General features: G+C 40.8%; 2 protein-coding genes across 17 annotated transcripts in view; both read right to left on the bottom strand.

Moving 5' to 3' along the window:
* Positions 1 to 7,263: 7,263 nt before the first annotated feature.
* Positions 7,264 to 120,363, bottom strand: LOC139753374 (uncharacterized). 14 transcript variants are annotated; one of them, XM_071669796.1, is made up of 13 exons: positions 120,136 to 120,361; positions 110,223 to 110,347; positions 107,501 to 107,565; positions 80,873 to 81,006; positions 76,308 to 76,380; positions 55,440 to 55,478; positions 40,676 to 40,768; positions 38,787 to 38,902; positions 36,958 to 37,034; positions 23,208 to 23,368; positions 22,532 to 22,685; positions 20,103 to 20,223; positions 7,264 to 12,645 (listed from the first exon to the last, which is right to left on the bottom strand). In XM_071669796.1, exons 2-13 carry the CDS (start codon positions 110,344 to 110,346, stop codon positions 12,504 to 12,506), a joined length of 1,299 nt encoding a protein of 432 aa, XP_071525897.1. In that variant the 5' UTR covers position 110,347; positions 120,136 to 120,361; the 3' UTR covers positions 7,264 to 12,503. The 14 variants fall into 14 exon arrangements, with proteins under 14 accessions (XP_071525897.1, XP_071525901.1, XP_071525892.1 ...); XM_071669791.1 differs by having other exon boundaries at positions 11,320 to 12,645; positions 107,501 to 107,580; positions 120,136 to 120,363; XM_071669786.1 differs by lacking the exon at positions 120,136 to 120,361 and adding an exon at positions 118,983 to 119,657 and having other exon boundaries at positions 11,320 to 12,645; positions 107,501 to 107,580.
* A 6,148-nt stretch (positions 120,364 to 126,511) lies between these two features.
* LOC139753376 (protein fem-1 homolog C) overlaps positions 126,512 to 144,179 on the bottom strand; it is a 273,427-nt gene continuing 255,759 nt past the window's right edge. For all 3 annotated transcript variants that reach the window (XM_071669802.1, XM_071669801.1, XM_071669803.1), the window contains exons 2-6: positions 140,597 to 140,756; positions 139,766 to 139,966; positions 139,115 to 139,333; positions 136,784 to 136,973; positions 126,512 to 132,310 (exon numbers count right to left, since the gene is read on the bottom strand). In XM_071669802.1, the coding sequence (XP_071525903.1) occupies positions 131,227 to 132,310; positions 136,784 to 136,973; positions 139,115 to 139,333; positions 139,766 to 139,966; positions 140,597 to 140,756 (1,854 nt within the window). In that variant the 3' untranslated portion in view covers positions 126,512 to 131,226. The remainder of the gene's footprint in view (positions 132,311 to 136,783; positions 136,974 to 139,114; positions 139,334 to 139,765; positions 139,967 to 140,596; positions 140,757 to 144,179) is intronic.

Below are 144,179 nucleotides of genomic sequence, written 5' to 3' on the forward strand. Positions count from 1 at the left end.
AGATGTCTACACGCATATGTCTACGGCAAGTATATTACAATTTTATACGTTACCATGCTTCGCAATGAAAGGTTCAAATTTATTACACTTGAAGTGTAGTAAAGTAACATATCTTCTCAGTACTGTAATTCAGTGTTGACACCAATCCTTGACTAATAACACGTTAAGCAGAAACCACTGCCAGTTTTTGCTGTAAACGGAGGTACAATATCATTCAAGCCATCTCCCACGTAGAACCCTATCCTACCCTTGACTGTAAGACATCATCACCAGTGGCAACAAAACTTTAATACCCTTTATTTTTCCCGTTCTGCCGAACATTCCTAATAAGCACACTTTAACCTTTACTCCTTGTATGCTGTCGAAGGTCTAGCATGATGTTATATGAAAGCACACGTCGAAATTCATATTTTGGTTTCTTTGGAACGGGATGAACAACAAATCTATCTCAATTCCACGACCACAGATCAGCATAGATTTGTTCCAAGCACAGTCATGGATCATGAGAATATAAGATCCGAGAATAGCTTTTAGCTCAATTTCGTCTTGCATGGCTACACACTTGTACATATTACCATCATTAATGACTAGTTGTGGTACAGCATGCCCTCAAACTACTCTTTCCATGGGCACTCTGGACCGAAAGAACAACAGAGGATCCAAGTTGATCCTTCAGTTATGTCTCCTATGGGAAAACATCGATTTACATGTCTACTGTACTGATATTTGCGATGACCCAGCAGCGACGGCAATGCAATCAAATAAGCATCTACTTCTCCCTAAAGTGACTTGTGTACTGCCGCCAGGATAGCTTCCTCTAACCAAAGAATGTCTCACTGTACCCAATCTATCTCAATCTAGAGAACCACTGAACAGGCTTCACCTAACTCCTGCACAGCGGCAATGTTAGGCTGCAGATCCTAGTCTACCTCCTGCATCCTTTAGATCACTGCCTTGGCACTTTGAAAGGTCTTATGGGCTAGGTTGTGGATAGTGGGGGGCTGTGGTTGCAGTGTATTACACACGACAGATAGAGAATGAGAGTGGGTGGATGTGGCCTTTCTTCGTCTGTTCCCGGTGATACATTGCTAACGCAGGGTATGACAATCAATCAAGTATACATGTATGATATATTCACAAAGCAGAAAAGTGACAATCACTGGTGAACTTGTAAGCAACCAGGGAAAATCAAAGCAGGAAAATTTGCTAAAGTGCTTTTGTGTGTTTAATTACATCTTCACATACTTTCCTCCATCTGCGATTTCCTACCATTTGAGAACTAAGATTGTAGTTAATGTCTGCTTATGTGTATCGAATGTCTCCTGCTGCTCAGTGTTCCAAAGATTTCACCTTTCCTGAACAGGCCACATATGAAAGCCCTATAGAATTCATCTAAACCTGCAAAGATTCTAAGAATTTTTCCATACTCAGGGGTAGTAAAGTTCTGAGCCGATTTGACCCTATCATCAGAGGTCATTTCAGCCCATCTTCAATGAATGTCTAAAAACTTGAGATATTTCAATAGAAACCTTCACTTTGCGAGTTTTATCTTCAGACCTACTTGTTCCAAGCTTTCAACTAACTACATAGTTTTTCAAAACACTGTTCTATTTCCCTGGATATGACAATAATATTGTCAAGACGACTAGGAGGGCACCGCAATAAACCCTAAAACATGGTATTTACCACGTGGGCAATGGTGAATTCAGTAACCTCAAAGGGTGCCTTTTGGAACAACTACCCTGAAAAAGTAATCACATGCTAAATTTTTTACTCCATACTGACCTGCCATAGCCATTGGAAGAGATCCAGGTAAATCAAAGCTTTATTGTTCTTTCCTATACTACTGCAATAAGCAGCTGAATAACACTGGTAAGAGAAACCTATCAGGTATAGTCACATCATTTAAATGACCCAAAATCATTATACACCTGAAGGTTGTACTTGCTTTGAGAACATTTGATAATGGTGTGTTCCAATGAGTTGTACTATGCTACCATCAAGCATCTTCAGAATTAGATAATTTGTGACTTGGTGTCAAAAGTGTAACAGGAGATAAGCCAGAATGTACTATATTGTACTATATTGTCCAAGCTTCTCATACAGTCCCAGGACTGCCACCTTATGCTCTCAAAACAAGTATGCCAGCTGACTGTTAAACTCTAGGCTATCCATATCTGCATATGTTGATGCGATTTGATGCATTCCTTCAGTCTGTCTATAGCAAGAGCATTTACTCCACCTCCCATATCAGGTGTAATATCACTTGCAATATGTAACTGCTTACCACTAATATCAAAAGCAGCAGTGTAAGTTCTTTCTACAAATAAATGTTACCCTTACATCTGTAGCCCTACCAGACACATATTACTATTACTGACATCATACATCCCAGAATCTATCAAAAGTCCATTTACTGTACATGAACTTGGGATGGAAAATATACTTACAACAGAGCAATTATTCTTTAAAGTCAGCATTACTGGAGTTAGAAAAATAAGACATAGAGATAGCCCCTCACTACCATGTAAACTTATTCCGATTCATTCTCTAGCATAACTGAGTCTGCAAAGACTGCTGGGGCATGCAAATTCACTCACTTTGTTCTCATGAATGAGAATAAGAAAGCACCGCCTCTTCATCCAAATTGAATGTCACACGCTTTCCCCTAGGATCACAAGCAATACAGCTCCATTCTCATGAACCATTAGTGCTTTGCATATGCTTAAAGAGCTATATTTCTACCTCTACAAACTACTTTACTAGGAAGAAGGATAAAACTTGCCAATATCCATGCACCACTTCCTTGGTTTGATCTCCAATTAATGTATATTTCAGTAATACATCCCCCTTAATTTGCAAACCAGAGAACATGAGCAAGGAGGTAGAAACTGTTAAAACCCTGAAATCCAGAGAGAGGGAAAACAGCACTTTGATAATCAGGTGGACTATCTCCACAGTCTTTGATACTACCACACTCAGGCTGTGAACCAAGTTTGTGGCCAACAGAGAGTCCGAGCCTATGAAGGATTTCAGCTTTCTCCATACTGATTAGGGAACTCATACCCAAGAAAACAGAGACCTCTCTAAACAACCAACTGGTCAAATGAAGTTCATCTAGCTCAAATGCAACCTGGCTGGCCAATGTATGCAAAGTTGACCCAATCCACCCTCACTGTGTCACATAGAACACAAAAGTCTTGGCAAAATCAGCCATCCTAAGGGAATAAACTAAAAGAATTGCTCCCCACAAGTACATACCCATTAGTAAGGTGCACACCATCTTTCCTGAAATAACCTTTTTCTAGGGATATGACTGGGATTGTGTAACATGCAACATGTCCAGTACAATCATGGAAAGGACAGCAGTGGGGTAGGAGGGGGGGGTTAGTTCATGCAACTATCATCCATTGTGATCTTTCCCCCTGCAACTTAAACATATGAGCCACTATAAAATAAAAGCCCTTGCAACAACCACTAGTGACGTGTCCCTTATCACTGCATCTAGAACAGAAATACCAAGACACAAAATTGTACCATTTAGCGTACAAAGTACCTATGTCACCCTGTGAAGTATTCATACCATGGTCTGAATGAAGAACAGTGTCCTGCACTTGTAACTTATCCAGTTGCAGTTTCTCTTTAACCTTACCACCAAGATAACTGGAACCTTGGAGCCCAGGGTGAGAAGATCCCAACATGACCAATAATCTACCCCCTCAATAATACATATCAGATCTGAATTATGGAAACTTTTATCAAAATGAGCATGGGAGCTGTTAAAGTATGCTCTAACCACCTCTACAAAGTACAAAAGTACCAAAGAAAATGACTCTAGTAACAATGTCAAAAGGCATGAGGTGGTCTCTACTGTCACCATGAAACCACAATGGCATGGTTTTGAGAAAGTCTGCCTTTTGCAATAAATATTCACCTGCCTGTTTCATTAATTCTGTTATGTCTTAACTGGGTGCTCAAAGATCGATATGCTAAGAAAAAAGGGTTACTGACCTCAATATTAAGTTAGGTTTTAATGAAGAATCTTGAAGGCCCACCATATCTCGATCTGTCTTCAAGTACTATAATTGATTATAGACCCTGCATTTCCTTTCCCTAAATTGATCTAGTTTTTCATCTCCTGTATGAGAGCCTCACTGAGTAATGCCTTAGATATATTTCCTTGACAGAACAAAAGTGTCCACTTTTTCTAACCACTGAAGGAGTGTGCAGACATCCTGATCACAGGGAAATATGGAGTGGGAATTTTTACATGTACATAGTGGCATTTTGGGGTGGGATTGGAGGTTGGTGTCATGACTTCTGGCCTCCAGCAGGGGTGGTAGTGGTACAGTCAAGGGATCTGGTGATGAAGAAGTAGGCTTTGACTCATAAAAGTCACCCAAGATGTCTTCACATGAAATTACAGCTATGTACAAACTAGTTTATTTGTTGTTTCACAATTATTTAGGTATGTTTTAAACAGTGTACTGATGTTATATTTTGTTTCTTCCTCTTTCTTCAATGTTTCATAGTTGCTATGGTGTATTTCATATATCATAATGTTTACATCAAATTCTTTTGTTTTCTCCAGTCATCCTGAGAAAGCAAGTGGGTCTGTCAGGAGCTACACAAAAAATGGGTTGAAGAAAGAATGAAAGGAAAGGTTAGTATCTGTATTGATAATGATGGGCATGTTTGAAGATTTAACAGTCCTGACATTGTTGTATGGATGCAAGTCTTGCACCATAAATGTAAAGAAAAAGGAGAGGGTGGATGTTCTGGAAATGAAATTCAATAGGATAAAATGTGGCATGTAAAAAATCATAGTCAAAGAGAGAAGCACTAGTCAATGCAATCAGGCTGGAAGAGACAACCAGGTTTTGATGAAACTGTTTAAGCTTTTTGAGTGGAAGCAGAAGAAACATAGGGCAAAATGAGACCAAAGCAGAAATGGATGGATGCAGTAAAAAAGCTGTGGGATGATTGGATCTAAACATTTCATGAGAGGCAAAAATGAAGAGAAGAAATGTAGTAACTGGGAGGCAGCAACAAGTGATGGGCTGAACAGAGGTGAGTTAAGAAATTCAATGGCTTTGAGGAGTGGCGAGGTTTGTCCTAAATCAATTTTCTTGTTGTTATTCCCATATACTTGTGCTTGTATTTCAGTGGCTTAAGTTTACTGGTATATGCACCTTCTCATAGGATGAACAAAATGTGATATGATGGTACATTAAGATGTGTTACAAGATACCTGAGGTTCCTTAAGTTTGAGAAACTGATATTTTCCTGGGAGTTACATGTAAAAGCTCAACACCTATCCTCTTAACCCAGGCAAACACGAGTTGTCATCCTTCTGGCCAAATAATTCTTAATGCCTGTTCTCCTATCCATGGCAACCCTAAGCCCTTACCTTTTATGCCCAAGTAATCCACAACAAGATAATCAAAAATACTCAACTTTCTAGCACAAGTAACTCTCAATATCATCTCTCTGAATAAAGGGATCCTGAACAATCAACATTATTGCCTAGGTAAACCTCAAAACCTAGCCTCTTAGCCATGGAAATCATAAATACCTTTCATTCTGGCCTATGTAGCTCTCAACATCTGTCCTCTTATGCCACTTCCCGCATGAATAAGGAAGCCTCAAGAACAGATGACAGAGCCTGGAGGGAAAATTCCTCACATGGCTCCCTGCTCTGTTCCTTCTCTTGGAAAGTAAAACAGGAGAGAGAATTTCCAGCCACCCACTCCTGCCCCTCTTGGTTGCCTTTTGTGATATGCAGGGAATACATAGGCATTACTCTTTTTCCCCTATCCCTAAGGAAATCCATTTTCCTTTCTCAACTCAAAATTGAATAAAGACAAAATAAATGCATATATGGTTGACCTCATATTCATTTATTTATCTATCATACTTGATTGTTGTTTCCCGCATCAGTGAGGTGGCGGCAGGAAACAGACATCCACTCATATACACACACATATCTATATATAAATACACGCTCATACATGTATACATTTTTTTTTTTTTTTTTTTTTTTTTTTTAATACTTTGTCGCTGTCTCCCGCGTTTGCGAGGTAGCGCAAGGAAACAGACGAAAGAAATGGCCCCCCCCCCCCCCCATACACATGTACATACACACGTCCACACACGCAAATATACATACCTACACAGCTTTCCATGGTTTACCCCAGACGCTTCACATGCCTTGATTCAATCCACTGACAGCACGTCAAACCCTGTATACCACATCGCTCCAATTCACTCTATTCCTTGCCCTCCTTTCACCCTCCTGCATGTTCAGGCCCCGATCACACAAAATCTTTTTCACTCCATCTTTCCACCTCCAATTTGGTCTCCCTCTTCTCCTCGTTCCCTCCACCTCCGACACATATATCCTCTTGGTCAATCTTTCCTCACTCATTCTCTCCATGTGCCCAAACCATTTCAAAACACCCTCTTCTGCTCTCTCAACCACGCTCTTTTTATTTCCACACATCTCTCTTACCCTTACGTTACTTACTCGATCAAACCACCTCACACCACACATTGTCCTCAAACATCTCATTTCCAGCACATCCATCCTCCTGCGCACAACTCTATCCATAGCCCACGCCTCGCAACCATACAACATTGTTGGAACCACTATTCCTTCAAACATACCCATTTTTGCTTTCCGAGACAATGTTCTCGACTTCCACACATTTTTCAAGGCATACAAACATATATACACATGTACATATCAATACTTGCTTGCCTTCAGTTAATCCCTGGCACCAACCTGCCCCACAGGAATCAGCATCACTGCCCCCCGCCTCAGCAAGGTAGAGCTAGGAAAACAGACAAAAAAGCCACATTCGTTCACATTCAGTTTCTAGCTGTCATGTGTAATGCATCGAAACCACAGCTCCCTATCCACATCCAGGCCCCATAACCTTTCCATAGTTTACCCCAGATGTTTCACATGCCCTGGTTCTGTCCACTGACTGCAGGTTGACCCCAGTATACCACATTGTTCCAATTCACTCTATTCCCTGCAAGCCTCTCCCCATCCTGTATGTTCAGGCCCTGATCACTCAAAATCTTTTTCACTCCATCCTTCCACCTCCTGTTTGGTCTCCCACTTCTTGTTCCCTCCACCTCTGACACATATATCCTCTTTGTCAATCTCTTCTCACTCATTCTCTCCATATGTCCAAATCATTTCAACAAACCTTCTCTCTCAACCACACTCTACTATTTCTACACATCTCTCTTATCTTTTTCTTACTTACTCGATCAAACCACCTCACACCACATACTGTCCTCAAACATTTCATTTCCAACACATCCACCCTCCTCTGTACATCCCTATCTACAGCCCAAGCCTTGCAACCATATAATATTGTTAGAACTACTATTCCTTCAAACATACCCATTTTTGCCCTCCGAGATAACATTCTCTCCTTCCACACATTTTTCATCGTTCCCAAAACCTTCGCCCCCTCCCCCACCCTGTGACCCACTTCCATGGTTCCATTCACTGCTAAGTCCACTCCCAGATATCTAAAACACTTCACTTACTCCAATTTTTCTCCATTCACACTTACATCCAAATGAGCTTGTCCCTCACCCTACTGAACCAAACAACCTCGCTCTTATTCACATTCACTCTCAACTTTCTCCTTTCACACACTTTCCCAAGCTCAGACACCAACTTCTGCAGTCTCTCCCTTGAATCAGCCACTAGAACTGTATCATCAGTGAACAACAACTGACTCACTTCCCAGGCCCTCTCATCCACAACAGACTGCATACTCGCCTGTCTCTCCAAAACTCTTGCATTTACCTCCCTAACCACCCAAACCATAAACAAATAAAAGACCATGGGGATATCACATACCTCTGCCGCAGACTAAACTTAATTGGGAACCGATCATTCTCCTCTCTCTTCCTACTCATACACATGCCTTACATCCTTGGTAAAAACTTTTCACTGCTTCTAGCAGCTTACCTCCCACACCATATACTCTTTTCCACAATGCATTTCCATCAACCCTATCCTATGCCTTCTCCAGATCCATATATGCTACATATGAATCCATCTGTTTTTCTAAGTGTTTCTCTCACACATTCTTCAAAGCAAACACCTTATCCACACATTCTATACCACTCCTGAAACAACACTGCTCTTTCCCAATCTAATGTTCTGCACATGCCTTCACCCCCACAATCAATACCCTCCCATATAAATTCACAGGAATACTCAACAATCTTATGCCTCTGCAGTTTGAACAGTTGCCTTCATCCCCTTTACACTGAATATCCTTACCAACCAGTCAACAACACAGTCACCTCCTTTCTTAATAAATTCAATTGCAATACCAGATAAACCTGCTGCCTTGCCAGATTTCATCACCTGCAAAGCTTTCACCATCTCTTTTCTCTTAACCAAACCATTCTCCCTGACTCTCTCGCTCTGCACACCACCCTGACCAAAACACCTTATATCTGCCACTCTGCCATCAAACATATTCAACAAGCCTTCAAAATACTCATTCCATCCCCTTTTCACTCCATCACTATCTGTTATCACTTTCCTCCTTGCCCCCTTCACCGAAGTTCCGCACGTTATTCACTTCCTTCCAAAACATCTTTTCATTCGTCTAAAGTTAATGATACTTTCTCATCCCAGCTCGCATTTGCCCTCTTTTTCAACCCCTGCACCTTCCTCTTGACCTCCTGCCACTTTCTTTTATACATCTCCCAGTCATTTGCACTTCCTTGAAAATATCATCCAAATGCTTCTCTTTTCTCTTTCATTGACAACTTTACTTCTTCATCCCACCACTCACTACCCTTTCTAATCTGTCCACCTCCCACCTTTCTCATGCAACATGCATCTTTTTTATTTTCTTATACTTAATCCCTCTTTCTCGCATCAGCGAGGTAGCACCAGGAAACAGACAAAGAATGACCCATCCACTCATATACACACATATATACATAAATGTCCATACACGTATACATACATATACATACACATGTACATATTCATACTTGCTGCCTTCATCCATTCCCGTCGCCACCCCGCCACACATGAGTGCCGGGAAAAGACAAAAAGGCCACATTCATTCACACTCAGTCTCTAGCTATCATACATATTCACCATTTCCCGCATTAGCAAGGTAATGCCAAAAACACAGGACTAAGCCTTAAGAGGGAATATTCTTACTTGGCCCCCTTCTCTGTTCCTTTTTTTTGGAAAATTAAAAAAAAGGGAGGGGAGGATTCGAAGCCCCTTACTCCCTCCCCTTTTAGTCGCCTTTTACGATATGCAGGGAATATGTGGGAAGCATATATTATTATTATTATTTTCCTTTGTCGCTGTCTCCCGCGTTTGCGAGGTAGCGCAAGGAAACAGACTGAAAGAAATGGCCCAACCCACCCCTATACACTTGTATATACATATACGTCCACACACGCAAATATACATACCTATACATCTCAATGAACACATATATATACACACACAGACATATACATATATACACATGTACATAATTCATACTGTCTGCCTTTATTTATTCCCATCGCCATCTCACCACACATGGAATAACATCCCCCTCCCCCTCATGTGTGCGAGGTAGCGCTAGGAAAAGACAACAAAGGCCCCATTCGTTCACACTCAGTCTCTAGCTGTCATGAAATAATGCCCGATACCACAGCTCCCTTTCCACATCCAGGCCCCATAGAACTTTCCATGGTTTACCCCAGACGCTTCACATGCCCTGATTCAATCCATTGACAGCACGTCGACCCCGGTATACCACATCGATCCAATTTACTCTATTCCTTGCACGTCTTTCACCCTCCTGCATGTTCAGGCCCCGATCACTCAAAATCTTTTTCACACCATCTTTCTGCCTCCAATTTGGTCTCCCACTTCTCCTCGTTCCCTCCACCTCTGACACATATATCCTCTTGGTCAATCTTTCCTCACTCATTCTCTCCACGTGCCCAAACCATTTCAAAACACCTTCTTCTGCTCTCTCAACCACGCTCTTTTTATTTCCACACATCTCTCTTACCCTTACATTACTTACTCAATCAAACCACCTCACACCACATACTGTCCTCAAACATCTCATTTCCAGCACATCCACCCTCCTGCGCATAACTCTATCCATAGCCCACGCCTCGCAACCATATAACATCGTTGGAACCACTATTCCTTCAAACATACCTATTTTTGCTTTCCGAGATAATGTTCTCAACTTCCAAACATTCTTCAAGGCTCCCAGGATTTTCGCCCCCTCCCCCACCGTATGATTCACTTCTGCTTCCATGGTTCCATCCGCTGCCAGATCCACTCCCAGATATCTAAAACACTTTACTTCCTCCAGTTTTTCTCCATTCAAACTTACCTCCCAATTGACTTGACCCTCAACCCTACTGTACCTAATAACCTTGCTCTTATTCACATTTACTCTTAACTTGCTTCTTTCACACACTTTACCAAACTCAGTCACCAGCTTCTGCAGTTTCTCACATGAATCAGCCACCAGCGCTGTATCATCAGCGAACAACAACTGACTCGCTTCCCAAGCTCTCTCATCCACAACAGACTGCATACTTGCCCCTCTTTCCAAAACTCTTGCATTCACCTCCCTAACAATCCCATCCATAAACAAATTAAACAACCATGGAGACATCACACACCCCTGCCGCAAACCTACATTCACTGAGAACCAATCACTTTCCTCTCTTCCTACACGTACACATGCCTTACATCCTCGATAAAAACTTTTCACTGCTTCTAACAACTTGCCTCCCACACCATATATTCTTAATACCTTCCACAGAGCATCTCTATCAACTCTATCATATGCCTTCTCCAGATCCATAAATGCTACATACAAATCCATTTGCTTTTCTAAGTATTTCTCACATACATTCTTCAAAGCAAACACCTGATCCACACATCCTCTACCACTTCTGAAACCACACTGCTCTTCCCCAATCTGATGCTCTGTACATGCCTTCACCCTCTCAATCAATATCCTCCCATATAATTTACCAGGAATACTCAACAAACTTATACCTCTGTAATTTGAGCACTCACTCTTATCCCCTTTGCCTTTGTACAATGGCACTATGCACGCATTCCGCCAATCCTCAGGCACCTCACCATGAGTCATACATCCATTAAATAACCTTACCAACCAGTCAACAATACAGTCACCCCCTTTTTTAATAAATTCCACTGCAATACCATCCAAACCTGCTGCCTTGCCGGCTTTCATCTTCCGCAAAGCTTTTACTACCTCTTCTCTGTTTACCAAATCATTTTCCCTAACCCTCTCACTTTGCACACCACCTCGACCAAAACACCCTATATCTGCCACTCTATCATCAAACACATTCAACAAACCTTCAAAATACTCACTCCATCTCCTTCTCACATCACCACTACTTGTTATCACCTCCCCATTTGCGCCCTTCACTGAAGTTCCCATTTGCTCCCTTGTCTTACGCACTTTATTTACCTCCTTCCAGAACATCTTTTTATTCTCCCTAAAATAATAGATACATATATATATATATATATATATCTGATGCTTGTTCCCTGCTGGAACTCCCTTAACAGGGTGGCCACGGCAAAAGTCTCTCCATAACCAGTGAACTCCAGTGCTCCAGTCCTCTTAACCAATTAAACTTTAACAATCACCTTTGTATGTGGTAGTTAGTAGGCAGCCAATGACCAGGGAGGTATATCACCAGTGCTACCTGCCTGGGTATTGGGAGGGTTAGTGATGACTAAGAAATCAGCCAGCACTTCAGAGGTTGTCAAGTTGCACTCCTCTGACCCAGGCAGCTGATTTTTCTTTCTGCTTCACCCACAGGTGGACTACTAGTATTCTGTCCACAAACATACAATCACATGGACTACTGGTTTTCTGTCCACAAACAGTCCACAATCATACAATCATGCTGACTACTGGTTTTCTGTCCACAAACACACAATCACGAGGACTACAGGTATTCTCTCCACAAACATACAATCTCTCCTTGTCATACTTAACAACTGACAACACTTAACTCACACAGCTCATTCTTCATAACTCTAGATTTTCTTGTGGTGAGCACTATGTGCTAGCCTTGCCTTTCAGCAAAATGGTAGGGGCAATGATAGAATTAGTAGTTAGGAACATTTAGGTAGCAGCATTAGGTAGAAGTAGTAGGTAGGAATATTAGGCAGGAGCATAAGGTAGAAGGAGTCAAGACAAACATTAGGTAGGAGCCTCTGCAAACAGTGCGCTAGACTTGCCCTATTACGTGTTAGGTACAATAGGCTAAGAAACAGCACTGGAATTCACTGATTATGAAGACTCTATTGCTGTGGTCACCCCTTTAAGGGAGTTCCAGAATGGAACAGGCATCAGAGATACAGACAGACAGATAGATCACTTTTGCAGCCCTGGTAATCATCAAACCAACTGTTGGCAATCCTCAACATCTTACACTTTACAAGACACAGCTTCATTTGTCAATATATCTCTGAGCAACAAATCATGGTGGTAAGGCAAGTTATACCGACGACAGTTTACTATGAGGCCCAGTCCCTCTTCTTCTTCTTTTTCCACTGATGCATCATCAAACCTGTAAATTGTAGTGACATAAGTTCAGGACAGTTTGAAGTCCAGCTTATAGGATGATTATCTTAACTCTATAGCCTTACATTAATCTCTCTATGTTAAAGAACTTAAAATGTTAAGAACTTAAAACAACAAAAAAGAAAAAGCAAAACTTCAGCAGCTATGATTCCTTTAAGCTTCCTTAGCAATGCAAAACCTATTTCCACCACTTAAGTGTCATCACAAACATAAATTTTTTTTTCTACTGATATGAAGGCACCACCTTTAGTCTCTCCCATGCTCTGGGTTACTCGTGACCTTCTAGCACAGAAAAGCCAGAGTATTTAACTTTTCTTCAAATTGATTATTCAGCACCCACATAAATTTTTCACATGAAACCAACTACATGGATGAAGGCAAGCAAGTATGAATATGTGCATGTGTATATATGTATATGTCTGTGTATATACATGTATATGTCTGTGTATGCATATGTTTTTTTTTCTTTTTTTTTCAAACTATTCGCCATTTCCCACGTTAGCGAGGTAGCGTTAAGAACAGAGGGCTGGGCCTTTGAGGGAATATCCTCACCTGGCCCCCTTCTCTGTTCCTTCTTTTGGAACATATGTATATGTATATGCGTATATGTGTATATATTGATATGTACATGTATGTATATGTGCGTGTATGTATATACATAAGTGTATATTAGTGGATGGGCCATTCTTCATCTGTTTCCTGGCACTACCTCACTGACGTGGGAAACAGCGATTGAGTATTATAAAAATATAATAAATAAATAAATGCATATCTATATTCATTTATAATACTTAATTGCAGTTTCCCGCATCAGCGAGGAAGTGCCAAGAAACAGACAAAGAATGGCCCATCCACTCATATGCTCATACATACATATAAATGCTCACATACTCACCTGTACATACTTATACATATCAACACATACATACACTTGCACTCACATATACATATATACACACATACATATTCATACTTGCTTGCCTTCATCCAGTCCTGTTGCTACCCAGCCCCATGGGAAACAGCATGGCTAACAACCCCCTCCCCAAGAGGTAGCACAAGGAAAAAAGACAGAAAGGCCACATTCGTTCACACTCAGTCTATAGATGTCATGCGTAATGCATCGAAACCACAGCTCTCTACCCACATCCAGGCCCCACAGGCCTTTCCATGGTTTAACCCAGACGCTTCAATTGCCCTGGTTCAGAACTGACAGCACACTGACTCCGGTATACCTCATCATTGCAAATCACTCTCTTCCTTGCACCCCTCTCAATACCCCTGTATGTCCAGGCCCCGATTACTCAAAATCTTTTTCCTCCATCCTTCCATCTCCAATTTGGTCTCCTGCTTCTCCTTGTTGTCTCCACCATTGACACATATATCCTTTGTCAATCTTTCCTCACTCATTCTCTCCACATGTCCAAACCATTTTAACACACCCTCTTCTGCTCTCTCAACCACACACTTTTTATTTCCAAACATCTCTCTTACCCTTTCATTACTTACTTGATCAAACCACCTCACACCGCATACTGTCCTCAAACATTTCATATCTAACAAATCCACCCTCCTCCGTACAACCCTATCTATAGCCCATGCCTTGCATCAATATAACATTGTTGGAACTACTATTCCTTCAAACATACCCATTTTTGTTCTCCGAGATAACGTTCTCTCCTTCCACACATAATTCAATGCACCAAGAACCTTCGCCCCGTCCCCCCACCCTGTAACTGACTTTTGCTTCAATCCACTGCTAAATCCACTCCCAGATATCTAAAACACTTCACTTCCTCCAATTTTTCTCCATTCAAATTTACATCCCAATTAACTTGTCCTTCAACCCTACTAAACTTAATAAACCTTGCTCTTATTCACGTTCACTCTCAAATTTCTCCTTTCACACACTTTTCCAAACTCAGTCACCAACTTCTGCAGATTCTCCCTCAAATCAGCCACCACAGCTGTATCATCGGCAAACAACAAATTACTCACTTCCCAGGCCCTCTCATCACCAATGCACTGCATACTCACCCCTCTCTCCAAAACCACCCCATCCATATACAAATGAAAACACATACACACACCTGCAGACCGACATTCAATGGGAACCAATCACTCTCCTCTCTTCCTACTTGTACACATGCCTTACATCCTTGGTAAAAACTTTTCACTGCTTCCAGCAACTTGCATCCCACACCACATACTCTTAATACCTTCTGCAGAGCATCTATATCAACTCTACCATATGCCTTCTCCAGATCCATAAATGCTACATACAAATCCATTTGTTTTTCTAAGTATTTCTCACATACATTCTTCAAAGCAAACACCTGATCCACACATCCTCTACCAATTTTGAAACCATACTGCTCTTCCCCAATCTGATGCTCAGTACATGCCTTCACCCTCTCAATGAATACAATTTCCCAGGAATACTCAACAAACTTATACCTCTGTAATTTGAACCTCATCTTTATTCCCTTTGCCTTTGTACAATGGCACTATGCATGCATTCCACCAATCCTCAGGCACTTCACCATGATCCATACATACACTGAATATCCTCACCAGCCAGTCAACAACACAATCATCCCCTTTTTTAATAAATTCCACTGCAATACCATCCAAACCCACCACCTTGCCGGCTTTGATCTTCCGCAAAGCTTTCACTGCCTCTTCTCTGTTTACCAAACCATTCTCCCTAACCGTCTCACTCTGCACACCACCTCAACAAAAACACCCTATATCTGTCACTCTATCATGTAACGCATTCAACAAACCTTCAAAATACTCACTCCATCTCCTCCTCACATCACCACTACTTGTTATTATCTCCCCATTAGCCCTCTTCACCAATGTCCCCATTTGTTCTCTTGTCTTACGAACTTTATTTACCTCCTTCCAAAACATCTTTAATTCTCCCTAAAATTTAACGATACTCTCTCACCCCCAACTCGCATTTGCCCTCTTTTTCACCTCTTGCACCTTTCTCTTGACCTCTTGCCTCTTTTTTCATACATTTTCCAGTCATTTGCACTACTTCCCTGCAAAAATTGTCCAAACGCCTCTCTCTTCTCTTTCACTAATAATCTTACTTCTTCATCCCACCACACTACCCTTTCTAATCAACCCACCTCCCACGCTTCTCATGCCACAAGCATCTTTTGTGCAAGCCATCACTGCTTCCCTAAATACATCCCATTCTTCCCCCACTCCCCTTACGTCCTTTGCTCTCACCTTTTTCCATTCTGCACTCAGTCTCTCCTGGTACTTCTTCACACAAGTCTCCTTCCCAAGCTCACTTACTCTCACCACTCTCTTCACCCCAACATTTTCTCTTCTTTTCTGAAAACCTCTACAAATCTTCACCTTCGCCTCCACAAGATAATGATCAGACATCCTTCCAGTTGCACCTCTCAGCACATTAACATCCAAAAGTCTCTCTTTCACTCGCTTATCAATTAACAAGTAATCCAATAACACTCTGGCCATCTCTCCTACTTACATACGTATACTTATGTATATCTCTCTTTTTAAACCAGGTATTCCCAATCACCAGTCCTTTTTCAGCACATAAATCTACAAGCTCTTCACCAATTTCATTTACAACACTGAACACCCCAGGCACACCAATTATTCCCTCAACCGCCACATTACTCACCTTTGCATTCAAATCATCCATCACTATAACCTGGTCTCGTGCATCAAAACTACTAACACACTCACTCAGCTGCTCCCAAAACACTTGCCTCTCATGATCTTTCTTCTCATGCCCATGTGCATGGGCACCAATAATCACCCATTTCTCTCCATCCACTTTCATTTTTACCCATATCAATCTAGAGTTTCCTTTCTTACACTCTATCACATACCCCCACAACTCCTGTTTCAGGAGTAGTGCTACTCCATCCTTTGCTCTTGTCCTCTCACTAACCCCTGACTTTACTCCCAAAACATTCCAAAAACACTCTTCCTCTTTATCCTTAAGCTTTGTTTCACTCTGAGCCAAAACATCCAGGTTCCTTTCCTCAAACATATTACCTATATCTCCTTTTTTCTTATCTTGGTTACATCCACACACATTTACATACCCCAATCTGAGCCTTCGAGGAGGATGAGCACTACCCGCATAACTCCTTCTTTTGTTTCCCCTTTTAGAAAGTTAAAATACAAGGAGGTGAGGGTCTCTAGCCTCCTGCTCCCATCCCCTTTAGTCACCTTTTACGACAAGCGGGGAATGCGTGGGAAGTATTCTTTCTCTCCTGTCATAAAATTTATATTATCTGGACAGGAAAGGGAACTATTTACAAATTTTGCCAACGATAAAGCTGTCCAGTTCTTCACTAATACCAATTTTACAATTCTTCGTCTACTTAAAGATAGAAGATTCAATAATATTTCCTGTGATAAAGGAGTTACAGTTAACCAAATTGGCATTACTACAGTCAATAATACAAAGGTCATAATCTTTAACATGATTAAACAAAGCAATTGATCCTTGTCTTGTTCTTACACTACATTCATGTTGCTTAAGTCTAACATAAAGATCCTTATCAGTCTGTGCAACATATAACATAACAAATTTTACAACAAGGTATTCTGTAAACACAGCCCACAGAATTTCTGTGGGCTGTGTTTACACAATACCTTGACAAAATTGTAATATGCTTTATTTTTGGCAGACTGGTAAGGATCTTTATGTCAGACTGAAGCAACATAAATTAGTATAAAAACAGGCTAGATTCAAATGCTTTGGTGATTGGGAATTATTTCCTGGTTTAAGAAGGGAGATATGCACAAGTATAATGCAAGCAGGAGAGCTAGTCAATGGGCATCATTAGATTAGGTATTAATTGATAGGCATGTAAAGAATGACTTTTCGATGTAAATATGCCGAGAGGGGCAACTAGTGGACTGTCTGATCACTAACCTGTGGAAGCAAGGGGGAGGATTAGTGGAGGTCTTCCAAAAAGAGGATACAACATCAGGAAGAAGAGAGTCATAAGAGTAAGTGACCATGGAGAGACTTGCGTGAAGAAATACCAGCAGAGATTGAGTGTAAAATGGCAAAAGGTGAGAGTAAATGAAGTTAGGGGAATGGGTAAGGAATGGGAAGTATCTAAGGAAGCAGTGATGGCATGTGCAAGAGATGCATATGGCATGTGAAAGGTGGGATGTGGGCAGTTTAGAAAGGGGAGCAAGTGGTGGGATGAAGAAGTAAAGTTGCTAGTGAAACAGGAGACATTTTTTCGGTAATTACAAGGAAAGTGGGCAAATGATTGGAGATATATAAAACAAAGCAGCAGGAGGTCAAGATGAAGGTGCATGGGTTGAAAAACAGGGCAAATGAGAGTTGAAATGAGAGAGCATCATTAAACTTTAGGGAGAATAAAAAGATGCTTTGGAAGGAGGTAAATAATGTGCAAAAGACAAGAGAACAAATGGGAACATTGGAAAAGGGTGCAAAAGGGGAAGTGATAAAAGGAAGCAATGAAGTGAGGAGATGGAGTGGTATTATGAAGGATTCTTAAATATGTTTGATGATAGAGTGGCAGATGTAGTGTGTTTTGGTCAGGGTGATATGTGCAGTAAGAGGGTCATACAGAGCAGTTTGGTGAAAGCCTATGTATTACAAAATACAGCTGGAATGGATGGTATTGTAGTTAAATTTATCAAGAAAGGTGGTGACTGTGATGTTGATTGGATGCTAAGGAAATTCACTGTATGTAGAGATCATGGTGAGATACCTGAGGACTGGCAGAATACATATATAGGTGAAGGGAATAAAGGTGAGTGTTCAAACTACAGAGGTATAAGTTTGTTGAATATATCTGAAATTGTATGGGATGATATTGAATGAGATGGTGAAGGCATGTATAAATCATCAGATTGGATGGGAGCAGTGTGGTTTCAGAAGTAGTTCTAGAGGTTGGGGAGTTTTTATCATGTAAGGCGTGTGCATGAGTAGAAAGAGAGGAGAGTGAAAGGTTCCAAGTGAAGGTTGGTCTGTGGCAGGGGGTGTTTGAAGTGACCACGATTATTTAATTTGTTTATGGATGGGGAGGTGAGGACAGAAAAATACTAGTCTTGGAAAGAGGGGTAAGGATGCAATCTATGGGGGATGAGAGTCAGTTTTGTTTGCCAATGATACAGTACTAGTGCCTGATTCAAGTGAGAAACTGAAGAAGCTGGTGACGGAATTTGGAAGAGTGTGTGAATGAAGAAAGTTGAGAGTAATGTGATTAAAAGCATGGTTATCAGGGTCAGCAGGGTTGAGGGTCAAGTTAGATAGGATGCAAGTTTGAATGGAGAAAAATTGGAGGAGTGAACTAGGCAGCAAATGGAACCATGAAAGTGGAAGAGTTGTAGGATGGAGGAGTGGGTGAAATGTTCTCGGAGCAATGAAGATTGTTTGGAAAGAAAGAATGCTATCTTTGAGAGCAAAATTGGGTATATCTGAAGGAATTATAGTTCCAATATCATATGGTTTTGAGGCATGGGCTATATATTGAGTTGTGCAGAGGAGGATGGACATGGTGGAAATTAAATGTTTAAGGACAATATGTGGTGTGAGGGTTTGAACAAGTAAACAGTGAAAGAGATGTGAGAAAATAAAAAGAGTGGTTAACATGCACAGGGGTGAAAGACATGCATGGAATAACGTGAATTGGGACCTCTGTGCTATTGTGTAAATCAATGTAATGTATAAATTCAGTATAAAAATACAATATTTAAACAGTTTTTCAGGAAAGATCACTACTGCATCATGAATGAACTTATGTAATATTGTTTCCTCACTGATGAGGAATCATCACCTGTTCAATTACCAAGTATAATTCAATCCACACAATGTGAAAAACTCTTCAACTTCACAAATTAGGAAAGTGTGGTTGTGGTGATGGTGGTGGAAGGTAGGCAAACAGAGGTATGATGATGTTAGTACAGGGAAGGAAAGCAGAGTCATTTGCATGTTCCTCCCTTCCTACCTACCTACTACTTGCTTGTTCCACCAATATGGGCCATCATAGCTGGCCTCTCTAACTGGTTATCATTGTGTAAACCCCTTCCATCCTTTCATGTTCAATATTTTTACAATACATCCTATATTTTTACTGTTCCCCAGATGTGAAACATTAATATTTATAATCATATAGAATCAACTTCTTCCAGCCCACTCGCTCATTCCACCACTAAGGGTCCCTCACCCCTGGCTTCTGGCTTCTTTGATTTGTTGCTACTGTGTAAATTGTATCCCTTCCTTAATCTTACATTCATTATGCGTACATCATATCCTCCTTCATTACTGTTCACCACAAATTTGTTAGATCCATACCCGTATGATCTAATTTCTCCGACTGTATATCATATTCACATACATTTTATGAAGTCTCATATGTAAATCTAGCTTTAAACAAAGTAGGCCAACAGAGTTACAACTACCTTATGACAAAGACTCTCGAGTAGTCCCTTGCGAGGGAAGTGGTGATGATTTGATGGACAGCAAACTTCAGCTGCAACAGGATATGCTGCTCTTCAGCTTGCTGTTCCACACTGCTTTTGTCTGTACACAAGCACAAGAAGCATTTTTACTTGGGACATTAGATTTATTTATTTTTATATCTATTTTACTTTGTCGCTGTCTCCCGCGTTAGCGAGGTAACGCAAGGAAACAGAGGAAAGAATGGCCCTACCCACCCACATACACATGTATATACATACACGTCCACACGCAAATATACATACCTATACATCTCAACGTATACATATATACACACACAGACATATACATATATACACATGTACATAATTCATACTGTCTGGCTTTATTCATTCCCATCGCCACCCCGCCACACATGAAATAACAAACCCCCTCCCCCAGCATGTGCATGAGGTAGCGCTAAGAAAAGACAACAAAGGCCACATTCGTTCACCCTCAGTCTCTAGCTGTCATGTATAATGCACCAAAACCACAGCTCCCTTTCCACATCCAGGCCCCACAGAACTTTCCATGGTTTACCCCAGACGCTTTACATGCCCTGGTTCAATCCACTGACAGCACGTTGACCCCGGTATACCACATCGTTCCAATTCACTCTATTCCTTGCACGCCTTTCACCCCCCTGCATGTTCAGGCCCCGATCACTCAAAATCTTTTTCACTCCATCTTTCCACCTCCAATTTGGTTTCCCACTTCTCCTCGTTCCCTCCACCTCTGACACATATATCCTCTTGGTCAATCTTTCCTCGCTCATTCTCTCCATATGAGCAAACCATTTCAAAACACCCTCTTCTGCTCTATCAACCACACTCTTTTTATTAGATATCTTCATAAATAAAAAGCAAAGGTCTTTCTTCATTAAGACAATATATCCCTTTCAGCAACAATGAACAAAGCAAGTAAAAGATCCTATGTTAAGTCCCTTCATGTGCTTCTGCAAGCACCAGTTGCCTCAAAAAGACAACTATTTATGGGCCAAGCAGAGTACTGGAATAAATGAGGGTGTATCAGTTTAATACTCTGGCTAACTGCCCATCAATCATCGGCTATTAACTCTTTCATTACTTATTCGATCAAACTACCTCACACTACATACTGTCCTCATACATTTCATTTCCAACACATCCAGCCTCCTCCTCTCAATCCTATCAATAGCCCAAGCCTCACAACCTTATAATATTGTTGGAACTACTATATCTTCAAACATACCCATTTTTGCTCTCCACGACAACATTCTTTCCGCACATTATTCATCACTCCCAGAACCTTTAACCCCCTTCCCCGCCCTATGACTCATTTCCAATTCCATGGTTCCATTCGCTGCCAAGTCCACTCCCAGATATCTAAGATACTTCACTTCCTCTAATTTTTTTCCATTGAAACTTACATCCTAACTAACTTGCCCTCAACCTTGCTGAACCTAATAACCTTGCTTTTATTTACATTTACTCTCAACTTTTTCCTTTTACATACTCTTCCAAACTTCTGCAGTTTCTCACTAGAATCATCCACCAATGCTGTATCATCAGCGAGCTACAACCGACTCACTTCCCAGGCCCTCTAATCCAACATACTGCTTACTGCATACTCGCCCCTCTCTCCAAGACTCTTACATTTACCTCCCTCACCACCCTATCCATAAACAAATTAAACAACAATGGTGACATCACACACCCCTGCCGCACACCAAACATCACTGGGACCATTCACTCTCCTCTCTTCCTACTCGTACACATGCCTTACACCCTCAATAAAAACTACTCCAATTCTAGCAACTTACCTTTCACACCATATATTCTTAAGACCTTCCACAAAGCATCTCAATCAACCCTATCATATGCTTTCTCCAGATCCAAAAATGCCACATACACATTCACCTGTTTTTCTAAATATTTCTCATACACATTCTTCAAAGCAAACACCTGATCCACACATCCTCTACCACTTCTTAAACCACACTGCTCCTCCCCAATCTGATGCTGTATACATACCTTCACCCTCTCAATCAATACTCTCCCATACAATTTACCAGGTACACTCAAAAAATTATGTGCCTGTAGTTCGAACACTCACCTTTATCCCCTTTGCCTTTACATAACGGCATTCTGCCAATCCTCAGGCACTTCACCATGATCCATACAGACAGTGAATATCCTTAACAACCAATCAACAACACTATCAACAATTTCCTTAATAAATTTAACTTCGATACCATCCACACTCGCTGCTTTGTCGCACTTCAACCTCTTCAAGGCTTTCATCACCTCTCCTCCCTTCATCAACCACTCTCCACGACTCTCTCACTTCACGAACCACCCCAACCAAAATATAGTAGACTAACATATGACACCAGTAGATTTGTAGTGCATACCACTGTGTGGGGTTTGGAGAGAAGAGCAGAGTGTGGTCATCACTGGAGAGTCTACCAACACTATCCTCATGCTGGAATTCTGCAATTCTCTCAGAAGCCAGCCATTACAATCAGCAAGTCGTTCCATGTCATCATGCTTGTATAAGTCATGCACCTGTAGAAGACATGGCTAAAAAACCTTTGTAACTGGTGGAAGATGATGCCATATGTCACTTGGGCATTATGCACATGTGCAACAGTGACTCATGCTACAGATACTGTGTAAGTTAAATCCAGTGCTATCTTTCTGGACTAGATGGACATCTTATACAGTGATTCAATACTTTTCTGCTTCCATGGAAAGAAGAGAGTACAGGCATCTCCATTTGTTGTTCAGTTGTTTAATGCCTTGCATAAGTTATACTCAGCATCACAAATACTTTGCTACTAAATGTAAAAAACTGGAGTTGTATTAAATGAGTGTCAATCACACATGTGAGATTAGAGGAGGTTTATCACCTAAGATTATGAAATGATGCTTGCTCTGCAGCTACCAACCATCACCTGATAAGACTTCAGGTTTGAAAAGTGCTTGTACCCAGTTAATATGTTCTCAGACTGACTCATAAAATTCTTCTCCAAAGTTGATACAAATTATTCTAGAGGAATCACCCTAAAAATTCAATATCCAACTCACCTTTAAGTGAGGTTGCAGGCAATTTTTGAGGACTTCTACTCGATGGTGGTGCTGGCAGTCACCAGCATAGAGCAGCAGCAACTCACAGGTATCAGGAAATTCCAAAACTGTATTTTTCTTTGCACTCCTATTGCTGTTACTGTATGCTCTTCTTCTTTTATCTGAATCCAAGAGATTGCATTATAACAAGGCCATGCTAAAAAGTGATAGGAAAATGGTCACCAAGTTGCAGGTATGAATATATTCATGAAATGTGGTGTAAAAAAAAATGTAAATACTCAATGTGAAGGTACATGAAAACCAAAATCTATGAATTCACATTACAGAAAATAGTTAAAAACCAGCTATCGTAGGTTTTTTAAATTTGAAATTTTCTGGGAAAGGCAAAGCCCTTCAGTGAGGCATGACTTTAGGAAAAACTTAAAACAGAGGAAAGTTATCTTAAAATTCTTTGAGTAGGTGGAAAACTTCTCTCCATAAGAAAAATAATCACAACTATTTGGAAAAAAGTCACTTGAGAAAAATGTAGATTTTGAAATCTGAAAAACCTCTCACTCCAAGGTGGGGTTTATGAGCATAAGAGATATTCTCTACAATACTCTCAAGACATATTCAAGGTAGAAACTTCTAAACCTCTGTTATCATGGTAGTGATACATTGGCTTTCCCATCTCTTCAAATCCTCTCACTAAATAGTACCAGTTCACTGATTTTGGACCTGTCTCTGGCCAAACAAAGACTGCAACAGAGACGATATCATTAATTCACTTGCCCATGGCAACTCACAGCAGAGAACTTGCAGATTACTACCATTAACCCAAAACTAGTCACAGTAGGAAAAAGAAAAGTTTTTTGAACAAAGGATAAGAGGCAGGGTAGGATAAGAGACCATGAAGAAACGCGTATGGGAAACTTCCTCAGAGAGGGAAGGTTTATCAAATTTCAAAACCTACAATTCTCCACTGCAGTCTGTCCTGCTAGCATGAGAACAAACCCACATGAGGGAGAAGGGTCTAGAAAAAACTTTCAGATAAGAAAACTTAATGTAAGACAGAAATATGTGTCTTCACTGATGAATACGGGCCACACAAGAATTTGTCTTTTGTAAATGATGGATCCCCAAAGCCACATCGATTAAGTTAAGGATCAGTCTGGCAAAGATGGTAGATGAATGCCAAAGACCCTTCTTTGTAGATTTTCTCTAATGAAAGGTGACTGAAGAAGGATTAAGATAAAGGCCAATTCTTTATATCAAGTGCTATAATGTGAAGTCTTTGTTGGGCCAATATAGAATTTCTTAACCACATAAGTTATTCCTCACCAAAAGTGTTTTCAAGGTCCCAAAAAACACGAATATTCCCTCAATAATCTCTGGAAAAGTCTGAAAGTCTCTAAGAGATTTAACTAGGCATAAAGTATGAAGCTCTCTTACTGATATCCTTCACGAGCTGATACCAAAAATGCTACTCTAAATCTAACATTTTCATTCTCAGCCAAGAATCTCTGGCTTGGGTTTACCTAAAGCCATAATCAGTAAACATCAAAGTGAAGAATCTTGTGGTTTGATTCTGAACATAGTAAGTAATTCACTAACTCTCCTTCTAAACCATGAGGTTATAAGGAAAAGCTTTTTTGAAAGATGATACTGTGGATCTATACTGTCTGAAAACTATTTGATTTAAATCATCTAGAATACAAAAAAAGGTTCCATTTAGGATGCAGTATGGCAACTGGTCTACTCAGAGAAACTGAAGAAATAAATACCAAACAGGACCCAAAAGATTAAATTTTAAACTGCACATTTCACCTAAAATTACTCTTTCTTAGAGGTAGCAATGGTGAGGAAGAAGTGGAGGAATTCCCCAAACAGAATATCTAAGTTATTGAAAAAAAAATACCTACAAAAACAGTATTAATTTCCTCTATAGTATATTGGTTTGGGAAAGTACTAAACGAAAAGAGAAGGGCCCTGACTGCTAAGCAGCAGAGATGCTGACTTAAAAGTGAAGGTTGGTGTGCAGCAGGGGTTGGTGATGTCACCATGGTTGTATAATTTGTTTTTGGGTTGGGGGTGAGGTAGGTAAAGGTGAGTCTTGGAGAGAGAGAGGCAACCATACAGTCTGTAGGGGGTGAGAGGGCCTGAGAAGCTAGTCAGTTGTTGTTTGCTAATGATACAGCATTGGTGGCACATTCAAGCAAGAAACTGTGGAGGTTAGTGAATGAGGTTGGTGAATGAGTTTGGAAAAGTGTGTGTGAAAGGAGGAAGTTGAGAGTAATTGTAAATAAAAGCATAACGTTTTGCATAGTTTTGGAACAGGTTAATTGGGGTGTAATATTGAATGAAGTAAAATTCAAGGAAGTAAAGTGTTTCAGGTACCTGGGAGTGGACTGGGTTATGAATGGAACCATGAAAGTGGAAGCAAGTCATTGTGTGGGTGATGAGGCAAAGGTTTTGGGAGTGCTGAAGAATGTGTTGAAAGAGAGATCATTACCTGGGAGGGCAAAAATGGGTGTGTTTGAAGGTATAAGAGTCCTAACAAAATCACGTGGATGTGGGGAATGGGCTGCGTGGAAGAAAGTGGACATGTTGAAAATCAAATCTTTGAGGTGGTTTGATCACCTAAGTAATGAAAGGGTAAGAGAAAGGAGTGGTAATAAAAAGTGTGTGGATGAGGGTGTATGTCAAGAGGTGGTTGAAACAAAGAAAATGGGGAGACTAAATTAGAGATGGAAGAAAGGAGTGAAAATTATTTCAAGTAACCAGGGTCTGAATGCAGGAGGCTGAAAGGCATTCAAGGGATAGATTTAATTAGAACTGTGTAATATACAGGGATCTGCATGCTGTCAATGGACTGAAACAGACCACATGAAGTGTCCAGGGTAAACCATGAAAAGGGCTTTGAGGCCTAATTGTGAACAGGAAGCTGTGATTTCGGTGCATTTCACACGACAGCTACAGACTGGATGTAAGCTGATGCAGTCTTTCTTCATCTGTTCCTGTTGCTACCTTGCTAAAGCGGGAAACAGCAATCAAGTATGAAAATATATATATAATATATATATATATATTTATTATTATTTTTTTTTTATTTTGCTTTGTCGCTGTCTCCCGCGTTTGCGAGGTAGCGCAAGGAAACAGACGAAAGAAATGGCCCAACCCACCCCCATACACATGTATATACATACACGTCCACACACGCAAATATACATACCCATACATCTCAATGTACACATATATATATACACACACAGACACATACATATATACCCATGCACACAATTCACACTGTCTGCCTTTATTCATTCCCATCGCCACCTCGCCACACATGGAATACCATCCCCCTCCCCCCTCATGTGTGCGAGGTAGCGCTAGGAAAAGCCAACAAATGCCCCATTCGTTCACACTCAGTCTCTAGCTGTCATGCAATAATGCCCGAAACCACAGCTCCCTTTCCACATCCAGGCCCCTCACAACTTTCCAAGGTTTACCCCAGACGCTTCACATGCCCTGATTCAATCCACTGACAGCACGTCAACCCCGGTATACCACATCGATCCAATTCACTCTATTCCTTGCCCGCCTTTCACCCTCCTGCATGTTCAGGCCCCAATCACTCAAAATCTTTTTCACTCCATCTTTCCACCTCCAATTTGGTCTCCCACTTCTCCTCGTTCCCTCCACCTCCAACACATATATCCTCTTGGTCAATCTTTCCTCAATCATTCTCTCCATGTGCCCAAACCATTTCAAAACACCCTCTTCTGCTCTCTCAACCACGCTCTTTTTATTTCCACACATCTCTCTTACCCTTACATTGCTTACTCGATCAAACCACCTCACACAACATATTGTCCTCAAACATCTCATTTCCAGCACATCCATCCTCCTGCGCACAACTCTATCCATAGCCCACACCTCGCAACCATACAACATTGATGGAACCACTATTCCTTCAAACATACCCATTTCTGCTTTCCGAGATAATGTTCTCGACTTCCACACATTCTTCAAGGCTCCCAGGATTTTCGCCCCCTCCCCCACCCTATGATTTACTTCCACTTCCATGGTTCCATCCACTGCCAGATCCACTCCCAGATATCTAAAACACTTTACTTCCTCCAGTTTTTCTCCATTCAAACTTACCTCCCAATTGACTTGACCCTCAACCCTACTGTACCTAATAACCTTGCTCTTATTCACATTTACTCTCAACTTTCTTCTTTCACACACTTTACCAAACTCAGTCACCAGCTTCTGCAGTTTCTCACATGAATCAGCCACCAGCGCTGTATCATCAGCGAACAACAACTGACTCACTTCCCAAGCTCTCTCATCCCCAACAGACTGCATAATTGCCCCTCTTTCCAAAACTCTTGCATTCACCTCCCTAACAACCCCATCCATAAACAAATTAAACAACCATGGAGACATCACACACCCCTGCCACAAACCTACATTCACTGAGAACCAATCACTTTCCTCTCTTCCTACACGTACACATGCCTTACATTCTCGATAAAAACTTTTCACTGCTTCTAACAACTTGCCTCCCATATCATATATTCTTAATACTTTCCACAGAGCATCTCTATCAACTCTATCATATGCCTTCTCCAGATCCATAAATGCTACATACAAATCATTTGCTTTTCTAAGTAATTCTCACATACATTCTTCAAAGCAAACACCTGATCCACACATCCTCTACCATTTCTGAAGCCACACCGCTCTTCCCCAATCTGATGCTCTGTACATGCCTTCACCCTCTCAATCAATACCCTCCCATATAATTTACCAGGAATACTCAACAAACTTATACCTCTGTAATTTGAGCGCTCACTCTTATCCCCTTTGCCTTTGTACAATGGCACTATGCAAGCATTCTGCCAATCCTCAGGCACCTCACCATAAATCATATTTATTAATTTATTTTGCTTTGTCGCTGTCTCCCACGTTTGCGAGGTAGCGCAAGGAAACAGACGAAAGAAATGGCCCAACCCACCCCCATATACATGTGTATACACACACGTCCACACACGCAAATATACATACCTATACATCTCAATGTACACATATATATATACACACACAGACACATACATATATACCCATGCACACAATTCAAACTGTCTGCCTTTATTCATTCCCATCGCCACCTCGCCACACATGGAATACCATCCCCCTCTCCCCTCATGTGTGCGGGGTAGCGCTAGGAAAAGACAACAAAGGCCTCATTCGTTCACACTCAGTCTCTAGCTGTCATGCAATAATGCCCAAAACCACAGCTCCTTTTCCACATCCAGGCCCCACACAGCTTTCCATGGTTTACCCCAGATGCTTCACATGCCCTGATTCAATCCACTGACAGCACATCAACCCCGGTATACCACATCGATCCAATTCACTCTATTCCTTGCCCGCCTTTCACCCTCCTGCATATTCAGGCCCCGATCACTCAAAATCTTTTTCACTCCATCTTTCCACCTCTAATTTGGTCTCCCACTTCTCCTCGTTCCCTCCACCTCCGACACATATATCCTCTTGGTCAATCTTTCCTCACTCATTCTCTCCAGGTGCCCAAACCATTTCAAAACACCCTCTTCTGCTCTCTCAACCACGCTCTTTTTATTTCCACACATCTCTCTTACCCTTACATTACTTACTCGATCAAACCACCTCACACCACACATTGTCCTCAAACATCTCATTTCCAGCACATCCACCCTCCTGCGCACAACTCTATCCATAGCCCACGCCTCACAACCATACAACATTGTTGGAACCACTATTCCTTCAAACATACCCATTTTTGCTTTCCGAGATAATGTTCTCGACTTCCACACATTCTTCAAGGCTCCCAGGATTTTCGCCCCTCCCCCACCCTATGATTCACTTCCGCTTCCATGGTTCCATCCGCTGCCAGATCCACTCCCAGATATCTAAAACACTTTACTTCCTCCAGTTTTTCTCCATTCAAACTTACCTCCCAATTGACTTGACCCTCAACCCTACTGTACCTAATAACCTTGCTCTTATTCACATTTACTCTTAATGTAATGTGGCAGTTGAGGGAATAATTGGTATACATGGGGTGTTCAGTGTTGTAAATGGAAATGGTGAAGAGCTTGTAGATTTAGGTGCTAAAAAAGGACTGGTGATTGGGAATACCTGGTTTAAAAAGCGAGATATACATAAGTATACGTATGTAAGTACGAGAGATGGCCAGAGAGCATTATTGGATTACGTGTTAATTGACAGGCGCGCGAAAGAGAGACTTTTGGATGTAAATGTGCTGAGATGTGCAACTGGAGGGATGTCTGATCATTATCTTGTGGAGGCTAAGGTGAAGATTTGTATGGCTTTTCAGAAAAGAAGAGTGAATGTTGGGGTGGAGAGGGTGGTGAGAGTAAGTGAGCTTGGGAAGGAGACTTGTGTGAGGAAGTACCAGGAGAGACTGAGTACAGAATGGAAAAAGGTGAGAACAATGGAAGTAAGGGGAGTGGGGGAGGAATGGGATGTATTTAGGGAATCAGTGATGGATTGCGCAAAAGATGCTTGTGGCATGAGAAGCATGGGAGGTGGGTTGATTAGAAAGGGTAGTGAGTGGTGGGATGAAGAAGTGAGATTATTAGTGAAAGAGAAGAGAGAGGCATTTGGACGATTTTTGCTGGGAAAAAATGCAATTGAGTGGGAGATGTATAAAAGAAAGAGACAGGAGGTCAAGAGAAAGGTGCAAGAGGTGAAAAAGAGGGCAAATGAGAGTTGGGGTGAGAGAGTATCATTAAATTTTAGGGAGAATAAAAAGATGTTCTGGAAGGAGGTAAATAAAGTGCGTAAGACAAGGGAGCAAATGGGAACTTCAGTGAAGGGCGCTAATGGGGATGTGATAACAAGTAGTGGTGATGAGAAGGAGATGGAGTGAGTATTTTGAAGGTCTGTTGAATGTGTTTGATGTTAGAGTGGCAGATATAGGGTGTCTTGGTCGAGGTGGTGTGCAAAGTGAGAGGGTTGGGGAAAATAATTTGGTAAACAGAGAAGAGGTAGTAAAAGCTTTGCCAAAGATGAAAGCCGCCAAGGCAGCAGGTTTGGATGGTATTGCAGTGGAATCTATTAAAATAGGGGGTGACTGTATTGTTGACTGGTTGGTAAGGTTATTTAATGTATGTATGACTCATGGTGAGGCTCCTGAGGATTGGCGGAATGCGTGCATAGTACCATTGTACCATGAATCATACATACATTAAATAACCTTACCAACCAGTCAACAATACAGTCACCCCCTTTTTTAATAAATTCCACTGCAATACCATCCAAACCTGCTGCCTTGCCGGCTTTCATCTTTGGCAAAGCTTTTACTACCTCTTCTCTGTTTACCAAATCATTTTCCCTAACCCTCTCACTTTGCAAACCACCTCGACCAAAACATCCTATATCTGCCACTCTATCATCAAACACATTCAACAAACCTTCAAAATACTCACTCCATCTCCTTCTCACATCACCACTACTTGTTATCACCTCCCCATTAGCCCCCTTCACTAAAGTTCCCATTTGCTCCCTTGTCTTACACACTTTATTTACCTCCTTCCAGAACATCTTTTTATTCTCCCTAAAATTTAATGATACTCTCTCACCCCAACTCTCATTTGCCCTCTTTTTCACCTCTTGCACCTTTCTCTTGACCTCCTGCCTCTTCCTTTTATGCATCTCCCACTCATTTGCATTCTTTCCCTGCAAAAATCGTCCAAATGCCTCTCTCTTCTCTTTCACTAATAATCTTACTTCTTCATCCCACCACTCACTACCCTTTCTAATCAACCCACCTCCCACACTTCTCATGCCACAAGCATCTTTTGCGCAAGCCATCACTGCTTCCCTAAATACATCCCATTCCTCCCCCACTCCCCTTACCTCCTTTGTTCTCACCTTTTTCCATTCTGTACTCAGTCTCTCCTGGTACTTCCTCACACAAGTCTCCTTCCCAAGCTCACTTACTCTCACCACCTTCTTCACCCCAACATTCTTCTTTTCTGAAAACCCATACAAATCTTCAACTTAGCCTCCACAAGATAATGATCAGACATCCCTCTCAGCACATTTACATCCAAAAGTCTCTCTTTCGCGTGCCTGTGAATTAACACATAATCCAATAACGCTCTCTGGCCATCTCTCCTACTTACATACGTATTCACCAGTCCTTTTTCAGCACATAAATCTACAAGCTCTTCACCATTTCCAATTACAACACTGAACACCCCATGTATACCAATTATTCCCTCAACTGCTACATTACTCATCTTTGCATTCAAATCACCCATCACTATAACCCGGTCTTGTGCATCAAAACCACTAACACACTCATTCAGCTGCTCCCAAAAGACTTGCCTCTCATGATCTTTCTTCTCATGCCCAGGTGCATATGCACCAATAATCACCCATCTCTCTCCATCAACTTTCAGTTTTACCCATATTAATCGAGAATTTACTTTCTTACATTCTATCACATACTCCCACAACTCCTGTTTCAGGAGTAGTGCTACTCCTTCCCTTGCTCTTGTCCTCTCACTAACCTCTGACTTTACTCCCAAGACATTCCCAAACCACTCTTCCCCTTTACCCTTGAGCTTCGTTTCACTCAGAGCCACAACATCCAGGTTCCTTTCCTCAAACATACTACCTATCTCTCCTTTTTTCACATCTTGGTTACATCCACACACATTTAGACACCCCAATCTGAGCCTACGAGGAGGATGAGCACTCCCTGCGTGACTCCTTCTTCTGTTTCCCATTTTAGAAAGTTGAAATACAAGGAGGGGAGGATTTCTGGCCCCCCGCTCCCGTCCCCTGTAGTTGCCTTCTACGACACGTGAGGAATGTGTGGGAAGTATTCTTTCATATAGGAAAGAATAAAGGCAGACAGTATGAATTACGTACATGTGTATATATGTATATGTCTGTGTGCATATATATATGTATACGTTGAGATGTATAGGTGTGTATATTTGCGTGTGTGGACATGTATGTATATACATGTGTATGTGGGTGGGTTGGGCCATTCTTCTTTTTCATACTATTCGCCATTTCCTGCGTTAGCGAGGTAGCGTTAAGAACAGAGGACCGAACCTTTGAGGGGAATATCCTCACTTGGTCCCCTGCTCTGTTCCTTCATTACGAAAACTAAAAATGAGAGGGGAGGATTTCCAGCCCCCAACTCCCTTCCCTTTTAGTCGCCTTCTACGACACGCAGGGAATACGCGTCGTAAGGAAATGGGATCTGCAAAAGTCCTTTTCTTCTAACCCTTTAACTGCATGGCTTGACTTCATTCAACACTGCTTTTTCCCATTAGATGCATGGCTTAACTTTTGTCAATATCATTCAAAAAGCACACCACTCTGCTGGAGCACTGTCACATTTCTAGCTGAATTTTACTAAATACTGTTATCTGTAATTCAAGATAATGACAAGTTCAAACCAATGTATGTTTTTCACTTTGGTTGGCAATCTTCTAATATCCAAAAATAAATAAATGAAAAATGAATAAAGACGCGTAAAAATATCCTAAATCATGTACGCACCATGCTGCAGCGACTAGTGGACTCACCACACAGCGTTTGTGGTGCTGCTGATTGTTTACCATCTTCCATGTGCTTTGTGGCACAGTGCTGTGTGCTGGTTTCGCACATTAGTGCAACCTTGATAACTATTGTGGACATTTGCCTCTCCAAGTATTATCAGCAATTTCCTGACAGCTCCTGGAAGCCATCTACATCTTGCAAGAAGTGCAACAGGAACATCTTTAGCCCCAAAAAGAAGACGGAGGTGTGCATCATTCTGACTAAGGTCAACTCCAAGGCAGCGCTTATGAAGGACTTCACCATCAGAATGACAACTATTCAAGACATCACCAAGCAGCGAAAAAGATCGAGGCATTTAGTTGTGTTTACTTGTTTACATATATTAGTATTTCCTCCATGTAATAAATTCACAAGGTAAAATATATTAAAAGCTGTGAGCAGAAAATCTTCTGTAAGAGTTGGCAGGTGGAGTAAGCAGGAGTTCTAAGTAAAGCATGCTCAGTTTTCACCAGCGAATCAGTCTTACCAATGTTGTGTGCAGATCTGTGCTATGTATGAGATTTAGGTATTCCTGCTATGCATTTTCCTACAACATGTTACGTTGTGTTTGTAAATACTGCATCAGACATCCAGCAACATCTTTTTCAACTCCAGAACCAGCAGTTAAACAGAAGAGAACCTCTCTGACCTCAGAAACGATGCTAAAATCTTATGACCCACTGTTGCTGGTGAGGGAGTGTCAGAGTGGTAGAAAAAGCACCATAACTTCAGTGAGAATTGGCAGATGGAGCACCCCACATTCTCTTCATTGGGCCAGTCTCTCAATTACCCCTACTGTGTGCAGATCTGTACTATTTGTGTGATTTGGGTATACCTGTTAATGTGATTTTCCTGCAACTCACTGTATTTGTGTTTGTTAATATGGTATCAAACATCCAACAACATCTTCTCCTACCATAGAACAACAGTTAAACAGAAGAGAGCCTGTCTGACCTTAGAAATGAAGTTAATTGTTATGAAACGCTGAAGCTGAAGAGGAAGCATCAGCCCTTAGGCATGCTTACACCTAAAGTGAATCAATAATCCACAACATAATACAAAAAAAAAATATGATTTTCCTGTAACTCACCATAATTGTGTTTGTTACTATGGAATTCGCACATCCAACAACATTATCTACCCTAGAACCAGCAGTTATAAAGAAAAAAAGCCTCTCTGACCCTAGAAACGAAGTGAGTAAAGTGAATCAATAACCCACAACATAAGAAAGAATGCAAAAAAATATGATTTTCCTGTAACTCACTATAATTGTGTTTGTTACTAAGGAATTCGCACATCCAACAACACTATCTACCCTAGAACCAGTAAATAAAAAGAAAAGAGCCTGCCTGACCCTAGAAACGAAGTGAGAATTGCTATAACATGCTGATGAGGAATGTCAGTGATTGGGCGTGCTTACACCTAGAGTGAATCTACAATCCGCAACAAAAAGAATGCAAAGAAAATGTGAAGTGCTGTGGTCCACACTACTCCACTGTCTAATAAGGTAACCACAAGGATTAGAAATCCACACATAAAGAAGATGGAGAAAATGGTCTTGCTATACATAGAGCATGAGACAAAGAAAAGTAGCCATAGCATCCCTCAGCTCAGGTCTAAACTCTTAATATCTATGAGTGTTTCCATAGGCAGCTAATGACTAGGGAGGCATATTAACAGTACTACCTGCCTGGGTATCAGGAGGGTTAGTGTCAGCTGTGTAGTAGGCCAGCACTTCATTGGTTATCAAGTTGCACTCCTCTGACCCAGGTGCTGTCTTTTCTTTCTGCTTCACCCACACGTGGACTGCTAGCATCCTGTCCACAAACATACAATCTCTCCCTGTCTCACATAACACTTGACACCACTTAACTCACACATCTCATTCTTTGTAACTTGAGATGTTCCTGCAATGAGCGCTGTGCTAGCCCTGCCTTTTGGCAAAATGGTAAGAGCAATAGACAGAAGTAGTAGGTATGAACATTTAGGTAGGATTATTAGGTAGAAACATTTGGTATAAGTAGTAAGTAGGAACATTAGGTGGGACCCTCTGCAAAAACTGCACTAAGCTTGCCCTCTGCCACTAGCCTGTTAAGGGTACGGCACTGAAGGATAAGAAGCGGCACTTGAGTTCACTAGTTATGGAGATTCTATTGCCGTGGCCACAACCTTGAGGGAGTTCCAGAATGGATAGGAGTCAGAGATATAGATAGATAGATAGATAGACAGAAGACAATGTGGCTGAGCCAAAGCCATTTAAAAGAAGTAAAGAATGGCTAAATCAGTATATTCAACATTAGAAGCTACAAAAAAAAGAAGATAAAGGGAGAATCCGCCAGTGCTATATGCTATTTCTCTTTGTGCGAGGCTTTTGTGAACATAACCCCTACATAAAGTGAGAGATGGACAATTTCTGAATTACTAAATATATTTGAAAATAACTGGAATTTTTTTTTTATCAGAAATGGCTGATTCCTCCAAGCATTTTGGATAACAGAGGTTTTACTGTATAATGCTATAGAATGTACAATCCATTCACTATTTTATGAAAATACTGTCACTGATGCTGTGAGTATGCTTTTTGGATATCTTGTATATCTTTATAGCATTAATCCATTTTAAATCATTGTGACTTCTTTTTGCTGAAAAGTAATATCTTTCATCATCTAATGTTCTCATTGAAATTTAGTGTCATGTTTAGAAACCATAAAAATTTTCCATTACAAAAAAGTAAAGTAAAAAAATTATCTTCATTTTTTCTATAGAAACAGACATCACTGGGAACTGCATGTGGAATCAAAATATGCAGTAAAAATGTTAAGGGATTTACTTTATAGCTTTTACAAAATAATTTGCACCCTAGGAAAAGAAGGACTCTCAGAAGGAGAAAAACTGTGGTCTCTGCTGAGGAAATTCTTGGAATCAGGAAGGCAAAGCAACTTGAAAAACCTGTGTGGCTAAACACAATTCAGAAGAGTATAACTTACACAGCCTTGAAAGCCAAAGGCTTCCTCATTCTGGGATGAACGAGGAACATGCAAGCATTCTTCACTCCTAAACAAGGATTGACAGACTGACTGTACAGTAGTTATCCTAAATTTTATGGTCTGATGCAGATATTTAGCAAGAGCAGATCTAGAATACTTCTTTCAGTTCAATTCCTTCTTATGACTGGAAAGTGCATATAACAAACTAGACCCATGGTAGGTTCTAATCATATCTAGCTGAAAATTTTCTGTGTATATCCCTCTAAACATTGAGATAGGCTTTTTAAGTTCCTCTCTGAAAGGGGAAAGAGGTCCCTTTCCAATTTAACCAATTTTTTAGAGGTAACTTTTAGTTCTTATCCATGATTTGTATAACTCTTTTCATTCATTCTTTCCCATCAGCATTACTTATTTTCTTATCAATCTCTGTTTTCTTCTCCTATGCTCTTCTATTAATTGACAGTTTACTGTCTCTAGGTATCACCTGTTTTGCACTATTTTTCTTTATGGTTAGTATTGGCCTACTAACCATTTTTCATATTTTCTCATACAGTTTATCCAATTTGCCTGTTATGTACTTTAAAGACCTTACCCTAATTTGTATTTTGAACCCATATACTGATCACTCCAATTTATCTTATGTCAATCTATGTCACTCAGCCACTGTCATCTTTCATTGCTGTATCATGCTCAGTTTCCCTTATTTCCATAACGTGTCTTGTAAATATTCCTATGATAATGTGTAAAAGGGAGAGATACTGTACACTACTTTTTCTCAAACAATACATAATCATCTTTCCTTTTGGGTTAACAGCAGATTGCTTCTATCTTTCAGTCTAACATGCTGGTAAACCATATTTCACATTTCTACTCAAAACATGAGATATCTATTGCTTTTAGTTCTATTGTTAGCAAGTTACAACTTACCTTTTGGTTTACCTTATTGATCTATACTTTACCTTCAGGTTTAATGTTGTGAGGCATACTTTGCAAGCCATATTCTATTATGATTTATTTTAGCAAACCTTAACTTATATTTAGGCCTTGCAGTTTAATAACATAATAATGTATCAGCTTTTTGGCCAATCAAAAAGCAGGTAATCTCAATTTTGCCTAATTACAGCTTAACAAGTGAAGTTTGAACTTACTGAATATAAAGAGGACCACAGCCAATACTACCATTATAATAAGTCCAGCCAAAACCATCAGGGTAATCACTTGCCATCTGTCAACACAAATAAATGAATAAGTTATCTCTATAGAAGCTCAGGGTGCGTTATGCTACTTCTATGACTGCTGCTTTACCGTAAGGGAATTTTAATATATACTGCATTAAATAATCATTTGGGAAAAGAAGGGCATAGAGAAAAGGGATAATTGCATGAGTGTAATCCTCTATTTGTACAGTATAGGAAGGGGCCTCCAAAATTCAGGGGCACTATCTCTTGAACTCTATTTCCTTTTACACAACTCTTCCAATGTTTGTGCACTGTCTGCAATCACAATTTCATTAAGTTTATACCATTAATTCACAACTCAAGTTATAAAAAAGTAACTCTTAACATCTTTTCCAACAAGTTTCTTGCTACGAAATCTTGTTGCTTTTTTAATGAACCTGTCAAGGAGCTGTTGTCTACAACAGAGCAAGTTGGGCTTCTTTGGGGTGGAGAGCTCTCCACAAGGCTGTACTCCTATCCACTGACAGTAATGCAGCCTCCTTGTTTGCAGTGTATCAGGAACATTTGATCTTTATGATTTTTTAGATGTGGTGACTAAACTCACAAAGTATACTCCAATTAAGGTCTAATTTATGCAACCCTAAGCTCCTCTTATGGGACTCCTGCAGTTCCATGTGGGAACAGAGTGAGCTGGGCTCCTTTGGGGTGGAGAGGTCTCGACAAGGCTGTACTACTGTCCACTGACAGTGATGCAGCCTCCTTAAGTGACTTCTTGTTTGCAGTGTTTCAGGAACATATGCTCTTCATGATTTTTTTCTAGAAGTAAAACTAAACTTACAAAGTCTATCCATGTACTTATCCCTGAGGATTGGGGAAAAGAATACTGCCCATGTATTCCCCGCATGTCGTAGAAGGCGACTATGAGGGGCAGGAGCGGTTGGAAGTCCTTCCTTCCTGTAGTACTTTCCAAAGGAAAGAACAGAGAAAGAGGCCAAGTGAGGATCTAAGTCTTTGTCATCTGTTCTCAACGCTACCTCATTCATGTGGGAAATGGCGAGCATGTATAGAGAAAAAAATATTTTAATAGTAACCTGCAGATAATCTGCTCTCAGAACAGTTCTCCTGATGTGATATTTAAGTGACAAGTTTGTCATTGTAGCAGCCACTACATTCCTTTAACACAATGATTCACAGAAAGAGCAATCACAAGTCACACAAGGAAATGAAGCACTGAACTTGTCATACAGTTGCAATTAAGTACTTCTACAGTCTCAGAATTGTGGATGATTGGAATATGTTATATGATGAAACTGTGATTGCACATAGCATCCTGAAGTTTAAAGTTCAATTTCTCTAATCATGAGTGCTTATGATGAGATTCTGTCAAAAAGCAGGGATAGTGCACAGCATTCACTGCAAGAAAATAGTTTTATAAAGAAAAAGTTGAGTGAGCTATGTATTGTCAAGGGCTCCATGTGAGATGAAGAGATTGTAAATCTGTGGACTGACTGCCACCAGTTTAATTGTGGATGAAGCAGAAAAAAAAATATCCTAGGCTTAAGGAGTGAAACATGACAACCACTCAAATGCTGACTCACTGTGCTGTAATCAATAACCCTCCCAATACCTAAGTACCAGTAATACCTCCTTCATTGGTGGCTGCCAGCCACCTACTAACTACTAAAAAAATATTGTCAGTTCAAGAGATAGGCCCAAGAAATGTAAAACTCCCTCCTCATACAATATCAATAGGCAATTAGGGAAATAAATTACACATGCACACACACACAACAACTCACAGATTTAATGCACTGTTCACTTCAAGTCTGTCAGCTTTGTCTGGAATGTACATGCAGTTGCCAAATGGAATGAATGGGTTGAAAGTTTTCAGAGGTACTTCCCCAATGGCATGCAACTGTAAAAAAGCAATATCTTTAACCATATATGTAAAAATATTTAAACAACAGCTGCATAAAAGTTTTTTCAGCCATAACTAAAAAAAACATTCTTCAAGCCATCAAGCTATCCAGTATGAATATACCAAAACTTTTAATTACTACACACTGAGGAATAAAATTTGGAGCCCCCTATAGAAGTTACCATCAAAAGAAAATCCATAGGCATTCATTATATGTAAGTAAAAAAAATGCAAAGATCTTTGAAACTAACTTCATACAAAAAAGAAACCATACTTAAGCATAATCTAGATAACCAATCGCAAATAGTCTCAATAAATCAGTGTCACTAATTCAGCTCTTACGCACTATCACAAGCCTATACTGGTGCACTAACTAGTTACTAAAGGCATGAATGTAGAATGTGAATGCAAAGTAATCAAAACTTTCAAACTTACATTTAACAAAAACAAGTTTTGGGTTCAACTGTAGCCAGATACAACCTTCAGGAACTATCAACAAAGTTAACAACCTTAAGGAACTTTAAACGGTAAGGTACCTCCCAACAGAAAAGATTCTCATGAACTCTACAGCAGCAGAAATACCAGAAGGAAACCAAAAACCTATACATTAAATTTACTACAAAGAATCAAACAGTGATTTATATTACTCCATCAGAAATAGATGCTCCAACCAAAGTTCTTAACTTTTTATTTAAGTAGAGACAACCCCAAAACATTAATTCTATCTATCTATATCTCTGATGCCTCTTCCCTCCAGGAACTCCCATCAAGGGGTGGCCACAGCAAAAGAGTCTCCACCTATCCCTATCCTTAAATGCCTCCCTCACATACACCATTCCATGCATTCTTCCTCTGTTTCTCTCCCTCCAGAATTCCTTTACCCTATTTGCCCATGCCCATGTCATAGGTGGTCTTCCACTCACACCAACCCCTTTAAATGCACTAGCATACACTCTCCTTGTAAACTCCCAGTCTTGCATTCTTTCCACATGCCCAAATCACCTCAAAGTATTATTTCACCTGCTCTACCACTCAACAATTCATTCCCTTTACATTCCCTGTCATAACACATCTCTCATACACCCTTTCATTTCTTTCTTCATTCCATTTAGTCATACCACATGCTCTTCTCAAATAGCTCATTTCCACAGACTGGATTCTTGACCTCTGTGCCTCATTCCATGTCCATGTTTCAGCTGCATAGGTCAGGGTTAGGAAGGCTATGCTGTCCCTTAATTCCCTCTTTACTTCCGTACTTACACCTCTATCATTCAGAATTCTAGTAAGGGACCCAGTGACTCTTCTACACTGTATTGCCGTCTCCCTTATGTCCCCTTCCGTATCATTTTCACCATGTCTTTAAATCTAAGACTGGTTCGTCTGCAGACCTGATGGAATTGGTTATAAATTCTGCTGAAGACTTTGATTTTGATGACAAAATAATGTTAAATGACTGATTCTTACCATGAGTTCAGTTCTTAATGACTGTGACACTTTGCACTCTTGTTTTGACCATATCTGTCTCTAACCCTCCCTTTCACCCTAATTAACCCAGCTATGGCTCTATAGTTCTTCATGTGTTTCTGACCAAAGCCATCAACAACACTAGCTTTGTAAATGAATGCCTCTGACTGCAGTAAATGTGATTCTAACAGTAGTAAATGTGATTCTAACAGTAACTGACTAGGAAATTAAATTTATAGCTCTGACTGACCCTAAATATGACTGCAAGATTTTGCAGGCAATTCTGACCATAAACAACCAACTCACCTTAAAACAATAGCAACCCTTAGGGTCAAACTTGTACTTCAGCTGCAGGATGGAGCTGTTGGCCATTAAAGGAATACTGTCTTCCTCCCTAAACTGTGAAAGATATTCTTAGTGGTATAGCGAATCACAGCAAAAAGCACATATCAAAAACTAAAAAAACTAATATACTGATATGTACAAGGAACTGGTATTTACATTTCTAAACAAGAACATAAAGAGTATGGTAAGAATGACAACACGACTTTCAAATGTAAACTAGCTTTTAATAATGCATGAGTTTACTGAATTTTTTTAACTATTATGATATACAAGAAAAATTAATTAAATGTAACTGGATAAACTGAGACTCTAAGTCATATTCAAAATACACGAGACCTTGATCTCTTATGGAAAGGAGATGGGGATACGATTCATATATCAAATATGTAGTATTCACACTCTATAATCTAATATAGAAAAGAAATACACACACACACACACACACATATATATATATATATATATATATATATATATATATATATATATATGTTTTGGAAAGAGGGGCAAGTATGAAGTCTGTTGTGGATGAGAGAGCTTGGGAAGTGAGTCAGTTCTTGTTCGCTGATGATACAGTGCTGGTGGCTGATTCATGTGAGAAACTGCAGAAGCTGGTGACTGAGTTTGGTAAAGTGTGTGAAAGAAGAAAGTTAAGAGTAAATGTGAATAAGAGCAAGGTTATTAGGTACAGTAGGGTTGAGGGTCAAGTCAATTGGGAGGTAAATTTGAATGGAGAAAAACTGGAGGAAGTAAAGTGTTTTAGATATCTGGGAGTGGATCTGTCAGCAGATGGAACCATGGAAGCGGGAGTGGATCATAGGGTGGGGGAGGGGGCGAAAATTCTGGGAGCCTTGAAGAATGTGTGGAAGTCGAGAACAAAGAGATAGCGTGGTTGAGAGAGCAGAAGAGGGTGTTTTGAAATGGTTTGGGCACATGGAGAGAATGAGTGAGGAAAGATTGACCAAGAGGATATATGTGTCGGAGGTGGAGGAAATGAGGAGAAGTGGGAGACCAAATTGGAGGTGGAAAGATGGAGTGAAAAAGATTTTGTGTGATCAGGGCCTGAACATGCAGGAGGGTGAAAGGAGGGCAAGGAATAGAGTGAATTGGAGCGATGTGGTATACCGGGGTTGACGTGCTGTCAGTGGATGGAATCAGGGCATGTGAAGCGTCTGGGGTAAACCATGGAAAGCTGTGTAGGTATGTATATTTGCGTCTGTGGACGTAGGTATATACATGTGTATGGGGGTGGGTTGGGCCATTTCCTTCGTCTGTTTCCTTGCGCTACCTCACAAACGCGGGAGACAGCGACAAAGCAAAAAAAAAAAAAAAAAAAAGTTTTAGATATCTGGGAGTAGATCTGGCAGCGGATGGAAGCGGTAGTGAATCATAGGGTGGGGGAGGGGGAGAAAATCCTGGGAGCCTTGAAGAATGTGTGGAAGTCGAGAACATTATCTCGGAAAGCAAAAATGGCTATGTTTGAAGGAATAGTGGTTCCAACAATGTTGTATGGTTGCGAGGCATGGGCTATGGATAGAGTTGTGCGCAGGAGGGTGGATGTGCTGGAAATGAGAAGTTTGAGGACAATGTGTGGTGTGAGGTGGTTTGATCGAGTAAGTAATGTAAGGGTAAGAGAGATGTGTGGAAATAAAAAGTGTGTGGTCGAGAGAGCAGAAGAGGGTGTTTTGAAATGGTCTGGGCACATGGAGAGAATGAGTGAGGAAAGATTGACCAAGAGGATATATGTGTCGGAAATGGAGGGAACGAGGAGAAGTGGGAGACCAAATTGGAGGTGGAAAGATAGAGTGAAAAAGATCTTGAGTGATCGGGGCCTGAACATGCAGGAGGGTGAAAGGCGGGCAAGGAATAGAGTAAATTGGATCGATGTGGTATACCAAGGTCGACGTGCTGTCAATGGATTGAATCGGGGCATGTGAAGCGTCTGGGGTAAACCATGGAAAGTTGTGTGGGGCCTGGATGTGGAAAGGGAGCTGTGGTTTCGGGCATTATTACATGACAGCTAGAGACTGAGTGTGAACGAATGGGGCCTTTGTTGTCTTTTCCTAGCGCTACCTCGCACACATGAGGGGGGAGGGGGATGTTATTCCATGTGCGGTGAGGTGGCGATGGGAATGAATAAAGGCAGTGTGAATTGTGTGCATGTGTATATATCTATGTGTCTGTGTGTGTATATATAAGTGTACATTGAGATGTATAGGTATGTATATTTGGTGTGTGGACGTGTATGTATATACATTGTGTATGGGGGTGGGTTGGGCCATTTCTTTCGTCTGTTTCCTTGCGCTACCTCGCAAACATGGGAGACAGCGACAGCAAATAAAAAAAAAATATCTATATATATATATATATATATATATATATATATATATATATATATATATATATCTTTTTCTTCTTTCTTTCATACTATTCGCCATTTCCCGCGTCTGCGAGGTAGCGTTAAGAACAGAGGACTGGGCCCTAGAGGAAAAATCCTCACCTGGCCCCCTTCTCCGTTCCTTCCTTTGGAAAAAAAAAAAAAAAAAAAAAAAAAAAAGAGAGGGGAGGATTTCCGGCCACCCGCTCCCTCCCCTTTTAGTCGCCTTCTACGACACGCAGGGAATACGTGGGAAGTATTCTTTCTCCCCTATCCCCAGGGATAATATATATATATATATATATATATATATTTTATCCCTGGGGATAGGGGAGAAAGAATACCTCCCACGCATTACTCACGTTTCGTAGAAGGCAACTACAGGGGACGGGAGCGGGGGGCCAGAAATCCTCCCCTCCTTGTATTTTAACTTTCTAAAATGGGAAACAGAAGAAGGAGTCATGCAGGGAGTGCTCATCCTCCTCGTAGGCTCAGATTGGGGTGTCTAAATGTATGTGGATGTAACCAAGATGTGAAAAAATGAGAGATAGGTAGTATGTTTGAGGAAAGGAACCTGGATGTTTTGGCTCTGAGTGAAACGAAGCTCAAGGGTAAAGGGTAGGAGTGGTTTGGGAATGTCTTGGGAGTAAAGTCAGGGGTTAGTGAGACGACAAGAGCAAGGGAAGGAGTAGCACTACTCCTGAAACAGGAGTTGTGGGAGTATGTGATAGAATGTAAGAAAGTAAATTCTAGATTCATATGGGTAAAACTGAAAGCTGATGGAGAGAGATGGGTGATTATTGGTGCATATGCACCTGGGCATGAGAAGAAAGATCATGAGAGGCAAGTGTTTTGGGAGCAGCTGAATGAGTGTGTTATTGGTTTTGATGCACAAGACCAGGTTATAGTGATGGGCGATTTGAATGCAAAGGTGAGTAATGTGGCAGTTGAGGGAATAATTGGTATACATGGGATGTTCAGAGTTGTAAATGGAAATGGTGAAGAGCTTGTAGATTTATGTGCTGAAAAAGGACTGGTGATTGGGAATACCTGGTTTAAAAAGAGAGATATACATAAGTATACGTATGTAAGTAGGAGAGATGGCCAGAGAGCATTATTGGATTACGTGTTAATTGACAGGCGAGTGAAAGAGAGACTTTTGGATGTTAATGTGCTGAGAGGTGCAACTGGAGGGATGTCTGATCATTATCTTGTGGAGGCAAAGGTGAAAATTTGTATGGGTTTTCAGAAAAGAAGAGAGAATGTTGGGGTGAAGAGAGTGGTGAGAGTAAGTGAGCTTGGGAAAGAGACTTGTGTGAGGAAGTACCAGGAGAGACTGAGTACAAAATGGAAAAAGGTGAGAACAAAGGAGGTAAGGGGAGTGGGGGAGGAATGGGATGTATTTAGGGAATCAGTGATGGCTTGCACAAAAGATGCTTGTGGCATGAGAAGTGTGGGAGGTGGGTTGATTAGAAAGGGTAGTGAGTGGTGGGATGATGAAGTAAGATTATTAGTGAAAGAGAAGAGAGAGGCATTTGGACGATTTTTGCAGGGAAAAAATGCAATTGAGTGGAAGATGTATAAAAGAAAGAGGCAGGAGGTCAAGAGAAACGTGCAAGAGGTGAAAAAGAGGGCAAATGAGGGCTGGGGTGAGAGGGTATCATTAAATGTTAGGGAGAATAAAAAGATATTCTGGAAGGAGGTATATAAAGTACGTAAGACAAGGGAGCAAATGGGAACTTCAGTGAAGGGGGTAAATGGGGAGGTGATAACAAGTAGTGGTGATGTGAAAAGGAGATGGAGTGAGTATTTTGAAGGTTTGGTGAATGTGTTTGATGACAGAGTGGCAGATATAGGGTGTTTTGGTCAAGGTGGCACGCAAAGTGAGAGGGTTAGGGAAAAAGATTTGGTAAACAGAGAAGAGGTAGTAAAAGCTTTGCGAAAGATGAAAGCCGGCAAGGCAGCAGGTTTGGATGGTATTGTAGTGGAATTTATTAAAAAAGGGGGTGACTGTATTGTTGACTGGTTGGTAAGGTTATTTAATGTATGTATGATTCATGGTGAGGTGCCTGAGGATTGGCAGAATGCTTGCATAGTGCCATTGTACAAAGGCAAAGGGGATAAGAGTGAGTGCTCAAATTACAGAGGTATAAGTTTGTTGAGTATTCCTGGTAAATTATATGGGAGGGTATTGATTGAGAGGGTGAAGGCATGTACAGAGCATCAGATTGGGGAAGAGCGGTGTGGTTTCAGAAGTGGTAGAGGATGTGTGGATTGAAGAATGTATGTGAGAAATACTTAGAAAAGCAAATGGATTTGTATGTAGCATTTATGGATCTGGAGAAGGCATATGATAGAGTTGATAGAGATACTCTGTGGAAGGTATTAAGAATATATGGTGTGGGAGGCAAGTTGTTAGAAGCAGTGAAAAGTTTTTATCGAGGATGTAAGGCATGTGTACCTGTAGGAAGAGAGGAAAGTGATTGGTTCTCAGTGAATGTAGGTTTGCAGCAGGGGTGTGTGATGTCTCCATGGTTGTTTAATTTGTTTGTGGATGGGGTTGTTAGGGAGGTGAATGCAAGAGTTTTGGAAATAGGGGCAAGTATGCAGTCTGTTGGGGATGAGAGAGCTTGGGAAGTGAGTCAGTTCTTGTTCGCTGATGATACAGCGCTGGTGGCTGATTCATGTGAGAAACTGCAGAAGCTGGTGACTGAGTTTGGTAAAGTGTGTGAAAGAAGAAAGTTAGGAGTAAATGTGAATAAGAGCAAGGTTATTAGGTACAGTAGGGTTGTGGGTCAAGTCAATTGGGAGGTAAGTTTGAATGGAGAAAAACTGGAGGAAGTAAAGTGTTTTAGATATCTGGGAGTGGATCTGGCAGCGGATGGAACCATGGAAGCGGAAGTGAATCATAGGGTGGGGGAGGGGGCGAAAGTTCTGGGAAGGTTGAAAAATGTGTGGAAGTCAAGAACGTTATCTTGGAAAGCAAAAATGGGTATGTTTGAAGGAATAGTGGTTCTAACAATGTTGTATGGTTGCGAGGCGTGGGCTATGGATAGAGTTGTGCGCAGGAGGGTCGATGTGCTGGAAATGAGATGTTTGAGGACAATATGTGGTATGAGGTGGTTTGATCGAGTAAGTAATGTAAGGGTAAGAGAGATGCATGGAAATAAAAAGAGTGTGGTTGAGAGAGCAGAAGAGGGTGTTTTGAAATGGTTTGGGCACATGGAGAGAATGAGTGAGGAAAGATTGACCAAGAGGATATATGTGTCGGAGATGGAGGGAACGAGGAGAAGTGGAAGACCAAATTGGAGGTGGAAAGATGGAGTGAAAAAGATTTTGAGTGATCGGGGCATGAACATGCAGGAGGGTGAAAGCGCTAGGAAAAGACAACAAAGGCCCCATTCGTTCACACTCAGTCTCTAGCTGTCATGTAATAATGCACTGAAACCACAGCTCCCTTTCCACATCCAGGCCCCACAGAACTTTCCATGGTTTATCCCAGACGCTTCACATGCCCTGATTCAATCCATTGACAGCACGTCGACCCTGGTATACCACATTGATCCAATTCACTCTATTCCTTGCCTGCCTTTCACCCTCCTGCATGTTCAGGCCCCGATTACTCAAAATCTTTTTCACTCCATCTTTCCACCTCCAATTTGGTCTTCCACTTCTCCTCGTTCCCTCCATCTCCGACACATATATCCTCTTGGTCAATCTTTCCTCACTCATTCTCTCCATGTGCCCAAACCATTTCAAAACACCCTCTTCTGCTCTCTCAACCACACTCTTTTTATTTCCACGCATCTCTCTTACCCTTACATTACTTACTCGATCAAACCACCTCATACCACATATTGTCCTCAAACATCTCATTTCCAGCACATCGACCCTCCTGTGCACAACTCTATCCATAGCCCACGCCTCGCAACCATACAACATTGTTAGAACCACTATTCCTTCAAACATACCCATTTTTGCTTTCCAAGATAACGTTCTTGACTTTCACACATTTTTCAACCTTCCCAGAACTTTCGCCCCCTCCCCCACCCTATGATTCACTTCCGCTTCCATGGTTCCATCCGCTGCCAGATCCACTCCCAGATATCTAAAACATTTTACTTCCTCCAGTTTTTCTCCATTCAAACTTACCTCCCAATTGACTTGACCCTCAACCCTACTGTACTTAATAACCTTGCTCTTATTCACATTTACTCTTAACTTTCTTCTTTCACACACTTTACCAAACTCAGTCACCAGCTTCTGCAGTTTCTCACATGAATCAGCCACCAGTGCTGTACCATCAGTGAACAACAACTGACTCACTTCCCAAGCTCTCTCATCCACAACAGACTTCATACTTGCCCCTCTTTCCAAAACTCTAACAACCCCATCCATTAACAAATTAAACAACCATGGAGACATCACACACACCTACCGCAAACCTACATTCACTCAGAACCAATCACTTTCCTCTCTTCCTACACGTACACATGCCTTACATCCTCGATAAAAGCTTTTCACTACTTCTAACAACTTGCCTCCCACACCATATATTCTTAATACCTTCCACAGAGCATCTCTATCTACTCTATCATATGCCTTCCCCAGATCCATAAATTCTACATACAAATCCATTTGCTTTTCTAAGTATTTCTCACATACAATCTTCAATGCAAACACCTGATCCACACTTCCTCTACCACTTCTGAAACCACACTGCTCTTCCCCAATCTGATGCTCTGTACATACCTTCACCCTCTCAATCAATACTCTCCCATATAATTTACCAGGAATACTCAACAAACTTTTTTTTTTTTTTTTTTTTTTTTTTTTTTTTTTTTTTTTATACTTTGTCGCTGTCTCCCGTGTTTGCGAGGTAGCGCAAGGAAACAGACGAAAGAAATGGCCCAACCCCCCCCATACACATGTACATACACACATCCACACACGCAAATATACATACCTACACAGCTTTCCATGGTTTACCCCGGACGCTTCACATGCCTTGATTCAATCCACTGACAGCACGTCAACCCCTGTATACCACATCGCTCCAATTCACTCTATTCCTTGCCCTCCTTTCACCCTCCTGCATGTTCAGGCCCCGATCACACAAAATCCTTTTCACTCCATCTTTCCACCTCCAATTTGGTCTCCCTCTTCTCCTCGTTCCCTCCACCTCCGACACATATATCCTCTTGGTCAATCTTTCCTCACTCATTCTCTCCATGTGCCCAAACCATTTCAAAAACACCCTCTTCTGCTCTCTCAACCACGCTCTTTTTATTTCCACACATCTCTCTTACCCTTACGTTACTTACTCGATCAAACCACCTCACACCACACATTGTCCTCAAACATCTCATTTCCAGCACATCCATCCTCCTGCGCACAACTCTATCCATAGCCCACGCCTCGCAACCATACAACATTGTTGGAACTACTATTCCTTCAAACATACCCATTTTTGCTTTCCGGGATAATGTTCTCGACTTCCACACATTTTTCAAGGCTCCCAAAATTTTCGCCCCCTCCCCCACCCTATGATCCACTTCCGCTTCCATGGTTCCATCCGCTGACAGATCCACTCCCAGATATCTAAAACACTTCACTTCCTCCAGTTTTTCTCCATTCAAACTCACCTCCCAATTGACTTGACCCTCAACCCTACTGTACCTAATAACCTTGCTCTTATTCACATTTACTCTTAACTTTCTTCTTCCACACACTTTACCAAACTCCGTCACCAGCTTCTGCAGTTTCTCACATGAATCCGCCACCAGCGCTGTATCATCAGCGAACAACAACTGACTCACTTCCCAAGCTCTCTCATCCCCAACAGACTTCATACTTGCCCCTCTTTCCAAGACTCTTGCATTTACCTCCCTAACAACCCCATCCATAAACAAATTAAACAACCATGGAGACATCACACACCCCTGCCGCAAACCTACATTCACTGAGAACCAATCACTTTCCTCTCTTCCTACACGTACACATGCCTTACATCCTCGATAAAAACTTTTCACTGCTTCTAACAACTTGCCTCCCACACCATATATTCTTAATACCTTCCACAGAGCATCTCTATCAACTCTATCATATGCCTTCTCCAGATCCATAAATGCTACATACAAATCCATTTGCTTTTCTAAGTATTTCTCGCATACATTCTTCAAAGCAAACACCTGATCCACACATCCTCTACCACTTCTGAAACCACACTGCTCTTCCCCAATCTGATGCTCTGTACATGCCTTCACCCTCTCAATCAATACTCTCCCATATAATTTACCAGGAATACTCAACAAACTTATACCTCAGTAATTTGAGCACTCACTCTTATCCCCTTTGCCTTTGTACAATGGCACTATGCACGCATTCCGCCAATCCTCAGGCACCTCACCATGAGTCATACATACATTAAATAACCTTACCAACCAGTCAACAATACAGTCACCCCCTTTTTTAATAAATTCCACTGCAATACCATCCAAACCTGCTGCCTTGCCGGCTTTCATCTTCCGCAAAGCTTTTACTACCTCCTCTCTGTTTACCAAATCATTTTCCCTAACCCTCTCACTTTGCACACCACCTCGACCCAAACACCCTATATCTGCCACTCTGTCATCAGACACATTCAACAAACCTTCAAAATACTCATTCCATCTCCTTCTCACATCACCACTACTTGTTATCACCTCCCCATTTACGCCCTTCACTGAAGTTCCCATTTGCTCCCTTGTCTTACGCACCCTATTTACCTCCTTCCAGAACATCTTTTTATTCTCCCTAAAATTTACTGATAGTCTCTCACCCCAACTCTCATTTGCCCTTTTTTTTCACCTCTTGCACCTTTCTCTTGACCTCCTGTCTCTTTCTTTTATACTTCTCCCACTCAATTGCATTTTTTCCCTGCAAAAATCGTCCAAATGCCTCTCTCTTCTCTTTCACTAATACTCTTACTTCTTCATCCCACCACTCACTACCCTTTCTAAACAACCCACCTCCCACTCTTCTCATGCCACAAGCATCTTTTGCGCAATCCATCACTGATTCCCTAAATACATCCCATTCCTCCCCCACTCCCCTTACTTCCATTGTTCTCACCTTTTTCCATTCTGTACACAGTCTCTCCTGATACTTCTTCACACAGGTCTCCTTCCCAAGCTCACTTACTCTCACCACTCTCTTCACCCCAACATTCACTCTTCTTTTCTGAAAACCCATACTAATCTTCACCTTAGCCTCCACAAGATAATGATCAGACATCCCTCCAGTTGCACCTCTCAGCACATTGACATCCAAAAGTCTCTCTTTCGCACGCCTGTCAATTAACACGTAATCCAATAACGCTCTCTGGCCATCTCTCCTACTTACATAAGTATACTTATGTATATCTCGCTTTTTAAACCAGGTATTCCCAATCATCAGTCCTTTTTCAGCACATAAATCTACAAGCTCTTCACCATTTCCATTTACAACACTGAACACCCCATGCATACCAATTATTCCCTCAACTGCCACATTACTCACCTTTGCATTCAAATCACCCATCACTATAACCCGGTCTCGTGCATCAAAACCGCTAACACACTCATTTAGCTGCTCCCAAAACACTTGCCTCTCATGATCTTTCTTCTCATGCCCAGGTGCATATGCACCAATAATCACCCACCTCTCTCCATCAACTTTCAATTTTACCCATATTAATCGAGAATTTACTTTCTTACATTCTATCACATACTCCCACAACTCCTGTTTCAGGAGTATTGCTACTCCTTCCCTTGCTCTTGTCCTCTCACTAACCCCTGACTTCACTCCCCAGACATTTCCAAACCACTCTTCCCCTTTACCCTTGAGCTTCGTTTCACTCAGAGCCAAAACATCCAGGTTCCTTTCCTCAAACATACTACCTATCTCTCCTTTTTTCACATCTTGGTTACATCCACACACATTTAGGCACCCCACTCTGAGCCTTCGAGGAGGATGAGCACTCCCCGCGTGACTCCTTCTTCTGTTTCCCATTTTAGAAAGTTAATACAAGGAGGGGAGGATTTCCGGCCCCCCGCTCCCGTCCCCTCTAGTCGCTTTCTACGACACGCGAGGAATACGTGGGAAGTATTCTTTCACCCCTATCCCCAGGGATATACCTCTGTAATTTGAGCACTCACTCTTATCCCCTTTGCCTTTGTACAATAGAACTATGCAAGCATTCTGCCAATCCTCATGCACCTCACCATGAGTCATACATACATTAAATAACCTTACCAACCAGTCAATAATACAGTCACCCCCTTTTTTAATAAATTCCACTGCAATACCATCCAACCCCACTGCCTTGCCGGCTTTCATCTTCTGCAAAGCTTTTACTACCTCTTCTCTGTTTACCAAATCATTTTCCCTAACCCTCTCACTTTGCACACCACCTCGACCAAGACACCCTATATCTGCCACTCTATCATCAAACACATTCAACAAACCTTCAAAATACTCACTCCATCTCCTTCTCACATCACCACTACTTGTTATCACCTCCCCATTAGCCACCTTCACTGAAGTTCCCATTTGCTCCCTTGTCTTACGCACTTTATTTACCTCCTTCCAAAACATCTTTTACTTCTCCCTAAAATTTAGTGATACTCTCTCACCCCAACTCTCATTTGTCCTTTTTTCACCTCCTGCACCTTTCTCTTGACCTCCTGTCTCTTTCTTTTATACATCTCCACTCATTTGCATTTTTTCCCTGCAAAAATCGTCCAAATGCCTCTCTCTTCTCTTTCACTAATAATCTTACTTCTTCATCCCACCACTCACTACCCTTTCTAATCAACCCATCTCCCACACTTCTCATGCCACAAGCATCTTTTGCGCAAGCCATCACTGCTTCCCTAAATACATTCCATTCCTCCTCCCCCACTCCCCTTACCTCCTTTGTTCTCATCTTTTTCCATTTTGTACTCAGTCTCTCCTGGTACTTCCTCACACAAGTCTCCTTCCCAAGCTCACTTACTCTCACCACTCTCTTCACCCCAACATTCTCTCTTCTTTTTTGAAAACCCATACAAATCTTCACCTTCGCCTCCACAAGATAATGATCAGACATCCCTCCAGTTGCACCTCTCAGCACATTAACATCGATAAGTTTCTCTTTCGTGTGCCTATCAATTAACACGTAATCCAATAATGCTCTCTGGCCATCTCTCCTACTTACATACATATACTTATGTATATATCGCTTTTTAAACCAGGTATTCCCAATCACCAGTCCTTTTTCAGCACATAAATCTACAAGCTCTTCACCATTTCCATTTACATCACTGAACACCCCATGTATACCAATTATTCCCTCAATTCCCACGTTACTCACCTTTGCATTTAAATCACCCATCACCATAACCCGGTCTTGTGCATCAAAACCACTAACACACTCATTCAGCTGCTCCCAAAACACTTGTCTCTCATGATCTTTCTGCTCATGCCCAGGTGCATATGCACCAATAATCACCCATCTCTCTCCATCAACTTTCAGTTTTACCCATATCAATCAAGAATTTACTTTCTTACACTCTATGTATATGTATATGTATATGTATGTATATATATATGTATGTATACACTGAAATGTATAGGTATGTATATGCGTGTGTGTGGGCGTGTATGTATATACATGTGTATGTTGGTGGGTTGGGCCAATTTTTGTGTTTCCTTGCGTTACCTCGCTAACACAGGAGACAGCGACAAGGTATAATAATAAAATATAAAATGAATATATATCTTTTCTTTCTTTCTTTTAAACTATTCGCCATTTCCTGCGTTAGCGAGGTAGCGTTAAGAACAGAGGACTGGGCCTTTTTTGGAATATCCTCACCTGGCCCCCTCTGTTCCTTCTTTTGGAAAATTAAAAGAAAAAAACGAGAGGGGAGGATTTCCAGCCCCCAGCTCCCTCCCCTTTTAGTCGCCTTCTACGACACGCAGGGAATACGTGGGAAGTATTCTTAATCCCCTATCCCCAGGGAATATATGTATATATATATATATATATATATATATATATATATATATATATATATATATATATATATATATGTGAGAAGGAGATGGAGTGAGTATTTTGAAGGTTTGTTGAATGTGTTTGATGATAGAGTGGCAGATATAGGGTGTTTTGGTTGAGGTGGTGTGCAAAGTGAGAGGGTTAGGGAAAAAGATTTGGTAAACAGAGAAGAGGTAGTGAAAGCTTTGCGGAAGATGAAAGCCAGCAAGGCAGCAGGTTTGGATGGTATTGCAGTGGAATTTATTAAAAAAGGGGGTGACTGTATTGTTGACTGGTTGGTAAGGTTATTTAATGTATGTATGACTCATGGTGAGGTGCCTGAGGATTGGCGGAATGCGTGCATAGTGCCATTGTACAAAGGCAAAGGGGATAAGAGTGAGTGCTCAAATTACAGAGGTATAAGTTTGTTGAGTATTCCTGGTAAATTATATGGGAGGGTATTGATTGAGAGGGTGAAGGCACGTACAGAGCATCAGATTGGGGAAGAGCAGTGTGGTTTCAGAAGTGGTAGAGGATGTGTGGATCAGGTGTTTGCTTTGAAGAATGTATGTGAGAAATACTTAGAAAAGCAAATGGATTTGTATGTAGCATTTATGGATCTGGAGAAGGCATATGATAGAGTTGATAGAGATGCTCTGTGGAAGGTATTAAGAATATATGGTGTGGGAGGAAAGTTGTTAGAAGCAGTGAAAAGTTTTTATCGAGGATGTAAGGCATGTGTACGTGTAGGAAGAGAGGAAAGTGATTGGTTCTCAGTGAATGTAGGTTTGCGGCAGGGGTGTGTGATGTCTCCATGGTTGTTTAATTTGTTTATGGATGGGGTTGTTAGGGAGGTAAATGCAAGAGTTTTGGAAAGAGGGGCAAGTATGAAGTCTGTTGGGGATGAGAGAGCTTGGGAAGTGAGTCAGTTGTTGTTCGCTGATGATACAGCGCTGGTGGCTGATTCATGTGAGAAACTGCAGAAGCTGGTGACTGAGTTTGGTAAAGTGTGTGGAAGAAGAAAGTTAAGAGTAAATGTGAATAAGAGCAAGGTTATTAGGTACAGTAGGGTTGAGGGTCAAGTCAATCGGGAGGTGAGTTTGAATGGAGAAAAACTGGAGGAAGTGAAGTGTTTTAGATATCTGGGAGTGGATCTGGCAGCGGATGGAACCATGGAAGCGGAAGTGGATCATAGGGAGGGGGAGGGGGCGAAAATTCTGGGGGCCTTGAAGAATGTGTGGAAGTCGAGAACATTATCTCGGAAAGCAGAAATGGGTATGTTTGAAGGAATAGTGGTTCCAACAATGTTGTATGGTTGCGAGGCGTGGGCTATGGATAGAGTTGTGCACAGGAGGATGGATGTGCTGGAAATGAGATGTTTGAGGACAATGTGTGGTGTGAGGTGGTTTGATCGAGTGAGTAACGTAAGGGTAAGAGAGATGTGTGGAAATAAAAAGAGCGTGGTTGAGAGAGCAGAAGAGGGTGTTTTGAAGTGGTTTGGGCACATGGAGAGAATGAGTGAGGAAAGATTGACCAAGAGGATATATGTGTCGGAGGTGGAGGGAACGAGGAGAAGAGGGAGACCAAATTGGAGGTGGAAAGATGGAGTGAAAAAGATTTTGTGTGATCGGGGCCTGAACATGCAGGAGGGTGAAAGGAGGGCAAGGAATAGAGTGAATTGGAGCGATGTGGTATACCGGGGTTGACGTGCTGTCAGTGGATTGAATCAAGGCATGTGAAGCGTCTGGGGTAAACCATGGAAAGCTGTGTAGGTATGTATATTTGCGTGTGAGGACGTATGTATATACATGTGTATGGGGGGGGTTGGGCCATTTCTTTCGTCTGTTTCCTTGCGATACCTCGCAAACGCGGGAGACAGCGACAAAGTATAAAAAAAAAAATATATATATATATATATATATATATATATATATATATATATATATATATATATATATATTTTCCTGGGGATAGGGGAGAAAGAATACTTCCCACGTATTCCCTGCGTGTTGTAGAAGGCGACTATAAGGGAAGGGAGCGGGGGGCTGGAAATCCTCCCCTCTCGTTTTTTTTTTTAATTTTCCAAAAGAGGGAACAGAGAAGAGGGCCAGGTGAGGATATTCCCTCAAAGGCCCAGTCCTCTGTTCTTAACGCTACCTCGTTATCGCGGGAAATGGCGAATAGTATGAAAAATATATATATATATATATATATATATATATATATATATATATATATATATATATATATATATATATATATTCACCTCAATGTCTGAGACTTCCATGAACTAAAAATCAACACAGACCTACCTTCCTGATATCATCACATGATAGGTCCACATTCTCAGCCTGTGTGAATGAAAGAGAAAGGAACATGCAATACTGCAGTTTACATAACTATTCTCTAAAAAGCTATAGAGCTAATTACAATGCATTTATAAGAAAGTAATCAAGAAATTATCTCACAATAACTAATAAATTAATGAAAAGATCTTAAATATATATTTTTTTTTCAAATTTGTCAGCTAATTCCCATGATTACAAAATAGTATCAGGAAAAGAAAGAATGGCCTTATAAACTCACATCCACTCTCTAGCTGTCATGTTTAATGCACCTAAACTAAGACCTCATATCCAAAACTGGGCCCTACAAACCTTTCTGTGGTTTCCCCAACTGCTTCATTTGCCCCAGTTCAGCCTACTGACAGCATAATGCCAACTCTATACCATGCCATTCCAATTTGCTCCAGCCCATGCATACCTGATACCCTCCTTCAAGTTCAAAATGACAGACTGCAAACCTGTTCTCTCTCTAAGACCCTTGCATTCACCTCTCTCACCACTCCATCCATAAACAAGTTAAACAAACATAATGACATCACACAACCATTCTCCAGATCCACCTTCATCTGGAACTACTCACCTTTGTCTCTTCCTACATGAAAACACCTTACTCTTTTATACCACATATTCATAACACATTCTACAATGCATCTCTGTACACCCAATCATACTCTTTCTCCACATCCATAAATGCCACATATAAATCCTTGTTTCTCTAAGTAGTTCTCACATAAATTCTTCATAGCAAACACCTGATCCACACATCTTACATTCTCGAAACCATACTGTTCCTCCCTAGTATGAGGCTCTGTTCATGCCACCAACCTCTCTAATACCACCCTCTCATACATCTTACCAAGTGCACTCGATAAACTTATACCAATGTACTTCAAACATTTACTTTAATTCCTCTTGCCCTTATACAGTGGCACTATTCAAACATTCCATTAATCCACAGGCACCTTAATGTGAACCATAGATATGATAAAAATCCTAAATAACTTACTAATTACAGTCATTCCCTTTCTTAAAAAAATATGTGCAATCCCATCCACTGCTGCTGTTTTGCCACACTTCATCTACCATAGGGCTCTCGCCACCTCTTCTCTTAACAGAAACACATGCTATGACTCCACACTTTGCAGACCTCCGTGAGCACTCCAAACCTGCCCATCGATCAACAAATGCATAAACAGTCCTTCAATATATTTACTCCACATACTCTTCACCTATCTTTGTCTGGAATGACTTCCCCATCTGCCCCTTCACTGATACCACCATTTGTTCTCCTCTTACTATTATCCTCCCTCAGAAACATTTTCTCACATATATGTATAAATATAGATCCAAAAAGAAGGAGCAGAGAAGGAGGCTAAGTGAGGATATACCCTCCAAGACTCAGTCCTCTGTTCTTAATGCTATCTCGCGAACATGGAAAATGGCGAATATGTATGAAAAATTATATCCACAGACATATACATATATACACAAGTACATATTCATACTTGCTTGCCTTCATCCATTCCTGCCACTACCCCGCCCCACAGGAAAAGCATCGCTACCCCCTGCTTCAGCAACATAGCGCTAGTAAGACAGACAAAAAAGTCCACATTTGTTAAAACTCAGTCTCTACCCTCACACAGTTCCCACAGACCTTTTCATGGTTTACCGTAGATGTTTCACATGCCCTGGTTCAGACCACTGAGAGCACGTTGAACTTGGTATACCACATTGTCCTAATTCACTCTATTCCTTGCATGCCTCTCACTTTCCTGTATCCTCAGGCCCCGATCACTCAAAATCTTTTTCACACCATTCTTCCACCTCCAATTTGGTCTTCCACTTTTCCTTGTTCCCTCCACCTCTGACACATATCTTTTCTTTGTCAATCTCTCCTCACTCATTCTCTCCATGACCAAACCATTTCAACACCCTCTTCTGCTCTCTCGACCACACTCTTTGTTGAATGTGTTTGATGATAGAGTGGCAGATATAGGGTGTCTTGGTCGAGGAGGTGTGCAAAGTGAGAGGTTTAGGGAAAATGATTTGGTAAACAGAGAAGAGGTAGTAAAAGCTTTGCGGAAGATGAAAGCCGGCAAGGCAGCAGGGTTGGATGGTATTGCAGTGGAATTTATTAAAAAAGGGGGTGACTGCATTGTTGACTGGTTGGTAAGGTTATTTAATGTATGTATGACTCATGGTGAGGTGCCTGAGGATTGGCGGAAAGCGTGCATAGTGCCATTGTACAGAGGCAAAGGGGATAAGAGTGAGTGCTCAAATTACAGAGGTATAAGTTTGTTGAATATTCCTGGTAAATTATATGGGAGGGTATTGATTGAGAGGGTGAAGGTATGTACAGAGCATCAGATTGGGGAAGAGCAGTGTGGTTTCAGAAGTGGTAGAGGATGTGTGGATCAGGTGTTTGCTTTGAAGAATGTGAGAATTACTTAGAAAAGCAAATGGATTTGTATGTAGCATTTATGGATCTGGAGAAGGCATATGATAAGAGTTGATAGAGATGCTCTGTGGAAGGTATTAAGAATATATGGTGTGGGAGGCAAGTTGTTAGAAGCAGTGAAAAGTTTTTATTGAGGATGTAAGGCATGTGTACGTGAAGGAAGAGAGGAAAGTGACTGGATCTCAGTGAATGTAGGTTTGCGGCAGGGGTGTGTGATGTCTCCATGGTTGTTTAATTTGTTTATGGATGGGGTTGTAAGGGAGGTGAATGCAAGAGTTTTGGAAAGAGGGGCAAGTATGAAGTCTGTTGGGGATGAGAGAGCTTGGGAAGTGAGTCAGTGTTGTTCGCTGATGATACAGCGCTGGTGGCTGATTCATGTGAGAAACTGCAGAAGCTGGTGACTGAGTTTGGTAAAGTGTGTGAAAGAAGAAAGTTAAGAGTAAATGTGAATAAGAGCAAGGTTATTAGGTACAGTAGGGTTGAGGGTCAAGTCAATTGGGAGGTAAGTTTGAATGGAGAAAAACTGGAGGAAGTAAAGTGTTTTAGATATCTGGGAGTGGATCAGGCAGCGGATGGAACCATGGAAGCGGAAGTGGATCACAGGGTGGGGGAGGGGGCAAAAATTCTGGGAGCCGTGAAGAATGTGTGGAAGTCGAGAACATTATCTCTGAAAGCAAAAATGGGTATGTTTGAAGGAATAGTGGTTCCAACAATGTTGTATGGTTGCGAGGCGTGGGCTATGGATAGAGTTGTGCGCAGGAGGATGGATGTGCTGGAAATGATATGTTTGAGGACAATGTGTGGTGTGAGGTGGTTTGATCGAGTAAGTAACGTAAGGGTAAGAGAGATGTGTGGAAATAAAAAGAGCGTGGTTGATAGAGCAGAAGAGGGTGTTTTGAAATGGGTTGGGCACATGGAGAGAATGAGTGAGGAAAGATTGACCAAGAGGATATATGTGTCGGAGGTGGAGGGAACGAGAAGTGGGAGACCAAATTGGAGGTGGAAAGATGGAGTGAAAAAGATTTTGTGTGATCGGGGCCTGAACATGCAGGAGGGTGAAAGGAGGGCAAGGAATAGAGTGAATTGGATCGATGTGGTATACCGGGGTTCACGTGCTGTCAGTGGGTTGAATCAGGGCATGTGAAGCGTCTGGGGTAAACTATGGAAAGCTGTGTAGGTATGTATATTTGCGTGTGAGGACGTATGTATATACATGTGTATGGGGGTGGGTTGGGCCATTTCTTTCGTCTGTTTCCTTGCGCTACCTCGCAAACGCGGGAGACAGCGACAAAGCAAAAAAAAAAAAAATATATATATATATATATATATATGTATGTAAGAAATACTTAGAAAAGCAAATGGATTTGTATGTAGCATTTATGGATCTGGAGAAGGCATATGATAGAGTTGATAGAGATGCTCTGTGGAAGGTATTAAGAATATATGGTGTGGGAGGCAAGTTGTTAGAAGCTGTGAAAAGTTTTTATCGAGGATGTAAGGCATGTGTACGTGTAGGAAGAGAGGAAAGTGATTGGTTCTCAGTGAATGTAGGTTTGTGGCAGGGGTGTGTGATGTCTCAATGGGTGTTTAATTTGTTTATGGATGGGGTTGTTAGGGAGGTGAATGCAAGAGTTTTGGAAAGAGGGGCAAGTATGAAGTCTGTTGGGGATGAGAGAGCTTGGGAAGTGAGTCAGTTGTTGTTCGCTGATGATACAGCACTGGTGGCTGATTCATGTGAGAAACTGCAGAAGCTGGTGACTGAGTTTGGTAAAGTGTGTGAGAGAAGAAAGTTAAGAGTAAATGTGAATAAGAGCAAGGTTATTATGTACAGTAAGGTTGAGGGTCAAGTCAATTGGGAGGTAAGTTTGAATAGAAAAAAACTGGAGGAAGTAAAGTGTTTTAGATATCTGGGAGTGGATCTGGCAGCGGATGGAACCATGGAAGCGGAAGTGGATCACAGGGTGGGGGAGGGGGCGAAAATTCTGGGAGCCGTGAAGAATGTGTGGAAGTCGAGAACATTATCTCGGAAAGCAAAAATGGGTATGTTTGAAGGAATGGTGGTTTCAACAATGTTGTATGGTTGCAAGGTGTGGGCTATGGATAGAGTTGTGCGAAGGAGGATGGATGTGCTGGAAATGAGATGTTTGAGGACAATGTGTGGTGTGAGGTGGTTTGATCGAGAAAGTAACGTAAGGGTAAGAGAGATGTGTGGAAATAAAAAGAGCGTGGTAGAGAGAGCAGAAGAGGGTGTTTTGAAATGGTTTGGGCACATGGAGAGAATGAGTGAGGAAAGATTGACCAAGAGAATATATGTGTCAGAGGTGGAGGGAACAAGGAGAAGTGGGAGACCAAATTGGAGGTGGAAAGATGGAGTGAAAAAGATTTTGTGAGATCGGGGCCTGACCATGCAGGAGGGTGAAAGGAGGGCAAGGAATAGGGTGAACTGGATCGATGTGGTATACCGGGGTTGACGTGCTGTCAGTGGGTTGAATCAGGGCATGTGAAGCGTCTGGGGTAAACCATGGAAAGCTGTGTAGGTATGTATATTTGCGTGTGTGGACGTATGTATATACATGTGTATGGGGGTGGGTTGGGCCATTTCTTTCGTCTGTTCCCTTGCGCTACCTCGCAAACGCAGGAGACAGCGACAAAGCAAAAAAAAAAAAAAAAAAAATGATAGAAAGGTGCAAGAGGTGAAAAAGAGGGCAAATGAGAGTTGGGGTGTGAGAGAATCATTGAATTTTAGGGAGAATAAAAAGATGTTCTAAAAAGATGTGCTGGAAGGAGGTAAATAAAGTGCGTAAGACAAGGGAGCAAATGGGAACTTCAGTGAAGGGCGCAAATGGGGAGGTGATAACAAGTAGTGGTGATGTGAGAAGGAGATGGAGTGAGTATTTTGAAGGTTTGTTGAATGTGTTTGATGATAGAGTGGCAGATATAGGGTGTTTTGGTCGAGGTGGTGTGCAAAGTGAGAGGGTTAGGGAAAATGATTTGGTAAACAGAGAAGAGGTAGTAAAAGCTTTACGGAAGATGAGAGCCAGCAAGGCAGCAGGTTTGGATGGTATTGCAGTGGAATTTATTAAAAAAGGGGGTGACTGTATTACTGACTGGTTAGTAAGGTTATTTAATGTATGTATGACTCATGGTGAGGTGCCTGAGGATTGGCGGAATGCGTGCATAGTGCCATTGTACAAAGGCAAAGGGGATAAGAGTGAGTGCTCAAATTACAGAGGTATAAGTTTGTAGAGTATTCCTGGTAAATTATATGGGAGGGTATTGATTGAGAGGGTGAAGGCATGGACAGAGCATCAGATTGGGGAAGAGCAGTGTGGTTTCAGAAGTGGTAGAGCATGTGTGGATCAGGTGTTTGCTTTGAAGAATGTATGTGAGAAATACTTAGAAAAGCAAATGGATTTGCATGTAGCATTTATGGATCTGGAGAAGGCATATGATAAGAGTTGAAAGAGATGCTCTGTGGAAAGTATTAAGAATATAAGGTGTGGGAGGCAAGTTGTTAGAAGCAGTGAAAAGTTTTCATCGAGGATGTAAGGCATGTGTACGTGTAGGAAGAGAGGAAAGTGATTGGTTCTCAGTGAATGTAGGTTTGCGGCAGGGGTGTGTGATGTCTCCATGGTTGTTTAATTTGTTTATGGATGGGGTTGTTAGGGAGGTAAATGCAAGAGTTTTGGAAAGAGGGGCAAGTATGAAGTCTGTTGGGGATGAGAGAGCTTGGGAAGTGAGTCAGTTGTTGTTCGCTGATGATACAGCGCTGGTGGCTGATTCATGTGAGAAACTGCAGAAGCTGGTGACTGAGTTTGGTAAAGTGTGTGAAAGAAGAAAGTTAAGAGTAAATGTGAATAAGAGTAAGGTTATTAGGTACAGGAGGGTTGAGGGTCAAGTCAATTGGGAGGTAAGTTTGAATGGAGCAAAACTGAAGGAAGTAAAGTGTTTTAGATATCTGGGAGTGGATCAGGCAGCGGATGGAACCATGGAAGCGGAAGTGGATCATAGGGTGGGGGAGGGGGCGAAAATCCTGGGAGCCTTGAAGAATGTGTGGAAGTCGAGAACATTATCTCGGAAAGCAAAAATGGGTATGTTTGAAGGAATAGTGGTTCCAACAATGTTGTATGGTTGCGAGGCGTGGGCTATGGATAGAGTTGTGTGCAGGATGATGGATGTGCTGGAAATGAGATGTTTGAGGACAATGTGTGGTGTGAGGTGGTTTGATCGAGTAAGTAACGTAAGGGTAAGAGAGATGTGTGGAAATAAAAAGAGCGTGGTTGAGAGAGCAGAAGAGGGTGTTTTGAAATGGTTTGGGCACATGGAGAGAATGAGTGAGGAAAGATTGACCAAGAGGATATATGTGTCGGAGGTGGAGGGAACGAGGAGAAGAGGGAGACCAAATTGGAGGTGGAAAGATGGAGTGAAAAAGATTTTGTGTGATCGGGGCCTGAACATGCATGAGGGTGAAAGGAGGGCAAAGAATAGAGTGAATTGGATCGATGTGGTATACCGGGGTTGACGTGCTGTCAGTGGATTGAATCAAGGCATGTGTATGGAGGTGGGTTGGGCCATTTCTTTCGTCTGTTTCCTTGCGCTACCTCGCAAACGCGGGAGACAGCAACAAAAAAAAAAAAAAAAAAAAAAATATATATATATATATATATATATATATATATATATATATATATATATATATATTTTTTTTTTTTTTTTTTTTTCATACTATTCGCCATTTCCCGCATTAGCGAGGTAGCGTTAAGAACAGAGGACTGGGCCTTTGAGGGAATATCCTCATATGGCCCCCTTCTCTGTTCCTTCTTTTGGAAAAAAAAAAAAAAAAAAAAAAAAAAAATGAGAGGGGAGGATTTCCAGCCCCCCGCTCCCTTCCCTTTTAGTCGCCTTCTACGACATGCAGGGAATACGTGGGAAGTATTCTTTCTCCCCTATATATATTTATCTATTTATTCACTTTGCCCCGTCGCCGTCCCCCGCACCAGCGAGGCAGCGCAAGGAAACAGACGAAAGAACGGCCCAACCCACCCACACACACATGTATATACACACACGTCCACACACACCACATATACACACCTATACATCCCAACGTATACATACACATACACACACAGACATATACATATATATATATATATATATATATATATATATATATATATATATATATATATATATATATATATTATTTTTTTTATTTTTATTATACTTTGTCGCTGTCTCCCGCGTTTGCGAGGTAGCGCAAGGAAACAGACGAAAGAAATGGCCCAACCCCCCCCCATACACATGTATATACACACATCCACACACGCAAATATACATACCTACACAGCTTTCCATGGTTTACCCCAGACGCTTCACATGCCCTGATTCAATCCACTGACAGCACGTCAACCCCGGTATACCACATCGCTCCAATTCACTCTATTCCTTGCCCTCCTTTCACCCTCCTGCATGTTCAGGCCCCGATCACACAAAATCTTTTTCACTCCATCTTTCCACCTCCAATTTGGTCTCCCTCTTCTCCTCGTTCCCTCCACCTCCGACACATATATCCTCTTGGTCAATCTTTCCTCACTCATTCTCTCCATGTGCCCAAACCACTTCAAAACACCCTCTTTTGCTCTCTCAACCACGCTCTTTTTATTTCCACACATCTCTCTTACCCTTACATTACTTACTCGATCAAACCACCTCACACCACACATTGTCCTCAAACATCTCATTTCCAGCATATCCACCCTCCTGCGCACAACTCTATCCATAGCCCACGCCTCGCAACCATACAACATTGTTGGAACCACTATTCCTTCAAACATACCCATTTTTCCTTTCCGAGATAATGTTCTCGACTTCCACACATTCTTCAAGGCTCCCAGGATTTTCGCCCCCTCCCCCACCCTATGATCCACTTCCACTTCCATGGTTCCATCCGCTGCCAGATCCACTCCCAGATATCTAAAACACTGTAATTCCTCCAGTTTTTCTCCATTCAAACTTACCTCCCAATTGACTTGACCCTCAACCCTACTGTACCTAATAACCTTGCTCTTATTCACATTTACTCTTAACTTTCTTCTCTCACACACTTTACCAAACTCAGTCACCAGCTTCTGCAGTTTCTCACATGAATCAGCCACCAGCACTGTATCATCAGCGAACAACAACTGACTCACTTCCCAAGCTCTCTCATCCACAGCAGACTTCATACTTGCCACTCTTTCCAAAACTCTTGCATTTACCTCCCTAACAACCCCATCCATAAACAAATTAAACAACCATGAAGACATCATACACCCCTGCCGCAAACCTACATTCACTGAGAACCAATCACTTTCCTCTCTTCCTACACGTACACATGCCTTACATCCTCGATAAAAACTTTTCACTGCTTCTAACAACTTGCCTCCCACACCATATATTCTTAATACCTTCCACAGAGCATCTCTATCAACTCTATCATATGCCTTCTCCAGATCCATAAATGCTACATACAAATCCATTTGCTTTTCTAAGTATTTCTCACAACATTCTTCAAAGCAAACACCTGATCCACACATCCTCTACCACTTCTGAAACCACACTGCTCTTCCCCAATCTGATGCTCTGTACATGCCTTCACCCTTTCAATCAATACCCTCCCATATAAATTACCAGGAATACTCAACAAACTTATACCTCTGTAATTTGAGCACTCACTCTTATCCCCTTTGCCTTTGTACAATGGCACTATGCACACATTCCCACAATCCTCAGGCACCTCACCATGAGTCATACATACATTAAATAACCTTACCAACCAGTCAATAATACAGTCAACCTCTTTTTTAATAAATTCCACTGCAATACCATCCAAACCTGCTGCCTTGCCGGCTTTCATCTTCCGCAAAGCTTTTACTACTTCTTCTCTGTTTACCAAATCATTTTCCCTAACCCTCTCACTTTGCACACCACCTCGACCAAAACACCCTATATCTTCCACTCTATCATCAAACACATTCAACAAACCTTCAAAATACTCACTCCATCTCCTTCTCACATCACCACTACTTGTTATCACCTCCCCATTTGTGCCCTTCACTGAAGTTCCCATCTGCTCCCTTGTCTTACGCACTTTATTTACCTCCTTCCAGAACATCTTTTTATTCTCCCTAAAATCTAATGATACTCTCTCACCCCAACTCTCATTTGCCCTCTTTTTCACCTCTTGCACCTTTCTCTTGACCTCCTGTCTCTTTCTTTTATACATCTCCCACTCAATTGCATTTTTTCCCTGCAAAAATCGTCCAAATGCCTCTCTCTTCTCTTTCACTAATAATCTTACTTCTTCATCCCACCACTCACCACCCTTTCTAATCAACCCACCTCCCACTCTTTAGGGGAGTGGGGGAGGAATGGGATGTATTTAGGGAATAAGTGATGGATTGCGCAAAAGATATATATATATATATTTTTTTTTTTTTTTTTTTTTTTTTTTAATACTTTGTCGCTGTCTCCCGCGTATTGCGAGGTAGCGCAAGGAAACAGACGAAAGAAATGGCCCAACCCCCCCCATACACATGTACATACACACGTCCACACACACAAATATACATACCTACACAGCTTTCCATGGTTTACCCCGGACGCTTCACATGCCTTGATTCAATCCACTGACAGCACGTCAACCCCTGTATACCACATCGCTCCAATTCACTCTATTCCTTGCCCTCCTTTCACCCTCCTGCATGTTCAGGCCCCGATCACACAAAATCTTTTTCACTCCATCTTTCCACCTCCAATTTGGTCTCCCTCTTCTCCTCGTTCCCTCCACCTCCGACACATATATCCTCTTGGTCAATCTTTCCTCACTCATTCTCTCCATGTGCCCAAACCATTTTAAAACACTCTCTTCTGCTCTCTCAACCACGCTCTTTTTATTTCCACACCTCTCTCTTACCCTTACGTTACTTACTCGATCAAACCACCTCACACCACACATTGTCCTCAAACATCTCATTTCCAGCACATCCATCCTCCTGCGCACAACTCTATCCATAGCCCACGCCTCGCAACCATACAACATTGTTGGAACTACTATTCCTTCAAACATACCCATTTTTGCTTTCCGGGATAATGTTCTCAACTTCCACACATTTTTCAAGGCTCCCAAAATTTTCGCCCCCTCCCCCACCCTATGATCCACTTCCGCTTCCATGGTTCCATCCGCTGACAGATCCACTCCCAGATATCTAAAACACTTCACTTCCTCCAGTTTTTCACCATTCAAACTCACCTCCCAATTGACTTGACCCTCAACCCTACTGTACCTAATAACCTTGCTCTTATTCACATTTACTCTTAACTTTCTTCTTCCACACACTTTACCAAACTCCGTCACCAGCTTCTGCAGTTTCTCACATGAATCCGCCACCAGCGCTGTATCATCAGCGAACAACAACTGACTCACTTCCCAAGCTCTCTCATCCCCAACAGACTTCATACTTGCCCCTCTTTCCAAGACTCTTGCATTTACCTCCCTAACAACCCCATCCATAAACAAATTAAACAACCATGGAGACATCACACACCCCTGCCGCAAACCTACATTCACTGAGAACCAATCACTTTCCTCTCTTCCTACACGTACACATGCCTTACATCCTCGATAAAAACTTTTCACTGCTTCTAACAACTTGCCTCCCACACCAAATATTCTTAATACCTTCCACAGAGCATCTCTATCAACTCTATCATATGCCTTCTCCAGATCCATAAATGCTACATACAAATCCATTTGCTTTTCTAAGTATTTCTCACAACATTCTTCAAAGCAAACACCTGATCCACACATCCTCTACCACTTCTGAAACCACACTGCTCTTCCCCAATCTGATGCTCTGTACATGCCTTCACCCTTTCAATCAATACCCTCCCATATAAATTACCAGGAATACTCAACAAACTTATACCTCTGTAATTTGAGCACTCACTCTTATCCCCTTTGCCTTTGTACAATGGCACTATGCACACATTCCCACAATCCTCAGGCACCTCACCATGAGTCATACATACATTAAATAACCTTACCAACCAGTCAATAATACAGTCAACCTCTTTTTTAATAAATTCCACTGCAATACCATCCAAACCTGCTGCCTTGCCGGCTTTCATCTTCCGCAAAGCTTTTACTACTTCTTCTCTGTTTACCAAATCATTTTCCCTAACCCTCTCACTTTGCACACCACCTCGACCAAAACACCCTATATCTGCCACTCTATCATCAAACACATTCAACAAACCTTCAAAATACTCACTCCATCTCCTTCTCACATCACCACTACTTGTTATCACCTCCCCATTTGTGCCCTTCACTGAAGTTCCCATCTGCTCCCTTGTCTTACGCACTTTATTTACCTCCTTCCAGAACATCTTTTTATTCTCCCTAAAATCTAATGATACTCTCTCACCCCAACTCTCATTTGCCCTCTTTTTCACCTCTTGCACCTTTCTCTTGACCTCCTGTCTCTTTCTTTTATACATCTCCCACTCAATTGCATTTTTTCCCTGCAAAAATCGTCCAAATGCCTCTCTCTTCTCTTTCACTAATAATCTTACTTCTTCATCCCACCACTCACCACCCTTTCTAATCAACCCACCTCCCACTCTTTAGGGGAGTGGGGGAGGAATGGGATGTATTTAGGGAATAAGTGATGGATTGCGCAAAAGATATATATATATATATTTTTTTTTTTTTTTTTTTTTTTATACTTTGTCGCTGTCTCCCGCGTATTGCGAGGTAGCGCAAGGAAACAGACGAAAGAAATGGCCCAACCCCCCCCATACACATGTACATACACACGTCCACACACACAAATATACATACCTACACAGCTTTCCATGGTTTACCCCGGACGCTTCACATGCCTTGATTCAATCCACTGACAGCACGTCAACCCCTGTATACCACATCGCTCCAATTCACTCTATTCCTTGCCCTCCTTTCACCCTCCTGCATGTTCAGGCCCCGATCACACAAAATCTTTTTCACTCCATCTTTCCACCTCCAATTTGGTCTCCCTCTTCTCCTCGTTCCCTCCACCTCCGACACATATATCCTCTTGGTCAATCTTTCCTCACTCATTCTCTCCATGTGCCCAAACCATTTTAAAACACTCTCTTCTGCTCTCTCAACCACGCTCTTTTTATTTCCACACCTCTCTCTTACCCTTACGTTACTTACTCGATCAAACCACCTCACACCACACATTGTCCTCAAACATCTCATTTCCAGCACATCCATCCTCCTGCGCACAACTCTATCCATAGCCCACGCCTCGCAACCATACAACATTGTTGGAACTACTATTCCTTCAAACATACCCATTTTTGCTTTCCGGGATAATGTTCTCGACTTCCACACATTTTTCAAGGCTCCCAAAATTTTCGCCCCCTCCCCCACCCTATGATCCACTTCCGCTTCCATGGTTCCATCCGCTGACAGATCCACTCCCAGATATCTAAAACACTTCACTTCCTCCAGTTTTTCACCATTCAAACTCACCTCCCAATTGACTTGACCCTCAACCCTACTGTACCTAATAACCTTGCTCTTATTCACATTTACTCTTAACTTTCTTCTTCCACACACTTTACCAAACTCCGTCACCAGCTTCTGCAGTTTCTCACATGAATCCGCCACCAGCGCTGTATCATCAGCGAACAACAACTGACTCACTTCCCAAGCTCTCTCATCCCCAACAGACTTCATACTTGCCCCTCTTTCCAAGACTCTTGCATTTACCTCCCTAACAACCCCATCCATAAACAAATTAAACAACTATGGAGACATCACACACCCCTGCCGCAAACCTACATTCACTGAGAACCAATCACTTTCCTCTCTTCCTACACGTACACATGCCTTACATCCTCGATAAAAACTTTTCACTGCTTCTAACAACTTGCCTCCCACACCAAATATTCTTAATACCTTCCACAGAGCATCTCTATCAACTCTATCATATGCCTTCTCCAGATCCATAAATGCTACATACAAATCCATTTGCTTTTCTAAGTATTTCTCACATACATTCTTCAAAGCAAACACCTGATCCACACATCCTCTACCACTTCTGAAACCACACTGCTCTTCCCCAATCTGATGCTCTGTACATGCCTTCACCCTCTCAATCAATACCCTCCCATATAATTTACCAGGAATACTCAACAAATATATATATATATATATATATATATATATATATATATATATATATATATATATATATATATATATATATATTGATACAGTGGTTAAATTGATGAGAACTGCTATTGACGTTTGTGTAAATAAATTATACATTTCCTTTTTTCCATAGCCAGAGGTTGAACCATTATGTGACATTCATTTTTTTTTTTTTTCATTCATTTCAAGCTAGAAGTTTCAGTTTTCTAAATTGTTTCTTACATTTTTCATATGTATATATATGTATGTGTGTGTGTGTGTATATGTGCGTATGTATGTGTATGTGTGTGTGTGTGTATATGTATGTATATATGTATATTATCCCTGGGGATAGGGGTGAAAGAATACTTCCCACATATTCCTCGCGTGTCGTAGAAAGCGACTAGAGGGGACGGGAGCGGGGGGCCAAAAATCCTCCCCTCCTTGTATTAACTTTCTAAAATGGGAAACAGAAGAAGGAGTTACGCGGGGAGTGCTCATCCTCCTCGAAGGCTCAGAGTGGGGTGCCTAAATGTGTGTGGATGTAACCAAGATGTGAAAAAAGGAGAGATAGGTAGTATGTTTGAGGAAAGGAACCTGGATGTTTTGGCTCTGAGTGAAACGAAGCTCAAGGGTAAAGGGGAAGAGTGGTTTGGGAATGTCTGGGGAGTAAAGTCAGGGGTTAGTGAGAGGACAAGAGCAAGGGAAGGAGTAGCAATACTCCTGAAACAGGAGTTGTGGGAGTATGTGATAGAGTGTAAGAAAGTAAATTCTCGATTAATATGGGTAAAACTGAATGTTGATGGAGAGAGGTGGGTGATTATTGGTGCATATGCACCTGGGCATGAGAAGAAAGATCAAGAGAGGCAAGTGTTTTGGGAGCAGCTGAATGAGTGTGTTAGTGGTTTTGATGCACGAGACCGGGTTATAGTGATGGGTGATTTGAATGCAAAGGTGAGTAATGTGGCAGTTGAGGGAATAATTGGTATACATGGGGTGTTCAGTGTTGTAAATGGAAATGAAGAGCTTGTAGATTTATGTGCTGAAAAAGGACTGATGATTGGGAATACCTGGTTTAAAAAGCGAGATATACATTAGTATACTTATGTAAGAAGGAGAGATGGCCAGAGAGCGTTATTGGATTACGTGTTAATTGACAGGCTCGCGAAAGAGAGACTTTTGGATGTTAATGTGCTGAGAGGTGCAACTGGAGGGATGTCTGATCATTATCTTGTGGAGGCTAAGGTGAAGATTTGTATGGGTTTTCAGAAAAGAAGAGTGAATTTTGGGGTGAAGAGGGTGGTGAGAGTAAGTGAGCTTGAGAAGGAGACCTGTGTGAGGAAGTACCAGGAGAGACTGAGTACAGAATGGAAAAAGGTGAGAACAATGGAAGTAAGAGGAGTGGGGGAGGAATGGGATGTATTTAGGGAATCAGTGATGGATTGCGCAAAAGATGCTTGTGGCATGAGAAGAGTGGGAGGTGGGTTGATTAGAAAGGGTAGTGAGTGGTGGGATGAAGAAGTAAGAGTATTAGTGAAAGAGAAGAGAGAGGCATTTGGACGATTTTTGCAGGGAAAAAATGCAATTGAGTGGGAGATGTATAAAAGAAAGAGACAGGAGGTCAAGAGAAAGGTGCAAGAGGTGAAAAAAAGGGCAAATGAGAGTTGGGGTGAGAGAGTATCATTAAATTTTAGGGAGAATAAAAAGATGTTCTGGAAGGAGGTAAATAAAGTGCGTAAGACAAGGGAGCAAATGGGAACTTCAGTGAAGGGCGCAAATGGGGAGGTGATAACAAGTAGTGGTGATGTGAGAAGGAGATGGAGTAAGTATTTTGAAGGTTTGTTGAATGTGTTTGATGATAGAGTGGCAGATATAGGGTGTTTTGGTCGAGGTGGTGTGCAAAGTGAGAGGGTTAGGGAAAATGATTTGGTAAACAGAGAAGAGGTAGTGAAAGCTTTGCGGAAGATGAAAGCCGGCAAGGCAGCAGGTTTGGATGGTATTGCAGTGGAATTTATTAAAAAAGGGGGTGACTGTATTGTTGACTGGTTGGTAAGGTTATTTAATGTATGTATGACTCATGGTGAGGTGCCTGAGGATTGGCAGAATGCGTGCATAGTGCCATTGTACAAAGGCAAAGGGGATAAGAGTGAGTGCTCAAATTTCAGAGGTATAAGTTTGTTGAGTATTCCTGGTAAATTATATGGGAGGGTATTGATTGAGAGGGTGAAGGCATGTACAGAGCATCAGATTGGGGAAGAGCAGTGTGGTTTCAGAAGTGGTAGAGGATGTGTGGATCAGGTGTTTGCTTTGAAGAATGTATGTGAGAAATACTTAGAAAAGCAAATGGATTTGTATGTAGCATTTATGGATCTGGAGAAGGCATATGATAGAGTTGATAGAGATGCTCTGTGGAAGGTATTAAGAATATATGGTGTGGGAAGAAAGTTGTTAGAAGCAGTGAAAAGTTTTTATCGAGGATGTAAGGCATGTGTACGTGTAGGAAGAGAGGAAAGTGATTGGTTCTCAGTGAATGTAGGTTTGCGGCAGGGGTGTGTGATGTCTCCATGGATGTTTAATTTGTTTATGGATGGGGTTGTTAGGGAGGTAAATGCAAGAGTTTTGGAAAGAGGGGCAAGTATGAAGTCTGTTGGGGATGAGAGAGCTTGGGAAGTGAGTCAGTTGTTGTTCGCTGATGATACAGCGCTGGTGGCTGATTCATGTGAGAAACTGCAGAAGCTGGTGACTGAGTTTGGTAAAGTGTGTGAAAGAAGAAAGTTAAGAGTAAATGTGAATAAGAGCAAGGTTATTAGGTACAGTAGGGTTGAGGGTCAAGTCAGTTGGGAGGTGAGTTTGAATGGAGAAAAACTGGAGGAAGTGAAGTGTTTTAGATATCTGGGAGTGGATCTGGCAGCGGACGGAACCATGGAAGCGGAAGTGGATCATAGGGTGGGGGAGGGGGCGAAAATTCTGGGGGCCTTGAAGAATGTGTGCAAGTCGAGAACATTATCTCGGAAAGCAGAAATGGGTATGTTTGAAGGAATAGTGGTTCCAACAATGTTGTATGGTTGCGAGGCATGGGCTATGGATAGAGTTGTGCGTAGGAGGATGGATGTGCTGGAAATGAGATGTTTGAGGACAATGTGTGGTGTGAGGTGGTTTGATCGAGTGAGTAACGTAAGGGTAAGAGAGATGTGTGGAAATAAAAAGAGCGTGGTTGAGAGAGCAGAAGAGGGTGTTTTGAAGTGGTTTGGGCACATGGAGAGGATGAGTGAGGAAAGATTGACCAAGAGGATATATGTGTCGGAGGTGGAGGGAACAAGGAGAAGAGGGAGACCAAATTGGAGGTGGAAAGATGGAGTGAAAAAGATTTTGTGTGATCAGGGCCTGAACATGCAGGAGGGTGAAAGGAGGGCAAGGAATAGAGTGAATTGGAGCGATGTGGTATACCAGGGTTGACGTGCTGTCAGTGGATTGAATCAAGGCATGTGAAGCGTCTGGGGTAAGCCATGGAAAGCTGTGTAGGTATGTATATTTGCGTGTGTGGACGTATGTATATACATGTGTATGGGGGGGGGGTTGGGCCATTTCTTTCGTCTGTTTCCTTGCGCTACCTCGCAAACGCGGGAGACAGCGACAAAGTATAAAAAAAAAAAATATATATATATATATATATATATATATATATATGATATATTTATCTATTCAATTTCATACTTTGTCACTGTCTTCCACGTTAGTGAGGTAGTGCAAGGAAAGAGACAGAAGAATGGCCCAACCCACCCACATACATATGTATATACACACACGTCCACACACGCAAATATACATACTTATACATCTCAACGTATACATATATATCCACACACAGACATATACATATATAAACATGTACATAATTCATAGTGACATTGTACAAAGTCAAAGGGAATAAGTGTGAGTGCTCAAATTACACAGGGATAAGTTTGTTGAGTATTCCTGGGAAATCATATAGGAGGGTATTGATTGACAGGGTGAAGGCATGGACAGAGCATCAGATTGGGGAAGAGCATTGTGGTTTCAGAAGTGGTAGAGGATGTGTGGATCAGGTGTTTGCTTTGAAGAATGTATGTGAGAAATACTTAGAAAAGCAAATGGATCTGTATGTAGCATTTATGGATCTGGAGAAGTCATATGATAGAGTTGGTAGAGATGCTCTGTGGAAGGTATTAAGAATATATGGTGTAGCAGGTAAGTTGTTAGAAGCAGTGAAAAGCTTTTATCGAGGACGTACGGCATGTGTACGTGAAGGAAGAGAGGAAAGTGATTGGTTCTCAGTGAGAGTTGGTTTGCGGCAGGGGTGCGTGATGTCTCCATGTTTGTTTAATTTGTTTATGGATGGGGTTGTGCTGTTGTGGATGAAAGAGCTTAGGAAGAAAGTCAGTTGTTGTTCGCTGATGATACAGCGCTGGTGGCTGATTCGGGTGAGAAACTGCAGAAGCTGGTGAGTGAGTTTGGCAAAGTGTGTGAAAGAAGAAAGCTGAAAATAAATGTGAATAAGAGCAAGGTTATTTGGTACAGTAGGGTTGAGGTATCAAGTCAATTGGGAGGTAAGTTTGAATGGAGAAAAACTGGAGGAAGTAAAGTGTTTTAGATACCTGGGAGTGGATTTGGCAGTGGATGGAACCATGGAAGCAGAAATGAATCATAGGGTGGGGGAGGGGGCGAAAGTTCTGGGAGCGTTGAAGAATGTGTGGAAGTCGAGAACGTTATCTTGGAAAGCAAAAATGGGTATGTTTGAAGGAATAGTGGTTCCAACAATGATATATGGTTGCGAGGCATGGGCTATAGATAGAGTTGTGCGCAGGAGGGTGGATGTGCTGGAAATGAGATGTTTGAGGACAATATGTGGTGTGAGGTGGTTCGATTCGAATAAGTAATGAAAGGGTAAGAGAGATGTGTGGTAATACAAAGAGTGTGGTAGAGAGAGCAGAATAGGGCATTTTGAAATGGTTTGATCACATGGAGAGAATGAGTGAGGAAAGATTGACCTAGAGGATATATGTGTCAGAGGTGGAGGGAATGAGGAGAAGTGGGAGACCAAATTGGAGGTGGAAAGATGGAGTGAAAAAGATTTTGAGTGATCAGGGCCAGAACATGCAGGAGGGTGAAAGGCGTGCAAGGAATAGAATGAATTGGAACGATGTCCTATACCGGGGTCGACGTGAACCAGGGCACGTGAAGCATCTGGGGTAAATCATGGAAAGTTCTGTGGCGCCTGGATGTAGAAAGGGAGCTGTGGTTTCGGTGCATTATACATGACAGCTAGAGACTGAGTGTGAACGAATGTGGCCTTTGTCGTCTTTTCCTAGTGCTACCTCACGCACATATAAACAAATTAAACAACCATGGAGACCACGCATCCCTGCCGCAAACCAACATTCACTGAGAACCAATCACTTTCCTCTCTTCCTACACCTATCACATGCCTTACATCCTCAATAAAAACTTTTCACTGCTTCTAACAACTTACCTCCCACACCATATATTCTTTATATCTTCCACAGAGCATCTCTATCAACTCTATCATATGACTTCTCCAGATCCATAAATGCTACATACAAATCCATTTGCTTTTCTAAGTATTTCTCACATACATTTTTCAAAGCAAACACCTGATCCACACATCCTCTACCACTTCTGAAACCACAATGCTCTTCCCCAATCTGATGCTCTGTACATGCCTTCACCCTCTCAATCAATACCCTCCCATATAATTTCCCAGGAATACTCAACAAACTTATACCTATGTAATTTGCGCACTCAATCTTATCCCCTTTGCCTTTGTACAATGGCACTATGCAAGCATTCCGCCAATCATCAGGTACCTCACCATGAGTCATACATACATCAAATAACCTTACCAACCAGTCAACAATACAGTCACCCCCTTTTTTAATAAATTCCACGGCAATATACATGTATATAATTCATACTTGCTGCCTTTATCTATTCCCGTCGACACCCTGCCACACATGAAATGACACTCCCCTCCGCTCGTATGCATGCAAGGTAGTGCTAGGAAAAGACAACAAAGGCCACACTCGTTCACACTCAGTCTCTAGCTGTCATGTGTAATGCACCAAAACCACGGCTCCCTTTCCACATCCAGACCCCACACAAGTTTCCATGGTTTACCCCAGACACCTCACATGCCCTAGTTCAATCCTTGACAGCACGTCGACCTGGTATACAACATCATTCCTATTCACTCTATTCCTTGCATGCCTTTCACCCTCCTGCATGTTCAGGCCCCGATCACTCAAAATCTTTTTCACTCATCCTTCCACCTCCAATTTGGTCTCACACTTCTAGCTCCCTCTACTTCTGACACATAAATCTTCTTTGTCAATCTTTCCTCACTCATTCTCCCTTGGAATAGGGGAGAAAGAATACTTCCAACATATTCCCTGCGTGTCATAGAAGGCAACTAAAAGGGGAGAGAGTGGGGGGCTGGAAATCCTCCCCTCTCGTTTTTTAATTTTCCAAAAGACGATCAGAGAATGGGGCCAAATAAGGATATTCCCTTAAAAGCTCTGTCCTCTGTTCTTAACGCTACCTCGCTAATGCGGGAAATGGCAACTAGTATGAAAAAAAACACGTACACAGCCTTAGTTGCCCATGCTGTCCTAGCTAACATAAAGAAAAAAAAAAAAGATGCTACAACCAAAAAGAACACATCAAGAACTTGCTATTCAACTATATACAGACATCACCACAACTTTAAAACTTTACCTTCCTGGGACAGGAAGGTAACATAATATATTCTTCTTGGGTTGCTAAAACCCTTAGGTGCTTATAAGTGCCATAAGCCCTGATACTCCTTTATAAAGTTCTTTTGCTTGCTAGGGGTTACTATGTGTAACTATCACCCTATGGCTTCTCTAGGTCAGGCCCACCTTGCTATGTAATGACACCCTTGTCTTTAACTATTAAACTATAGGTTTCTTCATTCACCACTGGTGAATTACAAGTGGTAGTCTCAGTCCAGAATATATGAACTTAAAATGACTACTGGTTGTCAAAAGAGTCACCATGTAAATATCTACAAGTGAAGTGATTTTCCAGAACATTTACGAACATCATATACACACAAAAATAAAGTCAAGCAACTTACCTTATAAATGGTGAGATTCCAAGTTTTGATTCGGATATCAGAGCCATGAAATTCCAAAGTGAGGTCATTCTTCCTAACGGATGAGAGATTAAACATCATATGAACTGGGCAGGGTCTAATAACTTCTATAGTGTTAGATGGAAAGTACTGTACACTTGTCTATAAGTAATATACAGTCAGACAAATTATTCACAGACAATATTCAGATAATATATAATTTAATCACAAAAACCGAAAACCCCTCCTAAAGCACTCCTGCAGCTTCAAGGTTGTACTACAATCAGTAGCAGAGAAAGGATGGACTCCTTTTAATTAGAAGTTCTTCAAGATTGTACTCCTTTTCATCTACTGACCATGAAACAACCTTGCTGTGGTTGACTTCTCACTCACAGTGTAACCACATGCAGGTGAAGTCTGGTAACATCTTAGGATTTGTATGAATGCTTTGATTGACATAGAGTACATCCAATCCCCAATCAACATTTGGGATGCATTTCTGGAAGTCATATCTTAATGAATGTAATGGATAGTAAATCACATTTTACGAAAGGATTCAATGAGATAATGGAGGTTACATTCCTGGGGGAGATTTCTCAACCTAACTTGCACAAAGAAAGATTAATGAAATGCATGGTAGCTCCAAAAACAGACGAAGAAAATGCCTTGTCCATACCACTTCTAACTGTCAAATGGAACCTTGGCCACTATCCACAACCAAGCAACCTTAGCCACTATCCACAACCAGGCCCCACAGACCTTTGCGTGATTTCCTCCAGCTGCTTCATAAGCTGTGGTTCAGTCCACAGAAAGCATGTCAATCCCTGTGTATCACATTGCTCCAATCCACTTTATCACTTACATGTTCAGGCCCAATGCACTCAACGTTTTATTCACTACATCCTTCCATCTGCAGTTTGGTATCCACCTTCTCCTCGTCCCCTCCACTTATGACTCATACACCCTCTCCGTCAACCTAACCTCATTGATTCTCTCCCTCTCTGTTAACCTCTCCTCACCGATTCTCTCACTCTCTGTCAACCTCTCCTCACCAATTCTCTCTATATTCAAACTATTTCAGCATACCTTATTCATCTTTCAACTAATAACCAGTCTTTGACATCAAACTGCTGATAAACTTCTTAGCTGCCCCCAACTCATTCGCCTTTCTTCATCATTCCTCTCATGGCCAGGAGCAAAGGCACTAATTATTACTCATCTCTTGTGAACCATTTCATTTTTACCAACACAAGTCTGGAGCTCACTTCCTTAAGCTCTTTCACACATTTCCTCTACCTCTCCCTTAGCTCTTGCCCTTCCACTAACCCCTAACTTTCAAAACACTAAGTCTTAATCTTTCTCCTGTGAATGATTTCAGTATCATATTATCTTCCACGAGTTTCTCTTGGAATATGGGTAACATGTAACACAGATCCTCATAAGTATGCTCATAAATTAGGTAAATCTTGCACAAGTACTGGTTTATCTCCAAATCTAACTCTTCCCCTTCAATATTTAGTCTACACTTCCCAGTTATACGTCACTCTTGTTTCCACTACTACAATAAAGCACTGAACTGAATTCAAAATAGTCCTCTTTACCCTTCTCAACATCATAATCATTTTCTAATCCTTCTTTCTATGTTTTCTGCTTGGCACATTTCACCTCCTATTGGTGGTACTTTTCTCCCTCTTGATGGTTCTGCTCTCCCTCTTGGCACCGTTCTCCTTTCTCTTGGTGAAAGCACTCTCTTGTATGTGTTGTTTGGAGAAGGTTACTAGGGAATGCCTATCCTTTCTTCCTTGGTCCAGTCTTGTTGCCGAGACTGCTGACACTTATGGGTGAATGGCATACCTGTTAGCAGTTGTAGCACCTATTGTCCCTGGCCAAAAAGCTGTCTGGATGATAATCTTCCCTACATCTCCAACAGGGTGTGCCTTGTGGCAATGCATGTAAGGATGATGGCCGTTTCATGTCTGACATATCCTTCTGTGTTGCTGCTGTTGTCACTGCTAAATCATAGATTTTCTTGCACAGCAGAATGTTACCAGTCTTGGGCTCCAATGCCAGCAGTTTTGTGTATATCTACAATCAACAGGTTGCACAACATCTGATCTTGCAGGTCTGTCATTAAAGAGCTGAAACTGCAGTGCTCTGTTGGTTCTTTCAAGGCAGTCATGTACTGAGCAACACTCTCTCTTGGTGGCCTGATCCTTTCATGGAATCTTAATTTTGCTACTGTGTCTGACAGATTAGATTCATGATGTTTAGATAACACTTCACAGAGTTCCTCAAAAGTCAATTCTCAAAGATGTTTACACTTGCAAAAAGTTCTCAGTAAATTGTATAACTTAGGCACTGCCACTGCAATCTGGATTCAATGTTTGGATCAAATTCATTTATGTGACCATTTAGAGACACTGTTACTGTTTGCAGTAAACCATCTGTAGAAATCGCTAAACAATGCCAATCTGTGATCCTCTTGGAAACCCTTTTTACCACTTTTCCAAAACTCCCATAGGATGTCCACACTATTGTCACATGCAGTTTTATCCTCACTGCCACATTATATTATATTCTTTTCTTTCTTTCAAACTATTCGCCATTTCCCGCATTAGCGAGGTAGCGTTAAGAACAGAGGACTGGGCCTTTGAGGGAATACCCTCACCTGGCCCAATTCTCTGTTCCTTCTTTTGGAAAATTGAAAAAAAAAAAAAAAAAAAAAAAAACGAGAGGGGAGGATTTCCAGCCCCCCGCTCCCTCCCCTTTTAGTCGCCTTCTACGACACGCAGGGAATACGTGGGAAGTATTCTTCATCCCCTATCCCCAGGGGATATATATTCAGTGTAGTATATTAGTCCAGGCAGTTCCAATCAAAAAAATATTCTAAAAATAACTGCACTACTCTGTGAAAACATCTGGTAGCTAAAGCAGTAGGTTATATATCTATGTATTGTACCGGGGTTGACGTGCTGTCAGTGGATTGAATCAAGGCATGTGAAGCGTCTGGGGTAAACCATGGAAAGCTGTGTAGGTATGTATATTTGCGTGTGTGGACGTATGTATATACATGTGTATGGGGGGGGGGGGTTTGGGCCATTTCTTTCGTCTGTTTCCTTGCGCTACCTCGCAAACGCGGGAGACAGCGACAAAGTATAAAAAAAAAAAAAAAAAAATTGTAAACAGAACCCAGTTGGGCCATAAAGTAAAACATTCATTCCCTATAAAGTTATGACAGATAGTGGAAAGTCAATTTTAGTCAGCACACTGGAAGTACAGTTTTATCAAAGAACTCCAAAGGATTCATATTTCCCTGCAACAGGAATCAAGGCAGTCTTGGGCTGCAGAAGCCTCTGGAAAGTGATCCTAAGAATCTTCCTTAAAACTGGTCTTCGGGTAATTACATATAAAATAATAGCTATTGTGCATCAGTCTTGACAGATAGAGAGTGGATGCAAGCAGATGTGGAATTTCTTCATCTGTTCCTGGCACTACTTCATCAATTATGAAAGGAAATGTAAGAAGGAAATTAGATGAATTTCATTACAATTTAAAGAAAAAGAATACAGTACTAGACAGTTTACATGGAAATTTAAAATTATGAACATGCTGAATGGGTATTCTTTTCTATTAATAAGTAAATAAAAGTATTCAAATGATGTTCTGTCATGAACTTTATAATGAATGCAAAGTGAAATAAGGCGACTGTTTTCCCCACAACCACTGTTAAAGTAAGTTTAGTTCTGTATCCCAACAGAAACACATCTTGTGTCTATCCAAAGTGTTCTGCCATTTGCAGATCAATTTGGCAAGCCAAAGTTATCCAATTCAGCACGATATATATTTTTGTACACATATTTGTTAAGGCTCTGTGCTAAAATGGTTTGGACATACGGAGAGAATGAGTGAGGAGAGGTTGACAAAGAGGATAAATGTGTTAGAAGTGGTAGGGACAAGGAGTAAGGAAAGACCAAACTAAAGATGGAAGGATGGAGTAAAAAAAAATTTAGAGTGCTCAGGGCCTGAACTGCATATGCAGGAGGGTGAAAGGTGTGCTCAGTGAAATGAAACAATGTAGTATACAACGAATGAACTGCTGTCAATGGACTGGACCAAGGAATATGAACTGGCCAGGGGAAACCATGGAAAGGTCTGTGGGGCCTAATTGTGGATAGGGGGCTGTGGTTTCAGTGCACTGCACATGGCATTAATAGAATGGATTGGAGAAAATACAGCCTTTCTTTGTCTGCTACTGGCACTAGATCCCAAATGCAGGAACTGGTAATGTATGAAAGAAAATTACTATGGTATATTACATCTTTAAATGGTTTAGCCACATAGTTCTCACTTATAAGGCATATCAAGAATGCTGAATGTACAGTTAGTGCCCCTTAAATGGCAAACATGAGCAGAGTGAATGTTTCCAAACAATTTTTCAGTGCTTGTGGGATGATGAATCTTATATTACTTAGCCTATTTCCTATTTCACTTAGATAAATGATTCTCCAGCTGTCAAGTCACTAAGTCATTTATTATCATAGACTGGGTTACTATCTAGGTGCACTCACGTGAATGTCGGCGGCATCAATTTGAGAAAGACCTCTCGCCCTGGGGTTGAAAAACAGTTGGATTTGTGATCATCCAGGAGAAGCATCCATGTCCCATTTTTAATGACACCATACTGACCTCCAATTTGTTGACACTAAATTAAAAGATAACAGAAGAGTAATCATAACTTAAAGGATTCATCAATGGAGATCATTTTCTATCTTTTTGCAAGACTGAAAAAAAGGCACTTGCACTGTCTAATGTCCTGCCATGAGTTACATCTAAAGAAAAGAAAAAAATGTTCAATTTGTAAAAAAAGTATGCTAAGATATTTGTGTTTGCCTTATACATGTAAGTTACATATCTGAACTTCCACAACTAAAAACACATGCAAAATTAATTTCACCCTATTGATATGCAAATCTATACAACCGTATATCACAAAATCTAATGAGATTGCCACATCCATAAGTATAGTTCTTGAGTTATCATGCCAAGAAAAATGTGTCTACAGATAGAGAAAGCAATACACACAGGGAGACCATGTAATGTCTTGCATTCACTTTTAAAGTCGCAGGACATGAAAATTCTTAAGCAAGAAAAACTAGTGACAGTTACTTTATATGCAGAGTAATGATTTCATGTTCTGAATGAAAGATGACCCTTATGAAAACTTGACATCAAAAGTATGAACTACAGCATATATCAAAAATTACTTACAGTTGGAACTTTCATCAGCAATACAAATTAGTGTCCATTGCCGTATGAATTTTCTTTGAAGTAAGAACTATCAAAGTAAAAAATATAAGAGAATAATATATTTCATTATCAATATGACTTATCATCAAGAATTATCACTTAGAGATATACCTTTCATTTACTTGAATTATTGCTGACAATAAGAACCACTGTTGAATGTGTTTGATGATAGAGTGGCAGATATAGGGTGTTTTGGTCGAGGTGGTGTGCAAAGTGAGAGGGTTAGGGAAAATGATTTGGTAAACAGAGAAGAGGTAGTAAAAGCTTTGCGGATGATGAAAGCCGGCAAGGCAGCAGGTTTGGATGGTATTGCAGTGGAATTCATAAAAAAAGGGGGTGACTGTATTGTTGACTGGTTGGTAAGGTTATTTAATGTATGTATGACTCATGGTGAGGTGCCTGAGGATTGGCGGAATGCGTGCATAGTGCCATTGTACAAAGGCAAAGGGGATAAGAGTGAGTGCTCAAATTACAGAGGTATAAGTTTGTTGAGTATTCCTGGTAAATTATATGGGAGGGTATTGATTGAGAGGGTGAAGGCATGTACAGAGCATCAGATTGGGGAAGAGCAGTGTGGTTTCAGAAGTGGTAGAGGATGTGTGGATCAGGTGTTTGCTTTGAAGAATGTATGTGAGAAATACTTAGAAAAGCAAATGGATTTGTATGTAGCATTTATGGATCTGGAGAAGGCATATGATAGAGTTGATAGAGATGCTCTGTGGAAGGTATTAAGAATATATGGTGTGGGAGGCAAGTTGTTAGAAGCAGTGAAAAGTTTTTATCGAGGATGTAAGGCATGTGTACGTGTAGGAAGAGAGGAAAGTGATTGGTTCTCAGTGAATGTAGGTTTGCGGCAGGGGTGTGTGATGTCTCCATGGTTGTTTAATTTGTTTATGGATGGGGTTGTTAGGGAGGTAAATGCAAGAGTCTTGGAAAGAGGGGCAAGTATGAAGTCTGTTGGGGATGAGAGAGCTTGGGAAGTGAGTCAGTTGTTGTTCGCTGATGATACAGCGCTGGTGGCGGATTCATGTAAGAAACTGAAGAAGCTGGTGACGGAGTTTGGTAAAGTGTGTGGAAGAAGAAAGTTAAGAGTAAATGTGAATAAGAGCAAGGTTATTAGGTACAGTAGGGTTGAGGGTCAAGTCAATTGGGAGGTGAGTTTGAATGGAGAAAAACTGGAGGAAGTGAAGTGTTTTAGATATCTGGGAGTGGATCTGTCAGCGGATGGAACCATGGAAGCGGAAGTGGATCATAGGGTGGGGGAGGGGGCAAAAATTTTGGGAGCCTTGAAAAATGTGTGGAAGTCGAGAACATTATCCCGGAAAGCAAAAATGGGTATGTTTGAAGGAATAGTGGTTCCAACAATGTTGTATGGTTGCGAGGCGTGGGCTATGGATAGAGTTGTGCGCAGGAGGATGGATGTGCTGGAAATGAGATGTTTGAGGACAATGTGTGGTGTGAGGTGGTTTGATCGAGTAAGTAACGTAAGGGTAAGAGAGATGTGTGGAAATAAAAAGAGCGTGGTTGAGAGAGCAGAAGAGGGTGTTTTGAAGTGGTTTGGGCACATGGAGAGAATGAGTGAGGAAAGATTGACCAAGAGGATATATGTGTCGGAGGTGGAGGGAACGAGGAGAAGAGGGAGACCAAATTGGAGGTGGAGAGATGGAGTGAAAAGGATTTTGTGTGATCGGGGCCTGAACATGCAGGAGGGTGAAAGGAGGGCAAGGAATAGAGTGAATTGGAGCGATGTGGTATACAGGGGTTGACGTGCTGTCAGTGGATTGAATCAAGGCATGTGAAGCGTCCGGGGTAAACCATGGAAAGCTGTGTAGGTATGTATATTTGCGTGTGTGGACGTATGTATGTACATGTGTATGGGGGGGGTTGGGCCATTTCTTTTGTCTGTTTCCTTGCGCTACCTCGCAAACGCGGGAGACAGCGACGAGGTATAAAAAAAAAAAAAAAAAATGATTCATGGTGAGGTGCCTGAGGATTGGCGGAATGCGTGCATAGTGCCATTGTATAAAGGCAAAGGGGATAAGAGTGAGTGCTCAAATTACAGAGGTTATAAGTTTGTTGAGTATTCCTGGGAAATTATATGGGAGGGTATTGATTGAGAGGGTGAAGGCATGTACAGAGCATCAGATTGGGGAAGAGCAGTGTGGTTTCAGAAGTGGTAGAGAATGTGTGGATCAGGTGTTTGCTTTGAAGAATGTATGTGAGAAATACTTAGAAAAGCAATTGGATTTGTATGTAGCATTTATCGATCTGGAGAAGGCATATGATAGAGTTGATAGAGAAGCTCTGTGGAAGGTATTAAGAATATATGGTGTGGGAGGCAAGTTGTTAGAATCAGTGAAATGTTTTTATGGAGGATGTAAGGCATGTGTACGTGTAGGAAGAGAGGAAAGTGATTGGTTCTCAGTGAATGTAGGTTTGCGGCAGGGGTGTGTGATGTCTCCATGGTTGTTTAATTTGTTTATGGATGGGGTTGTTAGGGAGGTGAATGCACGAGTTTTGGAAAGAGGGGCAAGTATGTAGTCTGTTGGGGATGAGAGAGCTTGGGAAGTGAGTCAGTTGTTGTTCGCAATTGATACAGCGCTGGTGGCTGATTCATGTGAGAAACTGCAGAAGCTGGTGACTGAGTTTGGTAAAGTGTGTGAAAGAAGAAAGTTAAGAGTAAATGTGAATAAGAGCAAGGTTATTAGGTACAGTAGGGTTGAGGGTCAAGTCAATTGGGAGGTAAGTTTGAATGGAGAAAAACTGGCAGAAGTAAAGTGTTTTAGATATCTGGGAGTGGATCTGGCAGCGGATGGAACCATGGAAGCGGAAGTGAATCATAGGGTGGGGGAGGGGGCGAAAATATATATATTTTTTTTTTCCCCTATTTCATACTTGTCTGCCTTTTCTTATGTTGCAAGATAGCATCAGGAACAGGTGAAGAAAGGCCACATTTGCATATAACCAGTCAGTAGCTGTCATGTACAGTGCACTGAGGCCACAGCCTTCAACCCATATCCTGGCTCCCTAGACCTTACCATTATTTACCTCTGCCACTTCACATTCCCTGATTCAGTCCAGTGACAGCATGTTACCTCCTGTATACCACATCATTCCAGTTCAATCTAACCTGTGCATGCCTTGGATTCTCCTGCATGTTCAGGCTAGGAGCATTCAAAATATTTTTCACTTCACCCTTCTCTCTCCAATTTGGACCTTCCCCCGTCTCCTTTTCCCCCCACTTCTGTCACAAATATCCTCTTTGTCAACCTCTCTTCACTCTTATCCTCCATATATCAAAACCATTTCAGTATATCCTCTTCAGCTCTCTTAGTGATGCTCTTCTTATAACCACACCTATCCCATCCCTTCTTATTACTTGCCTGATCAAAATTCACTCCACTTACTTTCCATAAACATTACATTTCCAACACATCCACCTACCATACACCCTCATCTATAGTCTGTTTCTCATACCCATACAACATTGTTGGGGCTGCTATACATTCAAATGCTCATTTTCTTCCTCCCAGATAGTGACCTCTCTTTTCATACATTCCTCAGTGCTCCCAGCACTTTTCCCCCTCCCTCTTACCCTATGACTCCCTTCTGCTTCTATAGTTCCATTTGCTGCTGTCTCCACTCCTTAGTATCTAAAACACTTAATGTATTCCAAGTTTTCTCCATTCAGATTAATCTGTCCCTCTTCCCTGCTAATCATAATAATCATGCTTTTATTTCCATATACTATCAACTTCCTCATTTCACACCTTATCAAAAACTCAGTCACCAGCTTCTGTAGTTTCTTACTCAAATCTGCCACAAGTGTGATTAACAGCAAAGAACAGCTGACTTGCCTCCCAGGTCCCCTCTTCCCTCATCATGGGGGAATCAGAAACATTCTTCCTTGAAAACTCTCCTGCTATCAACTGTCTTCAGTTATCCCTTTTCATCTAGTGTGATGATGTGGCCCTCTCTCTTTACCCATGCATATATTTCATCCACTTCTCTCATGTGTCCCAGCCATTAACAACTTAAACCTGTGGCATACAACTGGCTGCTACCCATAGAATATGTGTGGAAATCAGCCATACAAGGATTGACAGATGTGATGCCTCCTTCATCCCTTGTGCAGTGAAGCTGTGAAATTCTACCTCTCCTCTTGTTTTTCCCTCTTCCTACAGCCTTTCTACCTCTAAGAGTTAGGTATCCAGAGTTCTAAAGAGCTTTGATTAACCTCTTCACTCTTTTTCATAATTTTACTTCTCCTTTCATCTGATATGGTTTTCTTTTAATGATCAGTTTTTATTTTTCCAAGGTCATTGTGAACCCACCCAGAATATAACAACTAATTTAGGATTAAATGTCCATCATAACCAGAAAACTTGGGTAACTGGTGGAAATTAGGGTTATTGAATATAGCAAACACAGCAAAACAACTCTGACTTAATAACACTTTCAAAATATTCAGTGACTTGGGAGAACTGCTAACTTTGTAGATATGTTTTGACAGCCATGGAAAAACAAATGTGGCTTAAGGAATCCAAGAAAAGTGTTTGACAGTCCTCAATGGGGTCACAAGCTCAGGAAAGAGAATCCCTGCTGTAGATGATAGTTCTTATTATTATTATTATTATTATTATTATCATTATTATTATTATTATTTTGCTTTGTCGCTGTCTCCCACGTTTGCGAGGTAGCGCAAGGAAACAGACGAAAGAAATGGCCCAACCCACCCCCAATACACATGTATAGACATACACGTCCCCACACGCAAATATACATACCCATACATCTCAATGTTATCCCTGGGGATAGGGGAGCAAGAATAATTCCCACGTATTCCCTGCGTGTCGTAGAAGGCGACTAAAAGGGGAGGGAGCGGGGGGCTGGAAGTCCTCCCCTCTCGTTTTTTTTTTAATTTTCCAAAAGAAGGAACAGAGAATTGGGCCAGGTGAGGGTAGTCCCTCAAAGGCTCAGTCCTCTGTTCTTAACGCTACCTCGCTAATGCAGGAAATAGCGAATAGTTTGAAAAAAAAAAAAAAAAAAAATCTCAATGTACACATATATATACACACACAGACACATGCATATATACACATGCACACAATTCACACTGTCTGCCTTTATTCATTCCCATCGCCACCTCCCCACACATGGAATAACATCCCCCTCATGTGTGCGAGGTAGCGCTAGGGAAAGACAACAAAGGCCCCATTCGTTCACAATCAGTCTCTAGCTGTCATGCAATAATGCCCGAAACCACAGCTCCCTTTCCACATCCAGGCCCCACACAACTTTCCATGGTTTACCCCAGACGCTTCACATGCCCTGATTCAATTCATTGACAGCATATCGACGCCAGTATACCACATCGATCCAATTCACTCTATTCCTTGCCCGCCTTTCACCCTCCTGCATGTTCAGGCCCCGATCACTCAAAATCTTTTTCACTCCATCTTTCCACCTCCAATTTGGTCTCCCACTTCTTCTCGTTCCCTCCACCTCCGACACATATATCCTCTTGGTCAATCTTTCCTCACTCATTCTCTCCATGTGCCCAAACCATTTCAAAACACCCTCTTCTGCTCTCTCAACCACACTCTTCTTATTTCCACACATCTCTCTTACCCTTACATTACTTACTCGATCAAACCACCTCACACCACGTATTCTCCTCAAACATCTCATTTCCAGCACATCCACCCTCCTGCGCACTACTCTATCCATAGCCCACGCCTCGCAACCATACAACATTGTTGGAACCACAATTCCTTCAAACATAGCCATTTCTGCACTGAAACCACAGCTCCCTTTCCACATCCAGGCTCCACAGAACTTTCCATGGTTTACCCCAGACGCTTCATTATGCCCTGGTTCAATCCACTGACAGCATGTCGACCCCAGTATACCATATCGTTCCAATTCAATCTATTCCTTGCACGCCTTTCACCCTCCTGCATGTTCAGGCCCCGATCACTCAAAATCTTTTTCACTCCATCTTTCCACCTCCAATTTGGTCTCCCACTTCTCTTCGTTCCCTCCACCTCTGACACATTTATCCTCTTGGGCAGTCTTTCCTCTCTCATTCTCTCTATGTGACCAAACCATTTCAAAACACCCTCTTCTGCTCTCTCAACCACACTCTTTTTATTTCCACACATCTCTCTTACCCTTACGTTACTTACTCGATCAAACCACCTCACACCACATATTGTCCTCAAACATCTCATTTCCAGCACATCCACCCTTCTGTGCACAACTCTATCCATAGCCCATGCCTCGCAGCCATACAACATTGTTGGAACCACTATTCCTTCAAACATACCCATTTTTGCTTTCTGAGATAATGTTCTCGACTTCCAAACATTCTTCAAGGCTCCCAAAATTTTCGCCCCCTCCCCCACCCTATGATTCACTTCCGCTTCCATGGTTCCATCCGCTGCCAAATCCACTCCCAGATATCTAAAATACTTTACTTCCTCCAGTTTTTCTCCATTCAAACTTACCTCCCAATTGACTTGACCCTCAACCCTACTGTACCTAATAACCTTGCTCTTATTCACATTTACTCTGAACTTTCTTCTTTATCACACTTTCCCAAACTCAGTCACCAGCTTCTTCAGTTTCTCACATGAATCAGCCACCAGCGCTATATCATCAGCGAACAACAACTGACTCATATATATTTTTTTTTTCTTCCTTTGTCGCTGTCTCCTGCATTTACGAGGTAGCGCAAGGAAACAGACGAAAGAAATGGCCCAACCCCCCCCCCCATACACATGTATATACATACGTCCACACACGCAAATATACATACCTACACAGCTTTTCATGGTTTACCCCCGACGCTTCACATGTCCTGATTCAACCCACTGACAGCACGTCAACCCCAGTATACCACATCGATCCAATTCACTCTATTCCTTGCCCTCCTTTCACCCTCCTGCATGTTCAGGCCCCGATCACTCAAAATCTTTTTCACTCCATCTTTCCACCTCCAATTTGGTCTCCCACTTCTCCTCGTTCCTTCCACCTCCGACACATATATCCTCTTGGCCAATCTTTCCTCACTTATTCTCTCCATGTGCCCAAACCATTTCAAAACACCCTCTTCTGCTCTCTCAACCACGCTCTTTTTATTTCCACACATCTCTCTTACCCTTACGTTACTTACTCGATCAAACCACCTCACACAACACATTGTCCTCAAACATCTCATTTCCAGCACATCCATCCTCCTGCACACAACTCTATCCACAGCCCATGCCTCGCAACCATACAACATTGTTGGAACCACTATTCCTTCAAACATACCCATTTTTGCTTACTGAGATAATGTTCTCGACTTCCACACATTCTTCAAGGCTCCCAGAATTTTCGCCCCCTCCCCCACCCTATGATCCACTTCCGCTTCCATGGTTCCATCCACTGCCAGATCCACTCCCAGATATCTAAAACACTTTACTTCCTCCAGTTTTTCTCCATTCAAACTTACCTCCCAATTGACTTGACCCTCAACCCTACTGTACCTAATAACCTTGCTCTTATTCACATTTACTCTTAACTTTCTTCTTTCACACACATTACCAAACTCAGTCACCAGCTTCTGCAGTTTCTCACATGAATCAGCCACCAGTGCTGTATCATCAGCGAACAACAACTGACTCACTTCCCAAGCTCTCTCATCCCCAACAGACTTCATACTTGTCCCTCTTTCCAAAACTCTTGCATTCACCTCCCTAACAACCCCATCCATAAACAAATTAAACAACCATGGAGACATCACACACCCTTGCCGCAAACCTACATTCACTGAGAACCAATCACTTTCCTCTCTTCCTACACGTACACATGCCTTACATCCTCCATAAAAACTTTTCACTGCTTCTAACAACTTTCCTCCCACACCATATATTCTTAATACCTTCCACAGAGCATCTCTATCAACTCTATCATATGCCTTCTCCAGATCCATAAATGCTACATACAAATCCATTTGCTTTTCTAAGTATTTCTCACATACATTCTTCAAAGCAAACACCTGATCCACACATCCTCTACCACTTCTGAAACCACACTGCTCTTCCCCAATCTGATGCTCTGTACATGCCTTCACCCTCTCAATCAATACCCTCCCATATAATTTACCTGGAATACTCAACAAACTTATATCTCTGTAATTTGAGCACTCACTCTTATCCCCTTTGCCTTTGTACAATGGCACTATACACGCATTCCGCCAATCCTCAGGCACCTCTCCATGAGTCATACATACATTAAATAACCTTACCAACCAGTCAACAATACAGTCACCCCCTTTTTTAATAAATTCCACTGCAATACCATCCAAACCTGCTGCCTTGCCGGCTTTCATCTTCCGCAAAGCTTTTACTACCTCTTCTCTGTTTACCAAATCATTTTCTCTAACCCTCTCACTTTGCACACCACCTCGACCAAAACACCCTATATCTGCCACTCTATCATCAAACACATTCAACAAACCTTCAAAATACTCACTCCATCTCCTTCTCACATCACCACTACTTGTTATCACCTCCCCATTTGCGCCCTTCACTGAAGTTCCCATTTGCAACCTTGTCTTACGCACTTTATTTACCTCCTTCCTGAACATCTTTTTATTCTCCCTAAAATTTAATGATACTCTCTCACCCCAACTCTCATTTGCCCTTTTTTTCACCTCTTGCACCTTTCTCTTGACCTCCTGTCTCTTTCTTTTATACATCTCCCACTCAATTGCATTTTTTCCCTGCAAAAATCGTCCAAATATATGTGTATATATATATATATATATATATATATATATATATATATATATATATATATATATATATATATATATATCCCTGGGGATAGGGGATTAAGAATACTTCCCACGTATTCCCTGCGTGTCGTAGAAGGCGACTAAAAGGGGAGGGAGCGGGGGGCTGGAAATCCTCCCCTCTCGTTTTTTTTTTTGATTTTCCAAAAGAAGGAACAGAAAATTGGGCCAGGTGAGGGTATTCCCTCAAAGGCCCTGTCCTCTGTTCTTAATGCTACCTCGCTAACGCGGGAAATGGCGAATAGTTTAAAAGAAAAGAAAGAAAGATATATATATATATATATATATATATATATATATATATATATATATATATATATATATATATATATATATATTATCCCTGGGGATAGGGGAGACAGAATACTTCCCACGTATTCCCTGCGTGTCGTAGAAGGCGACTAAAAGGGAAGGGAGCGGGAGGCTGGAAATCCTCCCCTCTCGTTTTTTTTTTTTTTCTTAATTTTCCAAAAGAAGGAACAGAGAAGGGGGCCAGGTGAGGATATTCCCTCAAAGGCCCAGTCCTCTGTTCTTAACGCTACCTCGCTATCGCGGGAAATGGCGAATAGTATGAAAAAAAAAATATATATATATATATATATATATATATATATATATATATATATATATATATATATATATATATATATATATATATTTTTTTTTTTTCTTTGATTTGTCGCTGTCTCCCGCGTTTGCGAGGTAGCGCAAGGAATATATATACATATATATATATATATATATATATATATATATATATATACATATTTTTTTTTTTTTTTTTGCCGCTGTCTCCCGCGTTTGCGAGGTAGCGCAAGGAAACAGACAAAAGAAATGGCCCAACCCACCCCCATACACATGTATATACATACGTCCACACACGCAAATATACATACCTACACAGATTTCCATGGTTTACCCCAGACGCTTCACATGCCTTGATTCAATCCACTGACAGCACGTCAACCCCGGTATACCACATCGCTCCAATTCACTCTATTCCTTGCCCTCCTTTCACCCTCCTGCATGTTCAGGCCCCGATCACACAAAATCTTTTTCACTCCATCTTTCCACCTCCAATTTGGTCTCCCTCTTCTCCTCGTTCCCTCCACCTCCGACACATATATCCTCTTGGTCAATCTTTCCTCACTCATTCTCTCCATGTGACCAAACCATTTCAAAACACCCTCCTCTGCTCTCTCAACCATGCTCTTTTTATTTCCACACATCTCTCTTACCCTTACGTTACTTACTCGATCAAACCACCTCACACCACACATTGTCCTCAAACATCTCATTTCCAGCACATCCACCCTCCTGCGCACAACTCTATCCATAGTCCACGCCTCGCAACCATACAACATTGTTGGAACCACTATTCCTTCAAACATACCCATTTTTGCTTTCCGAGATAATGTTCTCGACTTCCACACATTCTTCAAGGCTCCCAGAATTTTCGCCCCCTCCCCCACCCTATGATCCACTTCCGCTTCCATGTTTCCATCCGCTGCCAGATCCACTCCCAGATATCTAAAACACTTCACTTCCTCCAGTTTTTCTCCATTCAAACTCACCTCCCAATTGACTTGACCCTCAACCCTACTGTACCTAATAACCTTGCTCTTATTCACATTTACTCTTAACTTTCTTCTTTCACACACTTTACCAAACTCAGTCACCAGCTTCTGCAGTTTCTCACATGAATAAGCCACCAGCGCTGTATCATCAGCGAACAACAACTGACTCACTTCCCAAGCTCTCTCATCCCCAACAGACTTCGTACTTGTCCCTCTTTCCAAAACTCTTGCATTCACCTCCCTAACAACCCCATCCATAAACAAATTAAATATATATATATATATATATATATATATATATATATCTATTTATTTGTATTGATTGTATATTTGCGTGTGTGGACGCGTATGCATACACACGTGTATGGGGGTGGGCCGGGCCACTTCCTTCGTCTGCCTCCCCGCACCACCCCGCAAACGCGGGAGACAGCGACAAAGCAAAATGAAATAAATATAAATATAAATTGTATTTATTTATTTCGCTTTGTTGCCGTCTATATATATATATATATATATATATATATATATATATATATATATATATATATATATATATATAGATAGTTTCAGGTGAGATCAGTTCCCCTGGCCTGACGTGGGCCTACCAGGTAACAAGGGCCTCACAAGGACGACTGCTCTGGCATCAGGGGGTCGACGGCAGGTTTCCATATGAGACTAAATTATGTCGGGAATGGCTGCTCTCAACCATGGTCACAGCTTAAGCGTCGCGTCATGAGAAGAACCATCATAATGGAGTTGCACGGACTGTGATCCTTGCTGTGGTTACAAGAATGTTCTTCCGCCCACCAGTGATGCTACTACGTTTGTGAATCAAGAACCATTGCAACACAAACCTCGCCAGGTGGTAGAGTGTCCCGCAGTGTATCGAGACAGACTTCCCCAGAACTTTTTTAAGGGGGAAGTAAATGTTTATAGTTGTGTTACTGGAGTGATAGTTTTCATACATGGTGCTTTGACAAGAAAATAGTGAAATTGGAAAAAATGTAGCTTAGACATTGAAGCTTACTGATACAGTGGTTAAATTGATGAGAACTGCTATTGACGTTTGTGTAAATAAATTATACATTTCCCTTTTCCATAGCCAGAGGTTGAACCATTATGTGACATTCATTTTTTCATTTCATTTAAAGCTAGAAGTTTCAGTTTTCTAAACTGTTTCTTACATTTTTCAGAAATCCTCCCCTCCTTGTATTTTTTTTAACTTTCTAAAAATGGGAAACAGAAGAAGGAGTCATGCGGGGAGTGCTCATCCTCCTCGAAGGCTCAGATTGGGGTGCCTAAATGTGTGTGGATGTAACCAAGATGTGAAAAAAGGAGAGATAGGTAGTATGTTTGAGGAAAGGAACCTGGATGTTTTGGCTCTGAGTGAAACGAAGCTCAAGGGTAAAGGGGAAGAGTGGTTTGGGAATGTCTTGGGAGTAAAGTCACGGGTTAGTGAGAGGACAAGAGCAAGGGAAGGAGTAGCAGTACTCCTGAAACAGGAGTTGTGGGAGTATGTGATAGAATGTAAGAAAGTAAATTCTCGATTAATATGGGTAAAACTGAAAGTTGATGGAGAGAGATGGGCATGAGAAGAAAGATCATGAGAGGCAAGTGTTTTGGGAGCAGCTGAATGAGTGTGTTAGTGGTTTTGATGTATGAGACCGGGTTATAGTGATGGGTGATTTGAATGCAAAGGTGGGTAATGTGGCAGTTGAGGGAATAATTGGTATACATGGGGTGTTCAGTGTTGTAAATGGAAATGGTGAAGAGCTTGTAGATTTATGTGCTGAAAGAGGACTGATGATTGGGAATACCTGGTTTAAAAAGTGAGATATACATAAGTATACTTATGTAAGTAGGAGAGATGGCCAGAGAGCGTTATTGGATTACGTGTTAATTGACAGGCGCGCGAAAGAGAGACTTTTGGATGTTAATGTGCTGAGAGGTGCAACTGGAGGGATGTCTGATCATTATCTTGTGGAGGCTAAGGTGAAGATTTGTATGGGTTTTCAGAAAAGAAGGGTGAATGTTGGGGTGAAGAGGGTGGTGAGAGTAAGTGAGCTTGGGAAGGAGACTTGTGTGAGGAAGTACCAGGAGAGACTGAGTACAGAATGGAAAAAGGTGAGAACAATGGAAGTAAGGGGAGTGGGGGAGAAATGGGATGTATTTAGGGAATCAGTGATGGATTGCGCAAAAGATGCTTGTGGCATGAAAAGAGTGGGAGGTGGGTTGATTAGAAAGGGTAGTGAGTGGTGGGATGAAGAAGTAAGAGTATTAGTGAAAGAGAAGAGAGAGGCATTTGGACTATTTTTGCAGGGAAAAAATGCAATTGAGTGGGAGACATATAAAAGAAAGAGACAGGAGGTCAAGAGAAAGGTGCAAGATGTGAAAAAAAGGGTAAATGAGAGTTGGGGTGAGAGAGTATCATTAAATTTTAGGGAGAATAAAAAGATGTTCTGGAAGGAGGTAAATAAAGTGCGTAAGACAAGGGAGCAAATGGGAACTTCAGTGAAGGGCGCAAATGGGGAGGTGATAACAAGTAGTGGTGATGTGAGAAGGAGATGGAGTGAGTATTTTGAAGGTTTGTTGAATGTGTTTGATGATAGAGTGGCAGATATAGGGTGTTTTGGTCGAGGTGGTGTGCAAAGTGAGAGGGTTAGAAAAAATGATTTGGTAAACAGAGAAGAGGTAGTAAAAGCTTTGCGGAAGATGAAAGCCGGCAAGGCAGCGGGTTTGGATGGTATTGCAGTGGAATTTATTAAAAAAGGGGGTGACTGTATTGTTGACTGGTTGGTAAGGTTATTTAATGTATGTATGACTCATGGTGAGGTGCCTGAGGATTGGCGGAATGCATGCATAGTGCCATTGTACAAAGGCAAAGGGGATAAGAGTGAGTGCTCAAATTACAGAGGTATAAGTTTGTTGAGTATTCCTGGGAAATTATATGGGAGGGTATTGATTGAGAGGGTGAAGGCATGTACAGAGCATCAGATTGGGGAAGAGCAGTGTGGTTCCAAAAGTGGTAGAGGATGTGTGGATCAGGTGTTTGCTTTGAAGAATGTATGTGAGAAATACTTAGAAAAGCAAATGGATTTGTATGTAGCATTTATGGATCTGGAGAAGACATATGATAGAGTTGATATAGATGCTCTGTGGAAGATATTAAGAATATATGGTGTGGGAGGCAAGTTGTTAGAAGCAGTGAAAAGTTTTTATCGAGGATGTAAGGCATGTGTACGTGTAGGAAGAGAGGAAAGTGATTGGTTCTCAGTAAATGTAGGTTTGCGGCAGGGGTGTGTGATGTCTCCATGGTTGTTTAATTTGTTTATGGATGGGGTTGTTAGGGAGGTGAATGCAAGAGTTTTGGAAAGAGGGGCAAGTATGAAGTCTGTTGGAGATGAGAGAGCTTGGGAAGTGAGTCAGTTGCTGTTCGCTGATGATACAGCGCTGGTGGCTGATTCATGTGAGAAACTGCAGAAGCTGGTTACTGAGTTTGGTAAAGTGTGTGAAAGAAGAAAGTTAAGAGTAAATGTGAATAAGAGCAAGGTTATTAGGTACAGTAGGATTGAGGGTCAAGTCAATTGGGAGGTGAGTTTGAATGGAGAAAAACTGGAGGAAGTGAAGTGTTTTAGATATCTGGGAGTGGATCTGGCAGCGGATGGAACCATGGAAGCGGAAGTGGATCATAGGGTGGGGGAGGGGGCGAAAATTCTGGGAGCCTTGAAGAATGTGTGGAAGTCGAGAACATTATCTCGGAAAGCAAAAATGGGTATGTTTGAAGGAATAGTGGTTCCAACAATGTTGTATGGTTGCGAGGCGTGGGCTATGGATAGAATTGTGCGCAGGAGGATGGGTGTGCTGGAAATGAGATGTTTGAGGACAATGTGTGGTGTGAGGTGGTTTGATCGAGTAAGTAACGTAAGGGTAAGAGAGATGTGTGGAAATAAAAAGAGCGTGGTTGAGAGAGCAGAAGAGGGTGTTTTGAAATGGTTTGGGCACATATACATACCTACACAGCTTTCCATGGTTTACCCCAGACGCTTCACATGCCTTGACTCAATCCACTGACAGCACGTCAACCCCGGTATACCACATCGCTCCAATTCACTCTATTCCTTGCCCTCCTTTCACCCTCCTGCATGTTCAGGCCCCGATCACACAAAATCTTTTTCACTCCATCTTTCCACCTCCAACTTGGTCTCCCTCTTCTCGTTCCCTCCACCTCCGACACATATATCCTCTTGGTCAATCTTTCCTCACTCATTCTCTCCATGTGCCCAAACCATTTCAAAACACCCTCTTCTGCTCTCTCAACCACGCTCTTTTTATTTCCACACATCTCTCTTACCCTTACGTTACTTACTCGATCAAACCACCTCACACCACACATTGTCCTCAAACATCTCATTTCCAGCACACCCATCCTCCTGCGCACAATTCTATCCATAGCCCACGCCTCGCAACCATACAACATTGTTGGAACCACTATTCCTTCAAACATACCCATTTTTGCTTTCCGAGATAATGTTCTCGACTTCCACACATTCTTCAAGGCTCCCAGAATTTTCGCCCCCTCCCCCACCCTATGATCCACTTCCGCTTCCATGGTTCCATCCGCTGACAGATCCACTCCCAGATATCTAAAACACTTCACTTCCTCCAGTTTTTCTCCATTCAAACTCACCTCCCAATTGACTTGACCCTCACCCCTACTGTACCTAATAACCTTGCTCTTATTCACATTTACTCTCAACTTTCTTCTTCCACACACTTTACCAAACTCAGTCACCAGCTTCTGCAGTTTCTCACATGAATCAGCCACCAGCGCTGTATCATCAGCGAACAACAACTGACTCACTTCCCAAGCTCTCTCATCCCCAACAGACTTCATACTTGCCCCTCTTTCCAGGACTCTTGCATTTACCTCCCTTACAACCCCATCCATAAACAAATTAAACAACCATGGAGACATCACACACCCCTGCCGCAAACCTACATTCACTGAGAACCAATCACTTTCCTCTCTTCCTACACGTACACATGCCTTACATCCTCGATAAAAACTTTTCACTGCTTCTAACAACTTGCCTCCCACACCATATATTCTTAATACCTTCCACAGAGCATATATATCAACTCTATCATATGCCTTCTCCAGATCCATAAATGCTACATACAAATCCATTTGCTTTTCTAAGTATTTCTCACATACATTCTTCAAAGCAAACACCTGATCCACACATCCTCTACCACTTCTGAAACCACACTGCTCTTCCCCAATCTGATGCTCTGTACATGCCTTCACCCTCTCAATCAATACCCTCCCATATAATTTACCAGGAATACTCAACAAACTTATACCTCTGTAATTTGAGCACTCACTCTTATCCCCTTTGCCTTTGTACAATGGCACTATGCACGCATTCCGCCAATCCTCAGGCACCTCACCATGAGTCATACATACATTAAATAACCTTACCAACCAGTCAACAATACAGTCACCCCCTTTTTTAATAAATTCCACTGCAATACCATCCAAACCTGCTGCCTTGCCGGCTTCATCTTCCGCAAAGCTTTTACTACCTCTTCTCTATTTACCAAATCATTTCTCTAACCCTCTCACTTTGCACACCACATCGACCAAAACACCCTATATCTGCCACTCTATCATCAAACACATTCAACAAACCTTCAAAATACTCACTCCATCTCCTTCTCACATCACCACTACTTGTTATCACCTCCCCATTTGCGCCCTTCACTGAAGTTCCCATTTGCAACCTTGTCTTACGCACTTTATTTACCTCCTTCCTGAACATCTTTTTATTCTCCCTAAAATTTAATGATACTCTCTCACCCCAACTCTCATTTGCCCTTTTTTTCACCTCTTGCACCTTTCTCTTGACCTCCTGTCTCTTTCTTTTATACATCTCCCACTCAATTGCATTTTTTCCCTGCAAAAATCGTCCAAATATATGTGTATATATATATATATATATATATATATATATATATATATATATATATATATATATATATATATATATCCCTGGGGATAGGGGATTAAGAATACTTCCCACGTATTCCCTGCGTGTCGTAGAAGGCGACTAAAAGGGGAGGGAGCGGGGGGCTGGAAATCCTCCCCTCTCGTTTTTTTTTTTGATTTTCCAAAAGAAGGAACAGAAAATTGGGCCAGGTGAGGGTATTCCCTCAAAGGCCCTGTCCTCTGTTCTTAATGCTACCATCGCTAACGCGGGAAATGGCGAATAGTTTAAAAGAAAAGAAAGAAAGATATATATATATATATATATATATATATATATATATATATATATATATATATATATATATATATATATATATTATCCCTGGGGATAGGGGAGACAGAATACTTCCCACGTATTCCCTGCGTGTCGTAGAAGGCGACTAAAAGGGAAGGGAGCGGGAGGCTGGAAATCCTCCCCTCTCGTTTTTTTTTTTTTTCTTAATTTTCCAAAAGAAGGAACAGAGAAGGGGGCCAGGTGAGGATATTCCCTCAAAGGCCCAGTCCTCTGTTCTTAACGCTACCTCGCTATCGCGGGAAATGGCGAATAGTATGAAAAAAAAAATATATATATATATATATATATATATATATATATATATATATATATATATATATATATATATATATATATATTTTTTTTTTTTTCTTTGATTTGTCGCTGTCTCCCGCGTTTGCGAGGTAGCGCAAGGAATATATATACATATATATATATATATATATATATATATATATATATATATACATATTTTTTTTTTTTTTTGCCGCTGTCTCCCGCGTTTGCGAGGTAGCGCAAGGAAACAGACAAAAGAAATGGCCCAACCCACCCCCATACACATGTATATACATACGTCCACACACGCAAATATACATACCTACACAGATTTCCATGGTTTACCCCAGACGCTTCACATGCCTTGATTCAATCCACTGACAGCACGTCAACCCCGGTATACCACATCGCTCCAATTCACTCTATTCCTTGCCCTCCTTTCACCCTCCTGCATGTTCAGGCCCCGATCACACAAAATCTTTTTCACTCCATCTTTCCACCTCCAATTTGGTCTCCCTCTTCTCCTCGTTCCCTCCACCTCCGACACATATATCCTCTTGGTCAATCTTTCCTCACTCATTCTCTCCATGTGACCAAACCATTTCAAAACACCCTCCTCTGCTCTCTCAACCATGCTCTTTTTATTTCCACACATCTCTCTTACCCTTACGTTACTTACTCGATCAAACCACCTCACACCACACATTGTCCTCAAACATCTCATTTCCAGCACATCCACCCTCCTGCGCACAACTCTATCCATAGTCCACGCCTCGCAACCATACAACATTGTTGGAACCACTATTCCTTCAAACATACCCATTTTTGCTTTCCGAGATAATGTTCTCGACTTCCACACATTCTTCAAGGCTCCCAGAATTTTCGCCCCCTCCCCCACCCTATGATCCACTTCCGCTTCCATGTTTCCATCCGCTGCCAGATCCACTCCCAGATATCTAAAACACTTCACTTCCTCCAGTTTTTCTCCATTCAAACTCACCTCCCAATTGACTTGACCCTCAACCCTACTGTACCTAATAACCTTGCTCTTATTCACATTTACTCTTAACTTTCTTCTTTCACACACTTTACCAAACTCAGTCACCAGCTTCTGCAGTTTCTCACATGAATAAGCCACCAGCGCTGTATCATCAGCGAACAACAACTGACTCACTTCCCAAGCTCTCTCATCCCCAACAGACTTCGTACTTGTCCCTCTTTCCAAAACTCTTGCATTCACCTCCCTAACAACCCCATCCATAAACAAATTAAATATATATATATATATATCTATTTATTTGTATTGATTGTATATTTGCGTGTGTGGACGCGTATGCATACACACGTGTATGGGGGTGGGCCGGGCCACTTCCTTCGTCTGCCTCCCCGCACCACCCCGCAAACGCGGGAGACAGCGACAAAGCAAAATGAAATAAATATAAATATAAATTGTATTTATTTATTTCGCTTTGTTGCCGTCTATATATATATATATATATATATATATATATATATATATATATATATATATATATATATATATAGATAGTTTCAGGTGAGATCAGTTCCCCTGGCCTGACGTGGGCCTACCAGGTAACAAGGGCCTCACAAGGACGACTGCTCTGGCATCAGGGGGTCGACGGCAGGTTTCCATATGAGACTAAATTATGTCGGGAATGGCTGCTCTCAACCATGGTCACAGCTTAAGCGTCGCGTCATGAGAAGAACCATCATAATGGAGTTGCACGGACTGTGATCCTTGCTGTGGTTACAAGAATGTTCTTCCGCCCACCAGTGATGCTACTACGTTTGTGAATCAAGAACTATTGCAACACAAACCTCGCCAGGTGGTAGAGTGTCCCGCAGTGTATCGAGACAGACTTCCCCAGAACTTTTTTAAGGGGGAAGTAAATGTTTATAGTTGTGTTACTGGAGTGATAGTTTTCATACATGGTGCTTTGACAAGAAAATAGTGAAATTGGAAAAAATGTAGCTTAGACATTGAAGCTTACTGATACAGTGGTTAAATTGATGAGAACTGCTATTGACGTTTGTGTAAATAAATTATACATTTCCCTTTTCCATAGCCAGAGGTTGAACCATTATGTGACATTCATTTTTTCATTTCATTTAAAGCTAGAAGTTTCAGTTTTCTAAACTGTTTCTTACATTTTTCAGAAATCCTCCCCTCCTTGTATTTTTTTTAACTTTCTAAAAATGGGAAACAGAAGAAGGAGTCACGCGGGGAGTGCTCATCCTCCTCGAAGGCTCAGATTGGAGTGCCTAAATGTGTGTGGATGTAACCAAGATGTGAAAAAAGGAGAGATAGGTAGTATGTTTGAGGAAAGGAACCTGGATGTTTTGGCTCTGAGTGAAACGAAGCTCAAGGGTAAAGGGGAAGAGTGGTTTGGGAATGTCTTGGGAGTAAAGTCACGGGTTAGTGAGAGGACAAGAGCAAGGGAAGGAGTAGCAGTACTCCTGAAACAGGAGTTGTGGGAGTATGTGATAGAATGTAAGAAAGTAAATTCTCGATTAATATGGGTAAAACTGAAAGTTGATGGAGAGAGATGGGCATGAGAAGAAAGATCATGAGAGGCAAGTCTTTTGGGAGCAGCTGAATGAGTGTGTTAGTGGTTTTGATGTATGAGACCGGGTTATAGTGATGGGTGATTTGAATGCAAAGGTGGGTAATGTGGCAGTTGAGGGAATAATTGGTATACATGGGGTGTTCAGTGTTGTAAATGGAAATGGTGAAGAGCTTGTAGATTTATGTGCTGAAAGAGGACTGATGATTGGGAATACCTGGTTTAAAAAGTGAGATATACATAAGTATACTTATGTAAGTAGGAGAGATGGCCAGAGAGCGTTATTGGATTACGTGTTAATTGACAGGCGCGCGAAAGAGAGACTTTTGGATGTTAATGTGCTGAGAGGTGCAACTGGAGGGATGTCTGATCATTATCTTGTGGAGGCTAAGGTGAAGATTTGTATGGGTTTTCAGAAAAGAAGGGTGAATGTTGGGGTGAAGAGGGTGGTGAGAGTAAGTGAGCTTGGGAAGGAGACTTGTGTGAGGAAGTACCAGGAGAGACTGAGTACAGAATGGAAAAAGGTGAGAACAATGGAAGTAAGGGGAGTGGGGGAGAAATGGGATGTATTTAGGGAATCAGTGATGGATTGCGCAAAAGATGCTTGTGGCATGAAAAGAGTGGGAGGTGGGTTGATTAGAAAGGGTAGTGAGTGGTGGGATGAAGAAGTAAGAGTATTAGTGAAAGAGAAGAGAGAGGCATTTGGACTATTTTTGCAGGGAAAAAATGCAATTGAGTGGGAGACATATAAAAGAAAGAGACAGGAGGTCAAGAGAAAGGTGCAAGATGTGAAAAAAAGGGTAAATGAGAGTTGGGGTGAGAGAGTATCATTAAATTTTAGGGAGAATAAAAAGATGTTCTGGAAGGAGGTAAATAAAGTGCGTAAGACAAGGGAGCAAATGGGAACTTCAGTGAAGGGCGCAAATGGGGAGGTGATAACAAGTAGTGGTGATGTGAGAAGGAGATGGAGTGAGTATTTTGAAGGTTTGTTGAATGTGTTTGATGATAGAGTGGCAGATATAGGGTGTTTTGGTCGAGGTGGTGTGCAAAGTGAGAGGGTTAGAAAAAATGATTTGGTAAACAGAGAAGAGGTAGTAAAAGCTTTGCGGAAGATGAAAGCCGGCAAGGCAGCGGGTTTGGATGGTATTGCAGTGGAATTTATTAAAAAAGGGGGTGACTGTATTGTTGACTGGTTGGTAAGGTTATTTAATGTATGTATGACTCATGGTGAGGTGCCTGAGGATTGGCGGAATGCATGCATAGTGCCATTGTACAAAGGCAAAGGGGATAAGAGTGAGTGCTCAAATTACAGAGGTATAAGTTTGTTGAGTATTCCTGGGAAATTATATGGGAGGGTATTGATTGAGAGGGTGAAGGCATGTACAGAGCATCAGATTGGGGAAGAGCAGTGTGGTTCCAAAAGTGGTAGAGGATGTGTGGATCAGGTGTTTGCTTTGAAGAATGTATGTGAGAAATACTTAGAAAAGCAAATGGATTTGTATGTAGCATTTATGGATCTGGAGAAGACATATGATAGAGTTGATATAGATGCTCTGTGGAAGGTATTAAGAATATATGGTGTGGGAGGAAAGTTGTTAGAAGCAGTGAAAAGTTTTTATGGAGGATGTAAGGCATGTGTACGTGTAGGAAGAGAGGAAAGTGATTGGTTCTCAGTAAATGTAGGTTTGCGGCAGGGGTGTGTGATGTCTCCATGGTTGTTTAATTTGTTTATGGATGGGGTTGTTAGGGAGGTGAATGCAAGAGTTTTGGAAAGAGGGGCAAGTATGAAGTCTGTTGGAGATGAGAGAGCTTGGGAAGTGAGTCAGTTGCTGTTCGCTGATGATACAGCGCTGGTGGCTGATTCATGTGAGAAACTGCAGAAGCTGGTTACTGAGTTTGGTAAAGTGTGTGAAAGAAGAAAGTTAAGAGTAAATGTGAATAAGAGCAAGGTTATTAGGTACAGTAGGATTGAGGGTCAAGTCAATTGGGAGGTGAGTTTGAATGGAGAAAAACTGGAGGAAGTGAAGTGTTTTAGATATCTGGGAGTGGATCTGGCAGCGGATGGAACCATGGAAGCGGAAGTGGATCATAGGGTGGGGGAGGGGGCGAAAATTCTGGGAGCCTTGAAGAATGTGTGGAAGTCGAGAACATTATCTCGGAAAGCAAAAATGGGTATGTTTGAAGGAATAGTGGTTCCAACAATGTTGTATGGTTGCGAGGCGTGGGCTATGGATAGAATTGTGCGCAGGAGGATGGGTGTGCTGGAAATGAGATGTTTGAGGACAATGTGTGGTGTGAGGTGGTTTGATCGAGTAAGTAACGTAAGGGTAAGAGAGATGTGTGGAAATAAAAAGAGCGTGGTTGAGAGAGCAGAAGAGGGTGTTTTGAAATGGTTTGGGCACATGGAGAGAATGAGTGAGGAAAGATTGACCAAGAGGATATATGTGTCGGAGGTGGAGGGAACGAGAAGAGGGAGACCAAGTTGGAGGTGGAAAGATGGAGTGAAAAAGATTTTGTGTGATCGGGGCCTGAACATGCAGGAGGGTGAAAGGAGGGCAAGGAATAGAGTGAATTGGAGCGATGTGGTATACCGGGGTTGACGTGCTGTCAGTGGATTGAGTCAAGGCATGTGAAGCGTCTGGGGTAAACCATGGAAAGCTGTGTAGGTATGTATATGTGCCCAAACCATTTCAAAACACCCTCTTCTGCTCTCTCAACCACGCTCTTTTTATTTCCACACATCTCTCTTACCCTTACGTTACTTACTCGATCAAACCACCTCACACCACACATTGTCCTCAAACATCTCATTTCCAGCACATCCATCCTCCTGCGCACATCTCTATCCATAGCCCACGCCTCGCAACCATACAACATTGTTGGAACCACTATTCCCTCAAACATACCCATTTTTGCTTTCCGAGATAGTGTTCTCGACTTCCACACATTTTTCAAGGCTCCCAAAATTTTCGCCCCCTCCCCCACCCTATGATCCACTTCCGCTTCCATGGTTCCATCCGCTGACAGATCCACTCCCAGATATCTAAAACACTTCACTTCCTCCAGTTTTTCTCCATTCAAACTCACCTCCCAATTGACTTGACCCTCACCCCTACTGTACCTAATAACCTTGCTCTTATTCACATTTACTCTCAACTTTCTTCTTCCACACACTTTACCAAACTCAGTCACCAGCTTCTGCAGTTTCTCACATGAATCAGCCACCAGCGCTGTATCATCAGCGAACAACAACTGACTCACTTCCCAAGCTCTCTCATCCCCAACAGACTTCATACTTGCCCCTCTTTCCAGGACTCTTGCATTTACCTCCCTTACAACCCCATCCATAAACAAATTAAACAACCATGGAGACATCACACACCCCTGCCGCAAACCTACATTCACTGAGAACCAATCACTTTCCTCTCTTCCTACACGTACACATGCCTTACATCCTCGATAAAAACTTTTCACTGCTTCTAACAACTTGCCTCCCACACCATATATTCTTAATACCTTCCACAGAGCATATATATATATATATATATATATATATATATATATATATATATATATTTGGTCTCCCACTTCTCCTTGTTCCCTCCACCTCTGACACATATATCCTCTTGGTCTATCTTTCCTCACTCATTCTCTCCATGTGACCAAACCATTTCAAAACACCCTCTTCTGCTCTCTTAACCACACTCTTTTTATTACCACACATCTCTCTTACCCTTTCATTACTTACTCGATCAAACCACCTCACACCACATATTCTCCTCAAACATCTCATTTCTAGAACATCCACCCTCCTCCATACAACTCTATCTATAGCCCATGCCTCACAATCATATAACATTGTTGGAGCGACTATTCCTTCAAACATAGCCATTTTTGCTTTCCAAGATAACGTTCTCGACTTCCACACATTTTCTAACGCTCCCAAAACTTTTGTCCCCTCCCCCACCCTATGAATTCACTTCCACTTCCATGGTTCCATCCACTAACAAATCCACTCTCAGATATCTAAAACACTTCACTTCCTCCAGTTTTTCTCCATTCAAACTTACCTCCCAATTGACTTGCCCCTCAACCCTACTGCACCTAATAACCTTGCTCTTATTCACATTTACTCTCAGCCTTCTTCTTTCACACACTTTACCAAACTCAGTCACCAGCTTCTGCAGTTTCTCACACGAATCAGCCACCAGCGCTGTATCATCAGTGAACAACAATTGACTCACTTCCCAAGCTCTCTCATCCACAACAGACTGCATACTTGCCCCTCTTTCCAAAACTCTTGCATCCCCCTCCCTAACAACCCCATCCATAAACAAATCAAACAACAATGTAGACATCAAGCACCCCTGCAGCAAGCTAACATTCACAGAGAACCAATCACTTTCCTCTCTTCCTACATGTACACATGCCTTACATCCTCCATAAAAACTTTTCACTGCTTCTAACAATTTACCTCACACACCATATATTCTTAATACCTTCCACAGAGCATCTCTATCAACTCTATCATATGCCTTCTCCAGATCCATAAATGCTACATACAAATCCATTTGCTTTTCTAAGTATTTCTCACATACATTCTTCAAAGCAAACACCTGATCCACACATCCACTACCACTTCTGAAACCACACTGCTCTTCCCCAATCTGATGCTCTGTACATGCCTTCACCCTCTCAATCAATACCCTCCCATATAATTTACCAGGAATACTCAACAAACCCATGCCTCTGTAATCTGAGCACTCACCTTTGTTCCCTTTGCCTTTGTACAATGGCACTATGCAAGCATTTCGCCAGTCCTCAGGCACCTCACCATAAGTCATACATACATTAAAAAACCTTACCAACCAGTCAACAATATAGTCACCTCCTTTTTTAATAAATTCCACTGCAATACCACCCAAACCCGCTGCCTTGCCGGCTTTCATCTTCCGCAAAGCTTTTACTACATCTTCTCTGTTTACCAAATAATTCTCCCTAACCCTCTCACTTTGCACACCACCTCAACCAAAACACCCTATATCTGCCACTCTATCATCAAACACATTCAACAAACCTTCAAAATACTCACTCCATCTCCTTCTCACATCACCACTACTTGTTATAGCCTCCCCATTAGCCCCCTTCACTGATGTTCCCATTTGCTCCCTTGTTTTACGCACTTTATTTACCTCCTTCCAAAACATATTTTTATTCCCCCTAGAATTTACTGATACTCTCTCACTCCAACTCTCATTTGCCCTCTTTTTTGCCTCTTGCACCTTTCTCTTGATCTCCTGCCTCTTTCTTTTATACATCTCCCACTCATCTGCATTATTTCCTTGCAAAAATTGTCCAAATGCCTCTCTCTTCTCTTTCACTAATAATCTTACTTCTTCATCCCACCACTCACTATCCTTTCTAATCTGCACACCTCCCACGGTTCTCATGCCACAAGCATCTTTTGCATAAGCCATCGCTGCTTCCCTAAATACATCCCATCCCTCCCCCACTCCCCTTACCTCCTTTGTTCTCACCTTTTTCCATTCTGTACTCAGCCTCTCCTGGTACTTCCTCACACAAGTCTCCTTCCCAAGCTCACTTACTCTCACCACTCTCTTCACCCTAACATTTTCTCTGCTTTTCTGAAAACCTCTACAAATCTTCACCTTCGCCTCCACAAGATAATGATCAGACATCCCTCCAGTTGCACCTCTCAGCACATTAACATCCAAAAGTCTCTCTTTCATGTGCTTATCAATTAACAAGCAATCCAATAACGCTCTCTGGCCATCTCTCCTACTTACATACGTATACTTATGTATATCTCTCTTTTTAAACGAGGCATTTCCAATCACCAGTCCTTTTTCAGCACATAAATCTTGAAGCTCTTCACCATTTCCATTTACAACACTGAACACCCCATGTACACCAATTATTCCCTCAACTGCCACATTACTCACCTTTACATTCAAATCACCCAACACTGTAACCCGGTTTCGTGCATCAAAACTACTAACACACTCACTCAGCTGCTCCTAAAACACTTCCCTCTCATAATCTTTCTTCTCATGCACAGGTGCATATGCACCAATAATCTCTTAATATGGAATTATTATGCTTATTTGTGCAATGTTTTCCCACCTAGATACAATAACCTACACTTTTATGTATAAGAAAATAATCAATGTTGAGCATGATAATCAAACTCTTTTAAGATTCACAAAATATGATATGACAATACTTAAAATGAGATACCAGACAAAATCAAAGTAAATCGATGTACCTTCACTGAACGTAGTTGAACAGTCTTTTCCTTTTCACATTCATTAACAAAGATAGCCCATGGTCCTGGAATGAAGCAAACTTGAAACATTATTCACGTGGTGTGTTTTGTGCTTAGAGGAAAGGAATGACATTTCCAAACTCAATCAAGTCTCATGCTCATATTGGAAAATATAAATATCTAACTCATCATACACACATGTGTACATATATACATGTGCCTGTATCAGTTGATACAAACACAACACCTATATGTCAAAAGGTTAAAAACTTCATTTGAGGTGGTTTTCCCCAACTGATGATAATGAAACAAACAAGAAGGAGTAGCAAAGGCAAAGGGGCTGCAAAAAATCAAGGAAGTGGATATAAAAAGAACTGGAAAAGGATAAGGATAAGAAAGAGAGCAAGACTGAGGTGAAGAACTAGGAGGATTGAGTAAAGGATGTACAGTATATGGAGGTAATGACGAGGAAAATATAAAAGATAAATATTGGTAACACCCATCCCATCAACAGATAAAAACATAAAAATTCTGGGTATGATAAAAGCATTTATAGAATGAGGTAAGAAAAATTGGAGTTCATGATGGTACCAGCAAGAAGAATCTTGAAAGAGAGATGAAAACAGCATCAACTATAAGAAGCAAAGAATACAGTCAGAAGAAAAAAAAATGAAAGACATCAAATGAAGCAAGAAAACGTGATAGATTCATCAATATCACAGAGAGATCAAGTATGTGCAGAAAATGTTGGACTGAAAGTAATGTTACAAATGTATATGCAAAAGCAGTAAATGGTAGACAGCTAGAGTTCAAAGACAAAATTACTTTTGGAAAAAATACCTGATATTGTCGGAGTTGTGGAGACAAAAATTACTAAAGATGTGATCTCAACAGTTATTTTTCCATAGGGATACATGATAGAACAAGAGAAAGAAAGAGGAGGATTGGCCCTTGTAACAGGAGGCAGCCTTAAGTCTCAAAGGGTAACTGTGCCAAATAAGAGCACAGTGGTGTTGATAATACAACATCTTCCAAAGAACTTTAATGCTTTGGAAGTACATTTAATTTCACTGGCACAAAATACCTAAGAGGTTTGTATATCTAGGACTAAATTTCCTTAGAAAGCATGTCAGATGATGTTAATATGTATATCTTTATTGTAAAAAATTGACACTTTTCCCTTTATTCACCTGGTGTGGCCACTTAAGAGTTGTTGTTTTTTCTTTTGAAGGTATGCATAATATTCTAATCCAACCGAAAAAAGTAAAACCTACAAACAAGTTCATAACCAAGGTGTTTCTTAGTAATAATACTAAGGAACATCTTAAAGTGTATGACAATCAACATCAATTTCTTCTCAACCTTCTCTGTTGTCATCAATGTCTTCTCTACTAACTCATGGTGTCATGGAACGAATGGGAGAAAACTTTTCAATGAAAGTGTCAGACTTAAAGGAATGCCTTTATCAAAAGAATAATTTATTCTATAGAGCAGAATAATAATACACAAAAAATATTCACAGAACATATTATGATGGTATAATGTCCATATCTTACCTAACTGGTGGTGAAATGACAGCATGATTACAGATGACAGCTAGTTTTTAAAATTGTTTACAGCAGGCATCTAGAGTTGCGGGACTTATCACATTCTGGTTATCACTACAAGTTCAGAGAAAAGGAAAAACTGATGGGAAAGGGGAAATATATCATGAGACTATCACACTCAATTGTTATGACACTCTTGATGACAGGAGTCAATGATTGGATCCAAAGGGATAAAAGTATGAAACATAGATACAATGATCAAAACAAGAGAACAATCAGAATGGTACATGAAGCATTAGAATACAAACTTCTCAGAGATGGTAAAGTACTATAATGGGGGATTTCCATTATAATGAAAGAAACTGGGGGAATTGAGAATCTCTTGGAGACACAGGTTCTTAAAATGTATAAAGTTTCCTATATCAGCATGTCACTAAGCATACTAGGATCAGAGAGGGAGACATATCATCAATATCAGAGCTTATTTTCACACACAGTAGCATGGTAATCAAATATACCATACATGATACACCAACTGAAAACTGATCGTGCAATGTTTAAGCATGATGACGCGGTAAATCAGTGCATGAAAAGAGCAGTGATGAAACCACACTAAGGAGGAGATTATAACTTAGCATTCCTATGGTAACATAAATTGGGAAATGAAATTCAGTAGCCATGAACCAAGGAAATTTGATGGAAAGTTCTGTGAAATATTGCAGTAAAAAGTAAGAGCATGCATACCTTTAGCCTCAAACACTGAGGGCAGGTTATAAAAGAGATTTTACTTGGTCTGAGAAAAATTGATAAAACTTTGCCTATCATAACACAGTCTCAAAAATTAAGATTGCAGTAAAGAACATGGTTTTTGCCAGACTGGAAAAGGGATTAATGTTCAAGATTAGGGAAAATCATGTTTAGATTTGGTGTTCGGGAGAACCATCCTCATGTGGACTTTTAATTAAAACCAGAGGTTACCCAGCTTTTTTGTAAATACCACATTCAAATGCACAGTTTAGCTCTTACAAAAAACAAACTTCTGTAAAGGCTAGGAATCAAGCTTATAGAAGAATAGTGGTATATGTAAATATGATATAAACTAGGATCAAAGTTTCATCATATGCCGAGAATCAGGGGGTCTATGCAGGAAGGAAGAACTCTAGCTCAGAACTTACTTTGACAAGAGCAGTTTGGGTCCTGAAGGGTGATGCTGAAATTGACTGTAGAGTTAAAGGGTGTTTCCTCTATCTCATAAACTGTGATGTTCGTGACTTTGCATTGCTTTGTTGCTCCATCCATACTGGAATGAGAGTTATATAACAAAACCACAGCTCCTTTTTCAGAGGTCTATCTTCAGTGAGCAACAGCTCTAATAAAAACTTACTTCTACTGGTAAACATATGAAATACTCATGAGGTAACAACTCCACCATTAAATAACACTCCCATACAAACAAAAATTACCAAAGGACACAGTCAATCAGCCATGAACACCTAGTTAAACAACACTACTGATCCAATGCCAACCATTTCCCCCCATGGATGAATACATGTGTCAATGCAACCAACTGTATCTATACCAACTTTTAAAAACAAGAGGATACAGTCATGTGCCAGCATGCTTTATGATCAATAAGTGGAGGAGACACTGTTATGTTTGTGTGATTTACAATGACTTATAAGTGGATGATAATATTGTGAACTCTTACACCAATGCCCCAGTGTATTTTGCAGGTTACAAAAACACCCTCCAGCAAGTTTTGTGAAAGGTGATTAACCTGATGCTTAGCACAGTAGTGCCTCAGTGAAAACAGAGAAAACAAAATGCAATGAATTACATACAAATGGAAGTAATATGAATTTCATTTAACACAAGATATCTGCATCAATAAATGATATGTGGAATGCTTAAATGACAAATTCACTCCTTGTCAAACATCACTGAAAAAAGTTCATCACTAAATCAATGAGAATCAACTATCATAACTGATTCATTAATAGAAGTAAATAATGAATCTCGACCTATATGGCTTCCTCATTAAATGAAAACTTTGTACAACTAATACATCTGACTTTATCATGTGTCTGAAAATGAGCATTATCATTTTAGCCGATTAATGACAGCCATATAAAAGATGCTATAAAAATATGCACTCAAAAATAGCAAAATTTTACTATGCTAGTAAAACCTTTTTTTATCAGACTTTACAGCATAAAAAAAAATGCAAGCTGCATAATCTTAAAAGGTCCTTTTTTTACCTGATTTTACTTCCCAGTTTTTGGCTTCAGTACATTATAAATGACAGCTGGAGGGCAGATGTGGGTGAATGATGCCATTTCTTCATCTATTCCTGGCACTACCTTACAAGTGCAAAAAATAGTGAACACATGAGAGAAAATGTTCTATATTATGCTCTGTAGTCCTAAAGATTTTCATTTCCTGGGCCACAGCAAGCTCACACTTCCATGACCTCAACACTGACATGCCCACAACCTCAACACACTAACTTTCACTACCATAAAACACTCATTGCCAGTGCCTCAACAAACTCACTAACGTGGCCTAAGCACACTTCCTATCATGGACTCAACATACTCATTTCCATGGCTTCTGCAAATTCACTACAATTACCTCTACATGCTTACTACCATGTCCTCAACAAATTCATTAACATGGATTCAAAATTCACTACCATGGCCTCCATACACTAACCTAGCTTGACGGTGTGTTCCTAGCTAGGGGCCTCTAAAAATGATCTACCAATTGCACATAAATTTCATAATTTCTGTACACTGCGAGCTATATACAAAAAAAATCTCTGTGAAGTGAAGGAATGCTTATTATCTTTTATCACTGATGCCTTCTAATGAATGCTGCCATGCCTAATAATGTTTGATTCTAATCTAATCAGTATTTTGCAAAAGTGTTGGGCGAGTTTAGACGTCTACATTAATTTAGGGCTCAAATTAATGTATATGAGACCTCTCCCACTTGGGGTCAGACTCTTATATCTCTTCAGACATCTGAACTCCCAGTTTACAATACCAATGGGAAAATATGAAGCATAGCTAACTAAACTAAACTGATAACACGGTGGAAATAGGATAAGTACCATGCATTTTTTGTAAGAATGAACTAATATCAAAATCTCCACAAATACATATCCTGAAAACAGCAAAAGGACACATTATTTGATTTCCATAGCTTACAGTATTAGAGCATTATTATCTAATCCACATTTTCCCTATCCCTCATGACCCTACCCTAATGAGATAATTCATATTGAAAGATATTAAATGATAGATAAGGCTGAATACAACCAAAAGATACAAAATATAACTAACTAAAAAACTGATAAACTTAACTCAAAACACGGAGAGATCAAGATGCAGATGAAAACTTGTATTTTAAAATATGCCAACTCATAGTTACTGGGAAAGACACAAGAGTGTGTAGACTTCCAAAGCTTTGTGGTGTTGGAAAAGAAATGTTTATCAAAATGGCCCATCCTTGAGTTCTCAACAGCCACATAGTAATCATATGACACAGCAGTTTGTTGTGCATTGCATGGTCTAGCTAGTGGTAAGGCCACACAAGTAGCCAGCTCTTAGGTGCAAATACCAAAGTAATACCTATAGAAGAGGGGAAAGTGAACCAACATTGCAGTATAAGGTAAACTGGTCAAATTTTGAAGTACAAAGTTATTGAAACATTGCTCTTGACTCAACTCAGTCAAGTAAGGATGCAAAGCCAAAATCACCCTAGATGTAAGAGCAGTACTCCATAAGGGATGGATCAATCCTTCAGATAACTGGAGCAATTGTTTGGAAGAAAAGTAATTTCAACATCTACACAGGACTCCTAGTTTCTTAAAGGCAGACTTAGCTACTTCTGTAATGTGGGGTCTCCAAGATATTGTGGATTTTATAGTAATACCAAGTACAGATGCTCCTTGACTTACGATGGGGTTATGTTCCGATAAACTCATAAGCTGAAAATACCGTAAGTCGAAAATACATTTAATACCGTACATCTAACCTGCCAAACATCATAGCTTAGCCTAGCCTACCTTAAACATTCTCAGAGTACTTTCATTATTTGGGCGAAATTATCTAATGCAAAGCCTATTTTGTAATTAAGTGTTTCTTTGCTGTGAACTTTCTTGGTGCCTCGGGTATAACTTCATGCTGGGCAATCATCTTTAATTTCATCTCGAGTAATTGCATTCATCTTCCTCTCACCAGAGGCAGGAGACACAGATAGGGATTTTGTAAACATGATGGGATAGAAAAACACAAAACACAAAATAAAAAAAGCAGGCAACAGTACACTGTAATGTTTGTTTACACTCATGATTGAATGGCTGACTGGAAGCTGCAGCTCACTGCTGCTGCACAGCATCATGAGAGTATCGTGCCACATATCACTAGCTTGGGAAAAGATCAAAAATCAAAATTTGAAGTACAGTTTCTACTGAATGCGTATCACTATTGCACCATTGTTAAGTTGAAAATTCATAAGTTGTGGAGCATCTGTACATTCACTGAATTAAGAGGTGGAATCACAGAACAACTGAATGTGACAGGAAAGTTGCTTGGAATTTTTGAGAGCGAGATGGGCTGCATCTGAGGCATTAAACTTACCACATTATGTCTACCCCACAAAGACATCCTGTCCAAGCCTAAGTTTACTTCAGAAGTTATGTTGAGACGAGTTGCAGATCAAATATGAGAAGGAGCAGAACTGAAATGCAGTGTTGAATTGTGAGCACATCTGATTTTTGGGGAAGAAAGGAAATCATTGATCAAAACAAAAAAGGGAAAGAGACAAAACAGAAACTTGGGGGACATTGCTGTTGATGGATAAAGTGGGAGAAGCTGATCCATCAACAACAACAGAGACAGATTGGCCAAACAGGAAGCAAGATATAAGTTAGCAAAGTGAGGGAGGGAAGCCAGAAGAGGAGAGCTTGGAGATGAAACCTTAATGCCATACCTTGTCAAAACCTTTGGATATATCAGGGGCAACTGCCTAGGACTCCCCAAAATCTTTCAGGGATAATGACCAGAAATAAGTAAGATAAAAAAAGACTATCAACAGAAGATCTCACCTTACAGAAGCCATACTGGTTATAAAACATAAGAAGTCTGAGGATACGGAAGCTGAGGAGGAATTCAAAGACTTTGGAAATGGTAGATGTCAATAGTTAGAGGGTTTAGAAAAGTAACACGCTTACAAGAAGGAAAAGTTATGGTTTTTAAACAGAAAGGGAACAGATGAGCAAGCATAGGTGCAAGTTCAGAGGTAGTCTCTTTCTGTACACAAGGATGGATGCCAACAGAGCCATAAGCCTTGCTTGCATCCTGAGAAAGAAGTGCTTTTCTGACACTTCAGAAAGATATAACAAGGAGGGGCATAGGATTAGTAAGAGCAGCAGCAAGGGGTGAAGGAATCCTACGAGTCATCCAAGTTAGAGTTAGAGGAAATAGGAAAGCCAATGAGAGTTACTTTGTATACAAGGACAACTATAGTAAATCAGAGCAGAAAAGTGAAGGAAAGGGGAGCGACAAAAGTTACAAGCAATGCCCTTTAGTTAAAGACCAAAAAGGCCCATCAGTGAATGAAAAGGAGAGGTATTGCACATTTTGGAAAAAAAAAAAGCTTTGCCTTATGAATAACCTACTTACAATGATTATGGGCTGAATGGGACATTAAAGTAGAAGTTATAGAATAAGACCATGGTGAAAAAAAAAAAATCCCTAAAACTTTCACTTTTCCTGGAACAGTGACATTACAAAATAGATAACTGTTCTCGAATTCATGTCTTTGGTGATAATGATCGGTGTTTATTCATTTACATGTGTCACTTTACATATCATCTAAGAGAACAATTTTCACATTTTTCCGCAACTTTTTTTTGGTGCATTTTTGACACTGAAAGCCAGCCTGAAATTTAGTATGATCACGATAAAAATCATGAATAACATCAATGTACAACAATGTAACCATGTGTTCTGTGGGCTTGCAGCTTGTTTATGGCCTTCATAATGATGTTTGTAGTGTGGGGAGTGAGACATCATGCGTGTAGTAAGTGAACCTAGCCTAGATAAGCAAGTATCTTGCTGAGCATGAATGGCTGACCAGACTAAGAAACAAGAATAAATGAGAAACCTTATGAACAGATGTGAAACAGGAACCTAAGATATAAAAACATGGAAATAGGAACAGGTGATATGACAGTCGAACTAGTCAATAACCAACCTTGACAAGATGTGATAAGGATACTGAGACAGAGCAAGATCTGTAAAAATCAGCAAGAGGAATGGTGGCAATTGGGAATATCAGAACATTCATACCCGAGATGAAAACCAATGACAGGCATTACTAAAAAACTAAACAGAAGTATCAGCTACAAAAAAGAAACTCAATAAAGGATACACTAACCATGGAAGATAACGCATTATATTGTGCAAATCTTATCAACTCAGGATTGGAATATCAAATTCAAATATCTTCATGAATATACAGCACTAGGGACAATAATTCTGATAAATGTAACATTAACAAGGAACGAAAGGCAATTGAAGCATTATAGACCCAAGGTATGTCCATGGACAGAAAAGGAGAGCCAGCCAGTTTCAATCAATTCCTAGTCATATATAGTTTCAGCCAGAGAATAAGAAAAACATGTCCTGGCTGATGACAAAACTTGCAAGCTGGGATATCATACTAATGGAGTGACATCCTCCTTCGATGATTCAGTGATCTCATCTTGTGACCTTATCAAAAAATGTGATTCCGTAAATGCATCAAAATGTTTTGTGTGCTGGCTTCTTGGCAGTAAAATGAAGTAAGAATTTATGTATTTTTGTTGTGGTTACCCATCACCACACGTTTACTAGCATATCATCAGTATATCAGCTGGGGTTAAGGGACTTACTGCTTGCAAGTACCACATGACATACCTTTTTTTTTTCTCTCTTCAGATTTCCTCATGATGACTCTGGGATCAAGATATCTTGCCTTTGAAAGATTCTTAAGGTATGCCAATAACAATTTCATTATTTTTTTGTTTTCATACCTTACATAGGTAATGATGATTCCCATGACAACCAGCACTGTATAACGAATAACTTACACTCGTTAGAAATCCATCAATAAGATCTGGATGTCTGGTTACTGCAATATTTTTGGCTCTGACCTCGAAGACAAAATGGCTACAACAGCTATAAAACTCAAAGTACATAAATGTGGCCCATTTGAGAGCTAAATTCTTCCATGCCTTTCTAAAGGAAACACTTAAATCTTCTTTGGCAGAAAAAGTTTACCATTTTTCCTACCACCAACAAACAGAAACCCACTACAGTTGACTTGGTGACCTTGTACCAACTTAATAGGCACCAGGAGGTACCTCAGCTCTCACTACAGTGGAATATGTAACCTTGTACCAACTTAATTGGCAAGAGAAGGTTATTGCAATATCTTTCACTCTAACCTCACAAACAAATTGGCTAAGACAGCTGTAATATTTAAGGTAAATACAAGTGGACCCTTCGTGAGCTAAATTTTTTCATACCTTTAGGAAGAAACTCAAATCTTCAGTGGTGACCTTGTACTAACTTAATAGGCAAGAGGAGGTGGCTTAGCTCACATTACAGTTGAATATGTAATCTTTTACCAACTTAATTAGCAAAAGGAGGTATCCTAAATCAAAAATAACTAGTAAACCATAATCAAACCCCTTTTTTTATGTCAGCCAAACTTTCTCACCATTCCACCACCTGATATAGCACAGAAAATATGAGGCAGTGTAATAGACACATCATCAAATTCATCACAAGCATCCCTTACAACAGAGTGTTTACCCAATCAAACTGATTGTCCTACAAAGGGAGATTTATAGTTCAGGTTTCATTGAGCCAATGGTGTATCATCTTAATTAGGTAGAGAGAAAGAGAGACGGGGAATGCAGAAACAAGAAGATAATGTCCTTACACCAACAGGGCCATAACATAGTCCCTGATAAAAAAAAAAATGATGCTAGGCCTGACCTCATTACTTTGGCCATACATTCTACTTATCACCATGGAGGTCACTTTGATTTTTAAAGATTTCCCCCAACCCCCCTCTCTCTCTCTCTTTCTCTCTCTCTCTCTCTCTCTCTCTCTCTCTCTCTCTCTCTCTAGTCATCTATGATGGACTCAGGAATGTCCCTCTTAACTTCAGCAGTTACAAGGGCCTGCCAACATCCAGGCTCTCTATTGCTACCCCTCTTCCCTACCCTTCATCAGCTCTCTTATAGTCCATATACCAGTAATCATTAAAAAAAAAAAAAATGTTACAAGTGTTTCTCGACCCTTCTTCCACTCCATACATTTCGAAAGAGATTGCCCTTACAAACGTCATAAGATTACACAACTACATACGCAAGGTTGAGTTTCATAGTGCAAAAAGATTGTATGGATTTGTACTCGTTTTACCATATCACCGGGGCGGTGGAGGTGGCTTTTTTCCAGAGATAGACACGAAAAAGTGAAAGTAACTTACATTTCCAGTAAGTATAGCTGGCTGTGAGATGCACGCTCAAAAAAAAACTTTTGTCAAGCGGAAAAGTCGTTCATAGACAACCTCACCTCAAGGAGAGTCTCTTTGAGGTGTCTCTCCCTTGTGGAGACCTAACCCACACTGCCACAATGTATCCTGTCTTCTCTCTTAAATTTTATGCGTGTGGGAGGGCAGTGCATATGGGCATGTTGAATGGCAGTGTGGATTCGTATACTCATAGGAAAATGATAGATAAAATTACATCGTTTTAGTCATTTTTCACAAGAATGTCCTAAAACGTATATGAACTTAAAAAAATGATAGTCTGATAACTGTAACAGATATATTTTACAATAGAGATCATGACGTTGCTGCTACTGTCAACTATTTTTCAGCCACTGGAATCAATATGGAGACTGGAGAGGTGACATTCTAACAGTTAAAAAACATTTACGAGGTCTTACTGTTGGTATGCGTAACAGGAGACAGTCCATTCGGAAATTTGCCACCTGTTTGGGCATTTCAAACCCAACTTTCTTGAAATGGATCCATAGGTATATATGTAACAGAATTTACAACATATCTCCTGGTGTGGATTATGTCCATGTGTTCAGCGTTGATAAACTGGGGATAGTGGACTTAACACGAGGACATACTTGTTCACAGGTTGACGGACCTGAAGCATGGCAAACTAGCTAGACACGTCGCTAGTCAAAGCATCAAAGCCAAATCCAGAGGTATATACCACTCTCCCATCCTCATGAGTACAAATAGACACTGACAAAAGAAATTCGTCTCAAGTCGTATCAAATCATTACTACTTTGATGCAACAATGAGGGCAGGTCTGCGAGTTTGTGCGAGGGTGTGTGGTGCAACACGCCTGTCAGCCAACTCCACCACCTAAGAATATGGTGAAATTAGTTCCTCTTCAATCTTTTATGTATTAAATATCGGCTGGGTTATGAATTTATACAATGATGAGGGAGAGGGATTGTAATCGCCGGACGTCACCACACTGCTCTACTATCTACCTTAATAACACACCACAGTGGCCATGCTGGAACAACTAACCTAGTGTTTAGATAATTGGGCCAAGCTATACCAGATAGTCACTCTGTAAATGTATCATGAGCAAACATTATAAAGCTTATCAAAGAGGAATGCCAAAAAATATGTAGTTATATGAATATATGATACATCATCAGAATTAGCCCGTACCTTCTCATCTATGATAAAAAGAGTAGTAAATAAGTTTTCGTTCTTAACCATATATCAAAAAGCAAACACATCAAAGGAAGTGTTTCTGCGTAACTTAGTTAACAAATCAAACAATTATGAGCTACATATGTACTACACAAGCATCCTCGCCTTAATACAAGATTTTTCATACCCATATATATTACTGTGTCGAGTACTGATGTTTAAAGGGAAGCGTGAGCAAGGGAAACGGTATGCTCCTAGTTGGAGTGCCATTATGCGGGCGACGTAGTACGCGTGGAGTAGATAACATAAGTTCACCGGATGGATGGATCCAACAATAGTTATTGCGTAATATACTCTCTCATGAACATACAAAAGAAAAAAATATAAGAAGAAAGTGTCAAAGATAGTGAGAAGACCACGGAAGGGCATGGGGGCAGAGAAGGGAAAAGGAAAGGACAAACGAGATCTAGACTTAATTGAAAGGTGTGACTTTCATTACTTTCAGTGTGGTATTTCCAAACTGAAGGATTCTTTAACGTTATAATAATTCTAGTACACGACTACTAGATATTTCAGTTGACCATATTTTCACTGAGATACATAGTGGTTTCGTTATTTGTAAATTATTTCTTCAGTGAAGCTTGGCATCTTCAATGCCAAGAAGTTGCGAGTTTCTAACGGGTTAGAAATGACAGATCTACACATCAATCCACGCAATACTTGAGAAAAGAAAATACTTTGCAGTGAAGCTTATTTACATGAATACTGAACTACATCGTTACGTGATAAAAATAAATGAAACTACAGCTATGCAACACCACTGCCCCTCTTAAATTACGTGACGTGGCAAGGAATAGCCTATGTCGTCTTTTAACAAGGTAAGCTTGATTTTGACATGGGTTCATTGCGTAAAACTGGTGAAATATGAGTGCTTGATTTCATCAAGTCATGGCTAACAACAACAACAAATAAAAGGCAAATGTTAGTACCAATACAGTACACATAATGAAACCGAAACAAAAAGTTTCCTTTAAGGGGCGTGGCAATTATGAGACAATGATATGGACGAAAATCATGAGACTGGATTTGTTACAGCTGATTTAGTTCAAACCTGCTACGATCCCCTTAAAGTATATCAAGTTTCTTAGGCTGGAACTTAAAATCGCTACATATACAATCCACAGACATGAAATGCTTATTAACTGACGTCATTATTGACTAATATCTCGAAGTCCAACATGGTACAGCTTACTAATGCCTTCTCAGATCAATTGATCAAACTCTTTGCACACAGGGACAACCTCATGACAAGACATGGCATAAAGCAAGATTATTCTTACCTGTACTGTAGAATTTTCTCTCAAGGCTCCATGCGGAACACAACCGTCCTATCGTGTCAAGAAGGAGGCACTATCCGATGTCACGTCACTTTTGTCGTTAAGAAAAAAAAAATGTGTATGAAATATATTGAGAAACTGTTTTATTCCATTGCTAGATCATATCTAGCAAATTAATAATATCGGTTCTTGATAAATAGTTATATGAGCAAATTAAGGCGAACCGATGTGTACCACAGCGCGTTTTTTTGTGTGTGTGTGTGTGTGAACAAGTAGCTACTCTGTTAACATCTGCATGAATGTAAACGACCCTTTTTTTGGATAACAAACTGGGCAAGTAACACTGGACTCTGCCGAAATATCAAACCTATACATGACGCACAAACCAGTACAAAAAAAAAAAAAAAAACCATTGGATTTCCTGAGGTAACTCGGTACAATTAAGTTTCTCCTTCAAATTTCTGAAGTTCAGTTTTCTGTAGAAAATGTATGATTTAATCATCTTTAAATAACAAAGTTAATTCTTCTAGGCAATATGTGCATATAAGTTAGTTACATTTACCCTAATTCTGTAATGTTCCCAGCTTTATCACACACACACACACACACACACACACACACATATATATATATATATATATATATATATATATATATATATATATATATATATATATATATATATATATATATTATACATATATATATATATTTTTTTTCATACTATTTGCCATTTCCCGCGTTAGCGAGGTAGCGTTAAGAACAGAGAACTGGGCCTTAGAGGGAATATCCTCACCTGACCCCCTTCTCTGTTCCTTCTTTTGGAAAATTAAAAAAAAAAGAACAAGAAAGGGGAGGATTTCCAGCCACCCGCTCCCTCCCCTTTTAGTCGCCTTCTACGACACGCAGGGAATACGTGGGAAGTATTCTTTCTCCCCTATCCCCAGGGATAATATATATATATATATATATATATATATATATATATATATATATATATATATATATATATATATATGAACAAAGTGCATAGGCACGCGCACCTTCATAGAACATACAAACTCAAAAAGCCAAGATCGAACCTGGGACCCCTGTGCAAGAGGCGGGAATCTACCGTTAGGCTATGGGCCTGGCAAATAGGTAATAACTATTCGAATACTATGTACTCGAATACCCTTCGTCTCACGTTGGTGAGCAACGGGGTCTACACCGGTCATTTCCCAACAGGCGCACATAGCCAGCAGATAGCATTTTACCGAACCGAACTGTACAACGCGGAGGTATATGAATATGAACCAAGTGCATAGGCACGCGCACCTTCATAGAACATACAAACTTCCAATAGCCAGGATCGAACCCGGGACCCCTGTGCCACAGTTAGGTTTCGGTAAAATGTATAGTCATCGTCAGTGTATGAAGACTAGCATTGTAGTCTTTGGTCGGTGTATGTGTGACGATGATAACTACCCGATTAGCTGCTTCATTGCCGAACATGACTTGTAGTTCACTATTGCCAATTACTTGGTCGACCTGATAAAAGGTGCTGTTCCCTGATTTGGCCATCACACAGGTGATTTAGATTGAAGAGGACCGGATGGAGGACAGCAATGAAAACCTTGGGTAAGTGTGACAGACGAGATGGTGGAAAAGCTTCGCTAAAATAAGGTTTCTGTGATAAATGACGAGACAATTGATGTCAGTACGATGAAGTCATTAACAATGATTGTACGATATTTTGACTCAGAGATTAACTGACAGATATGAAAGGAACTAATCAGGAATCTATAAGGTCAACAGGCCAGAAATTATGGCTATCATTAATGAGTACCTTAGCGAGCTACCCATTAGATCACTGCAGATCATTTAATTAGATGTGCTGCCGATGGAGCTTCAAATATGACGGTGAAAATATTCATGTTGTGCCAGGATTACAGTTTTCAAGTGCATTTGTCATTTAATTCACCTCTACCTCTAGTGTTCAGAGGCTGCTTATACTTTGCCCCGACGTTGTGAGGAACTAATCTGCAATATATACACCTTTCCCCACACTGCAAAGAGATTGATATGTTTCTAAGTTTTTGTGAGACAAGAACGCAAAAAAATCGCCCTTGTCTACCAAACTCTGGTTTTTCGCCTCGTGGCTGAAAAGGTTCTACAGTGATCTTGTATGGATGGAAGGCATGGGCTAAATATGGGGATGTGTGAAGAAAGGTGGATGTGTTGGAAACGGAATGTTTCATGGCAGTATGTGATGTGAGATGGTTTAAGTTACAAAAGGATAAGAGAAGTATGAGAATGGAAGTGTGTCGTGGAGATAGCTGAAGAGGGTGTGCTGAAATGGTTTGGATATATGGAGAGGAGTGAGAAAAGGTTGACCACGGTCAAATATATTTTTTTTCATACGATTCGCCATTTTCCACGTAAGCAAGGTTGCATTAAGAACAAAGGACTGAGCTTTTGAGGGAATATCCTCACTTGGCCACCTTCTCTGTTCCTTTTGGAAAATTAAAAAACCGGGAGGGGAGGATTTCCAGCCCCCCGCTCCCTCCCCTTTAAGTCGCCTTCTGACACGGAATACATGGGAAGTATTCTTTCTCCCCTATCCCCACGGATGATATCTTTTTTCTTTCAAACTGTTCGCCATTTCCCGCATTAGCGAGGTAGCATTAAGAACAGAGGACTGGGCCTTTGAGGGAATACCCTCACCTGGCCCAATTCTCTGTTCCTTCTTTTGGAAAATCAAAAAAAAAAAAAAAAACGAGAGGGGAGGATTTCCAGCCCCCCGCTCCCTCCCCTTTTAGTCGCCTTTTACGACACGCAGGGAATACGTGGGAAGTATATATATATATATATATATATATATATATATATATATATATATATATATATATATATATATATATATATAATTCAGAGCATCAGATTGGGGAAGAGCAGTGTGGTTTCAGAAGTGGTAGAGGATGTGTGGATCAGGTGTTTGCTTTGAAGAATGTATGCGAGAAATACTTAGAAAAACAAATGGATTTGTATGTAGCATTTATGGATCTGGAGAAGGCATATGATAGAGTTGATAGAGATGCTCTGTGGAAGGTATTACGAATATATGGTGTGGGAGGCAAGTTGTTGGAAGCAGTGAAAAGTTTTTATCGAGGATGTAAGGCATGTGTACGTGTAGGAAGAGAGGAAAGTGATTGGTTCTCCATGGTTAATTTGTTTATGGATGGGGTTGTTAGGGAGGTGAATGCAAGAGTTTTGGAAAGAGGGGCAAGTATGCAGTCTGTTGTGGATGAGAAAGCTTGGGAAGCGAGTCAGTTGTTGTTCGCTGATGATACAGCGCTGGTGGCTGATTCATGTAAGAAACTGCAGAAGCTGCTGACTGAGTTTGGTAAAGTGTGTGAAAGAAGAAAGTTAACAGTAAATGTGAATAAGAGCAAGGTTATTAGGTACAGTAGGGTTGAGGGTCAAGTTAATTGGGAGGTAAGTTTGAATGGAGAAAAGCTGGAGGAAGTGAAGTGTTTTAGATATCTGGGAGTGGATCTGGCAGCGGATGGAACCATGGAAGCGGAAGTGAATCGTAGGGTGGGGGAGGGGGCGAAAATTCTGGGAGCCTCGAAGAATGTTTGGAAGTCGAGAACATTATCTCGGAAAGCAAAAATGGGTATGTTTGAAGGAATAGTGGTTCCAACAATGTTGTATGGTTGCGAGGCGTGGGCTATGGATAGAGTTGTGCGCAGGAGGGTGGATGTGCTGGAAATGAGATGTTTGAGGACAATATGTGGTGTGAGGTAGTTTGATCGAGTAAGTAATGTAAGGGTGAGAGAGATGTGTGGAAATAAAAAGAGTGTGGTTGAGAGCAGAAGAGGGTGTTTTGAAATGGTTTGGTCACATAGAGAGAATGAGTGGGGAAAGATTGACCAAGAGGATATATGTGTCAGAGGTGGAGGGAACGAGGAGAAGTGGGAGACCAAATTGGAGGTGGAAAGATGGAGTGAAAAAGATTTTGAGTGATCGGGGCCTGAACATGCAGGAGGGTGAAAGGCGTGCAAGGAATAGAGTGAATTGGAACGATGTGGTATACCGGGGTCGACGTGCTGTCAATGGATTGAACCAGGGCATGTGAAGCGTCTGGGGTAAACCATGCAAAGTGTGTGGGGCCTGGATGTGGAAAGGGAGCTGTGGTTTCAGTGCATTATTACATGACAGCTAGAGACTGAGTGTGAACGAATGGGGCCTTTGGCGTTTTTCCTAGCGCTACCTCGCACACATGAGGGGGGAGGGGGTTGTTATTCCATGTGTTGCAAGGTAGCGATGGGAACAAATAAAGGCAGACAGTATGAATTATGTACATGTGTATATATGTATATGTCTGTGTGTATATATATGTGTACATTGAGATGTATAGGTATGTATATTGTGCATGGGTGGACATGTATGTATGTATGTATATACATGTGTATGTGGGCGGGTTGGGCCATTCTTTCCTCTGTTTCCTTGCGCTACCTCGCTAACGCGGGAGACAGCGACAAAGCAAAATAAATATATAATTCATACTTGCTGCCTTTATCCATTCCCATAGCCAGAGTAAATGTGAATAAGAGCAAGGTCAGTAGGTACAGTAGGGTTGAGGGACAAGTCAACTGGGAGGTAAGTTTGAATGGAGAAAAACTGGAGGAAGCGAAGTGTTTTAGATATTTGGGAGTGGATTTAGCAGTGGATGGAACCATGGAAGTGGAAGCGAGTCACAGGGAGGGGAGGGACAAAAGTTCTGGGAGCACTGAAAAATGTGTGGAAGGCGAGAACGTTATCTCAAAAAGCAAAAATGGGTATGTTTGAAGGAATAGTGGTTCCAACAATGTTATATGGTTGTGAGGCATGGGCTATAGACAGGGTTGTTCGGAGAAGGGTGGATGTGTTGGAAATGAGATGTTTGAGGACAATATGTGGTGTGAGGTGGTTTGATCAAGTAAGTAGTGAAAGGGTAAGAGAGATGCGTGGTAATAAAAAGTGTGTTTGAGAGAGCAGAAGAGGGTATATTGAAATGGTTTGGCCAAATGGAGAGACTGAGTGAGGAAAGATTGACAAAGAGGATATATGTGTGAGAGGTGGAGGGAATGAGAAGTGGGAGACCAAATTAGAGGTGGAAGGATGGAGTGAAAATGATTTTGAGGGATCACGGCCTGAACATACAGGAGGGTAAAAGGCGTGAAAGGAATAAGATTGAATTGTAACGATGTGGTATACCAGGATCAATTTGCTGTCAGTGGATTGAACCAGGGTATGTGAAGCATCTGGGGTATACCATAGAAAGTTTTGTTGGGCCTGGATGTGGAGAGAAAGCTGTGGTTTTGATGCATTGCACATGACAGCTAGAGACTGAGTGTGAACAAACGTGGCCTTTGTTGTCTTTTCCTAGCACTAACTTTCGTGCGCGCGGGGGGAAGGGGGTGCTGTTTCATGTGTGGCGGAGTGGTGATGGGAATGGATGAAGGCAGTAAGTATGTATATCTTTTTTGTTTACTGTTTCCCACTTTAGTGAAAATAAGGATGGAGAAAAGGCCTCATCTGCTCACATTCAGTCTCTAGCTGTCATGTGTAATACACTGAAACCACAGCTCCTAGGTACCTCTCTATCTATCTAAATCTCTTGACACCTGTTCCCTTCAGAACCTTCATCATGGGAGTAGGCACGGCAGAGTCTCCGTTCATTCCTGTCCTTACAAGCTTCCTGAGCATACGCCATTCCATGCATTCTTCCCTCAGATTCTCTTCCAGGTACCTATTGTATTGATTAACCCCTAGGGGAGACTGATAGCTGGGTTGACTATAGACCAAATGCCAAAATCAGGATTCAGACTTATGCATTATGGTCAGCAGTGTTTACCGTTATATGGCAGACATCCATAAAAATTTAATTACAAACATAATGGACTAAACTACAGTGTACAGTCAGTGAAAAAATGTAATGCTTCCCCAAGGTTCAATGAAATGTAAAATGAGCAGTGCTACTCCAGTCGCCATGATAAGGTTGGTACTTCTGTTATTTGTATTTGAGGAAAATCTCTTCATGCCAATTTCCTTATCTTTGAAATAATTTTTTTTTTCTTTATTGAAACAGGACAAACAGGTTATTCACTACTTTGTTGGTTTTCATTTTAAAAAACATTTGCCCCATGTTTATGACAGGAGAACATTTGGAAGCTAGTGGGATGAGTTGCTAAATATTATTGATATGAAAGAAAAAGATATGAATATGAGGATTGACAAATATCATGAGAAAAATCTAATAGCTTTACTTCAGAAACATTTGAAGAGGTAATCAAAGATATGCAAATTCTAATATCATAACTTTGCTTTTGGGAGGAATTATCAAACCAAAGCATACTAATTTTCCTTTAATTTCATAACTTTAAACATAAATGGCCATAAATGTTCAAAAGATACATGTATATCTGGATCAGATTTGAGGTCATATATGGCTCATCTGGACATTTTATTCATCAAAAGAGACTTTCAGGGAATGGAACAATGAAATGATACTTCACATGAAATGTGACTTTAATACATTTACGGCTGAAGCATTAATGCATTATTTTTGTTTTGAAATGTGTCTTAGAACTGCCCAATTTTCTAAACATTCTTTCATCGTTGCACATCTATTTATATTTTCTTCTAGTATTCACATGACAAAAATTCATGTATACTTGAATAACAAGCATGAAAGTTTTCACTAAAATGAATAGCATACAATAAGAATATAAAGAAATCTGGCAGTCCATTTCGAGGAAGTTTCTTCATCCATGAATAGTACCCATGCTTCTCTTTGTTAGTGATTTCATCACCAAATAAAGAGAACAGGAAAACCATTACATGAAGAAACACAGGAGATATCAAAACTCTTTATCCTGCTTTTCAAAATATAAAGCATGACAAGTGTAGATACTTTTTTTGATTGTACATATCATTACCTGTTCATTTTCCCTTACATTAGTTAGGAAAATACATAGATATTTACATTTACACTTTCAAAAACATTCTTGTTTCATCAGCTTCTGCTTGAAGATTGGCTTGTGCAGTTTCTGAAGGACATCTATATACCTGTTACCAATTTTCTAATCCAAGTAATCAAGTGTCCTTTCTTTTGTTTATATCCCATTCACACCCTTATATGTAATTTTTTGTGTCCAGATTGCTATATTGTGAAGGCTGACTATAACCTCTGACAATCTAAAAGGGAAAGGAGAAATAACCAAATAAATGTCACCTTTTTCAGAGATATATGTAGTCGATTCACATGATATTGACCGTTTAGGGAGGTGGGTACCAACTTGAGTGGTTTGGGCTTGGCTGGTCTGACATGATTAGATTTGGTATATTTTGAACGTTTCAGTAAAGATGCAGAAATAAGTCTCTCCAATCAGAATGTTTTACTGCATTGTGATACTCTTTTACTTTCGGCTCTGGTTTAATTACTAGAGTAACTGAATTGTAGGTTATTGAAATAAAAAAAAGAGCACAAATCTTTATTTTATGAAAAGTCACACCATCTTGCAAGTAGTCTGAATCCCAAAAGAAGTGGCGCTGATGAGTGAACAAAGAATTTTCCAATAAAGTTTTGAAAATCCCTGCAAGTATATTCATAAGCGATATATGTATATTACAAGTGTCACTTGTGAAGTTGCCATTCTTAAAAGTGACAAAACAAAACTATACAAAAAAAAATTACATCACTGAAAGAAAAAAAAAAGTTAAATCATTTTAAAATCAATCAATAATCCCTCGTGTTGAAAATCACAGGAAGATAAAGTTACAGATTTTAATAGTAGTTAGTAATTCAGCTGACTCCAGTCACCTTTAGAAACATTACCATGGTCAAAGGACTGTGTTACCAGTGGGAAGAATTACCCTTTATCCTTTATGATAAGTTTTACCTTTTCATGATTCACTAAACCTATTATATTGTAAGCCCTAAAACAATGCTTAATAAATTAAGCTGCTGATTAAAGTCTTTTCTCTTTCCCACTTCAGGTGTTTCATCCTCCTGCTCTGGCTTCCATTTTACCATACTACTTGAACAGGTACGGTGAATCAAAGTTAATGTTTATGACAAGCTTAAACTTTTACAATGAAAATAGAGTGCAGTGACTTTCACAAACCAACTTTATGAAATATTCATATTACTTCAAATGTTGCAATTTAGGTGTTACTTGATGCTGCCTGCATGAGGTTACACTATAAGTGAAAAGTCACCTTCAGCAATGCTTAAAAAAAAAATTCTTGCTTTAAAGGGGTCTATCATATCTCTGCTCCTGATTGGAGCACAGCCTTAGGAGCCTCATAAAAATGGACCAGTGGCATGTAACATTTGGTCCTAAAAAAAAAAAAAAAAAAAAAAAAAAAAAAAAAAAAAAAGTCGTAAGTACAGTTCAAAAATACTTCTGCAATCTCCCACAATTTCAGGACAGCAAATGGTATATTAGAAACTAAAATCCTGCATTGGCAAGGTAGCACCAGGAACACATGAAGAATGGGCTTCATTTGTTCACATACTGTAAAAATTCTTAGTATTGTATAATATACATAGATATAATGCTGGTCTTTGACATATTAGAGGCACAATAGTTTAACGTGATTAAGGTTTCATGGTTTTCTTTAAGAAGCAATGTTATATATCAGTGTTATAAACTGGTAAGATTTTATAACAAATATTATACAAAATCAGAAACATGCAACCAATCAGCATCAAGTGCAACTGGTTTAGAACAGTTTTTAAACAACAAAGTCCAACTCTTTTGGATTCCATTGTCTTCTTACTAGTTATTCCATATACAGAGTAATTCCAGGTATGGGATATATCCTGAGTCAATGATCAGTTATACTTTACCATACTCATCTGTTACAAGGAGTCTGTAACTCAGTCACTTTCCATCTTAGGTGATGATTACAATGCCAGTTATGTCGGTCTAAATCATTAGCATCATTTCTCATTGTCACAGAAAAATCATCTCCAAATACTTTAAATGCTTACCATACCAATCATCATATCTTTAAAAGCTGAGGACCTAGAAAATAATGCTCGAAACATCTGTTGAAGACCAAATCTTTTGTTTCAAGCATTATGCAAGTAAGGTGGGTATTGAGTGTTTTTACTTGGAAAATACCTTTTATGAAAAGATGACTTCAACAACTTAAGCAAAGGAGAAAAATGGCAATAAGGAAACTGAAACAGTAAAATAATTGGAAACAATTAAAGGCTAAGAAATGGGAACATAGTCTTGCTTAAAGAATACTGTGCAGTTTATGCATCAGACCATCTATGCTGATGAGATCAAAGAGCAGTTTATGAAGAAGGGAAGGTCAAGCCTCTAAATTCTTCCACAGTACTGCTTCCATGGGTGACTGAGGTAACACATATCATGTTTCAAATAAAAGCTGACACATTCTTACTGGATAAGCATTCTAAAAAATCAGTTATCATCTTTTTTTAAATAAAAGCACTGAAAGTATTCTTATAAAAAGCCAAATAAATGCTTACGCCTTAAATTTATTAACACAGCATTTGATTTCAGTGGTTTTTCTAAAACTTCTATAATAAAAACACTGAAGAGCATTACTTTCATGCAGGAGTCTTGCAAACTTCAACATATTCATGATCTTGTAATACAATAAAGTATGAAAAAATACTTGTCAAAATCAAAATACAATGATCTGTTCCAGTTAAGAAAAAAGCAGTCTTCACGTTCTATCACGGACCAAAAGTAAAAATATAGAATGCGTAATGTTATTCCTCATACAAAATTGTCGAAATACTAATCTAAGTGGAGCAAACTGACAAAAACTATATCACAGATAAACCAACAGTGTGAGGAACAGTAATTCAGTTTTACACATTTTTGGTAATTCTTAGTGTTTGATACATCAGAACAGTCTTTACTTCAACTAGTGATTCAGTAAGACAAAGTAATGAAAAGGAGAACAGCTTTCTTCTTTTACACACTGGAATGACAGTATATAACATGCTATTAAAGGATTAAAAAAGGATTAAAGGTACTTGCTGGGAAAAAATAAAATCAATTCTTGATTTCTCATCACCAAGAGGTCTAGGAGCATCAAAAGTATCAGATTTCCCAATCATGAAATTTATATTTTAAAGAAAATTTATAACTCTAAATCTTGAATATATATATATATGATAATACTGGCCAAACAATATATTCATATGGAGGGGAAATACTGATTACTATGAAGCTTCTACTATAGACAACAGATATTTCACATTATGAAATATTTTCGCTGTATCTATCTCACCGTCAAAAGGGAAAATCAAACAACTGTAATACAACATAAAATGTTAATCCAATTAAGAGTTTCATGTCAAAAGACACCACAGCACCTGATGTACTCCTCATATTATTATTTTCCAGATATCAATGCCATGGAAGGTTGAAATGACATTTCCCCACTGTTTCCACTTACTCTCAAGCCTCAACACTCAAAGGTCTTAGGTTTTCGTGGCAAAAATATACTGTAATAATTATGTCTTGAATTCTGGTGGACGGAAATATATCAAATGAGAGATATCATCATATTATTTTCTATATATCAAACTGATACACTATACTTAGTACCTCATTATACATGACATATTGGCACAAATTCAGCCGTCTGCACATGTTTTATGTCAATAATAATAATAATATATTATAATAATGAGGTACAATTATGCTTTTGAAAGAGTGAACAGTTTCACTAAACAAATTCAAAATGAACAATGTCAAGTTTCTATGTCACCAAAAATTTTAAGAGATTAAGTCTGTATAAATATTCCAACTATCTGTATGCTACCGAGTGGGGAGACCTTTAGAGAAAATGAAAGCCTGGGGAAAGTGTCAGCCATACACCACAGTGCTTTTCACACGTTGAGCCACTTACAATATAATGCCACTTGGAGATGATGTCATACATCATCCAGTCAATCATGGCTACATATGCCTTTACTCAAATGTAAAGATAATGATTATGTATATATGTACACATGCTTATTATTAATTTATATACAAGGAGTGGGATATCTCATTGAACTATATACAGATATGATCAGTGTTGATCTACAAACTGTGCAAGACGAGGATGCAAGATTGTATCGTAAGGAAGGCCATGTCTACGGAGGGTGGCAGCAGCCAGGCACTGTAGGGATGTGTGGTGTAAGGGGTTTATCAGCTGGTGAAGACGCTGCCCTCGTGAGGTACGTAAGGAAGAAAAGCTCTGGCCAGATCTGTTAAGTGTATCAAGATGGGCACCAGCAGCAAGAAGGGCAGTTAGTAGCTCTCTGCGACACTGCTTATTACTAGCTAATGTGTGTAATGGCGTGTTACCTTGCTCATCTGTAGCACAAGGATCTGCCCCAACCTCCAATAATAACGTTACAACTTCCAAGCTGGGGAAGGTACAAATTGGAAATCTTCCAACTGTTGCTGAAGAGTCCCGTGAACAAGCCAAGTGCAATGGAGTTGCACCTCCTGATCCCCGAGGATCTAGCTGCACTAACTGATACACCGCTTTCCTCATTGCATGTCGCTGAAGGGAAGTTAATGCAGGTCCTAATTTTGTAAGCAAGCAAACTAAGTGCATAGTTATGACAAGAGTACGGTGAAAATATGTGGTGTCTCGCTCACCACCATTAGCTAATATACCATTACAGCCACTTACAACCTTAGTAAGCTGATACATGCCAACCTCGACCTCCCGCAAACACTTTTCAAACACTCGCATCATATCACAGAAGTTCACCACTGGCACTCTTCTACCACGATTCTTCGCTTCACTCATCATGAACGAAAATAATTCTGCAAATGACACAAATGAGCTCTGTGTCATTGGACTTAAGGGTTCAAGGATTTTTTGCTGCATGTCCAATGCATACATCCACAGCGTTATGCAACGATCAAAATTGCCAGTATCAGCATAAACAGCACCTCGATACCGAATGTAGTAGCTAGTGTCAGGATGAGCTGGCCCTAGAATTCTCTCCCTCACAAGTAGTGCCTGCATCCTCATTTCATCTGGATCAGAAATTATTTCATCAAGCTGTTGCAGAGTCATTACTTCTATTGAATTTTCGTAGGCAGCTATGGGAGACTGCTGTACTGGCTTAGGGTATATCATTACCCCTTGTTCATATCTGAAACAATGAAGAGGTAAGTTATTCTAATTCAACAAAATTGTCTGTGATAAAGAACAGTACAATGAAAGTTATAAAGCACAAAAATAGATATCATTGACTGCTGAAAAATTGAACAACTGCTTGTTTGAAAAAATTGTTTTCAAAGCTTGCATTGGTTAGGTTTTTGACCAGTCAGTACTAGGGGTTGTCATATAATGATTTGTGTACCAGGTGGAGGAAATCATATGAAACAAGTTTCCTGGGCTTTGTTTTTGAGTGTCCAACCAATGTTAGTACACCTTTATGTACATACCTTTTAATTTTGACTTTATTCAGTGAAAACAAGAAAATGTTTTGGAAGGAGTTTAACAGTTTGAAAAGAATGAGAAAACAAAAGAACAGATGGGTATACAGGTGTAGGAGGCAAATGGGAAAGTGGTGACAAACAGAAATGAGGTGGAAAGGATATGGAGTAAGCATTTTGAAGGATTGTTGAATGTGTTCCATGATATGGTGGCATATGAGGGACGTTTTGAATGCAAAGGCATGCAAAGTGAAAAAGTCATGGCAAGTGGTTCAATGATACGAGATGAGGTGTTGAAAGCCTTCCGTACAATGGAGTGTGATAAAGTTATTTAAATGGATGGGATTGCATTCTAAATTCTTAAAGAAGGGCATGATTGTGTTGTTGATAGGTTACATAGGATTTTCTATGTATGTATGGTTCATAGTGAGATATCAGAGGATTGGCAAGAACATAAGTGAATGTTCAAATTACAGAGGTATAAGTTTAATACACTGTATGATAGAGTTGTGAAGGATGTGTAAATCAGGCATTTACTTTAAAGAATGTGTGCAAGGAAAACTTGATGAAAGAGAACTCGTACAGGGCATTTCTGGATCTGGAGAACGCATATGAGAGGGCTGATGGAGATGCTCTGTGGAAGGTGTTATAATTATTTGGTGTGGTACAATAGCTGCTAGAAGCAGTGAACAGTTTTTATTAAGAGAGTCAGGCATGTGTGTGCGAAATGAGTGGAGGGATGAATGATTTCAGAAGAAGGGGGGTCTGCAGAAGGGGAGTGTAGAGTCAATACGGCTGTTTAATTTGTTTATGGATGGTGAGGTGAGGGAGAGAGGAATAGTATGCAGACTATTAGGGTAGTAAGGTGGGGGCCTGGGAGGTGAGTTGGTTCTTGTTTGCTGATAACAATGTGCTTGTGGCAGATATGAGTGAAGAATATAGAGTTTGGGAGTGTGAATGAATGGAGTATGTTGAAACTAAATGTAAATGTAAGAAAGATTATTGAGTTTAGCAGTGCAAAGAGACAGCTTTGTTAGGGTGTGAGTTTCAACAGAGAAAACTTGAAGGAAGTGAAGTGTTTTAGATACCAGGGAGTGGGCATGGCAATGAATGGAACCATGGAAGCTGAGGCGAGTCATAGGATGGGCAAGGAGGTAATAGGTCCTGAGAGCACTGAGTAATGTGTGGAGAGAGAGGTCACTAAACAAGAAGGCAAAAATTGGTATGTCTAAAGGTGTAATAGTCAGTGTTGTGTGGATGACAGGAATAGGCTATAGATGAGAATGTATGGAAGAAGGTAAATAAGAATTTGTTAAATATCAAATGTCTAAGGACAGTATGTGGTGTGAGGAGGGTTGGTTGAGTAAGAAATGATAGGGTAACAGAGGTGTAGTTCAGAGTACAGATAAGAGATCTGTAGAGGGTAAGCTGAAATGATGTGGCCATATGGAGAGAAAGAGTGATGAGGATGACAAAAAGGATTTATGCATCAGAAGTGGAGGTGACAAGAAGGGGAAGACTCTATTGGAGATGGAAGGATGGAGTGAACAAGACTTTGAATACTCTTGGACTGATTGTGCAGGAAAGTGAAATGGAATGATGCAGTATAAAGGGGTCAATATGCCATTAATGGAGATAACAGAATATGAAGCAGTCAATGAAAACAACCACACATAGGAATGAGCAAAGATAAAGAAGGTCAATTAACGTAGTTAATAAAATTTAAGAGACTTTATAGTCCAATTTTAAACCTATTGAGGGTGATACATTTAATGTAACTCTAAGTAATCCTAATAATATTGGTTGGAATTTAGTCAATGTCTACCAAAGACTGTCCTTAGTTGATAAACCTTGGCTTTATAAGATACCCTGTAAAGAGTGTAATGATATATTTATTGGCCAAACTGGCTGTCTAAGCACAAGAATAACTGAACATAAACATGCTGTTAACTACGGCCAGAAAATTCTGCTATTTTTAATCACATTCAAAATGAGGGTCACACTACTGAATGGGTAGAATCTGCTTTCGTTAGCTCTAGCCCTTATTTTAACCTGTCATGTGGGCAGTGGTCACCTGGTCAATCCATTGACAGCACGTCGACCCCGGTATACCACATCGATCCAATTCACTCTATTCCTTGCCCGCCTTTCACCCTCCTGCATGTTCAGGCCCCAATCACTCAAAATCTTTTTCACTCCATCCTTCCACCTCCAATTTGGTCTCCCACTTTTCCTCGTTCCCTCTACCTCCAACACATATATCCTCTTGGTCAATCTTTCCTCACTCATTCTCTCCATGTGCCCAAACCACTTTCTTTTTCTTTCAAAAAGAAAGATCAGGGCCTGAACATGCAAGAGGGTGAAAGGCGTGCAAGGAATAGAGTGAATTGGAACGATGTGGTATACCAGGGTCGACATGCTGTCAATGGATTGAACCAGGGCATGTGAAGCGTCTGGGGTAAACCATGGAAAGTTCTGTGGGGCCTGGACGTGGAAAGGGAGCTGTGGTTTCGGTGCATTATTACATGACAGCTAGAGACTGAGTGTAAACGAATGTGGCCTTTATTGTCTTTTCCTAGCGCTACCTTGCACAAATGAGGAGGAAGGGGGTTGTTATTTCATGTGTGGCGGGGTGGTGATGGGAATTAATGAGGGAAGACAGTATGAATTATGTACATGTGTATATATGTATATGTCTGTGTGTGTATATATTTGTATGCGTTGAGATGTATAAGTATGTATATTTGCGTGTGTGGACGTGTATGTATATACATGTGTATGTGGGTGGGTTGGGCCATTCTTTCGTCTGTTTCCTTGCGCTACCTTACTAATGCAGGAGACAGCGACAAAGCAAAATAAATAAAAAATAATTCTTTTTCTTTCATACTATTCGCCATTTCCCACGTTAGCGAGGTAGCGTTAAGAACAGAGGACTGGGCCTTTGAGGGAATATCCTCACCTGGCCTCCTTCTCTGTTCCTTCTTTTGGAAAATCAAAAAAAAAAAAAAAAATAAAAGGACTGAGCCTTTGAAGGAATATCCTCACTTGGCCCCCTTCTCTGTTCTTCTTTTGAAAAATTAGAAAAAAAAAAGGGGGGGGGGGGGGATTTCCAGCAATCGGGGCCTGAACATACAGGAGGGTGAAAGGCACACAAGGAATAGAGTGAAATGGAATGATGTGATATACCGAGGTCAATGTGCTGTCAACGGATTGAACCAGGGCATGTGAAGTGTCTGGGGTAAACCATGGAAAGTTCTCTGGGGACTGAATGTGGAAAGGGAGCTGTGGTTTCAGTGCATTACACATGACAGCTAGAGACTGAGTGTGAATAAATGTGGCCTTTTGTCCTTTCCTAGCGTTACCTCGCGGGGGGGAAGGGGGATGCTATTTCATGAGCGGCAGGATGGCAAAGGGAATGAATAAAGGCAGCAAGTATGAATTATGTACATGTGTATATGTCTGTGTATGTATATATATATATGTATATGTTAAAATGTATAGGTATGTATATGATGTGTGGATGTGTATGTATATGCATGTGTATGTGGGTGGATTGGGCCACTTTCATCTGCTTCCTTGTGCTACCTCGCTAACACAAGAGACAGCATCAAAGTATAATAATGAAAAGAAAAATATATATATATGTGTGTGTATGTGGGTGGGTTGGGCCATTCTTTTGTCTGTTTCCTTGTGCTACCTTGCTAATGTGGGAGACAGCGACAAAGTATAATAAATATATATAAATAAAAAGATGTGGAAAGGGAACTGTGGTTTCGGTGCCGTACACATGACAGCGAGAGACTGAGTGTAAATGAATGTGGCCTTTGTTGTCTTTCCCTAGTGCTACCTTGTGTGCGAGCATGCGGGGAAGGGGGTTGCCATTTTCATGTGTGGCAGGGTGGCGGTGGGAATGGATGAGGGCAGCAAGTATGGATATGTACATGTGTATATATGTATATGTCTGTGTATGTATATGTATGTATACGTTGAAATGCATAGGCATGTATATGTGCGTGTGAGTGGATGGGTCATTCTTCATCTGTTTCCTGTCGCTACCTCGCTGTGGGAAACAGTGATTATGAACAATAAATAAATAAATGAAATAAATAAAACAAATATACAACTATGAGAAAAGGGGCCAAAGTGCAAAGCTCACATCACATACTAACTATTACACTCACACATACCTTTCAGACATTGCCATCTTCCAAAATCTGAGAGCTCCGAGCATATCCCGTTTCTTGTCAACATATGTAGCTCCAAGTAGTTCTAAAGCATCAATCTTATCCTTTCTTGATATCAAGTCTGTTCGAGAAATTAGATATTCCACAATGTGTGTATGGCCAGTGACACTTGCAGCTAGCAAGGGTGTCATTCCTGAAGTAAATATAATAAAGGTCAATTTGCAGTTCAATTCAGCATACTCTTCACAAAATACAACTTCATTCCACAACCTTTTTCTAGCCAAGTTAAAAATGTTCTGTATGCAACTTAATAAGGTGTGCAAAATACTAAAAAAAAAATGACATAAAAAAGAAAAAAAATACTGATGTCATACAGTTAAGTGCTTTAAAGTGATAATATCAAATCTAACAGCATAGTTAGCAGGCCATTATGGTCCCTTAATCAGGAAACATAAGATCATTCTACCATACATGATGTACTTAGCTGCAATTCATTTGACACATCAATAACGAACACCTAAATATTTCATGGATATCACGTCAGATTATTCCTTTGGATATGGAGAAAGAATACTGCCCATGTATCTCCTGCATACTACAGAAGATAACTAAGATGGGTGGGAGGGGGGGGCAGGAAAACCTCCCCTTCTGTATTACTTTCAAAAAGTTACAAAGAAAGGAGGCTACATGGAAATGAGATGTTCAAGTAGTGGTTTTTTTTTTTTGATCCTACGTTTAAATTGGACTGGCTTCCATTACAAGAGGAGCAGGACCAAGTGCTAATATATGTCAAGGAAACACTTGAAGAATTGGTGACAGTTAAGGAGGGGTCATCAAAAATGGATAAAGTAACAGGGATGATCTAGCAGAAGGATTACCTGAATCAAAAAGACAGATTTTTATCCTTCATACCAAAATGTTCAAGAAAATTCCAAAATCAATGGGGATCAGAGGGAAGCACAGTATTGGCGAGTCTTTTGTTGAAGCAATATGTAGAGGAAGGAACTCCATCATTTTCAAGTAATCTAATGCTATACTGGAAAGAAGTGTTCCAAACTTTGCATCCACTGAAGAACCTTGCAAGAGAGGTGATTGGGTGTACTGCTACATCTGCTCTATCACAGCGAGTTTTCAGTATTTCCAGATATTTTTTCACTGCTAACAGAGCTCAACTTGGTGTCGCTTCTTTCTGTTCAATGTTACTGATAAAGTGCAACAGTGAATTGTTTGGATACTACCAACTTTTTAGTTACCATCTGCTGCAACTTCTACTAGAATGAAATCTTTATTTTTGGCTTCAAAATAGTATGGGTCACTTGTCTGGAAATAAACGATCACCTTACAATGCAAAACTAGTTCTTTTTAATGAAAATTATTCTTTTCCAGATTTGTGAAACTTTAAATATAATTGATTTTGTGGTAACTGTAATGTAATTGCTATTCCCAAATGTATTTGTCATTGTAATTTAAAAAATGGAAAGTATTTGTTATAAATTTTCAAAGCATAATTGCTCCAACCCTGAGCAGACTATGTTTCAGAGCAGCACAGGCTATGCTAAAATGGTTTCAACATAAGAAGATAAGTGGGGAGTGACTGACTAGAAGGATATGTTGACTAAAGGATATGTTGGCAGAAAAGAAGGAAAAATGCTGAAGGGGTCAATGGAGAATGAAATGGAAGGTTGGAGTGAAAGATGCACAGACTTATAGAAACATAAAAATGCAGAAGGATGCGAGGTGTGTATGGGATAAAGTGAACTGGAGCAATGTGGCGTATAGAGGATGATGTGCAGTCAGTGCCCTGAAACAGGGCAATAAACAAGAGAGCTAGAGTAAGGATGTGAGTATGTATTTCATACGTGCTAGCCATTTCCCACAAGAGCGAGGTAGTGTCAAGAACAGTTGACAACAAGCTTTTGAAGGAAAATTCCTCAACTGGCTCCTTGGTTTATTTTTTCTTTTGGAAAATAAAAAACAGGAGGGGAGGATTTCTAGCCACCCACCCCAGCCCCTCTTAGTTGTCCTCTATGACACACGAAATACATGGGCAGTATTATTTCTCCCCTATCCCCATGGATAATACGGGAGCAGATGTGGCCTTTCTTTATCTGTTCCTGACATTACCTTGCTCGTGTGGGGAATGGTGATCAAGCATGAAAAAAAAAAATCCCAATCATAATGAATCAACGTAAAAATTCTCAGCAACAAATAATAAATCAACTGAGAAACTATCTATTCCTGATTTTCTTAAAACTTATTTTTGAAATCTAAATCTATAATGGATCAAATAACGGTTTAAAAGCTTATTCATTCAACAGCAGGTTTCAAACTTACCATATGAATCAACATCCATCTTGGCATTGTGATCTAACAATAGTTTCATTATGTCCAATGAACCCGATTCTGCACAGTCATGTAATGCTGTGTTACCCTTCACACTTTTACGGTTCACATTTGCAGTAATTTCAATGAGGTACTTCGCAATCTCAAAGTGTCCCTTGTAGCATGCGATCATCAAACATGTGTGACCGTGACGATTTGCAACCTCTATGTCTGGAAAATGAAAAATTACTGATGCAGAGGTGTTCAAAACTGTTAAAAGCCTCAAACCCTATACATGACTCAATTATAATATGCATAAAAATTTTTTGAGATTATAGCCAAGTACAATTTTCACACAAATGTTCCTTTGCATAAAGCTACACATTCCTCTAAAGGAGTCCATCATTACCATGCTGTTATCTGTAGTGCAATGCAGCCTTGACGACACAGAAGTCCTATATAATATATCATTTTCACTGCCTACTACATACACTCTCAATCTTCTCCATTAATATTTCCGTGATTGTAAAATTAAGTTGCAGTGCCTAAATTTTCTGAAATAAAATTTTCCTACAAGTTGAGGTGAGTCAACAGAGATAATAAAAATCAATCTAAAAAAAGAGTAAGTACACACTACAAAAACAGAACACGATTATAACCAACCTGAATTATGTTCCACTAAATATTTGACAATTTCAAAGTGTCCATCAAAGCAAGCTGCTCTGAGAGGGGTGGAGTTGGTCTTGGTAGTGGCATTGACGTTAGCGCCTTTCTCTAAGAGATATGACACAACATCGAGGTGACCAGCTGCAGCAGCGCACCACAGGGGAGGAGCCCCATCTATGGTCTCACCATCAAACACAACTGTAGATTAAATTCATATTCTTAGGACTCATAAATTCTACAAGAATAAATTTAGTAAGGCACAGCCATAAACATACAAGTTGGTTCCTTCCTCTACTCCTTTTAGAAGGTAATAATAATACAAGATGGGGGGATTTCCAACCAAGAACTCCCACCCCTTTAAAGCTCGTTCCTGAGGAGGGTGCTTAAATGAAGGTAAAGGTCTTTTGTGCTAATTTTCCATTCCTTTCAAAATTTTGAACAATCTCCGGTAAATGTCTTTTAATTTACAATCTACTGTTCTAATTTGTCTGGAAGAGAACAAACGAATAATACTGGACTCCAAGTTGTATGGGTACAAGCTTCCATTTGCTTTGAATATACCAAACTGAATGAAGAAAATAGCTTGATTTGTTTCAAATACCATGCAAACCTCAACCTAATTGGGGGCTTTCAGCACTTGTTTATCAGCTCCCTGACTTTCGTGACTTACCGATCTACATCAAATTACTTTACGACCATATGTCAAATTTGCAAAAGAGTGGAAATGGTAAAAAAAAAAGAAAAAAAAAAGTATGATCTGCCACCATGGCAAAATGAGAACATCCTCCCTGGTCTCTACCAAAGATAGGATCTTTAGTCTCTACCGACCTGAGCCAACCTGTTCCAGGTCAGCATTGCATCGCTCCACAAGGTACTCGACGCAAGAGAGATGTCCATTCTTGGCGGCCATGACAAGCGGAGTGGCACCATTCGTCCGCGCGCTCACCATACGGGTCATCTCACTGCGGCTACGATGATCTAGGAGCATCTGAAACGATGAAATTATTGGTAATGACAACACAGAATATCTCAAGACATTTCTTTTACACCCAGTATTATAACTTTCTAAAGTCACTGACACTCTCAGCATAATGCTTGCACAAGCAGATCAAATGACACCTATATATACGTATGATAATGCACTTCCAGATCCTACCTCGCTAAACCGATTAACTGATAAGGTAAAAAGTACAGCCACTTATAGTAGGATGTTATCAAAATTTCTGTTGTACGCACAAAATACAGTATTGTACATGGTCCTCATCATAACTCTGGGGAGGCAGATGTGTGGCTGCTGGATATGCAGATTGTTAAAGTAGGTGCGTGAATGCGAGCGAAAAGTGTGAAGCTGTTAGAATTACGAGTGTGTGGCCGCTGGAGTAACAGGTGTGTGGCTGCTTGAGTAACAGGTGTGTGGCTACTTGAGTAACAGGTGTGTGGCTGCTTGAGTAACAGGAGTGTGGTTGCTTGAGTAACGTGTGTGGCCGCTGGATTTACAAGAGTGTGGCCGCTGGAGTAACAGAGTGTGGCCACTGGAGTGACAGGTGTGTGGTAGCTGAATTAACTGGAGTGTGGCTGCTTGAGTAACAGGTGTGTGGCAGCTGAAGTAACAGGAGTGTGGCCACTGGAGTGACAGGTGTGTGGTAGCTGAATTAACAGGAGTGTGGCTGCTTGAGTAACAGGTGTGTGGCCGCTGGAGTAATAGGTGTGTGGCAGCTGAAGTAACAGGTGTGTGGCAGCTGAAGTAACAGGAGTGTGGCCGCTGGAGTAACAGGTGTGTGGTTGTCGGAGGAATGGTTGAGTGGCTGTCAGAGCAGTAGGCGTGTGACTCCTGGAGTTGCTTGGGTGTGGATTTTGGAGAGTGGCTGATTTGAGGCTGTTGGAGCTGTGGACAGGCGCATAGCTGTTGGAGACGCGCGTGTGTGAATGCATGAGACACGTTTGGCTGTTTGAGGGACACGTACGTGGTATGGGGTGGTGGTTCATACTTAAGGCTAGTACCACTGTGTTCAAGGGGACAGTGGTGGTACGATGTGCAGTATGCACGCGGGTGCGCCGACTAAGGGAGAACCTGTCCTGATCTCGCCAGGCAACGAGCTCACTTCGGACCCAAAGAATCATCGTTATATCACCACCAGAGCAAGATGGTTGGTGTGTGTGTGTGTGTGTGTGTGTGTGGTGACCATTAATTCTGACGATCGATAACCACCTGTCGCTGTCTCCGCCATCTTGATGGCGACGGATAAATATACGGAATGAGGCCAAGAACACCAGTCGGGGCGCCAGGCTTACTACACACACACACACACACACACACACACGAGTACCTCACTCAACCCCACTCCCCTCCTCCCCCCATACCACTTGACCTTCAATTCAGCGCTCTCTCTCTCTCTCTCTCTCTCTCCCTCTCTCTCTCTCTCTCTCTCTCTCTCTCTCTCTCTCTGATCCACAAATAAACAATCTCTCCATCTCAGCCACGAGACAAAAGATAACATATAACTCACACGGCTTGTTTATTAAAAAAAAAAAAAAACAATTTCCCGCGGTGATCGTTACGCGCTACCCCTGCCTTTTGGCAGAATCTCTTTGTCTTGAGTACTCGTATCTCCACTCTACCTAACCCGAACCCCATAACCTGAAGGCAATCCCCTAAGCTACTTCGACCTCCCGCCAATTAGTCCTTCCAAATCCGATTCTCGTATCTCGTCCCTTTTATTCCACCTCGCACCCAACATGTACACAATACATGCGCCATTTAACAACCGTTCACCCATGATAGTGTACACGTGACCTCACTCCCATCCATGAGAAGTACACATGACGTGCGTGCACTCGCCCGGCTGTGTGGTGTCATGAGCTGTACAAGGTATACGCTCATGACGCGAACACATATGGTTTGGCTTAGGTCAAGAGCGTCAACAAAAGACAAACTTCCTTGCGACAGGCGTTCAGGTCCGGGTGACCGATCGTGTAGCCTTGCCTATACGCATTCACGGAATTGTTTTTGATGAATTACACATAACACCCCTATATCTCCCCCTTTCACTGTGTAAGGTCCTACAGTTTCAAGGCTCAGCGATAATCCCAGCAGCCACGATATGATGGAATCGTGCGAAGTGGGGAGTAGTTCCTCAACGACACTGTACTCCTTTTCGTTCACTGACAATAGCGCTGGGCCCGGCTCGGGCTGCTCGGGTATTGCACTCCCGAAGACTTTCCTAGGTATACAGGCGCCTCGCCGAAGGACTTTTTCACTCGTGGCGTAAGCAAATGCTGGTGAAGTCCGGTTGAACCCAATCAGTGAACATATATATATATATATATATATATATATATATATATATATATATATATATATATATATATATACATATGAGAGAGAGAGAGAGAGAGAGAGAGAGAGAGAGAGAGAGAGAGAGAGAGAGAGAGAGAGAGAGAGAGAGAGAGAGAGATTCAAATACGAAATCTCAATTTCAGTCTTGATATTCAACATTTTTACCACACGTTTCCGTCAAAGTTGTGAACAATCATTTCTAAACCTATAAACCACTTGAGAAAGCCATTTTCTTCCCCGTGTACCATTTAGAGTTCTTGTTTTACTGGAAAATATGCCAACTGTTATTATATTACTGCTCTCGCCGTCCCGCGGATCGGAGTGATGTGTGGATGGTTTTCAAGCTGTCCTAACAAAGACGCTTCGTGACCTCTTGTAATTCTTTTCCTCTGCCGCTCACAGGATGAGCCATGGGTTGCACAGCAAACTCACGGCTGACACCGGCACAAATCCAATCACTTGCCTTCCCATGGAGGCTAGTGGTGGTCGTCCTGCAGCCCTGCCTTACATTGTTGTACGTGAATCACCACCTTAAAACGGGGCGGGAAGGAACCTGTACAAGAAACAGTGGGAACCAAAGAAAAAAAAGAAGAACGGTTGATCGAATTCAAGCAAGCGCCATTCGGTAGAAAAAATATACACAGTTGAGGAATTATGGGATGGGGGGGGTCATAACAGTAACTAGATAACCCATCACAAAACAGATGAGCATCACGGTAAGGCTGGATAGAACTTCTAACGATTCGGATGCGCACACGAGCGAAAGATATCTACACGATACGGTAAGTTTTACACAACAAAATTTTATGGTTTGTACATTAAACATTCGGTACTGATCAGTTGAACACTGCGTGATGTACAGCTACACACTGGCTGAATCGCTGTAATGCTGTGTTTTCAAACAAAATGTAGTTAATGGTGAACATTTGAGTGATGTGAAGTTACATTACAGGTTGCACTGCAGTAGTATCATGTTGACAAACATTATGTAGTTAATGGTGAACATTTAAGTGATGTAAAGTTACATACTGACTGAGCTGAAGTAATACTGTGTTAACAACATGTATTCAATGG

This window comes from Panulirus ornatus, chromosome 14 (assembly GCF_036320965.1).
Source record: "Panulirus ornatus isolate Po-2019 chromosome 14, ASM3632096v1, whole genome shotgun sequence".
In the NCBI taxonomy this organism is placed as follows: Eukaryota; Metazoa; Arthropoda; class Malacostraca; order Decapoda; family Palinuridae; genus Panulirus; species Panulirus ornatus.

Bases quoted from the DNA above. Each gene is read 5' to 3' on its own strand.
- LOC139753374 (XM_071669786.1), bottom strand. From the start codon at position 119,224: ATGCCCTTCCGTGGTCTTCTCACTATCTTTGACACTTTCTTCTTATAT. The intron at 81,007-107,500 runs GTACATCGATTT...CTTTTAATTTAG, and splicing joins TTCAACTACGTTCAGTGAAG to TGTCAACAAATTGGAGGTCA. The intron at 37,035-38,786 runs GTGAGTTGTTGT...TTGTGTTGACAG, and splicing joins GTGAACAGTGCATTAAATCT to ATGGCAAGTGATTACCCTGA.